At 35.0% G+C, this 127,500-nt stretch overlaps 5 protein-coding genes across 13 annotated transcripts in view; 4 read left to right on the plus strand and 1 right to left on the minus strand.

Moving 5' to 3' along the window:
* The first annotated feature begins 18,013 nt into the window (after positions 1-18,013).
* Positions 18,014-19,042, plus strand: LOC144452388 (uncharacterized). Its single transcript, XM_078143481.1, has one exon. The coding sequence runs from the start codon at positions 18,014-18,016 to the stop codon at positions 19,040-19,042; it is 1,029 nt and encodes a 342-aa protein (XP_077999607.1).
* A 2,752-nt stretch (positions 19,043-21,794) lies between these two features.
* LOC144452389 (annexin A13-like) lies at positions 21,795-28,765 on the plus strand. The gene is made up of 11 exons (XM_078143482.1): positions 21,795-21,800; positions 22,177-22,401; positions 22,641-22,752; positions 23,983-24,077; positions 24,815-24,928; positions 25,322-25,406; positions 25,910-26,043; positions 26,618-26,813; positions 27,380-27,438; positions 27,859-27,981; positions 28,643-28,765. The coding sequence occupies exons 1-11, from the start codon at positions 21,795-21,797 to the stop codon at positions 28,763-28,765; spliced, it is 1,272 nt and encodes a 423-aa protein (XP_077999608.1).
* A 9,781-nt stretch (positions 28,766-38,546) lies between these two features.
* LOC144452448 (protein FAM13A-like) lies at positions 38,547-99,928 on the minus strand. Of its 9 annotated transcripts, none has more exons than XR_013482352.1 (29): positions 79,670-79,845; positions 70,435-70,624; positions 69,762-69,971; positions 69,272-69,455; positions 68,393-68,621; positions 67,244-67,353; positions 66,108-66,122; positions 64,915-65,022; positions 63,942-64,033; positions 63,413-63,557; positions 62,573-62,783; positions 61,975-62,189; positions 61,207-61,324; positions 60,263-60,324; positions 59,482-59,735; positions 58,827-58,920; positions 56,570-56,629; positions 54,859-54,918; positions 50,961-51,093; positions 50,570-50,651; positions 49,590-49,628; positions 47,989-48,179; positions 47,193-47,276; positions 46,634-46,729; positions 46,183-46,278; positions 44,834-45,096; positions 43,658-43,814; positions 42,888-43,027; positions 38,547-39,209 (listed from the first exon to the last, which is right to left on the minus strand). XR_013482352.1 is itself a non-coding variant. In XM_078143545.1 (29 exons), exons 2-29 carry the CDS (start codon positions 85,140-85,142, stop codon positions 39,141-39,143), a joined length of 3,618 nt encoding a protein of 1,205 aa, XP_077999671.1. In that variant the 5' UTR covers positions 85,143-85,230; positions 99,811-99,928; the 3' UTR covers positions 38,547-39,140. The 9 variants fall into 9 exon arrangements, 8 of the variants coding, with proteins under 8 accessions (XP_077999671.1, XP_077999674.1, XP_077999667.1 ...); XM_078143545.1 differs by lacking the exons at positions 42,888-43,027; positions 79,670-79,845 and adding exons at positions 85,092-85,230; positions 99,811-99,928; XM_078143548.1 differs by lacking the exons at positions 42,888-43,027; positions 79,670-79,845 and adding exons at positions 79,530-79,539; positions 85,092-85,200.
* Positions 99,929-99,943: 15 nt separating this feature from the next.
* Positions 99,944-112,791, plus strand: LOC144452451 (STAM-binding protein-like A). Its single transcript, XM_078143549.1, has 10 exons — positions 99,944-100,098; positions 102,820-102,985; positions 103,500-103,564; positions 104,028-104,106; positions 105,679-105,771; positions 106,443-107,020; positions 107,369-107,579; positions 107,925-108,062; positions 108,865-108,977; positions 109,762-112,791. Exons 2-10 carry the CDS (start codon positions 102,845-102,847, stop codon positions 109,925-109,927), a joined length of 1,584 nt encoding a protein of 527 aa, XP_077999675.1. The 5' UTR covers positions 99,944-100,098; positions 102,820-102,844; the 3' UTR covers positions 109,928-112,791.
* A 7,382-nt stretch (positions 112,792-120,173) lies between these two features.
* Positions 120,174-127,500, plus strand: part of LOC144452037 (uncharacterized) — an 8,715-nt gene continuing 1,388 nt past the window's right edge. The window contains exons 1-4 of the mRNA XM_078143035.1: positions 120,174-120,353; positions 122,964-123,265; positions 124,920-125,015; positions 125,779-127,500. The exon at positions 125,779-127,500 is cut by the window's right edge and continues 1,388 nt beyond it. Coding sequence (XP_077999161.1) covers positions 123,001-123,265; positions 124,920-125,015; positions 125,779-126,830 — 1,413 coding nt within the window. The 5' untranslated portion in view covers positions 120,174-120,353; positions 122,964-123,000 and the 3' untranslated portion in view covers positions 126,831-127,500. The remainder of the gene's footprint in view (positions 120,354-122,963; positions 123,266-124,919; positions 125,016-125,778) is intronic.

The following is a 127,500-nucleotide window of genomic DNA, read 5'->3' on the forward strand; positions in this document are numbered from 1 at the left end:
TTACCGTGATGTCTCACATATGTAGTTGTCCATCCCTTTTAATAAAACAACGTTCCAATGACAGCTTATTCCGTTTAATAACCAAAGAGTTGTAATACACCTACCTACAGAAGACAAATGGGAGCCGTCACCTGTGGATTCGGTTTCTGGATTGTAATCAACATGAAAATCTTCTCCCATATGTGTTTTTACTGGTCGCCGTGCCAATTCCGCATTTGTGTTCATAATTTCGGCAATTGTACTGGCTTGAAAAGTTTGTATCTTGTACAGACCTTGTGGTAGGATATGTGGTTCCATGTTGCCATGACTGCTAAGAGAACGATATATGGCAATTGAATGTAGTATACGAGACATTATAGTTAAATTAAAGTTGCCTTGGTGTTTCGTTAATGTGATCTGACATTTTGTACACACACTCAGATAACTTTACATTCAAAATAAAATAATTATAGTGATGCCTTGCACAATCGGGATTCAGAAACAGACTTGCAATTATGTTGATTATCACTTGGAAGGTAAACAACTGAAGCTATTAAAATCAGAATAAGTCTGTTTCGACTGCATTGAGTAACTTAAGATAGTAATGCTTTAATATAACCGTGGTTCGGTAAGGGGACCTTCTCTATATGTGATGATTCTGTTATTGTTAGTGTGGAGTTGAAATGTGTCTATCTTTATGCAAAAAAACATCTTGTCCCATGAATGAACGGCAAGGCCAATTTTGCTGTTGTAGTAAACTTTTATTACCATAGACTGTAAGATACGTCATGACGTTCCGTCCTCACCGGCCTCCTCTCACCCCGATGTGTGAGGGCGCCCCGTCACGGCGTACCTTACAGTAAACTCTACCAATAATCAATATTGTAAATATTACGTACAACCCACAAGGTCAGACCAGTATTTGTTACTTTATAATTTGAGCCCTTCGACATTTCCTGCAGAAAAAGAACAGCAACAAGATAGATTGTACTAAATTATTATGTATTGTGAGTTTGTACTGCCAACGAGATCAAATTGAGTTGATGTTATAATACTTCTTGAAAACAGTGTTTACTTCTTGAAAAATAAAGTCAATTCTGGTTTCTATATTCGTATTTGCCATTTACAGTATTTTCATTGATATGTTAAGCGACATGATTCATTGATGTCACGTGATACGTACTGTAAATATAACTTACCGTCCAATGGTTACTTTCAGAATATTGTCGCCAAAGTCTTGGTCGATGTAAACCTTCTTAACTTCTGTAAAGTCGCAAGTGTATTTGCATTGGTCTGAAACCGATGCTTGTAAAATAAACGACCTGTTTGTGATGTACAGTGTGCAATTACCGTAAATACCACGGAGTTTAGCTGGGGAGGCTCTCACAAAGACAGGGTATGAGGCAAAATTCACGGATTCTGTTGAATATAATAGTAGGTAAAGAAAATATAGGGATATAAGAATAATATTTTAATCGTAAACTTGGACACAATATACACAAGAGGGGAATATTTTGAAGACTAAGTTTGATAGCAGTGACTGCATGTAATGAGTATACCCCGGATGTATGCAGTGCGCATTGAGATATACCACGAGGAATGATATACATGTTTCATAGATTCCACGTACACGTGTTCAAAAAGAAAATAAAAGTTGTACCAAAAGTAAGATGTGTGCATAAATAATAATAGTCAATTATGAATAACATCTTTATATTAAGACCGTGATAGAAATAGAAACCATAGACTTACCGAGAAACATTGGTGCACTTTTAGACTTTCGAAGCCCATTACCCAAAGGCCTAGTACGACATGACTGAATCTTCGATAGCGAGGCAATTCTAGGAGAGGTTGACCTCATCATTGGACTTTTGCTCATAAGCAACTTTAATGCCACTAACCATTCTGAACGTTTACTTTCACTTTGACAAGCAAGAACCACGGGTTCAGCTGCTGCTGATATTATAATAAACGCAAAAAGGCCAGCTTTACTGCAAGATACAGACCCAACGTAGTTTATCCCCTCCATTGAAAGTAAACATTTCGTTTTGCGAAAGTTTGATTTTGTCGTCGTGAAGTGGAGCTGTTTTGGTCCCTCTATAGAATCATCGAATAGCAGAAAGTACCTCTCGTACCATGTCTGTTGAGTAAACAAATAAGTATGAAAATATAATAGCATTTAGGAGTTGAAAATTTAAAGTTAATTATTTTTAGGTATGCGAAAGAAACATACTTTTGCGTCAATGACTGTAGAATTTCCACGAATTCAATGGTATATGCAAGTTGATATGAGATCTGTGACATAATTTTTTGTTGTGTTTTCGTCTGATGATTACTCACTGTCATAAATGCTAACATTTGGGTCTTTGGGGCACACAATCCTTGTCATAAACGTTTAGCATTTACTTTAGGGAGCCGTTATTATTTATGTCCGGGGGGGGGGGGTCGGAGGAATTGGAGGGAGGGTCACTCAAAATACCCTAAGCTAGAAGGGGATTACGTGTGTGTGTGTCTCAATGAAACACTCAACCTCAATCTATGTAATGTCTGTAAAACACGACAATAATAGTTTGATTGTATAAACTGACTACTGTAGACACGTGACTTTACCATATCATATTAATCTATTAATATCCACGATAGCAGACAACTTCAAGGTAAAAACAACAATTAGGGAGCCTTGAGTATTTAATATTTACAATCCATAGTTTTGTGACCAAATTGAAGATTCAGTTATTTTCAATTTGTTTGTTTTTTGTGTGTTTTGAGATATTAAAGTGAGATGAGCACTCAACATTTATTTTTACGAGTACTTTACATGCCAATATACAAAAATAAAACTACATATATTGTTAGAAAATACGTATACGTTACACAAACATGTTGTATAGCAATAGTGAATGTCAGCATTTTGAATCACCTTTAATAAAACTATGCATTTTGTTGAGTGTACCATCTCACCTTATCATTCACACTGTCCGTGAATGTTGTTGTTAAAATATGATGGTGATGGTAGCATTGGTGATGATGATGAAGATGATGGTGGTGGTGGTGGTGGTGGTGGTGGTGGTGGTGATGGTGGTGGTGGTGGTGGTGGTGGTGGTGGTGGTGGTGGTGGTGGTGGTGGTGGTGGTGGTGGTGGTGGTGGTGGTGGTGGTGATTTAGTTTTGAATGCCATAGAGAACACGGACAGTGATACATGTACTGACTCAAGTAGTGACAGTGAGTCAGATTAAAGTGACACTGATAATGGCAATACTGAAGGTGAAGGTGATGATGACAATGATATCAGGGAACTTTTACAAGTGACCAGATCAAACAGAGTATGCACAACATGTAAAACACGTTTTAGATACTAACTAGATTGTGTATGATTATAAGAGAAAGGTAACTAGCCAGTCTTTTACTGTTTATCACTTTACATGTACATGCACAAATATTGCTTTCTAATACAGAGTCAAAATCATTTAATTTGTATGTATACATATAATGGGAATATTGATTAATTTTCAGTATATGCAATTGTCAAGGGGAGGGTCATGTTTTACAAAATGGGACAGAGGGGAGGGTCACTTTTTACAAATGGAGAATATGGGGATGGTCATGTTTTACTTAACAGGCCATGTGTGATTTCCTCCGGCCCTCCCCCCTTGTAAATACTGAAGGCTCCCTTAGTTAAGTTCCATTTCTGAATAGCAGTGATGTAGGTGATATTGACTTCCAATTAGAATTCATGATAACATAAAGACAAAAGGGTTAGTAAATTTAACTTAAATTTGTTTCCTGACCCCAAAACATAGTTATGGACATCAAATTTATCATCACAGTTGCATCAGAAATAAAGATATGATCATTTCGGTGCCATAACAACACATTTTGTTACGTCATTGGCGGCCATATTGAATTTATAAATGAGCATGGGAATAGACACCACAACTACAATCACAGCATTCATAGAAGAAGATATGGAATCTGCTGCTACAGTCAGAAGCCATAGCCGCCATCTTGAATATTTAAATCTCTCAAGAATGGTGTTAATCGGTCTCTTAATCTATGAGTCTAATAGATCAAGAATAAGCAGTTTCCACTTTGACCACAGACTATAATTAGTGGCGATCTAAATTTGTTGAAAGCTAGCTTACCGTAGTAATATATATTAACACCTTCTCATCTATTTGGGGATTTTATTTTCTTACACTTTTTTGATATTTTGCTGATAAAATTACAACATTTTAAAGCCTTGGATATCAATTATTGTTTTGTACTATTTTCACTTGTAAAGTGTAAGTTTTGAAAGAGGTAACCAAAACTTGAAGATGATGATGTCAAATTTATCATATTTGCTATAAGAAAATAAAAAGCCACTATAGCTTAGACGGTGTTAGTTATCTTGATTGCATGTAGTTATTAATTTATCACATCATCTATAATAGCTTTAATAATTTATCATAACATCATAACTACTCCATCTATTTCACAAGATTATCATATATAAAATGAGATAAAATGATCGAATGTTTAAAGAACTGATGTCTTTTACCGACTTTACAATGCCGAGAGGTCGACCATTCCAAACAAGAGTGGGATCGAGTGTACATGTCATACAGGGCTATTGAGCTGTTGAATGAATGATTTCAACTATTTCCCGTTCTCTATAATGTTCAATAATTTTGTGACTTCTAAGGTCATTAGGCAGGGCAATTCTTAGAGTTGTAAATGACATTTATGAATAAACTACTACTACCATGTACATATCAAATCAAAATTTTACACTATTTCATGACATTAATTTCAACTTACCTTTAACGAAAAGCGGCTTCTGTGTTTTGGTCGTTTGATAAAAAGTGAACCCTCTTTCACAATATGATTAATAGATGTCGCCGACATTATAGATTTGACGACTTTAGATGATATATATTTCAGTTTGAAACCTTAAACTGTACAGTGTCGATGAACGACACGTGTCTCTCAATGTGAAAGTCTGTATATGTTGCGTAAAATAAAAGCCCCGTGTGTATCGACTATTATTACGACAGCCAATCATTTTTGAAAAATCGAAGACTTTCAGGCAACATACGCAAGAGACGGATAATGAGTAGCCGTGTGATTAACAGGAGTTGAACATTTCACTCTTTGGGGAGTACATCGTCTTTTATTTGAACATCCTCCTCTTTCTTTCTATAAATCAGATATAGTTTACTTCCTGTAAATAAATAGTATCTACTGAGATGTCACTTCCTGGTCTGTGTCTGTTTGATTACGCACCAATTTGGACAGATCATAATATTTAAAACGAACGACTTCAAATCAGATATTCTAATCGGTATTTTTGAGATCTTGATACTTTGTCAAAGGAGTTGGTCTTACAAACTTTTCTTTTTAAATATTGAAAGAATGAATTAAATGTTATTAACGATCGTGCAATAAGTAATGTCTGGTGAGCCAGGGGTAATAATTGTAAAGCGCTTTGAGCACGGAGTGGGAAAGCACTATATAATGTAATAATGTAATAACCAATTATCATTGGCATGGTTGATATAAACAGTAACATATATAGTAACAAAGTGTATTGTCACTTGGAAAGTATTTAGTTAAGAAACGATTAGTGATAATTTTGGAAGGGTTTAAACTTGTCCAAATTTCATCCAGGCTTAATATGGCGTTTGTGGCAAACAAAACTCTAAAGAACTGTGCAATTATGTGCTAGGTCGCTTGTTATATTAATTATTATTATTTACAAGTGAAACTCGCCGAAATATTACATAAATAAAATGAAATTAAGAAATGAAATGTACGACGCGTGAGATTCAAACCCTGAATACTATCCAGATTGCTATATTCAGCTAGCTGAGCTAACATGTCAACTGATAGATTCTGTGTGTTGTGCTGGTGTGTACCAATTCTATTCATTCGATGGGTTCTAGTTCTCTATATCTACCATTTTGAATGCGACAATACTAACCCATTGTTCATAACTACAACCTAATTACTCAGCTGATCCATTGACCCTTGACCCTTGACCCTCAAACTGATCAATTTAAATTGAGTTCAAATACTTCTTTGATTTGTTTGTTTGTCTAACAAACGATGTAATCACTGTCGTCCCTTACTGAAGTGTCGCCATGAACTTCAAAATGGCAGATACAGAGCATATTCGGAGAATTCGTCGGTAGTAAATTACTTATTGTTTATGACGCATAATGCTCAAACATAAATCATACTTTCCTCAAACAGGAATACCTCACCAATTCTAGATTGTTCGAATCCCAATGCTGACACGCATACAGGCACACACTGGCCCTCACTCACTCACTCACCCACCCACCCACCCACCCACCCACTCACTCACTCACTCACTCACTCACTCACTCAATCAATCAATCAATCAGTCACATACATATGTATGTAATGTATGTATGCAAAATTACACCCATATGATTAGAGTACGCCCCCAACGTCCAACTACTTATCTCCAAATTGTAACAATGTCCAAAACACGTGTCATTGTTTCGTTTTACTTTTTTGTCCCAAATTACAACAAAAATACTAGAAATAAAAAGAGTAGAAACTACATGAACGTCTGTGCAATAATAATGACAATTTGATTTATTTCTTTAATAATTATCACCTAACTACAATTAAAATAACAAGAAATTACACACAGATCGTGAATACAAAAACCTGATGTGAGATTCTCTATTATACTGTTCATTTGCAGTATGTTTCCATTCTGAATGCAACAATTCCTGACAGACTGCTCTTTACTTCTAAGACAATGCAATTGTGATATAAAGAATAATGCCTTACAAAGACTACACGTCAGATGATCACAGTATATGTAACGTTCTTACAAAACCTGTCTTTTACCAATGAAATAAATGCTATTGTTATAGGGATATAGGCTATTAAAGACAAATGAGATATATGCTATTGTTGTAAAGACAATGTGATATGGACTATTGTTGTAAAGACAATGAGATATAGGCTATTGTTGTAAAGACAATGAGATATATGCTATTGTTGTAAAGACAATGTGATATATACTATTGTTCTAAAGACAATGAGATTTAGGCTATTTTTCTAAAGACAATGAGATATAGGCTATTATTGTAAAGACAATGTGATATATGTTATTGTTGTAAAGACAGTGTGATATATGCTGTTGTTTTAAAGACAATGAGATACAGGCTATTGTTGTAAAGACAATGAGATATAGATTATTTTTGTAAGACAATGAGATATAGGTTAATGTTGTAAAGATATAGGCTATTGTTGTAAAGACAACGAGATAGATTATTTGTAGACTATAAGTGTGTCAAAGTTCATGAATAAGAAAAACGAAAGGTGAGAGTGTAATAATAAATCGCTGCTTCTTTACGGTAAATGTAACATGAAATCAATGTCCCAATCACTTACAAAGTTGACTGTTTAAGTTGGTTAGTTACACCTATTTAGTAACACTGAACATTACTAGAATGTCATGATTTGGTGACGACTATATAACAGTCACAATACCTCAGAATTGTTAAATCTATTTTTGAGAGTCACTTGTTGGTATTTGAAACATTTGTTTATAAACTATATCAAACTGATTTAAATCAACCATTAGTATGATTTCTGGATAATAAAGGCATACAACTGTTTGTAGTCTTGGGCGGTTGAAGGCTTCTAGAGTTGAACTATTCGAAACTGCAATAAATGTATTATATAATAACAGGCATGATAAGAAGGATGAAAAATGTAAACTGTTGCACAAGTGTTGGATAAACATTTTAATGTCTGACATCAAAGTTAGCGATTCCTTTAATGATTACCAATGTAAAAATAACCGAAACGCCAAGGTATAGTATTTAAAGCCACGGTGTATTCTAGGTATTGCCAGTTCAGAGCATTTTTTCTGAAAATACCTTTAATTCATAGTATTGTCAGATTGACTGTATTTTCCAAAAAACATTAATTCATAACATTTACTGTTTTACTGTATTTTCTGAGAACGCTTTTAATTCAAAGTATGGTGAGACAAACGGGCACGATTGGGACCGTTTACGTTTGACCATCTCATTTGGTACCTTTGGTACCTTTCTCTCTCGGCAGCACCTTCTATTTTCCCTTATAGCTATCGGATTTAAAATTTCATGCTCAAAACTCCTACTTGAGGAGCTGAAATTGTGAACATTGTATCTAGGTGGCAATGGTGGTTGTCTCTGAGGTAAGGTTTCTGTTATTTGTACATCATCTCTGATTAATTTGGCCTGTCCGTGTGCGGAGAGATCGCTTCCACGCCGTTTACTAAATAAATCGTTTATCTTACATAAATCTGTATATCTCTTTTGAGGGACCTCGTAAATATCGTTTTGATGCTCATTTATATCACCAGTACGACCTATTCCATGTCTACCTGCCCCTACAAAGAAATGACCGCCTGTACGTTTAGGTTGTATGCATTTATTAGGAGTTGGAGGCTCAGACTCAAAGTCACTGTCGTTTTCATCTTGCCTGTCATCAACAGGTGTTAGTTTGCACTTGTCTTTGTAATTCCGTAATGCCTCGGCAGTTGGGACATTGATCTCACTAATTTCAACATAGCTACAACTGTCTGTTCGGACACGCTCATAGTCTGGCTGATCTGAGCAGTTTCCTTTAGGTACAATTCCATTATTAAAACTCGACACCATTTTCTCAGCATTGAACATTTTTTAAAGATGTTTTTTAGGGCATTGAGTAGAGTCCTCCAAAGCTTCATAATATACAACTTTGCTATGTGCTGCTAAACCTCTTGGAGACATTGCTCGTCTAGAAATGATGGGTGTTGCAGGACGGGAAGTTATACGACCATCTGTCTGTGAAGGTTGTGTGCCTTGGCTTTCCATACCAGGACCTCGTAGTATTCTCGGTGCTACCGGTGGAGGGATACTTCGATTACTGTTATCGACGTCGGCAATGTAGTTTATTTTAGCTGGAGGTTGATGAACTGGAAGCAAATTTCCAAAATCTGAAGAATAACACAATAATGTCATTTGTTAAGATAAATTCACAAACAGGTCAGTTGAATATGATAAACACAAAGACAATCTGAAAGCAAATAATTCTAAAATGATTTTCAGATCATTATTAGGTTAAAATGTGAACCTTTACAGAGGAGTTTGCATATATGTGTTAGAAATCTAAAAGTTTAAACGTAAGTGCATGGGCAGACATATTTATATCATTAGCTGTTAGTAGCTACAGGTTTTACTTTTCAGTTTTTCACCAAATGATCGTTTTGCAATAATCTATTCGTTTAGCATTTCAAAACAATGCTTGTTGGAGACATAAAATGACCTCTACAGAATAATCTCCGTTGTAATAGGGAACTTACAATCTAGACTGAGCATGCTCAGACGCAAAGGACTATGGGATTATCTGTGGTTATTGTAATACTTAATCTGAAGCTACTGATAAAATTCACCTCCCACAATTGTCAGGGTAACTATGAATTGATTATTTGTGGTTACAAACAATGTATCAACATTAGTTACAATACTTATTGATTCGTATTTATTTACACACACACACACACACACACACACACACACACACACACACACACATACACACACACACATATACATACATACATACATACATACATACATACATACATACATACATACATACACACACACATACACACACACACATACACACACACACACACACACACACATACATACATACATACATACATACATACATACATACATACATACATACATACATACATACATACATACATACATACATACATACATACATACATACATACATACATACATACACATACACACACATTATATGTATGTAATACATTTGGCCAGTGAACTCCGTACCGTTAACGTTCTCTAATGTTGCATCAATACCATCCTGTTGACAATAATGTAAGTCGTTTCCACCAGTACACCAATGCGACATCTCTTCGTGATGACAGTTTCTTTGATGATCTTGTTTACGTGGATTGCCCTCATTCTTGTTTTCTAAAATCAAAATATATGAGATTTCAGCATTGTACATATACACATTGCTGGCTAGTAATGTCTATTTAAAATGAATGAAAGTGAAGAGAATGATAACGGCTTAAGCATGGTCTATGATACATAATATCCTATACGATATAACCTTTGTTACGTTAGACTGAGTTATTGGAATCTAGTTTTTGAAGTGACTACATAGTTTTCGTCCGAATCACAGGAGGTAACCTGATCAAATGCCATAACATCATTATGCTGATGACATCTGAGTGATTTGGATGAAAGCTACGTAGTCGCTTCAAAATAGATTCCAATAAAGTAAATTTACTGTTACTACTATAATACCAGTCTTTTCCTCTCACATAGATGTATTTACAAACAGCCATTTTAGAAATGTCATTTTACCTCTAACAAAGGAAGGAGTCTTTATGGTTATGTTATATATCTGTCTGTCTGTCTGTCTCTGTCTATCTATCTATATGTCTGTATGTATGTCTGCTGTCTGTCTGTCTGTCTGTCTGTCTGTCTGTCTACATGTCTGTGACATACTTTTCTCAAAAATGGCTGAGTCGAAATTTGAGATAACGACTAGAACCGATTAGTTTTTTGGAAGAGATATGAAATTATAGAAAGTTGGCATATTGGGCATAAACAATTTGTGGTCCATTATTCTTGTGATAGATAACCCCATGTTAAAATGGTTTTGTCCATGTCACCACACTCTGTCCATTGATGGTGCTGTTCACTATTAAAGCAGTAGGTACACTAATTTTCAAAACTAATATCTACAATTAGAATGGCAATAATTAACCACTATTTAATCAATATTTTCAAGTAGGGTGATATTTTAGTGTCTGATGAATTTTCACATCAAAACATTTTTATTGACATTACAAGGCAGACTACATGAGTTTCGAACTTCCGCATCGCACTGATACATACATATTCCTAGGCGGAGGGCATTCAGATCTAATCTTGTTATCGTTTCAATAGGAATGAAGGATTCTCCTGTTTATAAAGTTCTCTACTTTCAATAATAGTGATATGATATATACATACGTGTTTGATCACATTCACCTGGTATTGGTAGATTAGCAGATACTCGATGTCTATGTAGTACATTGGTCTTGGGTGTGGCTTGCCTGTTTCGTGAAGATGTTGAAGTCTCGTTGTCTTGAAGGATGCTATTTAGCAACAATCCATGTTCTGTTCTAAGCCGATAAAACCCTTCGACCAGAGAACAGACATCGTCAGACCTACAGAGACAATGGTTTCAGTCTTTAACATACCTAGTCTATCCAATGAATAGTGTGGAGTCTTTAACATACCTAGTCTATCCAATGAATAGTGTGGAGTCTTTACTATACCTAGTCTATCCAATGAATAGTGTGGAGTCTTTAATATACCTAGTCTATTCATAGACCCTCCACAAGTAAAGCTATTACAGTATGTTCAAGAACCAGTGCAAATCCCAGAATGGGATTCAACTAAACTCGACTTTAGATATTAACTACCAGGCTTGCTAGAATGTGTATACATATATCTATCTGTTTCCCCCTTCATTAATATGTTATCTTGCATAATTCATTATAGTTGACTGTGCTATTTGGCATAGTCCCTAATAAGAACCATTGACAGTTATGATTTGAATTCAGAGACAGATTTGGAATATGTGTCTTTGGTTTGAAGGAGACTAAGTAAAGAAGAAGTCCATCCAGCCATACACAGACTTTTCAATCATTTGTCTAATTAACTTTAATTACTATGGATGATTTGAAAAACAAATCAAATACACTAAAGTTTTGTGACTTTGAAGTTGAAATTCAACGACATTTTGAGGTGATTTGAAATTCGCCATTTTGTCGCAAAGGTTGTCGGGATGTTTAACCTCACTCACCTTGAAACGTGTATTTGCAGTATAAAATGTCGGCCATCATTTAATCTATTTAGATATACCCCAATTATAGAGCGGAGAGGGGTTATATAAATAGTACTTCCTGCAAAGTTGATGTCGTGCAAAATGATGGTATCTTTAGTTACTCTGACAAGGTAACTGCCATGCAAATCCATTTGCCGGGAGGATGGAGTCGGAATAATTTCAACTCGGTAGCTAGGGAGATTTCCCTTAGCAACTGGAAGATCAAAATAGAGAAAATGTATATAGGATTACAGATGAACTATGCAAAACATATTTTTAAGTATGCTGATAGAAATGTGAGTTGGCAAAGGTTGAATTAAGTCTATGTTCTGATACTGATATGGCATCAAGCACTGTTTTCTCCATTGAGACACTTACATGAATATATATATAAATATATATAAATATATATATATATATATATATATATATATATATATATATATATATATATATATATATATATATATATATATATGGATATATTCATACATATATAAGTGTCTCACTGGAGAAAACACACACACACACACACACACACACACTTAATTCCAGGCATTGTGGTGTTCACTGGTACAGTATATATTTCTCGATTACAGTGATATTGTTGACCATCTATCAGATGTACAATTATGGTCCTTGCCTAATTTTAGACAAATTAAAAAAAGTAGTTGACTTATAAAATTGATATGTTACCATAACAATCTGTAATCAGTTATGATGTATGGTTCATTTGCAAAAGAAACTTACCCAAACATGCTCCTTCGCTGAGTGATCGAGTCATTCGTTTGGCAACATTCTCCTTAAACACGTGGTTAGAGGTAACACTACTTGACATGGAAACCCCTTTGTTGGTGATTAATTTCAGTGCGGACAACCATTCTAGTCTTTTATCATCTGAACTACAGGCTAAAATGACGGAGGTTTCTTCACTGCTCATAATGGCAAATGCAAATCGAGTTGACTTCTTCCTGTTTGATATTGAACCAATGTATGATATGTCTTCTAGTTTCAGGAGGTGTGTTCTTCCTTTATCTGTACGGGCCTTCTTGTCGCTTTTGTAGAAGTCAATCCTCTTGAAGCCATCCTTTGAGTCGTCATACAAAACGAAATATCTGACGAACCATGTCTGAAAATATAATAATGTATTGCCCACTCTAAAATATCGTCAAAAATAACCATTCAAATTATACAAGTTGAGTTTATAAGCGTTTTTACTCGAGCAAAGATGGCTACTGAAAAATGCTAGCTCCGGGATATCTTAACCTCTTGTAGAGTTTTTAAGAGCAGATTTAGATGTAGTGGAAAATAAACAGCATACGAGACTATGTTTGGAGTAAAAATTAAACGTTGACTTTACTTCGTGATAGCCCAAAGATTTGCCTAACACTCAAAACCGGAGCCAAGGCTAAGTGTGACGAATTCTCCTAGCTAGCTATCAAACCTTCGACATTTTGGTCGTTACAGTAATGAAATCATAATAAGTCAAGTATAGTCCTATATAGGTGACGCATAATTATGTGTCCTGGAACAGGAAACAATGGTATTGATATTAAAATGTCAAATAAATTATTTCGATACTGAAATGTCACATAAATTATTTCGATACTGAAATGTCACATAAATTATTTCGATACTGAAATGTCACATAAATTATTTCGATACTGAAATGTTCGATATAGTTACAGCGATTCACACAACGGATGAAGCTGTTGAAAGTATTGCTTTCAAAATAGGGAAAATGGAAACTAAGGCATAGGTATTATTTCATTTTTACAGCATAGATAATTATCTTATTTGTACTTGCATGTGAAATAAATATAACACTGTCTGTGTCATAAATCTTTAGCCATCATTAGTTTCGTATATAATTTCCGCAAACGTAGTACTAAAAATGCCCGTAGGAGCGGCTATCTTGTACATGTACAGCCAATTAAGCCATCGTCGTGGCGATATACTGTCCCTGTAACGTTGTTGTCGCTATTTAAAGTGAAAGCCATTTGATTCATTAAGCGGTCTAAAAAGTCTGACTGTGAAGCTGTCATGTGGTGGGGTCATTTACAACGTGGCATTAATGTCAATCATTTTAGATCCGTTGAAGGCTCAAGTTATTGCAAAAATACGCCACGCTCTGAAATTGTGAAGTGTCCTTGAACAGGACCAATCCATGCAAAGCTCTTCAAAAAAGTATTCTTTTAACAGTCACTATATAGATAGATGAATTACTCTGTTATGATATTTTTGCAGACCTTTTGTATTCAAGGTTTGTTGATTGTTTTGGTGTATTAGGGGTGTGTGCCACCTGTAAGCTATGAAATAATGTATTCAGAAACAAATATGTTCAATCTTATTCTAAACACTTTCAAGTTGCCACTGACACGTTTATAGAAAGTGTTTTGTTAGGTCTAATAATTTACTCGTAATATCGTGCATACACCGTCAACAATGTTGCAGCACCTGCGGATAAACGTAGCTATGTAGATGTATACACGATAAATCAAGTCAAATTTATTTTGGGGTCCGCACCCAAAATAAGCGCCCTAAACAGCGACCACTATTTCAACCTGTTTCTGTACTGCTTATGGACAATATCGACCACTGACTAATTAGATGTTATTCCCAATATTTGTCTTCGTTCAGCCGAGGAAAATACGAGTGACTTAAGGGGTTTTGTCACTACTCGTCTAGCGACTCATAGTGACAAAGACCACACTGGTCTTGAAATATCGGAGAAAGTAATGTCAATTTTGTACGTTTTGACTCATTTCAAACACTGCAGAACCAGAGACGTAGACACGCATTGTCGTGGCATGGACCATAGACAGTGGAGAATATAGACGCACTATGTCGTAACGTAGCACGACTAGGGTATAAATTCTATATTTTTGGCTTATGCATAGTATAATTAATGGTATTTTAACAATTTTCAGTGAATATATTATAATGGTTGTGTGATCGAAAAATGATCTCCTGCTACAACTAGTACAGTTTTAACATGGTGACAGATCCAAAACAAGCTTGCACTCAAGATTTAAACTTTCCACTACACTACCTACAGATAATATTGACCACTAATTAACAGACACAATGTCTTTTCATGAGTAATTGACCAATTTTAGTGAATATATCTTTTGTTATATGACGAAGAAAAAATGTCCCAGTTGCAGCTAGTACGGGTTTAAACGGCGTCTATTTGGAGGTAAAACCTCACTTCCTACAAACATAAAAAGTCTCATGGATATTGAGCATGTTAGATTGGGATACCAGTGTCGCAAAGTTGTATGCTAAGCCACAGCCGAATTCCTACAATGAATTTCAGTCAAATGGAACTATTGATAAATTGATGTAGGTACATATCTGGAAACAGCTATTCAAAAGCATTCAATGTATTTGTTTTTTATTTGGCGTGGAAAGAATGCCAACAAGCGTGTCTGTTTACTTTATGAGGTGTGAAACAAAAAATTCTTCAAATATATTTGCAACATATTCAGCAACTAATTCAGTAAGCATTTACCATTTGATGATCAAATGCCCTTTTTACTGAAAGATACCATCGAAATTGCCCGGTAAAACCATGCAAACATTGGAATATACAAAATAAGGCTTACCTTGAAAATGAACCTACTCCGATCCGGTGGCCTCTTGATCAGCAAGTAACCGTGTTTAACAACGTCGTTTCCCCAGCTCATTCTGTAAACTTCGTAAGTACAAGTGTACGTACTGTAGTATTAGTAGAGTGATGAACCTTTCAAATGACGATTGACAATCAGTGACATTCACTACTATTAAATAGTTGCCATGCAACGAAAGTCAACCCCATGCAAAGAAATAAGTAAAAAGGTTTTTTGCGCAACTGACGTCACTATGAGAATGTAGTTGTTATGGGTACTAAAGCAGAAACCCTGGGGGTGATTAGTAATCAGATTTCAAATATAAAACTGCGATAAAATACGTAAAGTTGATCATTTGAAAGACTATGTACGTTTTAATTTTACGTAATTAATTCACAACATGTAGTATAACGCAATGTTTTTAAAGAAATGACAGCGTATTTCGAAAGAATTCTCAAAGTCTGTTTTATTTATCAAGATCATGTAACAATGGTCAACCTTCGTCATTCTAGATCCTAATTTGCATATTTGTACGTGCGTATATGTCTTTCACTTCATTGTGTCATATTATTGTGTATCTGGTGTATAATATGTGTATTTGCGTTTCTGCCTATTGTGTTGATATGAACATCAAGCCATACGTCACCCTTGAATCCGAAATGTAAGAGTTGTTTGTTATAGTGACATGGGATATACATATGTCCATATTTGGACTTAAAAAATACACACTTAACTATCAATCATTTCAATCACAAATCTTACAGCTGTGTTAACTACAACTGGACACGTACGGTTTTTTGGGAAATGTATTGCTATGTATAATATCATACACCGTGAACAGTATTGCATAACACTAGTACTATAAAGGTTCTTGTCACACGACCAAAACATTCTAATTACCTGTGCAAGTAACGTTTCGCCAGACCTAGTGGACAGGCTTTGTCAAACTGTTCGTTTGCTTGTCATACCGTTTGGTGGCGGTTTCAAGGATAGTATTGCATTTGGGTAAACGTAGTTTTTTGTAGGTAATAATTGTTTGTCACGCAAACTGCACAGAGAAGACTTCTACCAATTGTGATTGATATAGTGACATTAGAGGTGATATAATGATATTAGAGATGATATAGTGACATTACAGGTGATATAGTGACATTACAGGTGATATAGTGACATTACAGGTGATATAGTGACATTAGAGGTGATATAGTGACATTACAGGTGATATAATGACATTAGAGGTGATATAATGACATTGGGTGTGATATAATGACATTGGATGTGATATAATGATATTAGAGGTGATATAATGATATTAGAGGTGGTGATATAGTGATATTAGAGGTGATATAATGACATTAGAGGTGATATATCGGCGTTAAAGCTAAATAAAACAATCATAAATGTTGGGTTCTCTAAGTAAAAGTAACTGTCATGACGTGTTAACTAGTCTGGCAAACAAATAAGGACGCTTTTTTACTCTAGAACGAACAGCTTTGACCTGCATCACAGTAGGGATTTGTAATTGGTAATTATGTATAAGATAATGAGACATTGGAAGGTCCTACTGCCAATTAAATAATAACTAGACAATTCGCAAAGGAGTACTTGTCATACAATGACACTTCGGCCTGTTTAATGATGTACAAAGCAATGATTCATAACACATGTGGAGGTCCTGATTCTGTTTACATGTATTTTTCTTGCTCACAGCATTACATGACTTCATTATTTCAAACTACAATGACTGGCATAGTGATGTATGAAGACCTCTATCGTTATCTAGAGGTTCTCTCTTTGTAAATGTGTCCCCTAAGTTTTCTTGTGGTTGTTTGGTCATATATTCCATACAAAGTCAAGTCATATATGCATAAGTCTGTAAAACCGAGGCAAATGTCTATTTGTGTTTTTTGTTTGCATTTTGTGATAGTTTAAGCAGTGAAGGTGTCTGTACAAGTCTTTGATATCTACAGTTACACTTAACCACGTTGGTTGAGCTATGTAACTTCATTAGCACAGCATGGCAATATTGTAAGTTTATTACCCGGATAAACATGAGGAAATATATGAAAAAAATTTAGTTGAATGCCTTTTGTAAGTTAAGTATTCGTTCCATTCTAATAATAGAGTGAAAAATGTCAAGAAAAGTTAATTATCTCTACAAAAGCCAACTCAATTTTTTTTCTTCAAAAATTCTCACTAGCTTTTCACTTTTTCATTGTTCATTGTTCATTGTTCACAGAACAACAACTGTAAACATTTATAATATTCCGGTTTTAAATTATTAAGTCCGAATTGGTCAATTATTAGGTCTTATATAGCACAAGTAAAATGTGTGAGATAACACTTGGATAATCAGTATGAATTATTATTACATTACAGTGAAAAAGTAGAGTTGTCGTATGACATATTGTTATTGGAATGGATAGGTGTCAATCTAGTTATTGGCCTGGGATGTATGTTCTCAACTACATGTAATCTATTGGACCTTTTGGTTGTATATGGCTCTACTAGCAACGGCACCAATAGAATGTAAACCATCGCTCTGGAAAAGGTACGTTGACGACATATTGGAAATCATCAAAGATGGCCAGGTAGACAACTTAACATCACACCTCAACACAATAGACAAAACAAACAACATTAAGTTTACGCATGAACCTGAAGAAGACAACAAAATACCTTTCTTGGATATCCTGATCACAAAGAAGAGTGATGGCACAGTCAAGCTATGTGTATACAGAAAAAAGACCCATACAGACCAATATTTAAACTTCAGGTCACATCATCCCCTGTATCACAAATTAGGAGTGATACGTACTCTGCTTGATAGAATGAATAACATCGTGGCCGAAGAAGCAGACAAAACAGCAGAAGAACAACATATAATGAAGGCTTTGGAAAAGTGTGGGTACCCTAAATGGACCATAAATAAAGTGAAGAAAGACATACAGAAAAAACAGGAGTTACCAGGACAGAGAAAGAAACATCTAAAGAAAATGACAGATCAAAGGTCAATGGGTATGGTAATACTACCATACATACAAGGGACCACTGAAGCCACGTGTGTAAAACCCTATTCTACTCTGAGGAAGGAACTTGTACACCCTAAAGACAAGATCGAGAAGGAGAAGCAATGCGGGGTGGTTTACGAAATTCCATGTAGGAACTGTGATCAATCTTACATTGGGGAAACTGGTAGACAGTTCAGCTACAGATTGAAAGAACACTCTAGTGAAGTCGAAGTGTACCAACAAAGGAGCTTCACAAGATCTACCAGGAGAGCATCTGTCACAGAAATGAATAAAAGTGCCATCACTGACCACGTCCGTAGAACCAATCATGTTTTAGAATGGGAGGGGACAAAGATCGCGGACAAAGAAACGGACAGATACCAAAGATGGATTAGAGAGGCGATTTGCATAAAGAAGAGGGGATCCACCATGAACAGGGATGAGGGGGCTTACAACCTGAGTACTGTGTGGACTGGTCTACTTTCGCCGATACCACTACGAGGCAAACAGTTCTGAAGATGGCTGCGATGGTAGTCGAAACGTCAACGTTCTCTGGTATGTAAAATTACCTTGGTTGTGAAATATAACTATTTTTCTCAAGATATTGTCAAACCTGATGAAACTATTCACGGATATACATACATACATACATACATACATACATACATACATACATACATACATACATACATACATACAGACAGACAGACAGACAGACAGACAGACAGACAGACAGACAGACAGACAGACAGACAGACAGACAGACAGACAGACAGACAGACAGACAGACAGACAGACAGACAGACAGACAGACAGACATACATACATACATACATACATACATACATACATACATACATACATACATACATACATACATACATACATACATACATACATACATACATACATACACTTGACAGCACGGAAATCCATACCCCAGATACCAGGTAGCGGTCCTGATAGGGGTCAGATAATCACATACACTTGACACCACGGAAATCCATATCCCAGGTACCAGGTAGTGGTCCTGATAGGGGTCAATGACAGGACAGGACACTGTCGGGACAATGTCACCTTGTGTCAAGGAACTAAGTCACACACGATACCTCATTTAACGGACAGGACAATGTCACCTTGTGTTAAGGAACTAAGTCACATGTGATACCTCATTTAACGGACAGGACAATGTCACCTTGTGTTAAGGAACTAAGTCACATGCGATACCTCATTTAACGGACAGGACAATGTCACCTGGTGTTAAGGAACTAAGTCACATGCGATACCTCATTTAACGGACAGGACAATGTCACCTGGTGTTAAGGAACTAAGTCACACGTGATACCTCATTTAACGGACAGGACAATGTCACCTTGTGTTAAGAAACTAAGTCACATGCGATACCTCATTTAACGGACAGGACAATTTCACCTGGTGTTAAGGAACTAAGTCACATGCGATACCTCATTTAACGGACAGGACAATGTCACCTTGTGGTAAGGAACTAAGTCATATGCGATACCTCATTTAACGGACAGGACAATGTCACCTGGTGTTAAGGAACTAAGTCACATGCGATACCTCATTTAACGGACAGGACAATGTCACCTGGTGTTAAGGAACTAAGTCACACGTGATACCTCGTTTAACGGACAGGACAATGTCACCTTGTGTTAAGGAACTAAGTCACATGTTAATATAGGAATATGCTACATGTTAGACAGTGAGAAATGTGTTCCTGGTAGAATGAACAGTCAGATTTCAATGTCATACGCTTTCGTTTTCCTGATGAGGTCAAGTTTTGATAATCCAATGAATTTGTCGTTCTTTTGTTTTGAACACGACTTCACAACCGAATCAATTAAAATACGTTAAGGAGTATTACCACTACCGAATAAAGTGATTGGTCACGTGTGACGTAACCGAAACGATGTGACAACGAGTGTGTGAGACATTAAACCGACGAATTATGGGTAATCTCGTCGGGGAAATTTCGACCTCGATGTTTTTGTTGTTGACTATTACAGTGATCATTGTAAAATTCCAAGTTTTGGTAAGTACTGTTTTTATGTATTTTTACTTCGTCAACATCTAATTTACCGACATCACTGAATACCATTAGGTGCAGCTTAAATATCCACTTTATATCAAAATTATGTGATCACGGTTTGTTATACATTTTAAGTCAAAAGAGCACATAAGGTGTTCCAACTCTGAATACCTTTATAATTCAAACAACTTTGACTAAGATTGGCAATATTGCATTTAAACAAGTCGAAAACATGATGGAAAGGGCAATAAAAGCCAACAAAAGTATTCGCTCGTTGTGTTCCATATTTTACTTGGATCGTTCCAATAGTTTGATACGCCTACCGTTTTCCACTTTTACGTAACTTGCTTTGATTGTTTTTAGAACTAGTTCGATTTCAATGTAATTATAATATTTTGGTAATCACAATTTAAAGTTAATTATAATATTATGGTGATTACAATTTAAAGCTAAATTATGTTATTTAACTACAAAAATAACCTTGCATTCCATATACATATATATTGACGGTCGTTGAATATAACCAGACCATATCAATGCAAGACAAAACCAGTTTGCCAAATAAAGCCTACCAGTCTGAAAGCATTCTTTTTATCACTCATTTTTAAAATTATAGTTACGTAAGTTTTGCAATACAATAAAGGGTATACTGTGTTTATATATGTTGACTGTGTACAACACTCTGCTCTGCAAACCACTATTTATATTCAGAGTTCGATAACAATTAGGGTGTATAGAATAATAAAGATCTCAACGAAAGGACTCTAGGAGAATTGTCGACGTCAATATTAATTTAGTATATATATTGTGGGTGGGAGGAGGCGTCGTCACCTGGATACACCAGTCTGAAAGCATTCTTTTCATCACTCATTTTTAAAATTATAGTTACGTAAGTTTTGCAATACAATAAAGGGTATACTGTGTTTATATCTGTTGACTGTGTACAACACTCTGCTCTGCAAACCACTTTATATTCAGAGTTCGATAACAATTAGGGTGTATAGAATAATAAAGATCTCAACAAAAGGGACTCTAGGAGAATTGTCGACGTCAATATTAATTTAGTATATATCTTGTGGGTGGGAGGAGGCGTCGTCACCTGGATACATACTTGGCGTCCCTATTACTATAACTCATCGTACTATGTCCTATACTGTAATGTATACTTTCAGACTAGTATTATCATCATAGGAAGCTACTAAATCATGTTTATAAGACATGGGGGTGAGTATATTCAAACCGTACAGAGAACTCGTGGTGATGTTATGAAATAAAAACCAAGATGGTAACCGAACACATCTATCTTTTTCGGATTTTTTTCTAGTTTGTTAAACTTGTTTGTTTGTTGTTAACTTCTGACTGAAGATAGTTTCTGACTTGTACTGCTCTTCAAATTTTGAAACAAGCTTAGCCTAGGTATTAAAAATTAAATGAAATATACAAAATATACATGCCAAGTAAAACAAACTTATACCTGTAATATCATCCAGGTACAATGCATTTTGACCGATGTTTGGCAAACCAACCAGCTACCAACATACATTTTTGTAATTGATATATAATATAGAACAACGTCAAATTGAATTATCATTTGTTGCAGACATATTTACACCATAGTCATCGATTTTGTCTCAATTTTAGATACAAAGGACAAGTTGCTAAAACCTTCTATCAAATGGAGGAACCACAAATGATAACGACTCGGAGTATTACAACGGACGAATCTCATACTGGAGAACAGACTTCGATGGAAAAGTCCCACACAACAACTCAGGAATTAATGGCGGCGCCTTTGGAACGAAAACTTCTTATTCTTCATATATATGTAAGTAAACCTGAAAAAATAATACAACTACATTTAATATGGGCTATACATAAAGTGTTACAAATTTATACCGAAAAAAAATAAACTGATTCCAAATGTAATGATAACAAATAGTACAATGGTCCAGTAGATATCAAAGGTTTCATGCATAATGTTAGAGGGTAGATATCAAGTTTACTTTTAAATTCAGTGTTTCCTAATTTCCAATCTCAATTATCATTCTTTTTGTTACGTTTTAGTTCAGACGTGGAACCGTTAAAGCTATGAAGAATTTCAACGCTGAAAGAGAATGTGAAAATTTAAAGGCTGCTATGAAAGGAAGTGTAATTGGAAGTGTTATTGGCTTGGGTGGTAAGTATTGTAGTAATTTGACTGATTGGAAGTGTTATTGGTTTGGGTGGTAAGTATTGTAGTAATTTGACTGATTGGAAGTGTTATTGGCTTGGGTGGTAAGTATTGTAGTCATTTGACTGATTGGAAGTGTTATTGGCTTGGGTGGTAAGTATTGTAGTAATTTGACTGATTGGAAGTGTTATTGGCTTGGGTGGTAAGTATTGTAGTAATTTGACTGGAAATGATAAACTTAGACATAATTTGCCACTTATGGGATAACCATGTTATCAACAATACTTCGTCTACACATCTGTAGAAATATCTCAACTATTATGTTGTAGGCCAGTATGACAAGTACTTTTGACTTGTTCTGATTTTCACATTATGTAGACAGAATTCGATTCAAAACAACAGCTCTATGTGTGGAAGTTGGTGTTTGCAATGTCAATGATACTGATAGATAGTAACAGGTGGTCAAATATTGAGATCCCCCCCCCCCTACCTGAAATGGATTACTGCCTAAAATTAACCTTGCCCTTGGAACTATGATTTTGTTTACAGTGATCATAAAGGGAAAATAACATTAATATCATCATATGAAATACTCCAGATTTCCTAAATTAAAGAACACGTTCCATTATATATTCACTTCAGATGGAATTCAACTCAAAGTTTCTTGTATTCAAATTTGTCAGGAATACAACCAAAGTAGTGCAAACACCTGATTGTCTATTTTGGGCTTTATTTTCTTAGCAAATGTGATAAAATTTACGTTATAATCTTCAAGTTTTGGTTACCTCTTTCAAAACTTACTCTTTACAAATTGAAAATACTACAAAACAATAATTGTTATCCAAGGTTTTTAAAATGTTGAATTTTTATCAGCAGAGTCTGACTGAGATGCAAAAGCAACAATTGGTCGTAAAATGGCATCCAATATAACGCGTATGTCGTAAATAATCTTAAATAGGCATAAACTAGATCGTAAAGTGGCATCGTGCGTATGTCTGTGTGTGCGTGTGTGTGTGTGTGTGTGTATGTGTGTGTGTGTGTGTGTGTGTGTGGATGGATTATCGATGAGGTTGGTGGGTTGGTAGGTGGGTGGGTGGGTGTTTGGCTGGCTGGCTGGTTGGTTGGTTGGTTGGTTGGTTGGTTGGTTGGTTGGTTGGTTGGTTGGTAGGTTTGAAACTATATGTAGACATTTTTTTTCAAATCTGTTAGCGCACAATTTAATATCATTATTTTCAGGTACGGATGATAATGTTCTGATAAATGTATTGACTGGTACCAGTAACGAACAGAGACAAGAGATAGTAAACAAGTACAAAGTCTTGTTCGGAACGGTAGGAAATCTTTAAATCTATATAGACATGTATTAAAAGAGTTAAAGATAAAACAATTGTTTAAATTTGCACTGATTAGTTAGTTTCAGTGACAAAGTAACATGTATGTGATATGATAGGATATAAAATAGTTGAATATTAATATTAGCCCAATTTTCTGTACTAGCAGTGGGCTGAGGTGGGTACATGCTACAATCTAAATATGGGCATGGTCGATAAATCATGCCCTCTTGAGCTGCAATGAAATTGTAACTGTAATATCTTGCCAAATCTTATCTGTGGTATCCTAACACCATATGGTAACAGAAACAAAAAATAACAATAACGACAGGCCTACCAAAGATAAATTCTGGTCGTAAAGAAAAAAGTAATGCCCATATCCCCATAACAACATATTTAGCTAGGTTCCTTGACATGCACACTCTCTAGGTTTGCCTAACGGACACACATTTATTATAGGGGGCATTTCATAAAAGTCATATATTTAATTCTAAGATCTTATCAAAGACTTGTTCAAGCTATGGGATTATCGAAGTTCGTCACCAGGCGACCCCTTGTGGTTAAGAGATGGGGGGACAGAACCCGTGAATTATTGTTTAGCTCAGATTCAGAAAACCGTTATAACTAAGACAATGTACAATTTGTCACGTGACACACAATCACTAAATGAAATACAATATGGTAACAGATTGATATTTAAATAAAAACCTAATATCACTGTTTATTCACATTTGTAGGATCTCATAGATGACGTTGAGGCACATACTAGTTTCAATTTTGGGAAAGTATGTACTGGTCTGTTACGAACACTGCGTGAATATGAAGCTCACTGCTTAATGAAAGCAATTAAGGTAAGATAATATATATATGTCTACGGTTTGATTTGGACTTCTTTAGTCATTTACATAAAGCCATAACGGATACGTACCAATAACGGCACAATAACCATACAATCCGTTGCAGCCTCTGCAAAGCGCATATGATTAAATCATTCACATAGTAACCTCTATCCTACCAGGTACCCATTATACAGATGGATTGACACAGAGTCGCAGTAGGTGTATAGTACTAGCCAAGAAATCAATTTATATTGGTAGTCTTATATCAATACATTATCGCATTTTGCAAGGTGAATGATTTTCGAGGACACATTGAAAAGACCACCGAACAAACGCAAACTAACAAACTGACAGGTCAGAAGAGTGGTAACATTGTAGCACTATAATCCTATATTTGTGTTCTAGGGACTTGGTACTGATGAAGACACGATTATTGAAATCATTTGTACATGTAAAGAAATTGAAGAATTAAAAGATATTTATCACACAGGTAATTATACATAGTATAACCCGCACTAGTCTGTAAGGTACGCCTTGACGGGACGCCCTCACACATCTGTCAACCCCACCCAATGAGAGGCCGTTGAGGGCGGATAGACATGACGTATCTTACAGCCTAACCCTGCTACCAAGTTGAAAGCGTTTAAACAAATAATATGGAATTTGTACCCTAATCATGATTACAATGATATGACCATATCATTTCCGAAATATTTGTGCCCATTCTTGGTCACTTAATTTGAATTTCTTAATTAAGTAAATACGAATAGGAGAAGGAGGACGGAATCAGTGGAGAGTGTATCCCCTCACAAACAGTAGGAGTTTTTCAGGAGAAAATAACACTTATATTGTTGTATTTCAGTGATCTTCTCCCACATATTTTTCAAAATGACCCCTTCCCCAGCGCAACCCTCGTCAGTTAAAACATAGACAGTGTCTATGGTTAAAAAGACAATACAAAAAGCCTTTTTTTTTAACTGTTGCTCTCTATAGCATATGGTAATACCTTAGAAAATGACGTCATTGGTGATACATCCGGGGATTTCCAAACACTACTGGTAGCTTTATTGCAAGGTGATCGTTCAATGGAGGAACCAGATCCAGTCCAGGCAGTAATAGATGCAAAGGTTAGCAATCGTGTTCTGTATAGTCCACTTCATTTTATTACTTCCTTTTAAAAGGCGTTAAAATAAGTAGATTTAAATTTTCTGTTTGTGATTATTTTATTGATGCAAATGTTACACCGACCGATGCAATGGGTAGACGGACGGACGGACAGACGGACAGACAGACAGACAGACAGACAGACAGACAGACAGACAGACAGACAGACGGACGAACAGACAGACAGACAGACAGACAGACAGACAGACAGACAGACAGACAGACAGACAGACAGACAGACAGACAGACAGACAGACAGACAGACATATATATATTTATCTAAATTCGAACACACAGTACGGACATATATAGCAGACGATAAGACAACATATCCATAGTGTTTAATTTATCGGTAAATTTGTGATTTTATGTCATCAACTTAAATGTATATTTGACGTTTTTTTTATTAAAGTTTAACTAAAGAAAATACAATCTCAAGCATATTTTCGCGTGAGCTACGGTCACGGTGGTCATGAAAACACCATGTAATTCTAGAGCTATGTGGAAAATGTGATGTTATGCACTATTTCATTGCAGCGACTGTACGATGCTGGAGAAGGTGTATGGGGAACTGATGTACCAGTCTTTATCACCATTTTCTCCTCTCGTAGTTTTAAACACTTGAGGGCAGTCTTTAACGAGTATGACAAACTATCAAACAGAAATATAACGGAGGCTATTGAATCTGAACATTTGCTGTATGGGAACTTGGGAAAGACACTGACAACCATTGGTATGTTACGCTTTAATTACAACTCATGAACTAAGCTAACAATTCTTATATAAGTTAATATGGCAACCGTATATTATACCATTTATGTCATGGCAAATACTAATACAGCATGCTATTGGACAACAGTTCGAAAGTGCATGGCGAATAGAGTTAAAAAGCTTTCTACACAGTCCTATAAACAACAATTCTACTAAAAAAAAATTCTTACTTTGGAATCAGAGGTCTACCATTCTACTGGTTTAAAAACTGTCTGTAAAATTGACAACAGGTGAACGGCTCCACTTCAAACCCAGGGCAGATCAAATGTTGCGTACCACAGGGATCTATCTTGGGACCTACTCGTTTCTTGATCTATTGTAATGATATCAGCAAGCGCACTGATTCTTTCAATATTCGATTATTTGCCGATGATACCATCCTTTCCAAATACATGACATATCATTCACACTATGTATGCACCTTCTTGTATAATGTGTACGCGCCAGAGATGATCTTTCAGTGCCCAACTAAAAATGCTGTGACGTTATTTTCTACTACTTTCAATGTAATGTTGGTATCTTTTGCAGTACGAGTTGCACAAGATAAGAATCTATACTTTGCCCAGAGATTACACGGTTCAATGAAGGTACAATTTTGACGATAGTTTTTTCATTACTAGCACTTGCTATCTATGTCCGTAATATTGTCGATCGGTTTTATGACATTGCATATACTGCAATAAAGAATATTCTTCATCGCTTTAATTATTCATTCAACAGCCAATGATGAAATGAAAAGTAACAGACAGACAGACAGACAGACAGACAGACAGACAGACAGACAGACAGACAGACAGACAGACAGACAGACAGACAGACAGACAGACAGACAGACAGCAGGGGGTGGCCTGTGATAGATTTTTCAAAACCAAGGATCAGCTTATAAATCCAGAGTTCCAAAATGTTTTCAAATATTGTTTTTACAAATCTAGAACCAATGTATAAACTGCCTTATATGAGTGTTATGGGTAGATACTACAACTTATTGATTCGTTCTGGTCCAACAGGGTCTTGGTACTAATGATGATACATTGATACGAGTGATTCTTAGGACCTGTGAGACAGTGCTGTCTGATGTGAAAGATGTCTTTGTTAAGGAGTATGAAGACACCCTAGCAAACTGGATTATAGTACGTTCTTTTTATTTGTCTCTCTCGATTATCGTGTTTATTTCCTGGTGTTGGTGGTGGTTGTGGTGGTGGTGGTGGTGGTGGTGGTGGTGGTGGTGGTGGTGGTGGTGGTGGTGGTGGTGGTGGTGGTGGTGGTAAAGAGAAAAACGACTTGTGTTTTAGGGAGTACATTATCAGAAATAAAAGGTGTCCATCGATGACGTCAATATTATGTAAATCATACAGGCCATACTGATGCCTCATGGTTGTACTGTACTATAGTTTCGTAATTTCATTTTTTTTCTACTTTTCAATCTATGTATGTTTAATATTGTAGTTATTGCAATTAAGTATGTATGATCACCTCGTAAACAAACCCTATAAGAATCCCATAGGTTTATAATTTGGCGATAAACAAACAAGAACCTAACTCTCTGATGACTGTTTACACACGGACATCAAACCAGTGTACACAATGATATCGACGATCAGTAGGAAAGTAATTAATCTCATTAAAATGATAGAACTCTTTTGTGAAAAGGTTTGGTGTGTTCTTCAAAGACGAAACTTTCTTTATTTCACAATCATGTTTTAAAGTCAATTGACAGTGTTAGGTGCTGGAAACATCAGACGACAATTAAATTCTCTGTTGAATAACATAATCCTCCCATTCCTTTCTCAGGATGATACATCGTATGATTATCAAAAAATTCTTCTAGCTCTGATTGGTGAACGGAAACAAGAGGAAACATCGAATACTGACCAGTCTGCCAAAGAATTGTCGACGGAAAAAGAACATAAATAGTGTTCTGAAGTAAAAATAGTGCAGTGACATTTTTTGAGAGCGCGAAGGGGGGTGGGGCTGCGAAAAATCTTTTTTGACCAATTTTGAAAGAAAATTCTCCCTTGGCCCACCTGCCGTAAATTCTGACCCCAGCCTAAGGTTACTGGAAACCATGTGCCAGATAGATTGGTTCTTAATCCCTGTTATGGCTAAACTTTGTATTTGTGTATATTATAAAGTTATATAAGTGAATATACAATGGAAATAAATCGAGTAAAACCTTTATAATAAAAATCAAGTCTATCTGCCTAACCTTTGGGCTTTCTTTTGATATTGCAAGTGACGTTAGGTGTCTAAACAACGGTATATAATAATTACGCAAATCAACATTATTTAGTTTTGCCAAAAACTGCCTGTAAAATAAGCTTAGTTGTAATAATTGTTGTTATATTGTATGATTCTCTTTCTTGAAAGTTGACAACATTGTTGTTGTTGTTGTTGTTGTTGTTGTTGTTGTTGTTGTTAAATGATTAGCTTTTTAGCGATTACGAAGAGTCATCATAGCTAGGAAACTATACATCGTGAATTTATACATTTCATGGTATTTTGCATTATGTTATTGTGCATGCCGTTATGTTGTTGTATTTATTGATTTTTTTAATGTTTTTAGTGTGCCATTAGATATGACTTTACACGTAATGTTGAGTAGAATTATATACTCTTTTATGATATAGTATCTGGTCAAATAGTAGTCTAATTCCTATACAGTAGCGTTATGATTTTAGGACCACAGTTGGCATCCAGATTAGTCAAATAGTATAATCCGAGGTTGAGTGACTGCTGCTTTCATCTCTGAAGGAAAGTGACCATTTAGATGATGTAGATAACTACAATGATAATGATTTTGAGGTGATGAATACTAGTATATCGAGCAACACGACATAATGAATAAAGAAATGAAAATCAAACAAATTTCGAATGTTTCATAAGACAATTCTTTATTAAGTTTAGAAGGTACTTTCATAGTATCTACGTCATTCTGCCTCACAACAACTATTATCTATGTCATTGGCTCTGTGGTGTTCAATTAACTTTGTCTATATACCGTGGTAAAAAGAGGTATTATGCATTCATAAAAAGTTTTGTAATGTCTGATGTCGTTGCTGCATCGCAGACTTAAATGTGTACCTTCATATTATAATTTATGTCTAAATCATTTATATGTTATGGCGCCCTCATCATGTCTTTATTTTATGCTTTTGTTTCTATTACTATTCATGTATGCATTCCACTGTAAGTTATCACCCTATCATATGTACCCCATCCACCTGTATGAGTCTAACTTGCAGGTTGCAAGGTGGTCGGCAGCCATTGTTTTCATTTCAGTCGTATGAGCAGTCAGTCATTTTGAGCGGTCCTGTAAAATACCCATAAGAGACTCGTGGAGTGGTAAATGTGAGCAGTTCGTCGGCAGTTTTTCCAGGCAGTTACTCTACTTCGAAGTATGTGAGAGTTTCGCACAAGTAGTCAACATTGCTGTAGTAATGGTGTAAAGTCGTCGACCCAAGAATGTGTTCCTCGGGAAGAAGCGGAAGATCGACACCGTCCGAATAGGAGCCGTTGTCGTTATAACGTAACTGTGAGTATCTACAAAAAAATTATATTCCCAGTTTACTCATTCAATGACCCACTCTGCTGTCGTTTAGACATTGTAGGTCGGATCGATGGAAGTATAAACCCACTATACTCCCATCTCGCTTCGTAGTGTATTTAATTGTACGTGCGAAACAGTAGCATGTGCAAGCCAGTTGCTGAGTGTTGGTGCAGCGTCTTGTACAAGACCGTTTCAAGTAGTTATTCTTGTATAAAGTGTCTTATTTATTGCCCATCGTGCGCGTGACATTATCGCCTGTGTTATATCATCGAACTGTTTGTAGAATTCTGATGTTTGTTAATTTCTTGCATTGCCTGTAGATAATATCTATCACAATACATTGAAGATTTGCCATACTAGTACGTCATTCTGTTGTTTTCCCACTTGGGGTGTTAGTGAAAGTTGATTTACATATTAACATCTCGAAGTGTATTAGGTGTTTGACCTTTCGTTTGACTTTACCATTCGTGTAGGAAAGTCCATGAAAATTTACTTGTTCTAATTTGCAACTGTGCTACAAACGAACGCCCTTTCTTCCAGTTATAATTTGTGTAAATACTTTAGTATAGACGTTACATTTTGTATTAATACTTTATAATATAATTTGCGAACAAATTCTGCGCATTATTCGAGCGATTTGAATAGTTTGTTAACACTTTCGTTAAGGCGAAAAAAAATAGTTGTGTTTCTGATAACAATGCCTCAGAAAATAGGGTAGGTAGGTCAGGTTTTTATGTTATTTTATTTAATTTTATCTCTACATTTTTAATTGTTTTTATTTTTGGAAAATTACTTCAATCCAAAAGCAATAGAAATTACACAATTACACATTATAAGCTGTGTCCTACTGATATTTTGTCCCCCAAACTGAATATATATGTATTTTTTTGAAATTTATGCATATTATTACTTCCGCTTTCAAGGTGTAAAGTGGTCAAAATGGTCTAATTTATACAACGTTTGAAGTTCAAAACTTTTTTTTTTATATTCAAAAACCTTGGCTCAAGATTTGTTGTGGATATATTATGATCACTAACTGTAAATCAACACATGGTGTTCACTTTTTCCTAATTAAGTTATCAGATCATGATTTATGATATATACGAATTTCAACAAATACTTACATATATTAAGTTTTAGAGACAAAATATCAGTATGACTCAGCTTATAATGTGTAACTGGTGTCATAAACTGATTTGATAAATAAAATCTAGATGATACATGGATGTACCCACACAATACACAGAAAACGCAGTCACTACCTATAAGTCATAACAACTGAAAATGCCGACATTTTGTTGACCTTTGGCCTAATTATGACATAATTGACTGATTATTCATAATATACAGTGTGTAACATGTAAATATGACTTTTAAGTAACTTTGATGATATGGTTTTATAGGCAGTAAGTTAGACTGTCGACAGTCGCTCGCGCCTTTTTCCCTACGTTTTATCTAAACTCCGGTCCGGCGCAACACTACTAATAGTATAATCGCAAACTGATATCGCAAGGGTGCGCGAGTGGCACCCGTCACATATGCTAACAGGACACCTTTCTGAGGTGGAATCTGCAAAAAAATATCATAAAACTCACATTGCAAGGTTAACCCCTAAAAACCGCAAAAAAACACCTCTGGCAACTGGACTATAGGAGGTTCCTTATTTTATAACTTCTTCAATAATCCATACTTTTCAACATTTTAAGCATAGTAATTAAGTTTAATTAATATGTAGCAAAAGAACGCTTAGCAATCAAAAATAATGTCAAAGTGTCAATAACTTGGGTAGTCAGTGTGTATGATGAGTTTTAGTATGTAAATTACTTTGTTATACCCATTCAAATAAATCTATATCTTTGGCAAAGTCATAACAGGTGCATATATTTACCTTAGTTTCGTTGCAAATATGTCTTTCAAGAAAATCTGTTGACAAATTTCTGAAATTGCTATCTCCTACAATAAACCATTGATACCAGAACCAATGAAAATGGGTATATAGAAACTCATCTGTGGTAATTTTACACTTGCAAATGGCAAAACCCTGCAGGCTGTACACAGGTGAGATTTGTCTGAGATGATGTCCGACAGTACAAATCAGAGAGAATTGTGGGTAAAATATTGTAGTGTAGGGTTGGTCCAGGTTATTAGAAACTCAATATTTTTTTAATTTGCATAATTTGCAATTAGAAGTCTGCGTAATTTATTACATTTAACTAAGAATAAATTATTGTAACCATTTCATATGTACTTAGTATATTTGATGTAAATAAAGGTGATCAAATGAGTATTGTAGCCCCAAATTCTTTTCTGGCTATATCCTCACTATAACAAAACTGAATATGGTGAAAAATGTTTGGCTGAAATTTTCTGGGTTGAAGAAAACAATGAAGTCATGCATAAATGAATGCTTAGCATAGATAATTGTCATTTTTTAGACACACCCTTGGGGTATTGTGGCCAATGACTCATATCTATTGCAAATCCATAATTATATATGTATTGATTTCAAATTGTATTTAATAATAATAGTAATTTATCCAAATAACATTTTATAAAAACAAATTATTTGTATAAGGCATAATAAAAATAATTGTGTTGTGCCGATTATGCTCAATTTTACAATAGGTGGGGTAGGTAGATTTTGTATTTTATTTTTTAATACTTTTTTTTCCATGTGTGAGTGTCTAGTTCAGGTAGTTATGTTTTCCGTTGTTTTCCATATGGTCTCTGTGTTATTGGTTTCTTCTCATCAGATGTACAGCCATTACAGATTGGAAGAACAGTTTTATATTGTCTTTTTAAGTTGATGTCAGTTTTCACATCCACTATTTCTTGCGAGACTTCAAACAATTTTTGCGATTTCATTATTTTTTCAAATTTGTAAAAACAAAGTTTAGAATCAGCATGAAAAACTAGGTGGGGTCAGGTAACCAGAACTAAACAACTTTCTTTTATAGGCCTTTTTCTAATGATTTTATGAGATTTTGAGGTACTCTACTAGAAGTTCAAGGACATGTCATTCAATATCAAGATTCCAAACTTTCAGTCACAGAGAAACTGACTTGTGAATCCAGTAAATACAAATACAAGTAATATGATACAGCAGATGACATTTTTAACATTAATTAGGAATTAATAAAATATTACAATTATTATGGTTTAAAATTCCTAAGTCAAAATCTTAGCCACTTGTACACGATAGATTTGAAAATGTCAAAATGGTCGCCATATTTAAAATGCATGGTAGTCAGAGGTTGGAATATTCCAGCCTCTAGGTCCTAGTTCGAAGAATAACTCATGTACAAACATGGATAACAGAGAACGTATCGTTCAAGGAAATATCCTGGCAACAAATTATCAGATTTCTCACTGAAAATATGTTTTCTGATATCAAAATACAGAAAGCTTGTATATTGTCAATTTCACATGCTTAGGTTATGACGTCAGTTTTCCAAAAAAGTATGTTATACCATTGTCAAGACGAGGAATTTATTTCATCCATTGTCATACAGAGATGTGTAGTCTATTTTTATTTTTTAAGAAAATTTTGATGTGAAGTTATTTGCCATCACACCCAATTCAGTGAGTAACTTTACGTGTGTTTTGCAATTCATTCACCAACACATTTGTTTGAGGAAAAACTGCATACAAATCAAATACAAAGTTGTCAAAGGATTCAACATGGCCGCCATATGTCGGATAAAAACCGAAATTATTTTAGTTGGGCCTCAGACAAACATTTTTGACTTTTATTAGATTTTGCAATGTATTGAGTTATAAACAAGGACTTTGTCAATGTTGTTTCACATTGATTTTTGAGTAGGAAGCTATGATAAAAAATTGTTTTATAAAATTATAAATCCAAAATAAATACCCAATCTTCATCCATATGGTCACTTTAAAGTATATAATTACCAAGTATTCAAGTGATCACTATAATTCAAACTTCACCAGTCTTTCTTCTAAGTAATTAATTTTATTCAAATGAATCATAATTACGTGTAATTCCATTTCAATGTGAATCAATTGCACTTTAATATAATATTTGAACCTATTAATTATTATATAGTTATCTCAATAGTTAACTGAATTCAGTTCATTTTGTTTGTTGACATCTTTTATAAATCAATTTATACTTTGAATATATTGTGATTGATATTGTATTTATTATAATGGCAATTAGATTGTGATTGATTTCATTCTGGTGTAGTCAATGAAGCTGTTCTTGCAAAAAAGCTGTTCTTACACAACTTTTCAGTGGGTGGGCAATTTGTTTTTGATCGGTAGCAGTAGGGGAGCAAACAGGGAAGAATTGCAGCAGTGAAGTCCTGATTTTGATACAGTGAGAGGGGGAAATATGGAATTATGGGGGAGGGGTGCATATTGTGTATGTCAAAATGAATTCTTGAAATTGTGGAAAGTACAAACGTTTTCCTGATAGGGAGTGGGTAAATCATTCACAATATTTGGGCTGGTGGATAAGTTGAAAATCAGTGGGAGGGGAGGGCAGTGAACCACCAGTGAACAGCTAAAGTTCAAAACAGCGCATAAGAACAGCTAAACACCCTCTCCACAACTTTTTTTTTTTTGGGGGGGGGGGGTGGCAATGCTATTAAAAAATCATTTTTGGTCTGAAGCAACATATAATTAATGAAAACCACAAGTTAGGTACAACTTTTGATTGGATAGATGTCTTCTAGACCATTGTTCATATACAAATGAATTTCAGTATCTAGGGTTGTCTTCATAGAATCTGGAATCCCTGTCATACTCCTAGTGATTAATTGGTATTTTCTGTTTATACAACTGTCATCTATTCTAGCTCATAAATTGATTATATATTGGTTTCATGCAATTTTATTTACAAACTGAACCAAAGTCCCCACAACTGTAGTAATAGTCATAGCAACAGCCCAGCTGAATATCCCACATCTGATCTATATGCTCAGACATGCGCTCTTTCCATGTAGGCAAATCTCAGTGTACAGGGGTTTGTGAAAATATTTTTGAAATTTTGAAACCATAGAATTGTTACTGATGAGGTTCTGAATACCCATTTTCAGTGGTTCTGATTTCAGTGATTTTTGGTGGAAGGAGAAAGTAATTTTATTGAATCGGTCAGGTTTCTTGACATGTTAAGCATTGCAATTAAAATTGCATAATATATAGCACAAATTAAAAGGAAAGTTACAGCTAAATTTTACACTTGCTGTGAATATTTATGATAGATAATTGAATAATGTCAAGAAATGATCAACTTATGTAAAGAGTTTTAACATGTAAATTTTTTTTGTTCTACCCATTCAAAAAAGTCAATTTCCTTATTATTAGAGTTACAACAGGTGCAACTTTTTCCTTTAGTTTCATTGTAATTATTCTGCTGGGCTTTCAAGAAAGTTGGTTACAAAAATCATAAAATTGCTTTCTTCTTCCACCAAAAGTCACTGATTTCTGCACCACTGAAAATGGGCATTCAGAAAAATATCAGTAATAATTGTATGGTTTGAAAATGTCAAATCCCAGTACACTGATGAGTTTTTGATGAAATGGAAAGAGAACGTCCGATTTCAGATAATCCATTTTGGATCAATCACTGGGCTCTTCAAATTTGTCATTGAATATGTCAAACCAATTTATTAATAAACTGGAACTTTCAACATGCCGGGGGGGGGGGGGGGGGGGGGGGGGGACGACGGACGACGACGGACGACCAGAAATTGAAGAAAATATGGAACATAAATGGCCCTGTAAGTAGTGTACATATTCAATACACCAAAGTTGTGTTCAGCTGAGCAATCAGCTATTAAAGTGAAAGTCTGTTTTACCAAAGTGAATATTATCAGACTGAGGTTTGTGTACACACAGCCCAAGGACCAAAACTGATACTTTGGAAAACTACTCGGATAACTTATCAGAATAGCAAAGAGAGTTTATCAAATTCAATAAAATATCAAACATAGTATCTAGTAAACAGTAGGTTTCCTGTTCAATTTCTAAATATTTTTCACTTAAATGTCATGTGATTTCTGAAGAAAAAAAATCAGTCCCTTTGCTTTAGTATACAGGTACCATATAGTGTACCCACTGAATTTAACTCCAAATTATTCTAACTGATATCAGTGATGGAACTGAAACAGACAGTAGTGACTTTGATGAGAGTGAATCTGACATTAGTGTAATAGGTATTATTGAAAGTGATAGAGAAACTGATCAATGCTGAAAATACTTTTGATAATAGTGATGGCGATACTGAAGAAACAATTCCTGCACTTTCTCGACATCAGTTTATTGTGAGAAGTGGCAGGATACAAGTACAATGTAGTATTTTGTTTCTTTAAAAAAAATGTGGGTTTTTTCCATAGCACCTTCTTCTAACCCTGATGGGGCAAAAATACATTTTTATTGACACTTTGTGTAGTAACTCTCAACAAGTTAATCTATCTAAAATTGAAGACTGGGATTTCTGTTGAAATATGTCATATACAAATTACATGTTCCAGATTCTTAATTTTAATTAACCAATCTTTTTTGAAATCCAGAAAGCTATCAGGGTTATCTCGGCTTTTGATGTCAATTTCTGTGTACTAAGTCTTGTTAACAAACCTGATATGTCACATCGCAATCTCTTTGTAAAAACTTACCCTTCCAAGGTTCCATAACCACATTCAATTTTGCTGATAATGAAGTCAGGGTTCACTTGGAGACAAAAAGTCTTTAGGGATAGGTCAGTTTCTCCAGTCACTGATCCCCTCTCTGTAAAACTGAAAACATGATGACCCCCCCCCCCCACACACACACACACCCTACCCCTTCCCCTCTCATATCAGCTAGTTTTTGATCGTGACTCAGTGTGGACTGCTTCTTTATCACAGGGTTGAAATATGTTGTTAAAAATATAAATGGCATCTTCAGTATAGTAAAGGTCAGCACATCTAATGCATTGATAGGGGAGATTTGGGGTTTAAGTCTATTAAGATAATTTAAACTATCGTGGAATAATTTCACATCCTTAAAAGACATTATCATCTAAAATTAACATAGGGTTAAAATGTTTAAGAACAGTTTACCATTATGACAGTAAAAAGGTTGGTGCATCTGATTGTTGGTTGAATGTGTGAGTGACCTCTGGGGATGAGGGGAGTCCACGGGTTTCTCTCTCCCTTGCAGATCTTGAGGCTCTATTATGGCAATTGTTGTTATTCATAACATTTGAGGTAATATTTCACAGCTTAGAAAAGCAAAGTTAATGGAGTGAGTTTCGCGTGTGACATAAAAATGGGACTGTAACATTGGTATAGTGGCATTACCATCGCACATATTTAGTAAAGTCACTTTATGTTAGAGAACTTTGGGTGCTCATACCAACTATGTATCATAGAAACTGAAATGTGGTGATTTGTAGTGTCGATAACATGAAGTTTCCGAAATAGAAAGTGTATTAATTCCTTCATATTGAAGAGAAGAGCAATTTAGATTAGCATTATGAAATGTTCAAGTTCACTTTTGCCCCAATGTGCGATAGAAGTGAATCATTAACCATTGATTGTGAAACTGCCGAGTATTTACATGACGTGGTAGGTGATACATGTATATGTATAGTTATGTTTGAAACTGACTGGTTCTTTAGTAATTCATGTATATTTCTGTTCATTTTTAGGTTTTGGTAGCATGCGACCCTGAGATGTACACGCGTATGTGTGTCAATCTGAAGACTGCCATGTGTGTTTGTTTGGATATTCTGCACATCATTGTCTCCACTGTAAGTATGAGATCCATGTTCTATACTCGTCTATAAAGTATCGGCTAAAAATCCCACATCAGTTTGACTCTTCCCCCAGTTTTTTTTTTGTGAACTGTCATTTGAAACTAATTAGTAAACTTAAACTAGTTATAGGCAAGAAGCAATGAAAATTCTGATAGTCTGAAAGGGGAGGGGGGGGGACACAAAATATATTGCTCAGGCTTTGAACCAAATTAAACCCCAAGAGTGGTCGTTTACAAAGTACATTATGTTTGCAAAATTAGTTGCGGCTTCAGCACAGTAACTTCTTATGCCTCTCTGCCTTCCACAAAATCTATACACAGATCAACTTTTCAAAAAACAACACCAACAATACAAGTTACTTCCATTTCATGACTTTAGGGCTTTATTCAAATGTCATCTACCACATGACTTTTTTTATACATTTATACAAACAACTTTTTGACTTTTACAGTAACACATACAACATAATTATCACTCAATGAAAAGTACAAAAAAACTGTTGGAAAATTCACATGGACAAACATGTAAAGGCATTTTGAAGCTTTACCAATGAGAAAACAAAATGAATATATAAATAGAACAATAGCCTCCTAGTATGAAGTTTGGCAATGTCGTCCACCATATTAATAATTACAATGTAGAAATTCAATCCATCTCATAGTACTATATACACTGTACATACCAAAACTTTTTTCCAAGTACAAAATAAATAACCTCACAAATGCTGGTTTTATTTGTTTCTCAAACAGTAGAAACTTACAATGTTTATAACAATTGTGTGAAAAAATATGACAGATGTGTTTACTACGACTACAGAGCAGCCACAAAATAGTTATTTCTAGAATACGACAAGAATAAAGTCTTTGTACAGAAAAAAAACATCTTGTAAGATTTGAAAAATTTGAGTATTCATTTGTATAAGATTTGAATATATTAAGTTACTTCTTTGTTATAAGTAGGTGTGTTCTTTGTAGAGTTTAAATGGTATGACTGCCATCATGTTTGGATATCAAGGCTTCCAATAGTCGTAATCTGGCTTTCACTTGCTGTAAACAAATTAGAGAAATAGAATTATAATAAGCCTTGATGAAAACAAATACAAAGGCCTAGTTTGAATTAGGATTTAGGATTTGAAATTTAGTTGTGAAAAACAGTTATCTGGTAGAACTAAAAAAAAAAAAAAATTGTCCACAACAAAGGAATAACACTAATCTGAGAACCTGGGACTGAAACACAGACCATTAACCATTGGTATTAAAATCTAAAACTTAGGGGTAAACCATTTGATTTCTGGAAGATTTGATGGACCCAACAATTTTTTTTCAACCACCATGACAGCAATTTTTTTTAATGCCAAGTTAGGCATACAGCAAAAAAATTTTTTTTAAATTAAATTTTCTCATAATATTAATAGGAAACATACATGATGAATGCATGCTTATAGAAGTAGCTAGTAAAATTGGAAAGTAGGCAGTAAAACTTGAATAGAAGTGTGGGGGTCATCCTTCCTCAGAGATTTTTGAAATTCAAGAACTAAAAGAATACTTTCTGGTGCTATTTTAATATGTTGAGGTAGTAACAATATGAGGTAAAAATTGAATCTAAATACAAGGGAACAGTGTAGGGGGTGGGTACCCTAGAAATTTTTGAAATTTAAGGATTACAAAATTCTATCTGGTGTTATTTGAACATGTCAACAATACCCTTTCCTGATCACAATTGAAATTTGAATTCAGAAAACCTAACACCAAGAAAAATTCTCAAAGTATATTGTTGCATGCCATACCATTTAAAATTATTTTATCATTATGAAAAATGACAATTCATTCAAGGTACTAAATCAGGTCAGTATGCTTAGTAATTTGATTTGATGGTAGTGTTTTGGTTTGTGTCAGCATAAACCTCTGATAACAAAACTTTAAAAGTTAAGGTGCCACCACCGTCACATTTGTAGCTAGTGTCTCTGCTACTTGAAGCACAACAAAAAATGTTTTAGCTCATACCTGGGGGAAAAAAATTTTTTTGTCTTGAGTTGGTGGTCAGCAATTTTTTTTTCAAAAATCCCCCCCCCCCTCGAAATCAAATGGTGTAACCCTTTAGTTGTAAAAGAAAGTTGGTCCAGAAAAACAAACGATTAATTCTATGCAATCCTCATGGCTTGACTGATATGATAACACTAATGCTAGAACCCTGGCCTTTAACTTGTGGCTCCATTGATAAATAACATTAACGCACTATACAATATCTTGCCCACAACTCTTTCTCTGATTGGTATGCTTGGAAGTTCCTTATTTGTCAACATTTTAATTACTATCTAACAAAAGTACGTTGGAATTGGGAATCAAAAATAATGATCTAAATTTTGCATAAAATGTGCTAACAACTAAATGAAACATGTACTGTGAATAAAACACTTTTCAATGTCAAAGTATCACTATCTTGGGTAGACAGTGTGTATAATGAGTTTTAGTATGTAAATTTCTTTTGTTACAACTATTCAGAGAAATCTATATCTTTGGCAAAGTCATAACAGGTGCATATATTTTGTATGTCTTTCGACAAAATCATTGATACCAGAACCAATTCTATGCTTTGCAAATGGCAAAAATGTTTTTACAAAACCCTGTACATAAACCTGGGATTGAAACCCTGGCCTTTAACGACCCCAGTGTTTAATTCCCTAAAACTTAGACTAGTTGCCTAGTCTTGAATGATCTAGCTGCTATGATAATTTATATTATAATAAGTAATTCTACTTTGAGCATGTGAATATTTACATGGACTCATTCCAACACAAAATTGATGAGCATATATCTCTCTGAAAAGACAGCAAGACTTAGACAAGGAAAAGCAGGAAACTCCTTGTATAAAGTTGTGTATTCATTCATGCAAATCCATTGACTACTTATCAGTATCTAACTGTGATATAGATAGCAAAATTTAAAAGTACTTTACTGTAAACCTCCATGAGCAAAGTAAAACTTGGAGATGAACTTTGAAACCAATACTAGTAATCTATCAATATGTATGTAAATATTTTCATTAAAGGCTAGATTAAATCAACTATTTAAATATATTTGGGGAAAAGAATTGTCTAGCAGAACTTTTTAGTAAAGTTGGTCCAAAACAAACCTTTAACTATCTCAGTAGATATGTTTTGCATTTACAATTCTAGTTGTTTTACGTAGAGTTAAAAGGAAACCCTTCAAAATTTACTAAGTTGCTATTTCTGCCAAACAGTGGGTTGACAAAACTATTGAACTTAGAATGAAAAAATATTATGTATTCTCCTAATAGCAAGTGGACCCTTGGGTTTCATTACCACAAAACTAAACGAATTATTGGAAAAAAGAAGTTGACTTAGTGTTTTACTCATGAGACAGGATGTTTTTACACACAGCAAGATGACTTTAGATGCAAACTGAACAATTATAGGGGTGCCATGTAGAAGCAGACAAGTACCTAAATTAATTATCAGTTGGAGTTAAGTGTGTTTTGAGTCTAGCTTTGTCTTTGAAAACACCAAGTTCTAAAACAGTTTGTTGCTATTCTGCCAAGATTGCTAGAGTTTAGTATCGCAAAATTAAATATATGTGTGAAATCTTAAAGTGGCAATATGGATGAGGAATGGATATATTTTTTGAATTTTGAATTTACAAAACAATATATGCAATATATGTTTGTAACTCAATAGATTAATAAATGTTTAATATTGTACTTACAACAACAAACATGTGTTACATTGATTTTACAAAATAAATACCTAATCCTCATCCACATGGCCATAAACCAGGTAAGTCATTCAATCATGAATTCTGTTTCTGCATTCAAAATATATCACATTAAGAGTTCACCCCGCTATACAATCAAAATTGTTGTTACAGCTGATGTTAGGTACATTATAATTGGATGGCACATGCAAGAAGGCCCTTACTATTTACATTAGACACAGAATGATTGGACATCTACTCTCAGGGCTTATGTTACAGTTGATTTAATCTAGCCTAGAATGAAAATGTTTCGGACATAGATATTGGTTTCCAAGTTTTGTCTCTACATTTACTGTGGCAGACATTGTTGAAATGACACTAAAATTTAGAGATAGTAGTATCAGGGTGCATACACTTAGTAGTTACCTTGTCTGGAAATACTAGTCCCATGTATTTTTTGAATGATATACTATGGTAGTTTAAGTAATTCTACTTTGAGCATGTGAATTTGTTTCAAATATATAATTTGCAGATATTTACAACGACTCATTCAAACACAAAATTGATGATCATATACCTCATAGTAAGACTTGGTCAGGGACAAGCAAAAAACTCCTTGTATAAAGTTGTCTTTTCATTCAGGCAAATGCATAAATAGACTACTTATCAGTACCCAACTGTGATATAGATGTAAAAACTTCATGTACACTTACACTTCCACAAGTGAAGTAAACTTGGAGTCTAACTTTGAAATGAATATTAGTAGTAATCTTAAGAATATCAACATAAACATGTTCATTGGAGGATATATTAAATCAACTGTAAACACAAAATAATTGGATGACATGCAACAAACCCTACCCAGCCATCCGATCATGAATGCTATTACAACTTGCAAATCATGCTGCAACTCATAGATGTACAGGAATACATATAATTACTAAACATACACTAAGAGGATAAAAAGATGAAAATAAAATAAAATAAAACTAGAGAGGGAGAGAGAGGTCTCACCAGATGGGACGCAGACGACATGCAGGTGTCTAAATCAGTCTGACCAACTAAACAATACAAAGAACACAACAACATCAATGCTATCTTTGGATCTGCTTCAGAAGCAATGCATCTAGTAACTTGATATAACGTTTCAATCGCTGGAAAAACAAAATGACAGACAGAGGACAAACATTAAAATATAGATAAACAATAAGAGTTTATAAACACATGCATTCCAATAAAACATTGATTTATATTTTCATTCTATATAGGTGTGCAGTTGTATGATGGACCTTGGGGGTGTCATTTTGAAGTCTATGATGGTATGTATGGTACACTTGCAACTAAATTCAACTAAGCACCTGAGTTAGCATGTTCCAAGCTATGCTAAAACTATTAGCAATTAGTTTCTCTATTTATGACAGTATAATCTTTCGATTGAAAACAAATTATTGATAAGGCCAAGTCTAGTAAACATATTATTACTGATACACCATGGAGTAAACAGAGAACTGTGAACTCAGTGCATGGCTGGTTTTGTGTGTGTAGTGATAGTGGAATTCATCTAATTAACAATTTGGCTTAAATGATAGTGATTAGGGTTTCCCCTCTAATAAAATCTGACATGATAGTGATGCACCAAATTTGGTTATCTTTAGAGGGCACAGAATTGATTATTTTAAATACAGGAAGTTAGCACAGCTTGTGACAGGCAAACTCAGATGGTTGAAACAATTAAGTTGTAAGATGTGAGTGAGTCCAACAGAAATCAAATTCCAATACACTACCTTATACTCTGCGTACTCCGATTCCATTGGAACTCTATCTTCTTTTTGTACTTTTCGTGCTGTTCTCTTGAAAAATGCATCTTCAAATTCTCGAAGTACTTTCCTGAGTCTTTTCTTATCATTTTTGGCTTGTATCTGTTTCTCTAGCAATTCAGTGCTGAGAGGAGAAATATAGACAATCAATTATAACTTAGTTCATTGACAAAACTATTATCAGTCCAACTTTGAGTGCATAACATGAGTATAACACAATGATTTAGTTCAAGCAGACCATAAATTCCTGACCTGTTTAAAAGTCAACAACAGAAACACTGTAGTCTTTCTTACATGCTGTTCCACTGTGACATTGTACTATGCCTACTCAATATTGCATGAACATGAAAGGGGCACAAGCTGAGTTTATTTGTAGTTTTACATTATTGCAATTGATTGAACTCATGAATAATCCGATGACGTAATATATCGTACTATCAAAAAATATTTAAAGTACTATGAAATCCACTGTTCTAACAATGTCAAAAAACATGCATCAACATTACCATTATACTAGAATGTGGTTTTATTTCAAGTACTTTTACTGAAAAAGCTTATAAATTCAGCTTGTGCTACTCATTATCCTTGACTTGTAACTTTTAGTGTACCACTTGTAGCAATAAAGAATGTAGTGTTTTCAGTATACTATGACTCTGGTTATCTTTTCATTACCCAATACACCAAACACCTGTCAACCTCACCACCAGCACCAGACCTAATAAGGTTACATCCTACATTTACTATAAACCATTATTATTTTAAATCTAAACACAAAATTATTTTTAAGACCAAATAATATGACTTACGTGATTGTGGATTACATCACGAGATGATTATTTGGCCATATGGAGATATTTTAGATAAATTAATTTTATCATGAAAAATCAATGTGAAACAACTTTGACAAAGTCTGTGTTTGTGTTCGTAACTCAATACATAGCAAAAGACTAATGCGTAGAATGTTTGTTATTATACATACATACATACATACATAGATACACAGATATAATCCAACTGATAAAATTACCACATGAACCTACATCAAAGGCACCCCCTGTATTGTTGTCATTATCTGAAATCTTTCCTTAACTCACTTCATTCAAACAAATACATCAGTGGGGTTTTTTCACAGGTTGTACTTACATGGAAGCTTCATGTAGTGTAGCATCTTCTCCTAAGGAAGCCCTTAATGTTCTTAATCCCATCCTTCGAGTGTCAGCAGGTGAATCAAAATCCTCATCATCATCTTCTGCATCACCAGCATAGGATCCATAGGAGACATTAGGTTTGATACTGTCTCTGAGTAGTGACAAATCTCTAGTGACGGTAAAGTCAGTACTCACTCCTACCAAGTCATCGTTATCATAGTCCACACTATTGTAAGTAGCTGCTAGTTTACCTGATGTCTGCAATCAAGACAGGTTGTACAGATATTTACTATTCATTCAGGAACATACATGTTGTAAAAATTCATCACTCATTGAGTCATTTATAAAGTGAGATACACTCCAGCAAAGGAACACTCTGGCAAGAGAACTTGTATGTTGCACAAATACACCACTCAATCACACTGTAGCAAAGGAACTTGTATGTTGCACAAATACACCACTCAATCACACTGTAGCAAAGGAACTTGTATGTTGCACAAATTCACCACTCAATCACACTGTAGCAAAGGAACTTGTATGTTGCACAAATTCACCACTCAATCACACTGTAGCAAAGGAACTTGTATGTTGCACAAATTCACCACTCAATCACACTCTAGCAAGAGAACTTGTATGTTGCACAAATACACCACTCAATCACACTTTAGCAAAGGAACTTGTATGTTGCACAAATACACCACTCAATCACACTGTAGCAAAGGAACTTGTATGTTGCACAAATACACCACTCAATCACACTGTAGCAAAGGAACTTGTATGTTGCACAAATACACCACTCAATTACACTCTTGCAAGAGAACTTGTATGTTGCACAAATACACCACTCAATCACACTGTAGCAAAGGAACTTGTATGTTGCACAAATACACCACTCAATCACACTGTAGCAAAGGAACTTGTATGTTGCACAAATTCACCACTCAATTACACTTTAGCAAAGGAACTTGTATGTTGCACAAATTCACCACTCAATCACACTGTAGCAAAGGAACTTGTATGTTGCACAAATTCACCACTCAATCACACTCTAGCAAAGGAACTTGTATGTTGCACAAATTCACCACTCAATCACACTCTAGCAAAGGAACTTGTATGTTGCACAAATTCACCACTCAATCACACTTTAGCAAAGGAACTTGTATGTTGCACAAATTCACCACTCAATCACACTCTAGCAAAGGAACTTATATGTTGCACAAATTCACCACTCAATTAGAAAGTGGGATACACTCCAGCTCAGCAGAGCATGAGTGAATTTTGTCCCTTGATATCATCTACATTCATCACTCAAGTCACAATGTAAGACACAAACTCATACGTTACCTTATCTTGTGGCTGAAACTCCATTGTTTCATGTTCAAGAATTGGTTGTAAATCCGATTGGTGGGGTGATTCACACCTGGGTTCTCTACGTCCATCCTATAAGGTACAAATAGTACACAGTTAGCATATTAACACTAAGCTACAATTCAACTGTTTTAAAGTGAAATAATAGAGGATGATAAAACATCAGCCAGAATGCTTTGCACGATATTTTTACATTCATATTTGCAATCAATTAAATATGCCATTATAATGGTTATGTGTCTAATCTATGTTCGTTCATTCGTTCTCCCTCTCTTGTATGTCTCCTTGGCAAACACGTGTGTGAGAGACAAAACTTTCAGCTCGTCCAACAACAACAAAGGGTTCTATGCTGTAACAATGGCTAGTTTATTCTCACAACATTGGCTCTAGGATTTGACCTTTGACCTATTGTAACCTTTGAACTCACCTGAAGTGGTTTGGCTGGCATCTTTGCAATGATTCTCTTGATATTCCTGTATCTATCATATAAAGGCCTCATTAAATCTTTTTCACTTTTAGTACTCTGTCAGGAATGAGAAAACACAGGTAGGTATTCAACAACAAAGTGGATAAAAAACAACAACACAAATTTATCTATTTTTACAAATACTCGCCCAGACACGAGAGCAGATTTTCAGATGACCCAGAAAGTTATCATTTAAGAACAGTTTTCACAATTTAAAGCCCAACATTCATACCTATCTCATACTGCAAGTCTCAGTACCTGCAATAGTATTTCACCTCATGTTGGAGGGTCAAAATAGAACAAGAAGGTTGACATATTCTGATGTGCACCTATAGTAATGCATGTGAAGCACTTGGAGCAGAAGTTATGGTGTCGACCAAGAAATGGAATATTTGTTATTTTTATGATGCACCTAGGTGGTAATATTTTATTTCAGGTACTGAGAATTGATGTATAATGTGTGTTATTCCCCAATCTTGATATTCTGACTAAGTCATATTACTGGTATGAATATACTTACGGGTCTGCCATGAATGCCTTCAAATTGGAGAAGTACTTTTTGTACTGCTAGTTTTTCATCTATTACTTCATCTCTCGTCATTGCCTGCAGGATAAAAACAATATATTAGTAAGAACAGTCAGCATTATGACATAACCTCATGACAAGTGAGTACACATATGTGGTGTATGTGCAGCTGAAAACACTGCAAGCATGAGTGCAAATACCCCCTGAGTACCAACACTGGAACTCACATGGCATGGGGTTCTGCTATTATTACACATTTATCTGAAGCAGCAAACTTCCGTCAAAATTATACTGTGTAGTCAGGTGCTGTTGTGTCTCTACAACAAATGGTTGTGCCTCATTTGCATTCATTTGCATGCAATAATGTATGCAATAATGTTTTTGGTATTGCATTGCAGTGAAAATACCACTAGTATGTGCACGCACACACACGCACGCACGCACACACACACTTGTGCAAGTAATCTCTGGTACATACGTAATAATTGTTTTTAATTGTATCGGTAACTTCAGGGACTAATTTGACACTTTCAACACTCAGTAGCGTTGTGCCCAATTCTTTCCTCTACTAATAACATTCAGTTTGCTGTTTTCTTTTTAAGTGACCTATCTACTTGAAATTTAAAGGTACAAATTACAGGGAAAAAGCCTTGGCCTTTTATTCTCCTGAGAAAAGGTATATTTTAAGCAATTGTTATGAAACTACATGTAGGAACACATGCACATGTACTGTACTGTACTGTGCATGCATGTAATATAAGAAAACCATTAGTTTGGACACTGTGCTTACATTGATATCATCTGGTCTATTGGAATCTCTTCTCTTTTCTCCAAGTCTCTTCAACCCTGCCTGCAAGGTTTCTTCCATGGTTGGTTTACTGTCTACATGATTGAAGTCATGTGAATGTCTCTCACCACCACTCACCACTGGTAGAGTTTCAGATAGTCTGCCACTACTTGATGGCGTCCTGTCCTTTGCATCTGTGTTATACAATTGGATAAGTACTTACACTCAATCCACCCAGACTTTGAACGACCAACGTCATGTGAATATTGCACAAGTCCATGAACTCATCAATGCATTCCCATGTAACATTGCATATGTTGATAAGAAATGTTCATGAGTTGATACAAATTTTCCTACCAGAAATGTTCATGTATTGATACAAATGTTTCTAAGAATACTCCTCAAAGGGTTGCCGACAGTCTGCATTCTACTTTCGGTTCCGTCGACAATATTTATTCAACATCGCAAACTACAAAGGCATGTGAACAGTGCAATTCTGTCAGTTTTTTCTGTCAAAATGTAAAACCTCGTCAAAGGAGATTTATCATGTAACTAGCGTTTGACGCATGGCATTGAATTTCCACCCTGGGCTGTACAATTTCTGTGTGTCCAAAGCGACGATTTCCCATAGTGCGAATCAGAGATGATTCGGCAAACCAGTGAATCTGGTTCAAATTGTAATTGGACACAATTTCCATAAAATCAAGGGTACGTTGCTCGACGGTGTTATCGATTCTGCTGCAAGACTAGAAATCTTTCTACCCATTTTAGATATTTGCTGATCATCGGTTGTCACATATAACCAATGACAAATGTATTATGCTGTTGTTTTTGACACTCTAAAAGCTGAAACAATTTCACTGGATATGAAAGGTGGTGATCAAAAATACTTTTTCAAACAGAAAATGCCATTGAAAATGCTTATTCCATCGTGTTTGTGGAGACAAGTTTCCACATCAGCCATTCCAAAGTTTCTTACTCGACTACTATTAGGCAAATTGAATCGAATAATGAACTGCGCTCTTTCTAACATGCTTGTCTCTCGGATACTTTGTATCCATATATCACCTGTATATTGTTGACATGATAGCATCGGTAACTTTGATTATTGTGTCTACTGAGGAACATTTGTATCAACTCATGCACATTTCTTATCAACATATGCAATTTTACATTGGAGTATATTGATGAGTTCATGGACTTGCACAATATTCACATGAAGTTGGTCGTTCAAAATCTGGGTAGATCGAGTGTAACTTAGTATAGGCCTATCATGTTTATGAAGACAAACAATTTCTGTCAATGTATTGAGCAAATGTGCCATTGACCTTGTCAGTCCTGTATTTACATATTAAATTTGTCTATTTTAAGTGATATTGCTGATTGTAATGGCAAATTTGATAAATATACCAGCTTTCACAACCATAGCCCCCATAACCATATAGCCCCATGACCTCAGCCCCAATGACAACAGCCCCTACGATAATCTTTCTGATACTGCTTATATTAAGCAGTATCATGAAATGCAAGCGACATCATCATCATAATAATATAGATATTACTACAGTCACTACTCAGGAATGGTAAATGATAGACAGCAGTACCTTGCATGGTGTGCATAGCGAGGGCTTCAAACCCCAGTTCTGGATGAGATGGCAAACAAGACACACCAAATGCACAATTCAAAACATGCAATACAAAGCAGACATAGAAAACACACATTAGTTTTAAATAATTGATACAACATAAATGCAGGAATGATAGTTTACAGGGAAAAGGGGTCATATTTGGAAGCTTCAACATTAAATTGTACATAAATCGTCATGAAAAAACTGACAATACAAAGATAAAGATTTATGAAAAACTTAGATGAGAATCAACAAACCTGTGTACAATTTAGAGATTCTACATAGTCATCAGTAAAGTCTCAAACTTAGGACTAATCTGAAATGGGTTTGCTATGTGAATCAACTCTCAATAGACACTAGCAACATACAGTTATCAAACGGAGCACTGCAATGACTTAAAGTTGAGGTGAGAGAATGTTTTTTTCCATTCAAATAGAAATGGGATTTTTGGAATAGAATTGCTTAAAAGTGATGTGTCGTAATTTACTAAGCATGTCATTAATGTGATGTTCAACCTCTTTATCACCAATGCTGGCATCTAAACACAATTTTTGTTTGCCTGTAACTTTTGTGTGGCCCCATACATATCAATCATAGACTATACAATATATATAATTGTTCTTGGTTAATGAATGTCAGTGTTTTTGAGTAAAGATGACCAAAACTATAGTTTTAAATAAATCAAAATGGATTGTCAATGTAAACAAGTCTACAGCTTTATCTAGTTGATAGGTGAAGTAACAAATTGAATTATTGACAGGATTTCAATATACAAATGGCAAAAAGCTGGAGATAGATAGATAGATAAAATACTTGAGATTTGAACACCAAAAGATGATGAGAATGGGTTGACATTAATTACAGTTACTACACATAACATCAGCCATGCACAAATACAATTCTCTGCCAACAGCTATATTGGATACACCTATGTAAATGGTGATATGAATACTTGCCTCGTAACTGCTTTTTGGCTTTGGAAAGTTCTAACATCATTTTCTTGACTTCTGGATTTGATGTTTTATCTGTGTGGGAGGGCTGAAATCACACAAAGTACAAATCTGTGATTTTCATCAACAATTAATTCTAAATATTTTTCAGCTTCACTCCTCAGAACAAATTTATCTATGATTGTTTTACAAAATATATGTTGTCATATTTTGAATCAGTCATGGTAATGGCATCATGGCACACTGTGATACTAAAATTATACAGATGGTGTTGTGTTGTGTTGTTGTTTTGTGTTGTGATGTGCTATGTTGTGCTGTGTTGTCCTGATGTGATGTGCTGTGCTGTGCTGTGTTGTGTTGTGTTGTATACAATAAAGTATATCTTAGCATCCCTTACCTTATACCCATGCTCAGCTTCAAAGTTCTGTTCAAACTGCCGGATCTTCTTTTTCAGGCTATGAATCTGTTTAGACAATTGCTTGACTGTTGGGTCTGCTTCCTCACCTGGTCGCCTCTCTGTACGGAATGGTCTGTTAAAGTGCATACAAAACATTATGTAGTACTATATATCAAAATACAGGTTGTACAGCATTGTAACTATCTACTACGACTTTACATTGACACAAAGTTACTTGTCTGTTGGGTGCTGAACAATACTATGCAGTCCATTGAAGCCTACATGTATATTTATTTATTGCCTTCTCATTGGCACAGAAGTACTATGTTACAATTTACAAGAATTAACTATGGTTACATTAGATATAAAATATACCATAACTTTATCAATTATGCACATTTTATCAACATGAAAAGGATGGGCAGTAAGTACGACTTTGTTTTACATGGACAAAGCTATGTCCAATTAAAGTATTCAGGTTAAACCCAAACAGAGATGTCACTTGGATAGTTTTACATGAAGCCTGGGACACAGAACCCCCATAACCTGACACCTCACTGCATTAGCTGTTTTTTAAAGAAACAAAAGAGAAAACCAAAAAAAGCTATCCATGCATGAGGTTATGAGGTTATAAGTTAACACAGCAGGGTTAAAGCAGGGTTAGTATTTCATTTAAATAATAATTGAAATATGGATACAAAGGCATGCACGATGTCGAACACATACACACACCTGTAGACAAATACACACACACTCACCACTTTTGCTCCCTCTCATACTCACTACAGAGAGACACACACACACCTGCAGACAAATACTCTCTCACCACTCTCGCTCCTCTCTCACAGACAGACAGACAGACAGACAGACAGACAGACACACACAAATGTATAATGTAAAAGAATTCAACACTAAGTTACTTAATACTATGAGTGACTTTTGCTGTGACACCATCATACTGCAGAAATCACTAATTTTTTGGTTTATATACAACTAAGAATATTTCTAAGTTTGCACTGGTGACAAATTCTAAATGAAAATATTTTGAGACAGAAATTTTGGAAATGTTGAAAAAAAAATTTTTGGATTTCATATCCTCAGTAAACTTAAAAGTAAAAAAATGACAATTTCATTCATATGATGGTAAAATTAAACAAAACATTACCCCAACCCCCACCCCTCGTGACGATCACACAATGTCACACAAGCTCAATAAATGCACTTTGCTCACTTTGGGGTAGGGGTCCAAGGTCATTTGGGCACTTCTAACCAAATGTTAAAACTTCACGCCTTCAATAACAAATTCTGTATTTACTACTGAGATGCTAAAATCTACTGCTACATGTAATATGATATACAGTGCTTAAAATGTGTCTACCATCATGTTTTACATTGCATCAATCATAGTGGTGATCGCTACAATTTTCATCATGCTGTACATAATAAATAAACGATGTTGCAATTGTGAACATTTACTTAGTGGGAAGGGAGAGGGTTTGGCCTATAGAAACCAAATTCATTTATTCAGAGTTTGTGTGACATTGTACAATCGTCCTTAAAGTTGTTGGAAAATGACACCCTAAATTGAAAAGATTATTCGTATTCTGAAAATGAACTAACAAATAATTAAATAAGTAAATATTAATTAAATGAAGTTATCAAAATAAGGAACTGCATTTCAGGAAAAGCTGGCAAAAAGAAAGCAAAGCAATTAAACAATAAATGTAAAACTAAACAAACTAAGCAATGAGTTGAATAGTGAAACATAACATGCATTGCAAACAATAAATATAGAACTATATAAACTAAGCAATGAGTTGAATAGTGAAACATAACATGCATTGCAAACAATAAATGTAAAACTATACAAACTAAGCAATGAGTTGAATAGTGAAACATAACATGCATTGCAAACAATAAATGTAAAACTATACAAACTAAGCAATGAGTTGAATAGTGAAACATAACATGCATTGCAAACAATAAATATAGAACTATACAAACTAAGCAATGAGTTGAATAGTGAAACATAACATGCATTGCAAACAATAAATGTAAAACTATACAAACTAAGCAATGAGTTAAGCAGTGAAACATGACGTGCACAATAAATCTAAAACTACAAACTATGCAGAATTGAGAAGTTAGACACAACGTGCATTGCTGGAGGAACAACATACACACATAATGTGGTCTGTGTATAGCTGGCAGGGTAAAAACTATCATTTGAAGCATCAACTTTAAACCTATACATCCCTATTTTCACTAGGAACTTGGTTTGACCCTGTGAATCCTATGGAGGATCAGTCCATTCCCTAAGAAGATAGGTAAAGTGGCATAGACATAAGTAGACAGATCTCATGCCACTCATATTTGTTCAGTTCTGTTGTATGAATTCAACATCTCTATGTTTCCATAGAAACACAGAGTTATTGTGAAGAATGTCTACTGTCCTTGTGAGTTAGTCCTGCTCAAAAACAGTAATAAGGCACCCGGGACATGAACACCATCTCTGAATAATTGTGGGAATATCCTCAAATTCATAGTTTTACGTCATGAATTAAGACAACTATACTGTGGCATTATAGATAATATTGCAATTTTGGTTTTGTAAAGCTGACTATGAATATATATACATCAACCATCACAGTCACTTCAAAAGGTTTTGAACTTGCACAAATTAATTAGAAGCACCTAAAGTTTCTAATAATTTTAAAATAATACCATATTTGATACTAATTTGTTAATTACTTGTGGGTGAACAAAACTGCACACTGGGTGATATTAAACCATAGACCCAACTCGTGCAGTATACATCCAACAAACACTGCCCTCTTGAGTTAGACTAATACAGATCTTTTGTTTAATAGCACTTTCTGTTAGATTGACAAAGATGAACAAAAAGGTCTGTAGGTGCAGCGGATGTATAGTCTGAAAGATCCAGACATTGGACCATATGTGTAACCACTCTATCCACTAGAATACATGGAAAAAAAGTGGTAACAAAAATGGATCTTCCTGGCTAAGATGATGCAATACTTGTGTTTTTAATGTTATGGGGTTAGACATAAAGTGTTCATTTCATTCAGCATGAACCAAACTAACATAGATAACTTGACGTTAGAAAATCCTGTTCAAGTTTCTTTGTTTTCAGGATGAATTCAGATATGATTTGATTCCATGTTTCATTTCTTATTTGTGGCATGGATTTATAACTAGAATCTTAACAAGTACAAATAACAAGGACCTCACATGAAAGGTAAACGATGATGAAACAGAACTAAAAATAAATCTCTGAACACTTTTTGTTCATCTCTATCATCCTATGGTGGATGTTTTCTCTGCACAATAATACCACTTTGTCAAACCAATGTGCAGAAACAAAGAGTTGCAAGGTTGCCCAATTCAGGCCTTGAAAGGACAAAGTTAGGAAGTCCTCCAACACTTCTAAGTACTACATAGAGGAACACTTCTGAAAACTTATTCATGATGACCCCTGCAATGACTAATCAGTTGTTATTTCTAGGATTATATTGGTATTCCCTGCATTTATAGTACCAGTTACCTCACCAAACAAAGCATAATGGAATACATGTATGATGAAATTGTAAATGGAATGGAATTAAGGTAATATTAATGACATTTTCCCGCAAAATTTAACTTTGCATGGTAGATATGATGACTCAGATATTTTTTACAACTTGCCTCCGACAATTATAATGTGCATGAAATTATAATTTATATATCTCCTTTTAGTTGCCGTCTTTAAAACCACAAAATGAAAACTGCATTGCAAGTAAGATAACGTTGGCTATGATGGCAGGGTTAACGTAAGGACTTCATGACAGCACCCTAACAAGACCTTGCAAAACTTAGGGCCAATGAAAGAAATACCCACCCTTGTAGAAAGGGCTGCGCAGTAGGTGGTGATGGTGGTATATCAATATCAGGTGGAGCACTGCAAAGCAATATGGTAGTAGCAATATTAAATAAGCTGAAATGATATCATCCAGGCTTAAGTGTCAACAAAATACAATGCCAGCAAAACTCAAAACATTGTTGATATGCAAGAACCCCCATCCCTCCCCCTCCCCCACCCAGTAAAATGTCATACCCCTCCCTCTTCCTTCTCCATAGCTCTCTAAATTGCTATCAACTGCCAACACAGTGTACAGTCACTTTCATCTTTATGCAAAGAAATAATAAAGTAATTAAAATGGTTGATGGTAAAGTTATGTTATTTTTCACATTCATAATCATAGTATTCAATACTAGCCCTGAAAACCTGCAGTAAAGTATCAAAGTCAGACAACGACAACGACAGTATGAAATATGTGTCAATAATTACTTTCACTTCTCTTTGTAAGTGACATATCTAAACTTAAAGGTACACATTACTTAGAAATTGAAGTCGCCTTGGCTTTTCATTCAATGAACACAATGTTTTTTACATAAACAAAGATGCATTTCAAGTCCATACTAAAAATAACAGACATCATACACACAGCAGGATCCTTTACCCAATCACATTGAACAGTAATAAGCATGGCTATTTGTTGAACATTTCAGTAGAAACAGGCTTCTAATGACAACATTAAAACATGGACTTGAAGATTTTAATGACTTCAATTGTTTACTTTCTAACTTAAATCAATCTGATTACTTGTCTTCTTCTACATCCCAACCTAATACTTAAATTATTTATTTCAACTTAAAGTTGTCTCACTTTGTATAAAACTGACATATCACATGAGAGAAATGGCAAGGCATCTTCAATTTTCCTGTACATGTATGTTTCCTGTCATATTTATATGCATGCATTAACTTAAAATGTAACTATCAAGTAATTGGGATTGTTCCTTTGGTACACAAATGATGTCAATATTTACAAAAATAACAAACTTCAGGACACACTTTTATTTCTTCATTAATTGTTACCTATTTATGAAACAATAAAGATGTACTGTATTATATCTGGTTTACATGTAAATCTATACTACGTAGCCAGAGTTTTGTCCACGGGTATTTTCTGATTCTGCAGAATGGATTATTAACAAAGTTATGTACATAATCAGCTCTAGATGAAATTTGTGGAATTCGTCACTGATGATGCCTGTCGAATTCTACGAGGCAATTTGACTTATTTGAATTACGGTTATCCCATATGCCAGTTTTTACCTAACAAATATATGCTGTGCGAAGCCTGGTTTATTCTTTAGTAGCATCTAAATATTAAAGTATACAATTTTTGTTTTTTAACTTTTATTAATTTGATTGGAATGACTGTACACTGCATTGTCAGTTTTCACTAAAGCTCAAATCCCTGTCTAACATATCTAACCCAAATTCCCATCACTGTAATCATCACCTTCTCTCAATTTGACTACTTCCTTCTTAAAAAACTATCATCAGAAAGCAACTACTGATAATTAGAACAAACTAGCAATTACTAATAGTTACTAATAGAAACTAGCTTAACCCTTTCACCCCTATTCCCAATGGTCTAACCCCTATTGTTTTCACAGAGGATGGACCTAACCATTAACTGGGAAATGGGGATGAAAGGGTTACAAGAAAGCTGATGCTGACTAGCCAGAGGGAGGGTTCACCTCTGATAAAGGTTGGGTGGGAACGAGGCACTTGGTGACAGGGGTACTTCAACCAATAAACTGAAATTGAAAACAAGCTATATTATTAGCAAGTCCAGACAAGACAAGACAAGACAAGACAAAACAAGACTTTACATGACTTATAGAATGATATGAATAAGTATTACGTTATTACTATTATCAAAATTTAACTCAACAATTTAATTTAGTTTATACAAACAATATTTATATTTAAGTATCTCAAACTTAGTATTCAACACTTTTAAAACCTTTAACTTTGAGACATAAAATTTTAACAAAATATATCAAAAGTCTGAATATTCATCAAAGAGAGTCTGATAGTCAAAATGTTGGCATACTGGCTTCATGAGCAGGACATTACAGTGGGGTTTTTTTGATGTCTTAGATTAGAACACTACCATTCAACGTCACAGCCTAAGCAAATGAAACTTGTGTTAATTCATGCTTTTGAATCTTGCCTCAGTTTTGGACTTTGGGATAGCATATTTGGGTATATGCATGTACTCAAGGATAACAAAGCTATGCAATCAAAAAAAAAATTAACAAACAGAGCAGCCAGGAGGTACAGGACTAACAGTGCACAAAGTTGCACAAAATGAACAACAGCAACAAAACATGAAAATTACTGCCTCTTAGTTTACAATTTGACAACAACCTAAACTAAACATCCCCAGCCATTCTGGTACATAGAATTCCATCTGGTAATACTTGCTTTCATGCCCAAAGGCATCCCAATTTATGTAATTGCCTAGTGTCAAAGGTCATAGGAAGAGACTGAAAGTTCAACCGACAGCTGCAGGCAACTTGTGCTCAACTTGTGAAATTGTTAAAACTGAACTGAAGATCTGCTTGAAACCAGTTATTACCAGAAACTATCAGCAATTCAATTCTATTTCATAAATTCATTTCATATTTCTGAAAATATGATATTAAAACGAAATATATGAAGGCTTTTCTTTGTCTGGTAATATTTGCTTTCATGTCCTGAGAGATGACTTTATATCAACCACCTAATGTCAAAGGTCATGTGGGTTTAGGTGAACTGTACAGCAAAGGTTCATCATTCAAAGATACTTAAGATATTTCTTCTTTTTTTGACAAATGCATGAAAACCAGCTATTACCAGAAATAGTTATAACTATTTCCCTTCATCTACTTTGCTCACATGGTTGACAAGACTGCTCCAAGTTATTACAATGGTGGTAATTCAAAAATGCTGCCATTTTGACAGCTCTCTGCCAAACACAGCAGGACACTTTGTGTCCCATTCAAGCCACTATGCCAGAATAAAGCAGTAAACGTAAAAAAAAAAAAAACATAACTATTGCAAAGCATAATGCACTGCCATGCTACATACAAAACAAGTTAATAGTAAGGCAACAGAAGGAAAAAAATGAAGAGCTTTATTTTGTTATGATTAAAGTGGTGGAGATCCAGTCACTGTACTGGTAAATTAGATCTCTTACAGTGCAGAGTATACTATAGTTTATAATAATGGAAGTATTAGTTACCAGTATAACCAAAATATACCATTTTTTACCAATGAGTGCTAATTCACACTTTAATGTATTCCAACAATATCTGCCGTATGTGTGTGTGTGTGTGTGTGTGTGTGTGTGTGTGTGTGTGTGTGTGTGTATGTGTGTGTGTGTGTGTGTGAGAGTTTGTGTGTGTGTGTATGTATGTGTGTATGTATGTATGTGTGTATGTATGTATGTATGTATGTATGTATGTATGTATGTGTATGTATGCATGTATGTATGTATGTATGTATGTATGTATGTATGTGTGTGTATGTATGTGTATGTGTGTGTGTGTGTGAGTTTGTGTGTGTGTGTATGTATGTGTGTGTATGTATGTATGTGTGTATGTATGTATGTATGTATGTATGTATGTATGTATGTATGTGTGTGTATGTATGCATGTATGTATGTGCGTGTGTACGTACGTGTATGTATGTATGTATGTATGTGTGTGCACGTATGTACATACATATGTATGTATGCATGTGTGTGTACGTACGACTTGATGTCAATAGCTAATTCAGTTAGTTATAACGATGTATTTGAAAACAACTGACTTATGTAATGAAATCTAATCCCCTGCACACAGTTTATCAAACTTGCATGCAATTCACAACACTTATCAAACAACAAAAATTGTCAGTACAAATTGGAAGATTTAGAAACCAAATACTATCTATTGTTGTGTGATAACATAAGAAAGTCACTTTTACCTGCTCTTTTTCTTGAGTTTACTGGATCGTGGAGATAACACTGCTTCATTTTCTTGCTCTAAACCTTTGTGTTGTGACCATGCAGGAATGGGCTCTGAACACAAAGTCAAAATTTGAATGCGTTAAAAGATGTGTATATTGCTCCTTGTGTTTTTGTTGAGCTGGGTGTAATGTACATGTAGGTTCTCTACTTACAAATGTTTTCTTCATACGAAGGATGGGGTGGGGGGGGGGGGGGGGGGGGGGGGGGGATATGTGGAGGTGGGGTTCCCTGCTTGTGTTTTAGCAAGGATGTGCAAGAACAATCTACCCAAGTTAACCAGTCATTTACTAGGGTTCCCCCTATCACCTTATCAGTGCTATATCTACCTGGGTTTTGACATCACTTTACAATTTTCTCTACATAACAAGATCATATCACACCAATCCTGATGCATCTCCATTGGCTTCCAGTATAGTAACCTCCAGAATTCAGTATAAAATTCTATTTCTCACCTATACATCATTAAATGGTCTCCCCCCCCCCCCCCCCCCAATATCTTGCTGAAATTATTGTAGTTAACAACCCTACAAGATCTTTGCGTTCAAGTCATCATACAACACTCAAGCTTTCCCGAACAAAACTCAAGTTCCATAAAATGTTGGGTATACCTACCATCACCATCACCATGTTCATGTAGACTGGCAAGGTCCAGTGGTGGTACGATTGGTTTCTTAGTAGGACTTGGTGAAAGACCATTGGTACTGTCATTCTGAGGGTGGTCCTCTAACTCTAGAGTGTGATAAAACACTCCAGTGGTTCCATCTACAGTGTCTTCCTGTGTCATCGGTACTGGTGATTTCTTACGATGTCTCCGCCTAGCTCTGTGTTGTGACATTTGTGTGGACGGGTCAGTAGAAAGGTATTCTCTGTAATTAAATAGACTAAAGAGAATTAGACATTTTACCAATACACATAGCATAATATGATAAGTTGACGTTTAGGATATTCAAGATGGTGAAGCTGACGTTTAGGATATTCAAGATGGTGAAGCTGACATTTAGGATATTCAAGATGGTGAAGCTGACGTTTAGGATATTCAAGATGGTGAAGCTGACGTTTAGGATATTCAAGATGGTGAAGCTGACATTTAGGATATTCAAGATGGTGAAGCTGACATTTAGGATATTCAAGATGGTGAAGCTGACATTTAGGATATTCAAGATGGTGAAGCTGACGTTTAGGATATTCAAGATGGTGAAGCTGACGTTTAGGATATTCAAGATGGTGAAGCTGAGGTTTAGGATATTCAAGATGGTGATGCTAACTTTAGGATATTTAAGATGGTGATGCTAACTTTAGGAAACTGAAGCTGACATTCAGGATATTCAAGGTGGAGTTTGTGAGTTTGCAAGTTCCTATTTGCTATTAGTGACATAGTTGTAGGTTTATTTACCTTAATGCTTTTCTGGATGGAGTTCTTCTATTCTTAGGAGGGGGTGCTCTCTGGACTGTAAGCTATAGAACATAAAAATATTGTACAGTATTAGTTATGTATCTTGCTTACTCTAATTTGTGACAGTACATGCACCTAGTCAAATAATGTATTATTACATATGTACCAGAGATTACTGACACCAGTGCACTCACATACTGGTGGTCTTTTCACTGCAGTACAATACATATATACCAGAGATTACTGACACCAGTGCACTCACATACTAGTGGTCTTTTCACTGCAGTGCACTGCAATACTGAAAACCTATTGCATACCTGCATGCAAATGACAACACAGTCATTTCGTCTGCATGAAAGCATGTGATCGTATAGTGTAATTTTTATGGAAAATTGTTGTTGCAGATAAACATATGTAATAATAACAGAACCCCATGCTGCATGAGTTCCAGTGTGGGTACTCAGGGGTATTTGCACTCATGCTTGCAGTGTTTTCTGCTGCACTTTCACTCACTATGCTAATGAAAGTATGGCTGTAGAGAACACTGCAAGCACTCATGCAAATACCCAAGTATGCCACACTTGCACTCGTGTGTCATGGGTTCTGTCACAGTATTTTATCACTTTGTATATCAACTTTACTCTTGATCCTTTTAATCATAATCATATATTTAAGTTTAACATTAAATCTTATTAATATTACCTGGCAAAATCAACTTTGATCTCAAAACATGCATTGTCAACACTTTTTGCTACGTAGTAATAATTATACCAATTGATTTCAAACATCAAATATATTTCAAAAATTATTTATTACAACTGATTTATTGCAATTACTAATAATCCATTTTATTCATGAGAGAACAAGTGTAACAACACTTTTGTCCTCAAGGAATAGGGTTACTGATCATGCACAAAAATTTGCATGTTACCATGGTAACTTACGCAAGATAAAGTAGCAGAGTTTCTCTTGACACTTGCAAACTCCTTGTCTTCATTTGAGACGTGATAGGAATCAATGAAATGAGAATCATCTATATCAAAGTCTTCATCATTGATATGTCTGGAAGAATGGAAGAAAAGAAAATAACTGTCATTTACCACCTAATACGAGAGTTAATCATATATGGACTACTTACAAAATGAACAAACAATCATGCTTAAGCTAGGTGTGTTAGGGTTATTTTATAGGGATGGTTAGATTCTCTAACCCTGACTACATTTACATTGCTTACTTTGAGAGATCCACTCTCCATAATTTAGTCTGACAAATCTACTTAAGCAATAAGCCACCACCTGGGGCTGGTATACCAAGAAGTTTTGACCACTGAATGAAATATATGGACCTAACATGTAAATATACCATACCATGGACCTAACATGTGAATACCATGGACCTAACATATGAATATCATGATGCACCATGCACCTAACATGTGAATACCATGGACCTAACATGTAAATACCTTGGACCGAACATGTAAATACCATACACTTAACATGTAAATACTATACCATGGACCTAACATGTGAATAATATGGACCTAACATATGAATATCATGGGCTAAACATGTAAATATCATGGGGCCTAACAATTAGCAACATGTAAGTAGCATGGGTCTAACATGTGATTGTCACGTTACCATCCTATGACACAAAGCAGACATCATCATCATGAAGTAAGAATAACAGACTAGTTGATAAATACTCACTTTTCTGTTCTTCCTCTAGTTTTCCTTTTATACTTTGGTGACCTTTTTGGTGATGAATGCTTAGGGGAGCCTTTCCTCTTGGCTTTAGGACTACTTTCAGGTGTATTACCATCATGTAAATCTTCTGGTAACTGTAATGTTACCATTGGTAAATGATGCTGGTGATCTCGTGCTGCAGGCACTGGCTTGCTTCGACTCTCACTACTTCCATGCTGCTATTTCAAATAAATAACAAGTATCCAAACTGAGTATGTTCAGATGCAAACGACTGGCATTATTTGTACGCCTCATCTGGCGTGACTATTTTTCTGGTATATCAAAACCAAGGTTGCAATTTTTGCTACATTAAACAACTAGTTTGATTGGGCAATATATGGTTATTATTCATGCTATAGCCAATGGGAGGTTTCGTACAGTAACAAGTATACTTGATCAATACAACACAAGTTTCCAAATTATACTAGTAGCACACTAGAATGTGGCTTGGTTTTTGTTTAACAATCTCTTATTTTGTTAATGTCTGTACTTCCAAGTTGCTAATAACGCCTTGATTTCCAAAAACTTTAAATGTTTTTACAGGTAGGTTTTCTGTACTTACCGCGCCGATAACAATGCCTTGATTTTCAAAAACTTCAAATGCTTTAGAGGTAGGCTTTGTTCGTTTCTTGGTTTTTGGAGATTGGTTAGGTGACTGGTCTCGAGGTGATGAAGTACCACTACTACTGCCATTATTAAACTGTTTAATTCTGTCTTTGACAGAAGACGTGGAATCTTGACTCTCCATAGAATCTGTCCTTTCTACAGTATCCCTGTTACAAATAATGTGTATGGAGATATCAAGTTATTGGGACACAAACAGAAAATGCAATATAAAATACTCATTGACTATGAGATATCAAGTTATTTGGCATGAAGTAAACCAAATTTAATATATGCATAGAGTAGAGAATAGTAACACTACTAAATATTCAAGTCAAACTGTAGCACTTGAATTGCAATTCACATATATCACAGTCTTGCAGAAATACCCTTGCATTAGAATAGCATAATCCTGATTGGCTAGGCGGTAGCGTTCCTTTCTCCATGAGGTGCCTGGCTAGATCTCTCTGTGCTATGTATGTGTGCGGCACTCTCTCTCTCCAGTGTGCAAAACTGGTGAATGGTGTCTGGGAGCAGTGTGCGGAAGACCGCTAATGAGCGCTTTGGTAATCTGAAGTCAATTGTATTGACTGGTAACTGGTATCTAGACCGATATCTGCGATATTGTATCTCTTGTACCAATATACTTCAGTGGTAAGTTGGCTAATTTGTATGTTTGTACACAATGTTATTGAGGGGCCTAACTTGGTCAACTCGTAAGTGAGAAAAAATTAGACTGCGCTATTACATTAACATGTTTCAGTTCCTGAGAATAGGAAGAAATTAATACTACACATACCTTCTAGCCTGTCCATTGTAAAGTTCATGCTCAAAATCTGGCAATGGTTGATGATACTGCTGTGGATGTTGTACATGTAGCTGCTGTTGCTGTTGTTGTTGTAGTATTTTTTGCCTTCTTTTGTATCTTGGGGACGGTACAGGAGCTACACACAAAATCAAACATCAATGCATTACATCTCTATGAAAAGATTGCCTGTCAAGGACCAATTGATACGGCTTCGGATGAGGATGACAAAACTAAAAATTTAACTAAACATTTGAAGAATATGAGACTTTTAAAAAATCCTCGTAAGGGACTGGTGTCTGTCTAATACTGAGCTCACATTTAGCATAATTTATAATTATTTGTAAAATTAATATTGATGTTCAACATTTTCACCCACAATGTACGCACTGCAGAACCAATGATATACACATGCATTGTCTGACATAGTACCAGGGTATACATCCAATAGTTTTAGTTTCATTATGTTCAACTTGGCTTGCAGGAGGTATACTACCGGGTAATGACAAAATAAATAGCTTACCTTCTTTTGCTGGGGGAGTGTGTCTACCACTGTCATCAAAAAGACCAAATAAGTGTTGAGAAATAGCTTCCTGAATTGTCCTCTCAACAATCCTGTAATATAGCATTGTACAAAGGTTACAACTTTTTACACTTTCTAACTTGAGGTGAACCCGTCAACACAAATTGTATTTATCAACATATATAAATGACCGAGTGTTCTATAGTTCAAAAGTTTCCTCAAACACTCCCTTGCGGAATCCTAACTTCTACAGACACCCCCGTCCCCATCCCACGTACAAACACTCTCCTCAAAGATTGATATTGAGAAGTATGAAAATGACTCTTGAAAGAAGTTGAAAACTGCACAGTATGAAACTAACTACTTGTATTAGTACCTAGTCTGAAGTAACTGATATGATAACTCTTCTTGCAAGCATCTCAGTAACTATGACTACCATAGAGTTCAGAGGTTGTCCAGTACTCATATGCAGATGAACGGCTTTATGTTTGTTGATAAACACAATGTATCATATCATAATCATTGTATGCAAGCTCTTACATCCATCCCAAGTTCTGCATTTGGCTAATTTGAATGATGCCAGAGTTCCCTTGGGAGGAAAAGGCTTTCGTATATTATGTCAACTATTGACCTGAAACAAAAGTTTTTGTTAGAGTGTCCCTAGGTTTGCATAGTGTGGACTAAGTGTGCATGTGTATGAATTCTTGGTACAAGCAATAATATTATACCTCATGCTAGAACAAGAAGGTTGACTATAGTAATGCATGTAAAGAATGTGAAACAGAAGTTATGGTGTCGATCAAGAAATTGAATATTCATTATTTTTATGATGCACCTACATGTAGGCAGTAATATTCTATTTCAGGTACCGAGAATTGGATGATGATATTTACCACAGTAGCAAGGTTTGGCAGTTTCCCTACAAGATTTAAAGTGATTTAGCTAAGATTACAACTATGGATTTGTAACTTACTCAGAGGTGCCTGCTGGAACTACAGGTGATGCAGTAGCACTACCGTTTTCACTGTCTAACACAAATGGAGACAACGCTCTGTCATCATCTACAATTGCATCTCTGGGACTGCAATAACAAAAAAAAAGACAGTGTAGTTAGATTTGTCAACCAACACAAGTAAACCGCTGTAAATCTTTGGAACCAACTTCAAACTACTGTCCACTCTGAGCCCTGGTATTGAGGCTTTCAAGTCAAAACTTGAGACATACCTTTTCAGAGAGATCTTATTTACGACAGTATTCATTGTAAAGCACCAGTGAGTATCACTTGATGGATACTAGGAGCTATATAAATCTCTCTCATTATTCATCTGGTGATAGGTAGGTGGTTCTATTAGAAGAAATGTGAAAGGGTCCCATACCTTAACTCACTCTAGATTATATAGTATTATTATATATATTATTTATTTACCAGAGGTCAAAAAAAAAATGTACATATCAAGTGAGGAAAATGAAATAATCAAGTAATCACCTCGCCAATGAGAAGAAAAAAAAGATCATCTACGTACATCTCTAAACCTACTTATTCTACATGACAGTTTGTAACTACACAGCATTTAATGTTCTATCAGGAAGTACAAAACATTCTGTTTGAGGTAGAATCAAGAGATACACCAATGGGTAAATGAGGAGGCAAATGATATTGTATGCTTCAGAAAAGAGTACTGTGTTGTATTAGTTCCAAACTCACAGCATAAATAATTTACCAACTATATATCAGCTCAATCACACAGCCTTCTTCAGTTGTTATTGTCTACAGGTCAATGACATAGGCTTGTCAAAGATTGAGCTAAAACATACTAGGTAAATTATTTACACTTTGAGTTTAGAACTTCTACAAATTATGATTCCAGAGCAAGGAACTATGTTTTTGGTTTTATGAATACTGTTACTTTTCATATCCCACCAATAAGATGAAAATCAGATACATGATGTTTTTCTTCAGTTACAAAATGACACCACTGAAATCATTGCCGAGTATGAGGACATGAAGTCAGAGATAATGACAAAGATAAAAACAATAATGATCATAACACTAACAGGCATTATAAAAAGAACCCAAATTAAACTTTGGAAACCAAATGTAAAGATAATGTTTTTTTGAATTGTTTACTTTTACACAGAATTCCTAGTAATTTGATTACAACTTACACATGTCTTCTTGGTCTATTGGCAAACGTAGACAAGAACAAAACAGATTGAAAACTGTTATATCTGATGGGTGTACAATGCAGTCTAATTTGATATTGAAATAATTGGGGGGGGTTATATCTTGATGTTGTACATTGAGGTCATATTACATTATGCAAACATAGTTGACAAGGAGGTCAGCGTACATGTATGTACAGGAGGGTGACTGAGGTTATATCAAATTATGTAAATGCATGTTAAGGTGTGAGTCATGTGACATGAAGGACAGATTTCTTCCTGTAAAGGTGATAGTGAGGCCATGTTACATTATGTACACAGGGTGACAATGAGGTCATATTACATTATCTTAATGAAGGTGACAGTGAGGTGATATTACATTATGTACACAGGGTGACAGTGAGGTCATGTTACATTATGTACATGAAGGTGACACAGGTCATATTACATTATCTTAATGAAGGTGACACTAGTCATATTACATTATGTAAATGAAGGTGACACAGGTCATATTACATTATGTAAATGAAGGTGACTCAGGTCATATTACATTATATAAATGAAGGTGACAGTGAGGACAAGTTACATAAAGCAAATGAAAGTGACTTAAGTCATATCAATAAAGGTGACAATGAGGTCTTAACACAATTTCAAATGAGTTACAATGAGGTCATATTACATTCACACAGCAGGCATATAATAACAGTGTACACATGGTTGACAACAAGGTATAAATGGTATAATGATGAAGACAAAACATGTATGCAAATGAGATGACAGAGTACAAGGATTACAGGTTACATTAGGTTACTCTAACATCATACATGAATCACGGATGAATGAATGAATCACTATTTTACATGTATACAACATACACAGACGGTAAAACAATAGTGACCAGCAATTTTGTAAGACATTTTCTTCACATCTGTGCTATAAGGTCATATCTGCCTATACAAATTGCATTGCAGATACGACCTTACTGCACTAACGCAACGTTTTACTGGCTTATCTAATCATAAAACACAGGCATCATTTTGAGATATACCAGCCATAATTCCTCCAACTCATTCCATTATATACCTACTATTATTAAGTAATGAACACTACCACAGACTGTATGGTGAATCTTAACTTACCTCAAACTTACAGCTGCAGCTCTATCTGTGTCTGGATCAGCTGGTAACCATTCTTCCCCTGCTTTGTCTGAATAATTGTTGCTATTGTAATCTTTAGAATAATCTCTCCTCTGTGGATAAAACAATTACAAAACAATAAGTACTATTACACCATGCATAGGCCAAAAATATGGAATTTATACCCTGGTCATTCTACGTCATGGCAACGCATGTCTATATCACTGATTCTGCTGTGTTCGACATACAAATCAGAACGTTCAAAATTACCATTACTTTCCCTGATTTTTCATTGATATTACTGGTGTTGTTATAATTCTGCTATTCCCCAATATTTGTCTTCATTCAGCTTGAAAATACTCATAACCTAAGGGTTTGTCACAACTCGTCTAGCAACTTGTAATGAGAAAGTCCCCTTAGGTCACTCGTATTTTCCTTCATTGAACGCAAAAAAAAAAATATTGGAGAATAACATCTATGTATCACATCATTAGTAACTTTATAAAATCTAGTAAACTCTTGTGGTATTATAATGATTTACAGCAAAACTGAAATCCTGAAGTACATGTATCTTTAGTAATAACATTTAAAACTTGATAAAAATAATGTACTTGTTCATAAGTATTCAAACTCAACTGAGTACCTGATCACATGATCATTCAATATCTTAGGTATTTTAGAAGATCATTGCTGTTGTGGCCCCCTTACTCTACTGCAGATTATCTAGGTCCAGTTTGCTGAATGATCATGGCGACCTGAGTCTCAGTTGAGTCTTTGAGTCCAAAAGCTTATGAGTACGTACATGATTTTTTGGTTTGGTAAAAGAAATGACAAGTCATTTTTGTCTATGTTAAACTTTATTTCCAACATTTTGACCTCACACAGGAGGTCTTCTTCAGGGTCTAAAAGCAATAACAAAATGAATGAAACGAAAGTGAGTAAAATATCATTTTTATCCAGAGTTATCAAGTCCACACTTTATAACTAATCAAATGACCTGTATAGATAAGTCTACACACGTCCACATGTAACTTAATATATCTTATGATGTGCTCACTGCAACTGTCACATTCATTGACATTTCTTCAGAAAAAGTATAAACCAAACATCAATCACTATGTTTTGAGAATCACAAACTGTATCAAATCTCACCTTTAATCTTTCTCGTTCAGCCCTCTTATGTCGTTCATATTCCTCAAATGGCACTGGTTTAGCTGGACCTATCCTGGGTCCTTTTGCTTCTTGTACATGTATAAATTTGGAACTATACGGTGACATTTCATCGTCATTTTTAAATATGTTATCGTACTCGTCAATAAAAGTTCTAGTAATCTGGTTTGTAATGGCTTGTTCCCTGAGTCCCTCAATACCAATTGAGCACCTGAAAATAATTGATAAGATAACATTTAAACCTGCACTTGCTGTAACTTGGGTATTACCGGGTAGTGCCTTCATCAGACAACCGACATTATACCATGCACCAGCCAAGGTGAACAAGAAATTTATACACAGGTCGTTGCATACCATAACAGTGTATGTCTATCACTGGTTGTGCTGTGTTCAAAATACGAGTCAAAACGTTTAAAATTGTCATTACTTTCCGCTATATTTCTTTGATATTACTGTGCTAGTATAATTATATTGTAGCGAGTAAAAGTGCAGCAGAAAACACAACAAGCATGAGTGCAAATACCCCTGAGTACCCACACTGGAACTCATGTGGCATGGGATTCTGTTACTATTACATATGTTTATCTGAAACGACAAACTGCAATAAAAATCACAGTGCGATCACACAATTTTGTGAGTAGTAAATGATCACACCCTCATTTTCAGTATTGCACTACAGTGAAAATACCACTAGTATGCACATACATCAGTGCACGTAATCCCAGGTATATATGTATTGCATTGCAGTGAAAATACCACTAGCATGCACACATACCAGTACAAGTAATCTCTGGTATATATCTAATAACACTTACTTACTGACACTATCTATACAATTGTTGACAGTATTTCACAACTTACCTAAATAGATTGGGTCCAAAGACAATGGACAGTGCATGGGTATTCATTTTGTTAGTTTCTTCTTGTAAAGACACCATGACTAAGAATCTTATTATATACTTGAGAACTATGAAGTTTTCCACTGGCAGTTGTCCACACAGTACTTTAAGTCGGTGTACAATTTCTATACTATCAGTATGGTATTCTGTAGAGGAAAAGATAGCACAGTCTACTTTTAGTCTACTGTTGAAATCTACATGTAGGATTCTTCTATATCAGCCATTGCAAGGAAATATAATATCAATAAAATAATAATGAGAAAGGCATATTTTGGTATTGCAAAGTACATGTAGTTAATGATTTGAGTATGCCATAATGTGCTTGTATGTATCAGTTGTGAATGAACAAACAGCAAGAAGAGTTCCCACCCATGTACCTGTTGCCCACTACACAATGAATATCAAACTTCAAAGAGCTTTGAATGTGACCAAACTTAAGTGTAACCACTTACTTTCTTGTGTTGAAACAAACTGTAGATGTAAGCTCTCGGTCACAACAGCATCTGGCAATTCTCGAAAGAACAATTTAAGGAGTCCAGCGACTGCCATGACATCACCAGCTTCCTCCAAATCAGCATCCCCAGACTTATCAAAATTGTTTTTAAGTCTTTCAACAACTCTGGCGTTACCGTTGACTCGGAAAATTCCTTCATGACCAATACCTTGAGAAGAAACAGAATGTAATGATACTAATGAGTCCATATTTAAAACTACAAGTGTCCCTTAGGGAATGTGATCATACAATTGTGCCTACATTACAAAAATGACGGGCGTCCACAGGGATTATGATCATACAAATGTGCCAGTATTACAAGACAACGGGTGTCCGCTGGGAAGACTTAATAAATAATGGTATCTGTAACAGTTGTAACTTGTTTTTTCATTGGAAAAAATTCATTCCTCAAGGGAATATAGCTTTATTGTACATACAATAACAAAGGTTTTACACATTTATTAATGTTTTGCAATGTATTGAGTTATAAACAAGGACTTGGCATATGATGTATCACATTGATTTTTCAAGGAGGAAACATGATAAAATTGTTTTATAAATCCAAAATCCAAAATAAATACCAAATCCTCATCCATATGTCCATTTTAAACAAAGAGGTTACCAAAACTTACCATGGTTTGTTATAAATTCAACCACCTTGGTGACTATAAAGGGGATTTCTACCTGGCCATTTGGCCCTTTCCGACATAATTCTTCTAAAGGCACTCCAAATGTCTTGTTTGTAATTTTCTTCTTACTCAGGGGTGAACTCAGTATTTTCATCATCTTCTCCTCCTGCCTGGTATTAGTCACCCCTGGGGCCTATAGGGTTGAAAAAAAAAGATATAGACATTAGTGTTAGTCATCCCTGGAGCCTACACAACAGGCCTTTGCAAAATTTGCCATGGTGGTGCTCTACTTCCTGTGTGTGTGTGTACCGTACATTGGGGGTATACATGGTATAGGTTACTCAGTTAATCATAGAGTACCGCTGCTTTCCCTGATGTCTGAACAATACGAAAAACATCCCTGATTTACACTTCTACAGAATACCAAGGGACAAAGCTCTTAAGAAACAGTACTATGAGGTGATGATAAGCCCAATTTGAGAGCGGGCGCTGTATTCTCAATTTCCTGTTTGCATTCTCAAATGGCCTATTCAAACAGGGTGAATATTGAATATATTTATTTTTGTCAATGAACTTGAAAAGCTAAAGTATACGAGAGACCTACAAAATGGACATACCAATACAATTTGTATTTAGTTTAACTTTTTATATCAACTTGGATGACTACATTACCGCTAATTATTTAATTCTAAGTTACTCAAATTTGAAAAATTTATTTTAGGACTTACATATCAAAACAAAGAGAGAGAAAAGTAAGTATACGTGCACATGTGTATGTATTTTAAAATGATTTGTTTGTACCAAAGTTAACAGGTCTACTCTATGTACCAAAACTTCCACTATAATCCTGGATTAGGGTCAGTATTTAATTTTGTACATCTTAGTAACAATAAAACTCAACATTCTATTACTATCCAATCACTGTAAGTCATATATACACAGCCCTCAAGAAAACTCAAGGGTCTTTGGTACATCAGTCACCAATCTTTTTCATTACATAAATACAGAAATTTCATTAATCAAAGATATTGCCAGGGGTAACAAAACATTATCCTTTTCTGATCTGCACTGTCACGAGGTAATTAAATGTGAAAACAAAGTGTGTGTGTGTGTGTGTGTGTGTGTGTGTGTGGGGGGGGGGGGGGGGGGGGGGTTATCTTTTGAGTTTGTGATTATATATGATTCATTAAGACATCATTTATAACAAAAGGGAAGGGGAGGGGAATTTTGTCAGATATAACTTTGATAGAAAACTCCTATTAAAAATGTTTTTCAATTTGTATATTACACTGTACAATGTACCTCTGTGTACTTGCCATACTTGCATGTAGCAAATACACTAAAATCTAACTGAAAGTTGAGAACGGCGGCAATACTCAAGATATACATTGTATGCATTAAGCAATGTCAGGCAACACTGAACATAAACCTGTGTTTTGCCATGCATGTACATACATGTATATTTGTGAAAAAATATTATCATGCTGCAAATCTAATGTACAGCTCAAGAAGAACGTTTAATTCAGGCTAGCCCAGTGTCTGTATGACATTAACGTGGGCCTAGCTTGGTATGCGTTAACATCAGGCTGGTTAAGGCATTCACCTAGCTATCATTAACACATGCAAATGAGGTGTCAGTGCATGCCCTGAGCTAGCCTGAGGCAAGCCCTGTTTTACTGAGCTGCATGCAGCCAGGGGCAAGCCCTGTATTACTGAGCTTGCCTGATACTGTACAAGCCCTGCGCATTAGTGAGCTAGCCTGTGGCAAGCCCTGTGTTACTGAGCAAGTCTGATACAAGACCTGTGTTACTGAGCTAGCCTGATACAAGACCTGTGTTGCTGAGCTAGCCTGATACAAGACCCGTGTTGCTGAGCTAGCCTGAGGCAAGCCGTGTTGCTGAGCTAGCCTGATACAAGCCTTGTTGAAAAGTGATTCTTGATATGTTTACTAGGTACAATGTAATAACTTACAAAATTGTTTAGGTGTACAAATGTATACTATAAAGGTTTCCAGTATCCCTTTCAAGAAATAAGATTCAAACATTTGTTTACACAAAAACTAATAAACTTGAATTTCTTGTTATAACACAATGTGCAATTATTTTCATAAATTCATAACAAACAAATGATATGGTACTGTATTGTGTCATGGTTACTAAGCTACTCAAAACACAATGAAATCTGACAAACTAACTTATAAATATTACACAAAGAGAAGTTTACATCGCTATTAGTTCTTATCAGGGATTGCACCAGTATAGAAATACACATGTACAATGTAAATTATCACAAAAATATGAATTTACAGACACAAAAAATATTAGCAGACTCAAACAATGAGAAAAAGTTAATACATACATGTACTATACCAACATGTACAAGTTATTTTAACATACATGGGATTTGTCTCTTCTATGCATAGATGAACCAGGCACCAGACTTTGCAGCACAGTCAATGAACGTGTTAGCATGTCTACTGAATGTCAATCTTCGTGTGCTGACTTCCCTTTTCAATACAGAGTTCTGCCTTGTCAGGCATTCTGTTCATTCTATTCATATATGCAGTTGTTATGGCAACACAAGCCATTATCCACATCAGGGCAACAAAACCATAATTATGATACCTTGTCATATAGTGTAGTATAAATGAGAAATTGATATAAATATCATTTCAAGTCCATCAGTGTTAGACTTTCAGTCATCTAGGGAACAATAGTGACACCAATTTAGTCAAAAATTACTAATGAAGATTTAAGTTGAAATGGAGTTCAAATCATGATTAAGAAAAATGGGTTTGGATTGAGATCAAGGAAATTGACTTTGTATTATGTGTACTCACTTTACGCATTCAAATTTAGTGGACATGGTTAACAGTTTTCAGAGGGGCACATGTGGATAATTGATTATGGCTAGATTTTATCACCAAAATGGCAAATTAAAAATTCACACCTAAATTGGTACTGTTACTTAAGGATACAACTGTCAATAATTTCAAGAGTGTACATGTACGTATATCATACTACATATAACACTGGATATTGATCCATGATGAATGTGTTCTCATAGTGTACATGTACGTATATCATACTACATATAACACTGGATATTGATCCATGATGAATGTGTTCTCATAGTGTACATGTACGTATATCATACTACATATAACACTGGATATTGATCCATGATGAATGTGTTCTCATAGTGTACATGTACGTATATCATACTACATATAACACTGGATATTGATCCATGATGAATGTGTTCTCATAGTGTACATGTACGTATATCATACTACATATAACACTGGATATTGATCCATGATGAATGTGTTCTCATAGTGTACATGTACGTATATCATACTACATATAACACTGGATATTGATCCATGATGAATGTGTTCTCATAGTGTACATGTACGTATATCATACTACATATAACACTGGATATTGATCCATGATGAATGTGTTCTCATAGTGTACATGTACGTATATCATACTACATATAACACTGGATATTGATCCATGATGAGTGTACATTACTTCACACCTAGGTCAATATATCAATAACTACACTATGAAGTGTTGAATTTTACCTTTGTTTTAACTGATTTATCTATGTTACAATATTTTAGCAGTGATCCGTGTTCCAGTCAAAGAACGTTCACTTTCTCTTTTTTTCAATTTTGGCTTCTTCTTTGTTTACCATTGCCATTGTGTTATCGAGGGTTTTTTTCTCTCTTTTTTTTTGAGGGGGAGGGGCTATTTTTGGCTACTAATTCCTTCATCTATCAAACACATACCACTGAAAATAAGTCTGATTATGCACATATTAACCCTGCTTGCACGCTCTGTCTGTTGGCACTCAACACTCTTACATATAATACATGTATAGAGTAATTATAAAATTAGTTGATTTTATGACAAATCACTATATTTTCAATTAGTATCAATTTAGTGTCGCCAGATGTTTCATCACTTCGTTAACAGCATACAAAAGATTACATCAGCAGTACATTGCGTTTACAAGAAATGTGAAACAGTATTCAAAGTTTGTTCAAGTGATGTTGATTTTTCCAATGTCATTATTTGTATTCAAGTTAGGAATAATCTGATATTCCAGAGATCAAGCATTTCATGAATATTGTATACGGTGATAATACCAGTGATAAATGGTAATTGTGGTGATATATGAAAATACTTGCTGAAATGGAATGTTTGTAGTAAAAATATGGCAGCCATACATGTAACATTAAACATCATTTTACACATGGAGAATGTCAGAGGTTACTGTATACAATGCAATGAGGTGGTTACACAGGACGATTCATCAGGTAACACGAGATGCAATGTGCAATCGACAAGTTGCAGAAAATCTGACATGTTGGATTTCTTGTGACACACCTACATGTAGTGACATCACAAGGCCCTGCGATTATGTGCATACATGAAGCAATTCGTCACATGTGATGGGCAATGGGCCTATATTTGTAAAGAGCCAATGTCCTGCAGAGCTGATGTGGTGTACCCTATATGGATAACCTTGATATTAAGTGTATATTACCATTCTATATTAGGACTGATGAAGACACTTGCTACTACATTTATCAGTAGTGGCTCCCCATCAATCACATCTCACAGAATACGCAACCAAGCACATGACTTGATTTGTGGTGAAAGTTATGATTTCAAAATGTATTCTACAGATAGAAATAACTTATTCCATTAACACTTGAATTATCACAATGGTTTTTTATACCCTAGAGAATTGTGCACAACAAATAGAATGAAATCTATAAGGTGAATGAGAGAGACAGCTAGCTTTCCCCTCTTGTTTAGCAGTTTCCTACACCTAGTAGTGTTGGGGCTACAAATAGATTTCACACACACATATAACTCACTACATTATTATCTAACATCACAATATATTACAATTTGAAAGATTTTCTAAGCGTGACATTATCCACATATATCACTGTGAAATCGACTAGTTTAATTTGGCACACAGTGGCATGTCAGTTTTTTTTTCTTTCATGGCTTGCTTCCCCCCCCCCCCCCCCTTCCATAAATTTTATTTCTTTGGGGTTTTATTGTTCAATATTTGGGATGTCTCTTTTATTCTATGACAACTAAATCTTCTTTGTTCGATTTTACAGGGAGGTCTCTAATTACAAATATAATTCAGTTAAGCTTTACATGTATGATATAATATTATCTATCAGTTCTGTCTACGTGACTTAAAAGTACATTATGCATACATATACATGTACATGCACTGTTTTATGCTCTCTGTAAACTTGGTGCATGACAACAAAGGAAAGTCTAGTCAGGCTTATTTCTGCCATTGGTACATTTTTTGTATATTTATATTGATCATTGCTCTCAACTTTATTTTGGGTCAGTGATAAGACAGCACCTCTGTAACTTACTCAACTTTGAATTCTTGCAAAGAAGCCCTACTTATGCAGTGCCACTGGACATGTGTTTGGCCACTTTGGGGATTTCCTGCATGGTTTTATGGGAAAACTTGAAGATATCACGATACTCTAATCTCTTTGTCTTGACAAATACAACAAGAATCATTGCCAGTACTAAATAACTTGCCTAATGGTTGTAAAATATGACACCAGCCATCCATTTCCTACACGAAGGATAACACTTCAAGAGTAAAAGATGATCACACAGAATGGTAACAGGCCAGCTATCAAAATTTACAATCTTTTGACAGAAATAATCCAACTGGAATGCACCTCCAGGATAAATCCATCCTTAGTTTATACCTCATTTCCCAGAGATAAAACCCCGGAATACTACTGAGACACATAAACCAAGTGCGAATGTCATTACAAAGATTTGAACTCATGGAATTAACTAATCCTTAGGCCTCAAGGGTAATATGCAAATCATTACCATGGGGTCATATGCAAATGACCACCCAAGGGTCATATGAACAAGAACAATTTAAAGGTAATGTTCCAGCTCAGGTGTTTATGACCACCTAGCAGTAGATCTCAGTGGTTATTTATTCGGTAACTTTCACATTACAATAGCAAGTAGCATACTTGGCAAATTTAATACATTGGTTTACACATTCCTTCACTTTTTATTGAGCTTCTTATCCTCAGTAATATCTGGTACACTATACATATACTATCCTCTTATCATTATTGTGAGCCTGGATCATTTGGATTTTTTCTCATAAAACACTGATCTGTTATAGATCACAGGAATACTGCATAAATGACAATAAACAGATAAGTGTATCATTGTTCTCCATGAGGTGTTTTAGAGGGCCACCCCTTCATTGTTTTGGCTGCCTCTCTGTTTTTAAAATGGTGAATTATACTATTAATGTATTATTAAAGTATGGAATTTTTTAACTGAAATAATTTCTTTATACATACATGTATGTGTTTTCTTATTTACTTAATGGATCATTGCCAAAAATAGGAATCTAATTGATTGAAGTCTTTTTTGATGTTGAAAATATTGTTTTCATTGTCAAATGTTATGATCTGGAAATATGCTAATGATATGCCAATTAATATGTAAATGAGGACAGCCCTTCATTTTACGAAATTGTGGACAACCCTGTATATTCAATGAAAGACTCAATATACCTTCGGAAGGCTTCACATCATTTAGTACTGACCCATCCCATAATATTAGCATTAGTACTAGTAGTAAGGTGGCTCTAAATTCAAAACAAGTTTCTTGATGAATTCTCATGGGTTAAAAAATACACAAGGAAAAGAAAGTGGTGGGTGACAGTATGGGTTTGTTCACATATTAAAAACTATCACTTCAGAAAGAATGACTCTGGGAACAGAAAAATCTTGTATAAATGAACAGTCACTAGTGTATTTGTTTGTTTTGCTTTTGTAATAGTGTTTTCTTTATCACAAACAAATTGAAACCCTGGAATTCATACGCCCATAAACATGTCTAAAGTAAAATTTACATGTAAAAGGAACAAGTTAGCATATATTCAAAATCTTGATAAGATAAATTTGAAATACATAACATAAAACTCTCATACTAATTCAGAGACATATCTGATTCCAGATCAGTTTGTAACATTTCATTGCCTGAGGGGGAATTCTTCATTATCGTAGAAAAAGATTATCCCCTAGACACTGGAGGACAGTGACAAATTATCGGCTTAACTAGAAAATCTCTCGTTTGATTAATGAAATGCTGGTAAAGGGCTTTTTTCATTGATGTTGCTTAATTGGTCAATAATCAGAAATAAGTCATTCAGAACCCTAATTAAATATCACAAATTCAATTATAAATAAACCAATCAAATCAGTCTCAGACTTTTAACACTCTATGTCTGCAGTAAAGCTACACAACAACCAAGGCCAATGTTAGGGTGAATGACTTTTCTAGGGTGAATGACTTTTCGAATGTTGACACCAGTCAAGGCTAGGACTAACTTCAAACAAAGCCCCATGTGTACAATAAAATCCAAGTTTTTAATTTGTATACACGTAGCTTGGGAAATCTAAATCACAACAATGAGAGTACCACTATAGAGACATATTGTTTAGGAATACTAATATCAAATTAAATTATCATATTTAAAGGATTTCAGTTAGGCTTGATTTGATTTCCCTAGACTTAAAGTAGCAGGATTACTATATTTGCTGGGTTTCTCATAAAAAGGAAAATTTCAGCAAACAATGTCTACAAATCTCGTTGGAATACTGCAAGTATTTCAATGCAATTACATACTTATATATTAACTTTTGTACAAAAGATGCAAAAATGTACATTTTGACTACATAATTTAATATTAGACAATAATAAATATAAGTTATAGCATTAAGAGTCAACTTATTACCAGTTCAAACTGTAAATTATAACATGGCTACTGCTACATGTACATTAGTTGCACTGTAAAACATCCTTAGCTGATGGTAAATTTAGAAGTTGTTTTTCTATAAAGCTGACGTGTGACCGTATACTGACACTGAGAACACTGCTTGCTAATAACTCCTGCCATATCAGTCAGTTTATAATAACACATACTACATAGTACATGTATATGTACAGCTAAGGAAGCTACATCATGTATTCTGTAATAGTCGTAGGGTCACCAGGTCACTCAGTTATTTTCTTGCGGTTGCCCATTGGCATGTGACACACATCAAGTGTTAATCTCCAACACACACGAAGGTTTTTTTTCTTATGGTTTCAGCATTCCAGTAATAGAGAAAGGGAAGCTTGTCTTGTGGTTGACAGTATCTTAAACAATTACATTGTTACCACATTTTTACAAGGGAATGGTTTCTGTGCTAATATATCCATGTTTACACGGTGGGCAGAACCACATTTTTCACTTCATTAAAGATTTGAGACTACCGCTCAGATTAACAACAATAAAACACATATGGTACACATTATTTAAATATATATGTAACTTGATAAATATGTATTTGTTCATGCATTGCAACAAAGAAATACAGAGTTTATGAGGTAAAAAAGACTGAAATTGAGCAAACGCACATGAAAAGGCATTTCTTATCTATGACATTACATGTAGATGTATGTACAGAATCAAAGATAATGACAAAATGTGTATTAATTAAAGATACTACCACAATATTAGGTACACAATATGGATACATGTAAGGTGTTGCAGACTTCTGTTCACTTTCTCGGTTTAATGCAACCACACTAAAAAAACTGCACATGCTACACTTTAAGATAGCACGATTGAATGAATATATCGTTCCTTGCTACATTTTGTCAAAGTAAAATGTGCCATCTGATCATGCAGACATAATATGAAGAACATTGTGAATAACATGAAGGACGAGTGTCACCATCAATCTACAGTACAGTTACCAATAAATTTAAAGTCGTATTTGGGCTTGGATGATCGTTGATGACTACATTATATTTCTCTAAGACAAAATATTGCAAGAAACTGTATTCATTCAATCTTGCTATCTTGAAGTGATTTCTGTTTGATTGTATGAACTGTATACATTCATGTGTGTGTATGGCATGCAAAAGAAAACGGGTTTAGACAGTGATTAGTTAAAATTATCCACAATTTCATGTACTACATACATAGCAGTCAACCATACTTACTGGTGTCCAACTGTTGAATGCATGGAAGAATTAGGAAAAAGGAAAGGTGAGTACAGAAAAATAAACAACTGAAAAAACTATACTTGTGCAATACAAGGATGAAAAACAAACGGATATTTGGAATATGCTGCAGTGCTTACAGTTTGTTGTTCCTCCGAAGTACATGTACCATATCTATGTAGCTGCAGAGAGTTCTTACAGACTGACAGAATGAAATTCATCCAAAATATACTGGCCAAAAGTTCTAACAATGTTCTGCATAGACGTCCGATAGATTGAAGGAACGACATTTCTCCTTGTTTGTTGCTCACTACCTTCCACACACAAGTGAAAATAAACATCACCCACTTATATCTATCAAGTTACACTTTCTCAAGCCTTCAAGGTTTACACAGGACAGGACAAACTAAAGAAAACTACTGTTGAATTGTCAGTATAAGTAATGTTTTGTTGTTATTCATGTATGATAGTTAATATCGTACATGTTGTGATGTACTATATATGATGTGTGTACATGACTTCTTAAAATCTTTCTCGAAACAATCTGCTATCCAAAATGACAAACTGAGAAACCATCGAGAGTTAAAATTATCATATAAATGTCAAAACAACATAAATGTTATAAAAATGAATATTTACATGTATGTGCAACTGAAAAATAAATATGTGTGGCTGAAGTCCTGGAATGTGATTGGTCAATGGAGGGTACACATGTACCCTGGCAAGGTTGCAGCCATTTTAATGAGTAAATGCTGTGTTTGTTTCACATGAAAACAGTGCCAGTCATAAGGTCATACACAGAGCACTTTTATACAGGGTAAACGGAACTTCTGTAGACTGAGTTGAACAGTGCCCAATGCAAGAAACCTACCATCTACAACAGTACAGCATGCACTAAAACTTAGTGGATAGTGACTTGTTAGTCAGGATGCCAATGTGGTCTCTAAACTATGTGAGTGGAGATGTAAATCATGTGAGTGGAGATGTAAATCGTAATGATACTGTACATGTACATGTATGTGATTTGTGGGTCACTTTCAAATTTATCAAGTTTTCTATTATATTTTACTTGCATTTACTATGATACTGCTTGCATTCAAACTATCTCAAAATCAATTTCTTATCATTATATATCTCATTATATTTCTCAAATACAATGGTTGCTAAACTTGATGACATAAACCATCAGTCGCCTGTTGCTAAGCAACAATCTCAAACTACTCTAAGCATGTCTTCATTTGAACTGTTTGAACTTACACTTGTTGTACTTCAGTGAGCATCTAGATGAATCATTATAATTTATCAAAACAACTACCATGACCCTTTGTACCTTGCATAGCTTATTCCTATTTTTTTCTAGTCTCAGTTACCCAAACTCTCGCTACTGGGGCTCTGCCTCCGAGACCTCCCCAAGCAAGAGTCTGGGGAACCTACATGTAGATTTCAACTTGCCAACACAGGAAGTAGCTTCTAGAGCAGTGCATGCTGGGGTATACTTCACATCCAACACTGTAGGCTAAACGGTTTACTCACTTTCGCGACAATTTATCACTTCTCAAGTGAGTCATACATCTAAATTACAACAAACAGGCCTCGTAAGTGGATTTTTTATGACTTGGTAGAAATGTACTGTGTGACTTGTGGTGTGGGGTAGTTGGAACATGGTTTCAAGAAGAGATGGTCTCAAGAAGAGCCCCAGCTGTGAGAGTCTGGGTAACGGCGACTAATTTTTTTCTAGCTCCATCAGGTGACTGAAAGTTCATAACCTTAACATATGTTTACTTATAAAATGTACAAGAGAGACCACATACAAATGTATCAATTACAGAAAGAATTATGCCCCACAAATTGATCTCTGGAAATAGAATCTGGTGATATTGTATGACTATTTACGAGCAATGTCTGTTACTCTTCACATCATTTTGTTTGTATATTTAAATAATACTGTGTATGTATCAACAGATATCCACAGTGAATGATCTATGTACATTGACAGTGACAAGTATGTTTATATTGTATAGAAGTGACCAGTGAGTGAATACAACAGGACTTACATAGTGAATGAATCAAGGCAGCCCTCACCCTGCCACAGCCATTATATTTTACAATGACTTGATTTTACAATGACTTGTGCGTGTGCGTGCGTATGTATGTGTTTGTATGAATGTATGTATGTACATACATGAGTGTGGCGTGTGTATGTGTGTGTGTGTACATACAATATAACATGCTTCATATACAAAATGTAGACAATGACATGATCCTTTAAACCATGTTTTTCTTTTACCTATAATGTCTAGTATATGTATATCATCAAATCTAATCCCTTCTCAACTGTCTATAGTAGTATATCAAATAGTGTAACAGAAAATAGAAAATTAAACTGTTCATTCTGATTTATACACGATACCTGTCCATGCACACTACTATAGCAATAGTAAACCAAAGTATTATATCTAAACCTACCTGATAACACACAGTAACTAGACCTACCTGGTAATATACTAGAAGAAGTGAATACAGTAACTTGACCTTGCTGGTAATTGTACTAAAGCTGACTATGATAGCCTAACACTGCATCTAGTTATGTAGACCTATTTGAACAGCTGTATACATCTTCCCTGTCTTACTGTAAAAGTCTATATTCGTACCCTGTCAGAATATAAGGAAATACAATTCAGCTATGTGCTATTTATAGTATCAACACTGTGTCACCTGACTTGTCAGGTTATAGGAGTGTCATGTACAGTACAAGCTAGTTGAATATTATTCTGTCTTTCACTTTCTTTGTATTTTTATGTTTTTATATATTTTATGGGACATCTTGATGTAATGCAATAATAATAATAATAAATTGCTAGTATCACTATTGCCTGGAATCCATGTAGATAGGGGTTTTGAATTCGTTATTTTCCAGACAGGAAATCAAAGTTCAAAATACCCCCATTGCCTGGACTCTAGCCTAGCATCACTATAATGCATTTAATAATTTCACCTCCATTTCAGAGCTTTTTTACACCCCCCCCCCCCCCCCCCCCATTGCCTGGACTCTAGCCTAGCATCACTATAATGCATTTAATACTTTCACCTCCATTTCAGATCTATCTTTTACACCCCCACCCCATCCCACACCCCCAACACCTGGACTCTAGGCTAGCATCACTATAATGCATTTAATAATTTCACCTCCATTTCAGATCTATCTTTTACACCCCCACCCCATCCCACACCCCCAACACCTGGACTCTAGGCTAGCATCACTATAATGCATTTAATACTTTCACCTCCATTTCAGATCTATCTTTTACACCCCCACCCCATCCCACACCCCCAACACCTGGACTCTAGGCTAGCATCACTATAATGCATTTAATACTTTCACCTCCATTTCAGATCTATCTTTTACACCCCCACCCCATCCCACACCCCCAACACCTGGACTCTAGGCTAGCATCACTATAATGCATTTAATAATTTCACCTCCATTTCAGATCTATTTTTTCTCTATTAGCTTTACTTATCTATATACACATATATTACACAGAGTAACAAAATTGACAATTTTTACTGTTTCCTGATTTATTATCTGTAAGATACATCTGTAAGGGGGAGCCCTCACACATTGGTCAACCCTTCTCACAGAGGAGGCAGTTGAAGGCATATCTTACAGTCTACATCATTTGATATCCAAGTCAATCCCCTTGTGATAGATAGTGCCAGTGTTTAACTCAGTCTTGTCATTACTTTATTTCTTCATGAATGGAACATTTGGGATAAATAAAATTATTGAATTGAAATTCAGTACATTTTAATATTTCAAGTAAATAACAGGATAAAACCCACCACTCAACAACTCATTATGTGGTTGGACATGGTAAGACTATATGTGTAGTATAAGTTACATATTTCCTTACATGTACATGTACATCCATTTCCTCATATTATCAAGTGTTGAAAAATACAGCGATATGAAAAACAGATGTTACAGCTATCATATTGGTGTCTTTCTCACACAGCTATAACCAGCTGGTCATATTCTCCATGTGTTTCATGAGAGTTGCAAGTAGACTGTGGAAACACTGACATCAATATTATGGTACAAGGTCCAGAAAGTTTTAACCAAATTGTCCCCTTTGACGCCAAGGTTCCCAAGACATTGAGAGTATACATGTACATACATTGTAACTTTCCAGAAGTCCTTTGAAATTCCAGGAGTTTCCAGGAGCATATAATTATGAACCCTGTAGTACATTGTATTTTGAAATATTGAATTTAATTGTTTAGGAGGATTTCATATTAACAAAATGGACATATGGATGAGGATTAGGTATTTATTTTGGATTTTCTATTTATAAAACAATTTTATCATAGCATCCTACTTGAAAGATCAATGTGAAACAACATACGCCAAGTCCTTGTTTGTAACTTAATAAATTGCAAAAGATTAATAAATGTGTAAAATCTTTGTCATTGTAAGTACAATAAACTTTTTACACATTGTTGAGCTTTTTGCAATGTATTGAGTTACAATCACAGATTTTGTCAATGTTGATTCTTCTTGATATTTCAAGTAGGAAGCTATGATAAAACTGTTTTACAAATTAAAAATCCAAAATAAATACCAAATCCTCATCCATATGGCCATTTTAAGAAGATCCTTAGAAATCACAAGACAGCTAGGTAAGTGTCCTAGTTTACTTGCTCTAGGAGAACACAGACATATATTCTATAATGAAGCCAATATATACCCATGTCTCTAGTGTGCACATGGAAAACACTCTTTCTCTAATATGAAGCACTTCAGAATACTTTCTATGTCAAAGCAGACAATCAAAAGAAGAGCCAGTGCATTTTTCTATCAATGCTATGTTTTCCCACACATCATCCAAGCATGCCTACTTCTTGACTGAAGGTAACAGTAATCGTCTAAACTCAATTCACTGTCAACAGCTTCAGGAAAGAAATTTGAGATGTTCTGGTTTACCAAGAGAGGTGGATGCACTGACTACAGGTGAACCAGGACAGGAGGTTGCACTGACTGCAGCAAGAACCAGTACAAGTGGTTGCACTGACTGCAGCAAGATTCTCTTTTTCTCATAAAACAAATACAGACATATGTATCTATCTACCCACATGTACGTTTGTATCTTATATACTGGCAATGCATTTATTTTGGCACACACAAATTTTAGCAGATGTCCAATTTTTTACACTTTGGCACTACTTTATTTTGACTACTACATGTATATCCCTCATGCATACTCCATTATATACTCTACAAATAAAGACGTCATCGAATTGAACAAACTGCAATAAAATAACTTTAAATCAAGACATCTTTGCATTTTGAATTGCCTTTGATGAGGTGATAGATATTGGTACTAAGTACATCTCTTTACTACAGTCTATTTGATTTATTACTTACAGGTTGTATATCTAATGTTACACATCATTCATTTGTTTTTTTATATACTTAAAGGTACAGATTTATTGCCTGTAGTAAAATATACATCATGCTCTCCATATGTGAGCAATTTGATTAACTCTGGTGACATTTCTTACCTGTTTACTTCTGTTCACTGCATGGGGCTCGTTACGACCAGGACGTCGCATCACGTGAACACTGAAGGTAACAACTTCTACCACACTATCTTCATCCGAGTATTATTAATACCTTGTGATGCATTTACTTAGGAGGAACCTGAAAGATACAAGGACATTCATGTAGAAATGTTAATATCCAGAACTACATGTATACCTAAGTAAATTCAAATGAACAAAGAAAAATATTGGAGAATGACTCATAGTGACAAAGCCCCTTAGGTCACTCATATTTTCCTTGGCTGAACAAAGAAAAATATCGGGAATAATATCCACGTATTTGCCATTGTATTTTACCAATGTTATGGGGCCAAAATAACAAGAACGTTGACATATTCTCACATGTTCTCTACATGTATAGCCATGAAGCTGAAGTCATGGTGTTGACTACAAAATCAAATAATTAACATTTTTATGACACACCTGGATGGTTAAATTCTATTTCGAGTATTAGAATTATAAAAGACTACTTGTATTTCATTTGGTTTTTTTATAAATAACATAGGAATAAAATCTCAGTAGCGGAAGAAAATTAATAAAATTTTATACCTAAAACGATTTATCAGGTTATCCATCTACATCTACATACTTGTACACAAAATATGATTCCTCATAAAAACAGCAGTGTGTGTGGAATTTTATTTTGTCAATTTCAATCTATTTTTGTACTTTTCACTGCACCGGTGTCTTTATCTGCCGAAATGAAATCTCCCACTTAAAATGTTTTAATAAGCACAGCGTCTTATTAATGAAAGTAATATCCTGGTATAACACCTGATCTGATAACTATTTTGAGCAAAAAATTCTTATCCTTGAAATTAATATATTGTGTGTTACTACATTGTACAAATAGCATTGCACAGCATGAACAACAGTGCAATGTACCTACATGTACACTGTACATTTCATATTTCTTTTATTTTCATTCATGTCACGTTCACTTTCAATGCTAGTACTACATTGTACCTCAATAAAAAAACAACGCCTTACCATAAACATGAAAACATACATTATGTTTATTTCAATTTGAAATGAACATTTTTAACCCTTGGATTATTGAAGTTGAAATATTTGAACTTCCAGAGCCGGCAGACAATGGCTGGACCAAAACATTGAACTGAACTGAACTGAACTGAACTGAACATGGCAACACAACATTGTACATTTATATGTATTATTTGGATGTCTCAAGTTTTAACCAGTTTGTAAATGTACATACATGTAAATACAATGAACCAGACTAATCAATACATACAATGTATGTGTATACATGTATATATACATGTATATAAACATAGTTTCTCAGAACCAGTTTCCCATCTTATTCAGACATTTTTCTTGAATGAATGAATATCAAGGTTAAGTATGACATATGATCAGACATGCAGATACCTCATGAGTCACACACAGTCAAATAACACTCAATGCATGGATGGTCTCAGTACAAATTACAAACTTACTTGCACCATCAGTAATTTTAAGAATATTCACAACATCCATGTATTATCAATGGCACTATCCCTGAATCATTCAGGGTGCGATTGTCAATCAGTGTTTTTGTTAAGGGCAGTAAGCAGGTAAAATCTACCTGAGTTCACCAGTCATTTTACCCAGGTTCCCCATCAAATTCATAGTACAATGTATTGGGAACTATGCCAGTTTTACCATATTCCATCTTTCTGTTACCTGGGTTCCCAAACCTTCAGCAAACACACTGTGAATGTTCATAAAATGGCTAATTAATATAATAATAATAATAATAATAATAATAATAATATTATTAGTTTTTATATAGTGCTTTCCCACTCTGTGTTCAAAGAACTTTACAATTAAGGGCGATAAGCAATTGCATGCATGTGAATATTTTGTACTACATGTAGGACCATGACCATGCACACAAATTGACTCTTGCTTAAACAATCTGTAGTTCGCTTCTGCTTGACATTGTACACTACATGTACACTAGTAATTGCTAGTACTCAAGCACAGATCAATGTCACTCTCCACATAATATAATTTACATGCATTATGATAGCACATAGCCGCTGTGCAATTTTCTTCACTTCTACAAAAGCCATAGCAACACCTCAAAAGAATTAATGAATGATAAAATTTCTTGGCAATTTACAACACAATAGGGCAATTAAGAACCAATTTGTGTACACATGTGGTGAACTTCTGACCTTATGAACTATTGAGATTGATTCTAATATCTATATTCCCTATCTAACTTGCTGGCTATCATGTAAAGTTATGTATTCTACACACATCTCAATCAATTGAAAGGCTTAAATCTGTATATATTTTTTTCTGTGCCAGTCATAGAAATGATATTCTGTCAAATGACATGCCAGACTTTCTGAATATCCACAACTTACATAGTATATGTATGTATTGACTTCCTTTCCTGATATGAGAGATGTTTGCAACAGATGCCATAATATTCAGTTACACTTTAATTATAACAACACATATTACTTCTAAATGCATAGTATTTTTAGCTCCTAAAAATATACTGTATTACCACTGTAAATATTTTACATCACTAGCCACTCTGCCTTTCGCACTGGAAGTATGTGCTCTGAGAAGTCTTTTGTCAAAGTTTGATGGCGGAAGAAGATGTGTCCGAGTGCTTAGTCCATGTACATTGTATTTCCCAAGCTATTCTGCCGCTAGATATCAGCACAAGTTTGATTAATGACTCTACATCTAGATGTCAACACAAGTCATGTTATCTGACTTTTCCAATAAATTTGTACTTTTTGTCAGTAAGAATGGGAAAAAACTTTCTTTGCTATAATGCAACATCCCCTGAGGCATACATTATCAGTGTTTTCACTAAGGCTGGGGAACCCCGGTAGTGGTAGAAAATAACATGTTGACATTTTATGAATGAGGTAACATACATTTCAATCCCTAACCCTCAAACCTTACCCCATTACAATTATAAGATTGTTACTAAGCAAAGTTACATTCAACTAAAATATTACAATTTACATAATGACAATTCATCGCACCATCCTATTAGGCAAATGAAACTAGGTGTGTGATGCTACATGTCATTTGTATTTCCAAGGGAGGGGTTAAAACAAGTCAGAGTTGATAGTACATTGTGTGTGAATAGAGAACACAAAATACATGTACCGCTAAGAAATTCATGCCCTGCTGAAATATTACAATTTGTGTGATGTGAAAGAAAAACTTAAAGTATACTATCCTATCAGACAAATTAATTAAAATACACACTTTTCAGGGAATGGGTTATAACAGGTGACAGTATATGAACAAATTACCGCTGAATATACATTACCAAAATCTTACACTTTACATGATATGATGGACAATTTTTTAAATACACCATCTATTCAGATAAATGCAAGGAATGGCTTAAAACAGGTGACAGTAAATTGTACATGTGTATGTGAACAAAGTATCCCTGAACATACATACATATATACATACATACATTACCAAAATATCACAATTTACATTAAAGACAAATTGAAACCATACTATCCTATAAGACATTACAATTGTACAGGGAAAGACTATATATTCATATAACAGGTGACAATACACCAGTCTGCCTAGAGCACTGAAAGCCATGACCACTTAGTCAATGTTAGCCTTCCATGAAGTACATGGGAAAACACTGAACCTCTAAAAGGAATCGACCATGCACTGTATACAAACATACACATATTCAGGAACGTATGCGCCTGACATTGATATTAGTGAAATTCAATCTATAATCTATATTTAATAAATAAAAGTCCAATCACTGTATCCAAATATCATTCAGATGTGAATATACAAAGAACTTATCAAGGTGCTGAATGGAAACTATTTGCTCATAAACCTTTCACTTTAATATACACAGTGCAAAATTTCTAGCCAAGAGATTTTATTTTCATTGAAAATAAAACTACATTTGTACATCACTACATGTAACTTGTAAGCCTTCTCTAAAAAAAATTTCAATAAGATTAAAACAGATGAACAGAAAGTATACAATTTGTATATACCATCACATACTACATATGTACATGTATATTTGAATGAATGAATGAATGAATGAATGAATCTTTATTTCACCAAAGTTAAACAATAACGAAAGAAAGGAGTCGGACAAAAGTGTGAATACCAAAAAATGCTAATAAAATATATTAACTCTTAAATATATTTTTTAAGTGACTAAATTTTCATTCCTACTGAAGTTCAATTTTTCTGTTTGTACTTTATTTTCAGCAATGTTAGTATAGAGGTACGTGTGCATATATTGTTAACATCTAGAAAGTCATTGATAGAAAAGCTGAAACAAATTCTTTCATTTCATTTAAATTATCGGGTAATCATAACATAGTACACGTACATGTATTATTTTATCCATACATGTAGATATATCTTTTTTTGTTGTAATGTTGAATTACGTTGGCAGTTCTCACGACGAGAGGTTATAACATTGTGCTTGGTTTACAACAACTATATGTATGTATTGCCCAATTAATCCTGTTTTCCCAACAACTATTTACTTGTGTACATTTACAAACAAAATACCCTTGGGAGAAAGAGGATTAATGTCTTCTCTCTCCCAGCTGGTATTTGTTTGTACACAGAAAAAGTATGAGTTGGGCAAAACTGGATTAACAAGATTCTCTTTAGTGTTGGCAGAGTATGGAATCCACCCTGTCATGATTTGATTCTCCAAAAATAGCATTTGCAAAGTAATAATACATGTACCAGGATAGTTTTGTTGGGTTGTTTATAATTCATGCAACTTGATCATTAATTTCTGGAGCAAGCACTCATCCATGACAACATCATGCATGTACAATGTACATCATGTATAGTTTCATATAAATGTATATTTCTATATTAGGATATACACAAATGAAACATACAATGGCAGCTGTTTCATCAAAATATTTTTGTTGTTGATGACAATTAATGTGTCAGCCATCCATTGTTTAATACAATACACACACAGGTACAAAAATGTATGTACATATGTACGTAATGCTTGGTCTGGAATTGGAGAAAACATGCATGCAGCACTATAGCAGTAAAGTAGAATGTTCATTAGCCCAGGTAAAATTTCTTGAAAAAGACAACTTGTGGGCCTAACTCCTCCATCTTAAAGCCTTTACATGTCCACCAAATCTAGATATGAACAAACTGTAGCCAACTATTTCAGTGTACTGTAAGTGTAATATGCATTCCAACAAATTAACAATACCATGAATTCAACAACAATATGTTATGCAATGAAAGCAATTATAGCAATACCATCATGGTTCCAACACAGACTGTACAAATGCACAGTATATTATTATATACAAAGTATGTGTACCTGTGATTACATGCAACTGTATATGTTTATGTGCATGCAACTGAAACTTGCATTACCTGTATGCAAATAAGCACACAATCATTCCATAAAGATGAAATCAAGTGCATCCACACTTTATTTTATTTTTGATAAATTATGTAATAATTACAGGATGCCAATCTATGCAAGCGAGTGCTGCTTCATGCCAGTACAGGGTACTTTACAATATAAATTACATATAACATTTGCTACGCTTGTGAAAGTACATCACAGAGAACACCACATGCACTCCAACCAATGTAAAAATCCTACATGTACTCGTATATACTCGGGCACCTCAATCATCATGGGGGACTGATTTATTATTATTGCACTGAAATGTAATAGTAATCCGAAACTGTAAGATTCAAACTTGAGGGTTTAAACAACATTGTACATACATGTATGTACATAAGTTACTGTACTTAAATTCAATTTCAAACACCTTGTGATAAACCGGTTATTATATCAAAAACACTGAATAAAATATTATGTATATATTCGTATATCTGTACAATAGTACAATGGTGCGAACCAAGGATTAATAATTATACCATGAATAATTCATATGTATAACAGCTTGACTGTGTGAAATTATCCAGAATCTTAACACCTACATGTGGGCAATATACATGTACTGGCTTCCTAATTAATGGTAATCAATAAGATTGACTGCTGTATGTAAAAAACTAATTTAGTGAGTGTATGTACATATAAAGTGTCAAACACTGATATCAAGTAATCAATTAGTAGTTACAGTACACACAACGCTGGGAATACTTATTATATATATATCCCAAGGGTTCAAATCATAAATTTCTAAATGTCAACTCTCTGTTGGCATACAAGACAAAGTAAATGAGGTGAAATAACTACGTAAATCTATCAAAGATGATACTATTACTATCAAAATTAACATCAACTACAGGTTGAAAAAGATCTGGAATCTGCGTTGACATGTACAGAGCTACAACAATTCATACACTTATGCTAAATATGGGTTATCATAATTCATAACAAATGATTAGAAATCAATAATGCTTTTCTTTCCAACAAGATTAAGATGATTTATGATGCACTGAGAAAACCAATTACTTGGCACTTGCATTTACAACTGTTCATATACGCATGTATAATTTGACTTGTGTATTGATTTAGCATATTTACAGATAGTTTTGACATATCACGATTTTACAGTGTGTACATGTATACAATTTATGTTTAGGTACATGTAAATGCTATAGCAAATGCCATGAATAGATGAGGTGTACTAAATGTATAGGCAAACACCATGTCATACAAATGTAGACAAGGTACATTTGTACAATTGTACAAAAATGTATGCATTGATGTAGAGATATGCATAGATGAGGTACATGTACGTACACAAATGCCATGAATAGACAAGGTATGTATACACAAATACCATAAATAGACAAGGTATATTGTATGTATAACCAATACCATGAATAGACAAGGTGTACATGTACATACAAATACCTGTACTATATAAGACACATAAACATGTACATGTACATTCAATGAATAGACAGATATAGACAAATGCCATGAATAGACATGGTAAAGACAACTGCCATGAATAGACAAGGTACATGTATATAGATAATCATAAATGCAATGCATAGACAAGGTCTGGAATTTAACATTACAACTGCTACAAGACATTATCACAACTTCTCTATTATGAAAACCAAACCGGAGGAGAATACATGTACAATGTACATGACAGTGTGTATATTTTTACCACATGAACTGTATAGACAATATACATATACTGTAGGAGCAGTAGCTGAAATAGCATCAGATTACCACAGAATCTACAGTATCATATGTTCACCTGAAATCCATTCCTATCATGTCTAAATATACAATGTACATGTATGTACACCAAAGGAAGTGAAACATCCTAGAATAAATGCAGATTCCAGACTTAATCAGTGACACTATTGTAGGGAATCAATGTGGGGAATGATAGATAAAGGCTAGTAAACAGCATGTATTCCAGTTGTAGGAATGGTATAACTAACATGATGGAAGACAAAATCCATCTGGGTGCCATTAAATTTAAAACCACCATACGTTTTCCTCACCACATTCACAGGGATGGAACAGTTCAATGAAATTTACTATTTACTTGCTCCAGTTAAGATCACTAAAATAACTGCTATAATAAAATAAATCATCACAGTAAAACATATCATTCATAAACTATCCTGAAACACCAATAAAATAAACTTACAATGTTAGAACCACAGGCTAGGCTGGTCATCTAGACTAGACTCAAAATTAACGGAAGTCCAATGTCCACAGACTACCAATTCTTGTCATGGAGGTTACAGTGATTTGCAGCTGGTAGGCCACTTGGTCTACTGCTGTCAGGGCCATGTGCAGTGGATCATAGATCATTAGATGTACATTTGTAGGATGTGCAAGTTAGTATTGTCAAATACTGTATCTACATTGTACATTTTATTAGTGACATATGGGGGTCCTCTGTTTTCAGTTACTGGTCACCATGAACGACATGCCATATACATAAATGTAGATAATATTAGTATTAAGACCTCAGCTAATAATCAACGGCATACATTTATAGGTACAAGTTATTTCAAATCCTTATATTTTCACAATTTAAGATAACAACTCTGATTCTACATGTTTATTATTTCAGAGTCCTGCACAGTATTGTGATAAATGCTTACATGTAACCCTGCCAGGATGTGGGATTTCATGACCTTGCCTTGTAAGGCTAACATGGCCTCCACAATAATTATCAGATATTTCAATAGCATATCCTTCTCTTTTGTCTGCAAAAACATCTCCATGCCAACACAATGATCATATCAATATTACCCATCGGGGTAAACATTTAGTTGGATTTGTATGCATGATATACATTGCATCTCAGACTAACCAGAGTGTGCCTTCATATTGCCATTCATATACATCAATGTGTGTACATATCACGTGATATACAGGTTCACAAGAACATTTATTGGTTACCACAACAACTGATATGTATCCTTCAAAAAAGACTACCAAACAACTAACTATAAAACTAGAGTATGTTAAGTGAGAAGCAATCATTGGAAATCCAATGCCAAACACTGAAATAATGTGAATACCATGGTTACTTGATGGTCACAGTACTGACTTGATATTATAAACAACATCACAACCTTACACTATTCATCCTCTTTTGTTGAACTAGTAATTACTCGTCCATCGACACAAACTGAAATCACGATTCACAACTTACAGTACATGTTTTGGCTTCAGATGACTAAATTATCACTACCACTAAATGATACAAATAAATTGTCATGTGAATGGTAAAACTTCAGTCATCAATAACTCTGTCACTCATGTTATAATCATATCTAAAAGACAAGTCCTTACAAGCAATGAGATTCCAATCTGGCTTCATAGCCTACCTTGTTATACACCGTACATGTATGCAGTTACCATGGCAAGGGCACTGGAATGCATATATGTATATGTATGAACTGACTCAGAAAACATATGTAAATAATGATATTTCAGAGTTTCACCTTTTATGACCATTGTGCCCATCGACTCCCCTTCCCTTACCTGGATTAAATGTACACCTGCATCTTCCATCCAAACAATTGTTTATGGAAATCTAATGGATAGATGTACAAGTAACCTTCTCATGTATGGATTTTAAAACTGAAGCAAAAACACTGATTTTGCTCTCTCACTCTCAGTCAATCCAGATTTTTTGGAGATTACATTAACTTCTTTCACATGTGTGGGCAAAGTCTCTAACACAAACAAACTAAGGTTCAAACTGCTGTCGGAAGACACACAAATACAACTTACATGTTGTAGTAAATGGTGTAACTGGGTCACGACAGTGAATGGATGGATGGTGCTGTGATTGGTGAAATCCTTCAAACCATAGTAAATCACAGGTAATGAACCATAATCAACCATGATTCAAAACAGGAAAACAAAGAAGTATCCCCTGACATACTTTGACATTATAAAAGTTGACCTCTTTGATCTTATGTCCACAAACAATATATATACTGGTTGTCAAGTCACAAAACCTCATTAATTTCACTCCATATGTGCCCACATGTCAAAGAAGCTAGCTGTAATAATTGTGGCTTTATTTATTTACAATACTTTTTTTAATTTTTAGTCACACTCAAATTCATATTTTTAAACAACCATATTTTCAAGACCTAAACACACTTACATTTGTACTTTCTTATCAAAGCAAACCAATCATACAATGTAGATATGGTGAGATCATAACAATGAGCATACAGGATTTGTTAGACTAATTAATAATGTATCATCAACAGCCAATACAATTTTCAGTTTTAGATAAGAGCAAAACCATATTATGCACTGCTCCTACATAAATCTGATCATGTCACATGGTACAAATGTATCTCTGACAACGAATACATGAATGCATGTAAAATGCATGAGTTAACCCATCAAAGGCTTGTCAAACCCTACCATGTATTGTAAGCACTAAGTTCTGCTACATTGCAGATACATGCATAAGTTAAAAGACTATATTCATGTCATGCACCCCAAACACTCATCCTTCTTTTTCAATGACATGAACCTTTTATAGACAGTAAGTGTTACATACATGACTGTGTTAGGCATTCAGTGGCAACAAATGACGTAATAACAACATTGTTGAATACACGAGCAGTGGATTAAGGAAGGCAACCAGGGTATGTACATGTACATACCACAACCATAAGTGAAATGAAACATGCTACCAACAAGACATAACATTCAAGTTACATATGTAATGAACGTAATTATCGTGAATATATTTATATGAAGAATTTGTCTTTCTTTTCCAACATTACCAAAATAAAAAGACTTAATTAAAACTAAACAAAAATACACAGGTCAAACTGAAGTATTCCACCTCCGTGCTCTATCAATGTAAATGGAATACATGCCAATGGCAAAACCTACTTTCATGGTCAACCAACTAGAAAAAAACATTCAATTAATCAGTTTTACGAGTTCATACAATCTGTTAGTAAGATATATGGATTGCTGTGGAATGTGGTCAACAAATTACATTGAATGATATGCTAAATTGCTTGGCAGGTTGAGTTGAGAAATAATAATATGTTGATTCATATTGATTCTAGACATACGATTGTATTTGTTCTATCTCAGTACAATCGGATTTTGAACTCATATATCTTGCCTTATCCTTTGTAAAAGAATATTAATTTGAAATGTCACAATTGTACTTTTTGGTCACGACTGTTTTACTTGTTACTTTTGCACTCCTACAATGTGTATATGAGTTGGTATACCAAATACTGTATCTACATTGTACGTTTTATTAGTAGTAGTAATAGTCTATTCAATTCATCAAAATTCCATCCCCATTCCAACACAGTTGAAATATTTGTAATCAAGTCTTAGGAAACTCTTATGTTTGTTCAGATTTTAATGAATAAGTTACAATTGAACACACTACACATATTCTAAAATCACTTTCAAACTGGAATCAAATGTACGATTTTTTCAAAACTTCAATGTCCCACCAAATCCCCACCACCACCCCCCACACACACACAGCTGAATTAGTGACGGAAGTCATGACAAACACCCAGTAGAGTCTGTATATTGAAATATTGTATTGTTCCTTTTAGTTTCAGTCAACACACTTAACAATAACATATATTCAAACATCACCTTTAAACTGGAATAAGTACATGTATTTCCTTCGGACAAAACTTTCTATACATTCTTTAGACAACACAGAACAATAGAAAGTTTCATACCTATTGTTAGATGAAATATCTTGTTTCTGTTTGAATAAGTATTACTTTTATTGTCATATTAAACATGTTTATTTGGCATTTAATTTTTGAAGTAATGCATTAAAATTATCTCCTATGCTTACTTTGAAGGCCACTAAACAAATTGGTGTAAATAGTATAAGATAAGAATGCCAATAATTGGGGAAAATGACCCAATATTTGGCCAAGAGAACACCTCAATGTTTAGTCAAGAATACATGTACATTGTACCAGCTGGTTTGTAGCTATCACAATGAATAACTTACTAAGGTAACCGTACAATAAAAGTCTCCTCAGAAAGAACTGATGATAAAACTCAAGGTGAATCATTAATACAAGACCACTCCTATCAACACATTCTTACTGCTTGGAGATCTGTTGAGTTTTTCTCTGAATTAAAATGACTATCTGTACACACTGAAGTAGGACCTACAGCTAGCTTTATTACAAGTACAATCTAAACAGACATACTATACATGTACATGGAGCAGTGGTTAATTCCTATGGACTGGACTACTCTCCACATCATCTACTTGCAATGTACAACTAAACACTAGTCATACAGCTTATTTCAGAATGTCACATAACTATGACCACACAGACAATATTATCCTGTAAGTAGAATCTATATCAAGTGGAATGTCACATGTGTGTTATGCCTTGCATCAAAAACATCCTAACCCATCTAAAAATTCCTTGAGACAGCTACATACTTCATAACATAAAACATGCTTATTTTAGTGGCGGGATCATCAACAATATGTTTTTACTAGTGTTAGACCTTATGGATCTTAATAACTGACAAACTTTGTGTAAATTTATATGTATACGTTTGTGGTTTTCTTGCCTGTTTACATTGTTGGATATGTAATACCTGCAGTATTTGTAAACAAGTAACAGATCCAGAGGTGTAGACAGGCTAGTAGTTCTCAAAGTACCATGTATTTGAGGAATATACTGTACACCTAAATATTTTCACCACTAGAAAATGTTATATTTTTACAGTCTTCAACTACTTCTGAAAAGGTAATATTTTTTTATTACTAATTACCAGACTGGTATACATTGTGTTCATATACAATAAGGCGTTTTAATTTTAGTCAGTTTCTATTTGTGTTTTTGTAGTCCAATGAAGTAAACAAAAAGAAGTCTTTAGCAAAAATGTCCAAGTTTACAGCACCTCAACAGCAACTTGTTAGCAATATGAAGCGTTAATGTATGCACTAGTCCTAAGGCTAGTAGTAATACATGTACATGTCGGTGTCTACAAAAGACAAAAGGATGGCAAATCAGAGAGGGATTTTTTAGCTGTATATATTCACTGTACTGTAGACTGATTCCTGCTACTGTTTGGTTTACGGTAATAATCTAACTGAACTAAACATTGTAGATTCCTACATATAACTAACATTACAATGGCATATTCTATAAACTGAAAACAATGATCAGGCCTGTCACCACATTGTGAAAGTAATAGACCACACTCTGTCATCAAGAGGATAATGCAGTATCAATAAATATTATAATACTATTACCACCATATGAGACCACTGTTGTGGACAATAACAGATCAGATCATCTGTGACATGGCCTTGGAATATTATGAATCATTTAGGAAAGTAAATCATATAATACAACAACTGGCCTCATACACCCACCAGTCAGCATAATACAACAATTGATAACACTACTGTCAGAAATCTGAATGGACAAAATAGGGGAAACCATGGAGAATTATTTTTTCATGCAATTTCAAATGTAAAGTGACCATGGTATGGTCAATGTACTGATATTGTTAGTCTCACATCTAAAGTTTATAATTTGATGTAGAGACAAACCAGTATTTTTTCAACAGGTGCAGTTACTGTGACTTATGAATGAAAGGTGAATATAAATAACAGCATTAAAGATTTAATTTATTGGGTAGTTTTATCATAACCATACATGTACTTTTCAGAGCTGAAACTAAACACATAATCACTGGAGCTTTGGGAAATTTACAGGATCAATATTTTCCCTCTTGTCAAGGCTTAACATGTTGATGTCTTAAATAGGAAAATATCCTTGATTAACTTTTGTAAAAAGATATGATCAGAGGATGAGTTTGTACCCAGGAGTATGTTACTGTATTAATAAGCTAATATCATGACCATTGTAGTATCATTCACTGTACTTCCATATGATGATTTTGCTATTGTTGACAAAAAATTGAAATTTGAAGACATTTTGACATCCATTATAATACCTAGTCTGGATGCCAACATAGTCTCTAACCTTGAAGAGAGAAGTGAAAGTTTGGATGAAGGTTGGCACTAAACTACATGTATCTATAATTCATTGGATTAATGAGTGGAGTGGAGAAGAGAAAATTTTACCATGTACTAGTGATAACAATCTACACTGTTATACTTTCAATATTACTACAATATTACATAATTTCGCTGTCTAAAAAAAAGACAACATTCTAGAACCAAAACTTTGAAAATTGCTCCATCTTTCATCTAAAATTATGACAGCAATTATTCAAGATAGCTACAATTTGTACATGTAAGGATGACAAAGTTTTGATTTATTTCTGTACAAGATAGACAACACCTACATCTATTGGTTTCGCCATTCGCATAACAGCTGGACAAGAAATTCCTAAGTCTTCGAGGGTCAGTGCTCAACAGTTGGGAACAAAAGGGCGTCCGTGTCGCCTTCTTATAGCCTAACCTTGGCATGATTGACCCCAATTGAATATGCCCTACCTTCCTCACACAATACTCGACAGGTTGTCTAATTTTTGTCATATTCATCCAACATAGTTGAAAATAATATCAGGGCATGTATCCACAAGATGTGCAAAAAATTCACCTTTCGTAGAGGAACGACACCACGAAGTATGTGCACTAATTTTGATTTATTTATAAACAAAGCCCGTCGTTAGTCGATTTAGTCCTCAAAATTCCATTCCGTTTTTTAAAAGGAAAAATAATTCGTGACTGAAGCACTCTATAAGTGTTTCATACATGTGAATACGTGCCGAGCTTGAAGTTTTTCTTTCTTCGTTACAAATTCATTTAATCAATGAAATTTGAAAGCCTTGTCACGACTTCAAATGTTCCGCCACACTTTAGATCATATTTCCGAGAATGACAAGCCGCGACCACGGACGAAAGACAACACACACGGTATCACCTTCATTTGCTGACGGACAAGCCCGGTGGTTACAGAAGTGGCATGCGTTCAGTAAAAACATCAATGAAAACACGACATAAACACTCACTGTCATACAACATTTCGCTACTTTACATGTTCATATTGGTCGACCGTTCCAACTAAAAGACACAAAATATCTTAGTTCTACGACATGAATTCCAGCCAAGTTTGGTGGAGAGGTTACAAAACAAGCCTAACACCTTACTATACCAAATATTTGGCTTATTCAGCAGGGGGCAAGCGAAAAATTTAGGAAAAGCACAATACTTACGAATCTCCTTCAGTCACTCAGCTGCAGAATGTATATTTTGTGTTGCCTCCCGTTCCGATAAAGGTTGACCAATGAAATCACTAGGAAATGTCACATGGTTTATGCCGACCTGTTGTCTTTGCGCGTGCGTATGTTGTGATGACGTCATGGTCACCTGAACTGGCAATGGCGACCTCCTAGAGTACGATGCAATGAACTGGTGAACATCTGATCTCAAGTTCGAGAAATTCTTTCACGAATTGATCCTGTCATCAACGAAGTGCTAAATGTGCAAGTATTTTTTGTAAGGTTAGTTACATGGTCGATATAATTGAAAATCAGAGGTATACGTGTAGTGACAGAGATCAGAACATCGAACGTTTGGTTCCGGGATACAAACACTGACACTGTGACAGTACTGTTTCGTACTTCAGACCCCGGGGTTTTAGAATTCGGTACAGTTTTACATTTTGTAAAGGTAAACAACCTCTAAAATCAGATCGTCGTCGTCCATGTAATGCGTTGAGTGCGTGTTGATGTCTAAGGTGGTTACTTGAGAGTCAATATCAAACTTGTATGGTAATTCCTCCCAGAGTTTATCAAGTCATTGCTCAAATCAATTAATAATTAATTCTATGTGTTTCAGTGGGTTTTTTTATTATTACGTATGATAAAATTAAAAAAGATACTTTATAACGGTTTTCATTAAAGTGTTTGCATTGACACACTGCATTTCTATGGATTAAAATAGGCAATACATATTGTTACACCTACACCAGTCAGTGATGTAAATTGCTATTAATCATTGCATCAAATAGTATCATAATATCATAATACATATATTAAATTGATTCACCCAACAGATACTGCCTTTTATAGGATTTACTGTTCAATTTTCAAAACAGTGTATGGTAGTTTGATCATCGATCCTTCAATAAGAAGTATCAGGTGATGGGGTGTGGGGGGGGGGGCTATGATTCACAGTCATATTTCTATGTCTGACACACACACTTATTTGTTGAGTTCAAAATCTGAATAGCAATTGTTAGTATATTGTGTTAGTCATTGTATTAGCCACAGCTGTATTATAGCAGCTTTGATGGTTTACAGTACATAGTATGAGGGCAGTGAATATTCTTCTTTGATAATTAGGTACATGTATACAATAGTAATTAAGAAATAAACTATCCCCTGTGGCTAGTATAATGGAATCTACCAACTATCCCCTGTGGCTAGTATAATGGAATCTACCAACTATCTGATAACTCTGTATTGTATAAAGACAAAGTGGTTAAGACTGCTGCAAAAATTATCAAATATTCACTAGTACAGTCATTACATACAGAATATGAAAATCTCCCAAGTGGCCGTCACTCACAGTACCACATGCACGTACAAACAGGTTTAAGTTTATTCAACTCACTAATAACATGTAATCATTGCTATATGTATTTATTTGTATGTATTGTAATGTTTACTCACTTGTTGAATTTATTATTTGAGTAAATGTAATCTATGTGGCTATGTAGTTCCTGTCAAGATGCAAATTAAAGGACATTTCATGTTTTTCATGACAAATTAAGTAATTATTATTTATATTATTATTATTTATTATTATTATAATAGTATACCCTAAGTTTTGACCAGTTGACTCCATATACACACTCACTATTATGTTCATGTATAACTATATATGTACCCAACTTTCAGTGATGTCATTATTGTACCCAACTCTCAGTGATGTCATTATTGTACCCAACTCACAGTGATGTCATTATTGTACCCAACTCTCAGTGATGTCATTATTGTACCCAACTCTCAGTGATGTCATTATTGTACCCAACTCTCAGTGATGTCATTATTATACCCAACTCTCAGTGATGTCATAATTATACCCAACTCTCAGTGATGTCATAATTATACCCAACTCTCAGGGATGTCATTATTGTACCCAACTCTCAGTGATGTCATAATTGTACCTGTTGGATTGTTTACCAGGAGGATAGATATTAGAGACAGTTCTGTGTATATATTCTATGACAGCAATGTTTATCTAGAACTGTGAAATGCTTACTTTATCATTCTGTAAGTTTGAATCGAGGTTAGAAATGTAATGATTAAACCGGATATAATGTCTAGTACTCATCAAACACATGGTAGTCAGAGTTCATGGTATGAATATACGTATACTGACAACTACTGTAAAAAAAAATTATTTTGGCGAATTAAAAATTTGGGAGAGAATGGCAATTTAGGATGTGTCAAGCCATGACTGTATTAGGGGAGCTAATGTGTCCATGGTCAGATGAATTTTACAGCCCTGGACTTTGAAGTGTGCAAATCAGGTTGTTTAACATAATGCTAAGTTATGGTTATCATGTTTAGACTAATGACCCATTGAATCCTTATCATAAACATACTAAGACCATTCAGTTGATACCCAGCTGAGTCATAATGGTTACACTGTAATCAAACCTGTGTTAACTAGATTTTTCAAAATTACACAGTTGAAAACTTTCACTACTTGTTTAATAGATCAAACATCACTGCCAGATGATCTAAATCTCAAAGTTCCATTATCACACCCCATATTTTCCTCTGTTGACGTACATATTTATTTTCTTACTGGTTACTGATAGCCAGTTGCACTGTCAATCATCTTTGGTGGATGCTAATACTGGTTACTGATAGGTCAGTTGAAATGTCAATCATCTTGGGTGGATGCTAAGTATTAATTCTGTTTTATAAACTGTATGATTTAATCCCCTCTAGTATTACAGTATCTTATCAATGGAAGCATGTAAGGTGAAATAGAATCAGTTTTCTGTTCTCACACAATTTTAAGCCTAATTTGACATATGCCTTAAAGCCATATAATGTACACATGTATAGGATGGGAATGCCTGCAGTGGTGCCCATGTGACACTCGACATGAAATATTGTGACTTTTGCAGGCAGTAAAAAGTAAAATATGAACCAAAGTTCTTGAGTTACCTTCTTCACAAACTGTTTCTTTTATCAAATTGCCAGTTAACTTCACTTCAGAGAGATAAACATGGCAGAACCCAAGATAGAAGAATCTCATGACCCAGGAGCCCGTGTGAGGGCGCTGTTTAACATGGGTTCCTCAGTAGAGGTTGACCAGAATATTCCTGTCAAGAGATATTTCAGATCTGGTGTAGAAATGATCAGGATGGTAAGTCAGCACCTCTGCATTAACTCTTTCAGTGCTCGATACCAACCCTACATACCAACCCACCTATCTTGTTATCTACATACGTATCCACCTACCTAATTTACCCACCTATCTCCTACCAACCTAACCTACCTAACGTACCAACCAACCAGTCAGCTATCCATCTATCCACCTACCTACACTTATTTCAAAAGATGTGTTTTTACCAACATCCCAGTGTTCAAACTGACTGTTTTCCCTACCGTATTAAACCAATACATCTATGTATAGACCTATACATATACTACCCACATACCTACCTACCTACCTACCTACCTACCTACCTACCTACCTACCCACCCATCTACCACCCACCCACCCATCCAACTACCAAACAATTCTGCATATACCAAACAAACTCTGCTACACAACTCTGTAACACATGATGTATTTTGAAACAAAATTGAATACATGTATTTATAGTTTTATAAAGTATAATAATTTGTTATAATATTTTGTTCTTCTTCAACTGTAGGCAAATGTCTATCTTGATGAAGGTCAGTTGGAAAGTGCTTTTGTCTTGTTTTCCAAATACACAACGTAAGTTTAACATTTACGGTTACCTTCTATTACTGAACAAATTTGTCACTGTAAGTTAGTGTGAAAGTATACATCGCGACTCATTTTTTTAGAACAGCAAATTAATTATTTGTTAAGGATAGTGCAAGGAATGGATGTACTGAATGTTTATATCTGATTGTGTGTATGTCTTTCTGTTTGCCAGAGTGTGTGTGTCTCTGTGTTGTGTGTGTTTGTTTGAGTGTGCAAATTGTGTTATAGTTTCATTATATGCACATACAGTATATGGATATATGCACACAGTACATGTATATGCCACATGAAGATTTCTTTGTTTGCCTGATGCTTGCACATCAGTGTCTGTCTGTCTGTCTGTCTGTCTGTCTGTCTGTCTGTCTGTCTGTCTGTCTGTCTGTCAGTCTACCAACATCAAAAGAGGTGTATGTATATGTAAAGTCTTGTCTTTTGATATTGTATATTTCAGGTTATTTGTTGCAAAACTTCCAAAGCATCCCGGTTATAAAGATGAAACTTTGAGGAAAGACAAAGTAACCAACAAAAAGGTAAATGACATTGTGTGTATGGAATAAATCAGTTGTAATTTAGTACAAAAATGGTTTGAATCGTTGACTAGTTTTGCACCATGAGTTGGCTTTATCAAGAAAGAAGTTTAAATTACTGGTAAATCAACAGTAATTAATCATACTCGTCTTTTCTTTCCAAATAAAACGACAACCTATGCTGTACTTTCACTCACTACACTTTCAAAGTACAACTGCAGAGAAAACACATGTAAATACCTTAGTACGCCACATATGTACTGTTACGAATCGAATCTCACGCAACATAAGCACACAGACAGCAGCAACTAAAGACACCAAGATATTCTTGTTTTTGAGCTTGAGAATTATTTATCGCCACTAAATTATCACATACAACAGAGTGAGGTTATAAAATGATACAGTTCAACTTAATCTATCTTATACTAGTGTTCTTTGGACTCTACGCTGGTCTTAAACGGCGGCTGAACAGATGGTTTGTGTCGGAATGACGAAGTGACGTGTACAGAAATTGTCCGATACGTCTTTACGAATGTTAGAGTTCGCTATTCTCAAACTGTACTGTTTTTCACACAAAAGCCTTTACCTGTGACGGCTATACATCCAACATGGAAACTTCTCGTTGCCAGTAGGTAGTAGTTATATCACGCTTATTTCAAAGGTGGGTGTGGAAATTTTGTACAGGTGAACAATGCACATTGAGTTCCGACGAAGAGCATGTACACGTGGATAGCTGAACACCGACGGACCATTACACGTCGACCAAGCGTCACTGCTACCTTGCACACCGTTGTCCTGGCGAAGTCTGACTCCCACCTTCTACACTAACATAAGACGTTGTTCTCTCTAATTAGTTTCTCATTATCTCAACTATAATATACTCTCTCGACCAATCAAAAGATCTAACGTCTCTCGAGTCATTATAATAATAGTGCATCCAGGTGGACGTCTACACAGTTGTATGTTAATGAGTTCAGAGTACAAAATAAACTACTTCAAATACATTAGTGCTAATACTCAAGCTCTACGTAACAGTACTTAGTCATCATGGAAGTTCTGTCATATTATTACATATGAACCAGAGATTACTTGCATTGGTGTGATCGCATACTAGTGGTATTTTCACTACAGTGCAATACTGAAAACATTATTGCATACCTGCATGCAAATGATATGCAAATAAGGACGCGATAGTTCACTACACACAAAATCATGTGATCGCGCTGTATGATTTTCATGGAAATTTGCTGTTTCAGGTAAATATATGTAATGATAATAGAATCCCTTGCCACATGAGTTCCAGTGTGGGTAATTAGGTATTTGCACTCGTACTAGCCATGTTTTCTGCTGCACTTTCACTTGCTACACTCTCAAAAATATGGGCATAGAGAACATTGCAAGCACTCGTGCAAATACCCCAAGTACATCACACTTGCACTCAGTCATCTTGGAGGTTGTGTTATATTATTACACCAGTTTACATTATATTAACATGATATACAAATCATGTACAGAGATTATTTGCTATTGAAATATTACAAGTGTTTTATTTTGTTTTTGATTTTCAACAACCAGAAACTGGAAGTGGTTTTCCAAACAGCAGAAGAGTTAAAGAAAAAACTGAAGACAAAGTATGAGAAGGAATTAAAGGAATGGCTTGTTGTTGAGGTAAGGAGTTCATTTTATGTACTTTGCCAAAACTTGTCAAGAATATCCCAATCAGGATAATGGAATAAAGTTTTGTATTGTAATCAGAATAAATGACCTTTCAACTCTCTGGCATACATATTATAACTATAACATGGTGCATTTGGAAACAAGTATGTATACTTTCTACTCTCAAAGACCTACAAAAAAAACACCTACAAAAAAGTCAGACATGGGTTGTCCTGGGCAAGGTTTCAGTACGAGTACACATGTTTGAACAGTATTGTATCTGAAATAACTATCCATTTTCCAAATCAGGATAAACCAATATTAGTTACTATTTAATTTAAAAAATGGTTTATCCCAAAACGGAAAGTACAATGTATGTTTTTATCTTAATCAGGATATACATTTATCCCAATTGAAGGCTATTCCTGACTTCAAAACAAGACTTCCAGTGACTGAGCATTGTACTCCTAGTGTATCTGTGACAGATACCAACAAACAAACATACACATTTATTACAGTAGTGATGACCAGGTCAAATCCCAAACATGTATGTGACATGAATTTGAAAGAAAGTCTAACTTACTTGATGTTGGGTGTGTATTTCACAGAAAAAAAATCAGCATTTGCAAGATAACTGATTGGCTAGGTATAATTGTGTTGGGTATTTTATTTTACTTTTTCAGAGAAAAAGACTAGCAATAATTGCAGAACAAGAAGAAATTGAGAGAAAGAGACAAGCACAGGAAGAACTGAAACGACAAGAGGAACAAAAACGGTTAGAAGACGAGGCTCGGGAAAGAGAGGATTTAGAAGTTGCTAGAGTTCTACAAGAAGAGGAAAAAATCATTGCATTAGAAAGAGAAAAACAAAGACAATTACAAATACAGAAACAAAGAGAACTTGAAAGAGAACTGGAAAGACAGAAAGATATCGAAAGGCAAAGAGAATTGGAAAAACAAGCAGAACAATTATCTGTCAGTAAAGATGTAGCTGGAACCATAGCAGGATTAGGTGTTACTAGGAGAGATGAGTCTGTTCCTAGCTCAATTCCATCACGACCATCAACAGCGCCCCCACAAGGCTATGTACCAACTCCTATAAGTCCATATGGTGCTGTAGTGCCCCCTAGTGTCATCAATGCATATAATGCTAATTTTATTAGTTCAAATATCAAACCACTTCCACAACCTTTGCCACCCATTGGATCAACTACTCCAAAAGGTATACTGAAAGATGAACCATCTGCTACAAGTATAACAAGGTAAGTATTAAATATGTCATTAAAACTTAACATCAGTGATTTGGCAGTCAGGAAATATTCAATATGAAGGTAGAAAATAACGGCACCTAGGTGAATAATAAAATCTACTTTACCAAATGTAAGAGTACTACACACCCCCACCCCACCTCCTGCCATCCCCACCCCCTGTCATCCTCCCAATCCCTGCCATACCCCATCCCCTGTACTACTACCGTGTGTCTAATGATAATAATGTAGATTTCTTACCTTATCCTCACTGTGGCCAGTGTACCTACCAAGTCCAAGTCTGAAATTTCTGAATTCATTTGGACAAAAAATAAATATTTATTATCATTATTATTTTGACAGGGAGCCACCCCAGGTAGACCGATCATTGAAGGTGGATAGATCAAGCAAACCAAGTATAGAACCAGATATAGATTTGAACAGAGCTGCTGCAAACAGATATGGTCTAAGACCTGTTGTCATACCTCAAGATGTAACCCAGAAATTCCTCAATTTAGCTTTACCAAATACAAATAAGAATGTGGAAACATGTGGTATATTGGCTGGCAAACTGGTAAGTTGTATAATAGTATTATGGGATATCACTATGTCATTTATGTGTATCACAGGGAGTGCTATTGTCCACCTTGTGACATCAGGTAATAAGTGACTTATCATATTCCCAGGTAGGTGATATTAGGTCATTTAGCAACTTGTTATATTCCCAGGGAGAGGATATCAGTTAATAAGCAACTAAAAATATTCCCAGGGAGGTGATATCAGGTAATAAGCAACACATTATATGCCCATAGAGGTAGCAAGTGGTTTGTTATGTGTTCTGTGTTATCACTATTTCATCGTGCTGAAATGACAAGGAGCCCAGTCAGATAACACTTACTTGTGTTTCATCTTTTTCCAGGCTCAGAATGCTTTCCATATTACCCACATTATTATTCCTAAACAGTCTGGAACATCTGATTCCTGTACTACAGTCAATGAAGAAGAAATATTTGATTACCAGGATAATTATGATTTAATAACTATAGGATGGATACATGTAAGTCAATGCCATATTACATAGTGTGTCTGTGTCTGTGTCTGTGTCTGTGTCTGTCTGTGTCTGTGTCTGTGTTTGTGTCTGTCTGTGTTTGTGTCTGTGTCTGTGTCTGTGTTTGTGTCTGTCTGTGTTTGTGTCTGTGTCTGTGTCTGTGTCCATGTGTCTGTCTGTGTCTGTACTATTTGATTACCAGGATAATCATGATTTAATAACTATATAGGATGGATACATGTAAGTCAATGTCATATTACATAGTCTGTTTGTGTTTGTGTCTGTGTCTGTGTCCATGTGTCTGTCTGTGTCTGTGTCTGTGTGTGTTTGTGTTTTTGTCTGTGTCTGTGTCTATGTCTGTGTCTGTGTTTGTGTTTGTGTGTGTTTGTGTCTGTGTCTGTGTCCATGTGTCTGTCTGTGTCTGTGTGTCTGTGTCCATCTGTGTGTCTGTGTCTGTATCTGTGTATCTGTCAGTGTCTTGTCCATATGTGTCTGTGTCTGTCTGTATCTGTCTGTCTGTGTCTGTCTGTACTTTAATTACCAGGATAATCATGATTTAATAACTAGGAATAACTATTCAGGTCAACAGAGTTTTCCTGCAAACTGTCTGCTTGCTGGCTGGTTTTACTACTACACTGCCTAGCAGTTAAAGCCAGCAAATGGACATTTTGACATAGCCTGTTGATCTGAACAGGTGAAGTGTTACTGAAAAGTAATAAGAACCCTTGGTCATGGTACAAGAACCAATTATTACTATGTTTTACGAACCTGATTAAAATATTTAAGAATATGTGTTACATATTTTTTTCAGACCCATCCATCACAGACAGCCTTTTTATCCAGTGTTGATTTACATACTCATTGTTCTTATCAACTAATGATGCCAGAAGCTATTGCTATTGTATGTGCACCTAAACATAGAGAGTAAGTATGCTCTCTTCTTAACAGGACATGGTCGCCAACTTCTCAGTATCTTTCATCATTTTTGTTTCCAAATAAAAGGTTACTTATATTTTACCCTTCACTATCAATTGTTTTATGACCAGTAGTCACTGGTAAAACTCCCACCATATTAACTACTGTGATACTGTACATATTCTCATACTAAATGAATAAAATGACATCATTTTTTTCTTATATATTAGTCTATAGTATCACAGTAGTTGATACAGTGGAAGTTTTGCCAGTGACTACTGGTCATTAAACAATTGATAGTGAAGAGTAAAATGTAAGTAACCTTTTATTTGGAAACAAAAATATGAAAAATACTGAGAAGTTGGCGACCATGTTCCTTTAAATGTATAGATTGAATAGATATTGTTCCCCAACATTTTTCTTCATTCATGCACCCAAGGAAAATAAGAGTGACTTAAGTGGCCTTGTCACTTTGAGTCCAAGATGAGAAGTGGTGGAACCCATAGGTCACATGTATAAAAATGTTGGGGAATAATATAAAAAATAACTAATATAATTATGAAAAATTAGGAAGACTTTGAACGTTTTGGTGACTTGGAAAGTTTTGACTCATATTTCAAACACCAAGAATGGATGATGTAGACACTTGTTGTCATGACATCGAACAACCAGGGAATAAATCCCATATTTTTGTTTAAATGCATTCAACTTGGTTTGTGTATGATATAAGATATTATGTACAAATATGTACTATTTGACATCAAAGATTCAAATGTTTTCATTCTGTTCACAGGACTGGGTTTTTCCTCTTGACACCTGATCATGGCTTAAAGCTGATAGCAGATTGTAGACAGCAAGGATTTCACCCACATCCAAAACATCCTCCATTGTTTGAAGAATGTAGTCATATTACTATTACAAGTTCTAAAAGTGTAAACATAGCTGACCTAAGACATTGACAGCAGATAGTTTCTGATTTCATCGAGTGAAAAACTAGAAAGCTAAGACACTGACAGCAGATAGTTTCTGATTTCGTCTTAAGAAAAACTAGAAAGCTAAGACACTGACAGCAGACAGTTTCTGATTTCGTCTTAAGAAAAACTAGAAAGCTAAGACACTGACAGCAGACAGTTTCTGATTTCGTCTTAAGAAAAACTAGAAAGCTAAGACACTGACAGCAGACAGTTTCTGATTTCATCTAAAGAAAAACTAGAAATGAATACAATGTAAATTAGATTCACTCAGCAATGTAGTAGTTTTAGTTTGCATCAAAGTTTCACAGACAAAAATCTTACCATAATTCCACAATTCATAAATTTATAATTTTATATTTGCTTAAACCTGTTACAAATGATATTGATTGCATGATTAGTGTTTTTCTGTATTACCGGGTGTAGTTAAAGTGGCTATGGATGAGGAGTGGGTAATATGTTGGATTTGCAATGTATAAAACAATTTTATCATGGCTGCCTACTTGACAAATCAATGTGAAACAACATTGACAAGTCCTTATTTGTAACTCCATAAATCACAAAAAGCTGTTTAAAAAATGTGTAACAAATTTGTTGTTTTACCAACCATAAAATTTTATACATTTAGTAATCTTTTGTAATTTATTAAGTTACAAACATAGACTTTGTCAATGTTGTTTCACATTGATTTTTCAACTAGGCAGCCATGATAAAATTCAATAAATACCTACTCCTCATCCATATGGCCACTTTAAAACAGTAGTAACTGTGATTGTCATTAGTACAAGGTTTACATCATTTTTTGTTCTCATATTTATTTCAATATTATTGTATTTGCTTTAAGCATTTATGATCACCTAGTGATCAACATTTATCAGCATAACATAAATTTACAATTTGGTTGAAAAATGAGTGTGAATGGTCTGTACCACTTTCAAGACTGTCTACCAGAATCCATACACTCTTGAAAGTTCTGAAATTTCACTGGAAAATTCTTGAAAATTGTGATTGACTCCTGGAAGATCCTGGGAAATCAATCGACTGAATGATCAATGCTACTCTCATAAAGTATTGATTAGATTAGGTAAGAAATATTTATTAAAAAGCAGGTGTGTTGACAAATTAAATGTATTTCACTCATGATAGCACTCCTGGAAAGTAACCAAAGGTGGTCTGAATACTCCTAGGAAACTGATGAAAAACTCATGGAAAATCCCGGAATTTGTTAAGTCACAGACAAGGAAGATTTCTTCCTGTCTGTGGTTAAGTGTATGAATCCTGAGTAAACAGTTGTACAAAGGTACCTCAGCTATTCAGAATGATTAAACTGTGTTATGCAAAGGTTTGATTATTTTTTTTGATTGGCTAAAATTAATTAACAATAGCAAACAGCTACTATGGCTTAATGTACACATTTACATATATATATATATAAACAATTAATAATGTGCCAAATGCTGCAATATGTTAGTTGTTGCCACATATTTTATATTATCTACTATTTTCATTCAAATATGTTTACCTTTCTAAACCGGACACTTCTGTCTCAACTATCCATTCCTTATAATATCTATCATTAAATTAATACATATTTTCTTTGACAAGTTATAAATTATACTATATAGTGATCAAAATACTTGTTATACTGACTTACTTTACTATGTAAAGACTGTTATTCTTGATTTGACTTTGTTTTTAGTCTTCGACTTTAAAAGTGACACAGTCTGTAATTAACTGAGACTTTTGGCTGAAATCAGTGCGCTAAATAAATAAATACATGTACACTCTTAATCTAAAGCTTATGAGAAAATCAGCATCAACATGCACTGTGTCAAATGTAGTTATACAGAGTAAGGACAAAGATATTTGGTAACCAAGACTCATATAGTCTGTAAGAATTATGATGTACCATGCTCTGCCTATCAGAGTTTAAGATGTACCATTCTATGCCTATCATCAGCTAATGAAAGTGGTTGACCTACACACACGAGGGCACCTCATCATGGCAAACCTTACAAAGAGTCATCTTCTCAAATGTTTGATCTCCAAAAAGTGATGTTACAGTTATGTCCTATCTGAATAATTAATGAGTGCTCTACCATAAAATAAATCACAGTATGTTTTAATATTTAAAAAAAAAAGAAAAAAAAAGATCATTAAGTTACTGACTGTGTCCCATTAGTACTGACTTTGTACATATTGATATTGTGCCATAATACACAGTAACAGCCATTATCATATACTAGTATATAGATAGTTTGTTTTGTTGCAAAAAGTTATACATATACCAGTATATACACACAAATTCTCCTGGAAATTTCACTTTGTTTTCCTTACTGTAGCAATTTTTAAAAACTTCTGAATATTTTCTCTTATGATTTCCTGTACAATATAATCTACAACAGCTTTATTTACAAAGTGGTAATAAATGTTGATATGAACAAGATATTGCTGTAAATTCAGCCATATATAGTTACATTGACCTTTGACCGTGTAAAAGACTTCTGGGAAATCTAATATGGCTGCAACTGTGCTAGCTTTAGTTTTGAAGTTGTAGTTCATTTATAATTGTTAGAGATAGAAGTAATTAAATAAATAAATAAGTCAGATGAACCCTAAGTAAATAAATATCTAAACTGACATGTAGTCTAAAAAATATAAATTATATTGTGCCATATTACAACACCATTGTGGTACTTTATAAAAACTGTCGGTATAGTCGTTATAGTAACAGAACACTTACACAATTACATGGTCATGATTTTCTTAATTTTGAACTGATTTTATGTTTTCTACACAAATTGATATCTTGCAATCACTACACCTGATTGTGCAGAGTATAGATTAGAAATTTGTGATAAATAAAGAAATTAATTAAAATTTTGAGAATTTGTCCTATTTGTGTATTTTTGAATCGGGTTGATGTGAAACAATAAACACTAGTATGCTAAGTCCTAGTTTGTATTAAAAATTGCTAAAAGATTAATAAAATATGTGAAATCTTTGTCATTGTACATACAACAACAAATATTTTACACATTTTTGAGCTTTTTGCAATGTATTGAGTTACACACACAGACTTAGACAGTGTTGTTTCACATTGATTTTTCAAGTAGGAAGCCATGATAAAATGGTTTTATAAATTAAAAATCCAAAATAAATACCCTATCCTTATCCATATGGCCATGGTGCATTTGGTGGTCTGAGATAGATGTGACCCCAAAACCTGCAAATCACCTCCTCACCCATAGAATGATTCAAATAGGTTTTATGAACATAATTTCGGGAGGGGGGGGGGAGTTGTCGGCAAAAATCAGCGTTTTAACACAATTCATTAGACTTGCTTTCTGAAGAAAAAACTGACACAAGTGTGTTGTGTGTGAAATAGTGACCCATATGAGTGATTATGAAGAGTTGAGAGTAGGTGGGTGAACAAAAACATTGGTAGATTACTTGCATGACTTGTGACAGGGAAGAATAAATTTAAAAGTTGAGAACATTTTTCTGTACAAAATTTGAAACGAACAACAAATGTAAGATATTTGAAAATTAAGCTTATGAGAGAAAACAAATCTGCAAAGGGACTTGTCTGTCAATCTAACAATTCATCTGAACTGGTTTCTATTAAATTTATGCCTTCCAAGTTTAGTAGCTTTATACGTTATTTATGACAGGATCGATAGTGTATCTACTATAAGGTGTGTTTCTATTTAGGGCTGCGAGTCAACACCTGCACACGTATAAATTACTCCCATCGTGCACCGTACATGCACTATGTCGGTAACTTGATATACAACACAGTGTCACACACAGTCATAAACAAATTCCTTTGATGTGAATAGCTGTAATGCAGTGTGCATTATAAATTATTATTTTGCATTTAACCTAACACAGGTAGTTTACGATGACGTTAGATCCAGAAATGGGAAATCCCGGGGTTTAGACCTATAGCTAAATCACGTGACTATTCACAAATTCCGTCTTCGCACACTGCATATATCACCTAACAGATCTGGGCTGTTGTTTGCCAGGAAAATACCACCTCTTCAAGTCTTGGTTGAAATACAAATACCGGTAAGTTTTAGTTGGAGTGGACAACTTTATACTACCTGAGACAGATAACAAGTGCGAAATAGATCCAACGTTAACTTATGCATATTATTTTTTTGACATGTTTCACATCAAGTCTTTATCGACGAGGCGGCACTGTAAGAGGGTTATCGATGGAAGTGAAAAAAGGTGCGGTTTTAGATGAAATTACTAATGGAAAAGATTTAAAGGCCAGGGTTTCAATCCCAGGTTCTCGTAGTGTTATCTTTGACGTCGTAAGGATTATTATTTTATCTGGACTACCGTTTTCTATCAGCTTAGCTCTGCCAGACAACTGTTTTTTCACACCTAACTTCTTCCTCAGACCTCTATAGTGGTCTGAGCTTCTTCGAAGTGGCCGTGGACCTTTCCAGTTTACATCTACATGGCAGGTACTTTAGATCGACTAGTGTAATATTGTAAATCCTTCTTCATGTCTATCTCCCGGTGTATTGTTTTCTTGCCAACAATCTTAGTCTATTTTCGGTAATTTAAAGTTGGGCGTTTTGTGCACCGTACTCTCAGTTGAGTCGTATTCAAGTACAAGGAAATGAAAGAACGTGAGCATACCCCATTGTTAGTATCCCCTTTAAAAAAAATTGAAGTTTTCGGTTACATTTAAAATTTCCACTCACATCACGTCACATTCAACTTAAGTATATGTATGGTAAATACTCTGATTAAGAAAGTTCCTGAGAAAATTTTGCAGGTGCAGAAAAATAACCTAACAATGTTACAGAAGGAAGAATTTAAAACTCTCATTATTTTAGAACTGGGACTTGGAATGAGATTAAAATTGATAGAATGAAAGGTCGCACTAAAAAGAATCAACGATATAACGAGTCTTGAGAACATGTTGGACGCCAAAAATAAAGTGATTAGACAAAAATATATGTAACGACAGATATACTAAAGATGAACAGTTTTCCAAATTCTACTAAAATCAAATATAAAGTACGTTAAACGTAGTTGCATATGTTTATATGTGCAAACATCGGCGATGGTATTTTGAATATTAGTAAATATTTAATAATATTAACCCACAAGTGATGGAATGTTAACGCACTTATCTTCAAGAGCCGCGACAAATCAATTCATGTCACTTCTGTGCCAACAAACTTTGTTAGTCCACTTATGTCGATGAGTGGTTTGTCACTTCTGTTTTGATTTGTCAAATCTGTCATTCATGACAGTTAAAGATGTCACCTATACGTACTAGTCAAAGCTTAGTTTGTAGGATTCGAACCAACTTATAGATAGCAATTAATTGTGTCACATTCACACACGTATTTTTATCTATATTTATCTATCTATCTATCTATCTATCTATCTATCTATCTATCTATCTATCTATCTATCTATCTATCTGTCTGTCTGTCTGTCTGTCTGTCTGTCTGTCTGTCTGTCTGTCTGTCTATATATCTATCTATCTATCTATCTATTTATCTCTCTATCTATCTATCTATCTATCTATCTATCTATCTATCTATATTTTTTTTTAATTTTATTATTAGCCATTTTTGTTTATTCATTTTTGTATTTGATTTATTTTTCATTATTTTCGTACTGGTTAAATTGTTTACATCTAAAGGCAGATAACTGTTCTGTTTTTACATTGTATAAATAGATGAGTAAAGACGTTGCCGTGATAGCTAGGCGTACATGTAGCCGTTACTTTATTAATTATATGTATATATGGTATAAAGAGTCACTAGTGTCTCACCTTGTCAATCAACATACGGGGACTTTGGGCTTTGACAGTATGAATTTTATACAAAAAGCGGAACTATTAAGATCATTTAAAGTTTGGTTAAAGACTGTATCGTCTGTAAAAATATTTGACTGAATTGAACACAATACGTTCAATTGTGACTGCTTTATTTATTTCTACCCACGTTGTACGGAAGTGTTCCCTTGATGTTTTATTTGCTGTCAGTAAGTACTACTGTTGAAACTCTCTAGTACTTTTGTTCCTCTTATTAAATGATGAATTGTTCTGTATCGTCCATCATCTATCAACCTTTGAAAACAACCAAATGACAAGGTCTACCATAGACGATTATTTTGCTAAACCAAGTTAGGTCAGTATAGCTGAAAATCGATTTATGTATATCACGTAAATGGAGCTTAAAGCAGATTACTGTGAAGTTCAAAACCGTGCCCTTTGAACCATGGGAAAATTAGCACAAAATGTTTTTGCTGTACACGCTTCTATCAACTGTTTAATGCCGCCAATTACTCAACGATTTAGCTTAAAGTTCCTTTCTTTCATTTACAGAAGCATTCGATTGATTGTTACTAAACCAACATGAACAAAAAAGAGTGGCCTATAGTTGTTAAGTTCGGGTTAACCGTACTGGGATATACAAGTCGTAGCCATGGTAACAAGTACAGACGATGTCTGCCATGCTTGCTGAAACATAAAAAGTTAGAAGCTCTGTCGAGACTATTTGAAGATGACGTAGATGTTGAAGAAACACTGTCTTTAAATAACAATGAGAGTTTGGAGAAAACTTGCTTGATTTGCGAAGATTTGAATCTTCCCTGGCAGAAAAAAGTCCTAGTCAATGGTGAGTTAGTCGGTTTGTACATGAGGAAGAGGAAGTGAAATTGACTAGAATAATATTGTTTACTTTCGAAAGTAAAGATTCTAATGTTTCAAATGTTTCACGCATCAACTCACCCGAATTGTCATTTAAAATCGACAGAGTTAGAGGTGTCTATACTATCAAAATCAGTCCAACAAAGGTTGCTAAGCTACAATCAACTTTTAAAAAGCATTACAATTCTGGAAATAATGTTTTTTGAGTAATCATAGTCTCTGTGTTACTTTTTCCTATTTCCCACACAGACAGAAATGTCCACGCGGTTATTTCTGAAGAAACTCCATTGATCGACAACGAAGTAAGGGGAAGACAAGTAAACATAGAAATTGGTGAGTATCATTTGCGCATATTTTACCATGTTTTATGTAGTCTTGACTAAATTTCTCTGTAAAAAAATAAACTCGATAAATTCTGTATGTTTTTTTTTCGTTTTGCTTTTTTTTTTTTTTGCTTTTTTTTTAAATTGAGAATAGCGAAGGAGTGTTTCATCTTTTTGTAGTTATACATGTATATGATTATATTGTGGAATAGCCTATCATGGTGGGTACAGACCATTTCTTGGTTAATTTTGTTTCTTCAACCTTAGCCTCTGACCCCCAACAATCTTACATGTAGTGCAAACATCGCTTCTGTCTATTTGTAGGTGATGTCGTGACGAAGAGAGGACCCTTCACCTTCAGCTTTCTGAAATGGGTTTTATCGTTCATCTGGGTAACAACCATTGCCGCCACAATGCTCAGTGATTGGACAGTTCGTGTTGTCTGGAACTGGGGAGAACAGAAATTGGTATTGCATCTGTTATCCGCGTCCACTTACGTTTTGCCGTTGTTATTTGTAGCTTTTATCCGTATTACGTCTCTGATCTATGAGTGGAAGCCTCCAACTGGACATTGGTGGGTGTACGGGCTGACAAATGGCAACGTACTGACGCGTCTCAATTTACTCTGCTTGTCCGATTTTACTCTTTTCGGTTACTTTTCGTTCATCGTCGCTGTCTCGTGCATGATTCTCGAAGTCTCGTACCAGATATACCAACACGTGAATAGCGATACGGTAGAACCTCTCATTGGTAGGGACTTTGTTGATCTACTTGCCTATTTGCTAGGTGAATTCATTTTTGCAGCATTTTGTTACGAAATTTATCTTTTGAAGAAATGTGTGGTATCAGATCTTAAATCAGCTTTGTTCTTTTTGAAACGAAACATAGAAAATGTTGATTTATGTCGTCAAAGGGTGGTGGCGGCATACAGTGACTTTCTGAAGCTCCACAATCTGATTTTATTTTGGCTCGTATTCCAGTTTTCCCTTTCGCTTTTCAAAGTAAGTTGTCAAATTTACTGGAATTATTACATTTTTATCGACTACAAGAACGAAACACCAGCTCTTCTCATCAACCTTACCATCTGGTGTGAGAGTCTGATGTTTTTACTTCTACCGCCAATGGCTGTTGGCGGTTTCAGTATCAACTACCTGTGGAGCGATTTCAAATTGCGCGTCAAATTATTGCGTCGTGAGAAAAACGAAGAGAACTGGTACAGAGTTGTCAAACATCTGAAGGAGCTCAATCCGACAGGTTCGTCCGTTTATTTGACGTTGTTCTTCTCCATTCTTGGAATATTTTCCGCTCTTCACTTAAAAGACCAATTTGGTGAATATTGGAAGGGGCACATAAATAATACGGCTATTATCTCACCCAACGGTCATGGAGGTCTGATGTGAAGCGAACATTCAAGTTGATTTAATACATATGCGCAGATTGCATAAATTACTATACCCAAGACATGTTTCATTATTTACTGGCAGCTATTGTAAATATTACACATATAGACTGGATTTTAGCCTTTTAGCTCCCAAAGGGATGCTTGGTCTTGTCTGTCTGTCTGTCTGTCTGTCTGTCTGTCTGTCTGTCTGTCTGTCTGTCTGTCTGTCTGTCTGTCTGTCTGTCTGTCTGTCTGTCTGTCTGTCTGTCTGTATGTTCATTTCTGTAGACCTATCTAATAGTATATAATCATTTTCTCAAAAGCCACATTGCTTCTCATGAAAGTTGGTGCATATATCATTTGACAATATCTTAGTTTCCCTAATTTCGAGACAAAACTTTGTTTTAATAAATTAAACTAATATGTAGTCTTTGGATGACACAGTGTGTCACTATTTATTTGAACAACTATAGTATTATTAAGAGGTTTCTCAATATCAACATTATCTCTAATCAATGAAATTACAGTTTAGTACACACATTCTGTGTGATTATGTAAAGATTTGATTAGTTTTGAATCAAATTCGATTTCTAGAGTAGAACATGACTAATTGGCACTATACTTGACAAGTACAGTATATACTGTATTCTCTATATATATGGACCAAATGATATATTAGAATTAGAATCAGACTCAGAATCACTTTATTCAAACTCATGCAAGCAGAGATTTCTCTCGGACTATGTTAAGCGTGTATATGGTAAAATATCGGAGAGACTCCAAGAATAATACGTAGCCACACAGTATCAACGAGAAAGTTGTTGTTCTGCCTGACTTAAGTCAGAACAGGTAGGACGATATTTGTTGATAGAAATACAACTGGGCTCAATGTTTTAATAAAATCGGGTTGAATACATTTGCGTAATTAGTAGTTCATTACAGCATTTTCTATGTATGAAGTTAGTTTGTTATCTCCGACATCGACACTACTAGAACCATATATGTATGTGCGCCAAGGAAAGAAAATATGTATGTATGTATGTATGTATGTATGTATGTATGTATGTATGTATGTATGTATGTATGTATGTATGTATGTTTGGTTAGTTGGTTTGGTTAGTTGGATTGGTTGGTTGGTTGGTTGGTTGGTGGGTGGGTTGGTTGGTTGTTGGGTTGGTTGGTTGGTTGGTTGGTTGGTTGGTTGGTTGGTTGGTTGGCTGGTTGGTTGGTTGGCTGATTGGTTAGTTGGTTGGTTGGTGTGTTTGGTTGGCTGGTTGGTTGGTTTGGTTGGCTGGTTGGGTTGGTTTAGTTGGTTGGTTGGTTGGTTGTTGGGTTTGGTTGGTTGGTTGGTTAGTTGGTTGGTTGGTTGGTTGGTTTGTTTGTTTGTTGGTTGGTTGGTTGGTTGGTTGGTTGTTGGGTTTGGTTGGTTGACCCATTTCATAATCTCACACAGGTTATAAATTTTATGTTTAGGAATACCAGTGACTGTTTGCATTGTGCTTTTCGAGGCCCTTTCGAGTTCTCACCTTTAACCTTCTTGTTCTCAATGACGACATAGCCCTGATACAATGCCTTGTCTGGTCAGTGTTTCTCACTACATATATGAATGCAACTGCATGTATTTTCCTTCTGATTCTTTAATTACAAAAGTTAATTAACCTTACTTTTTTAAAACTATTAAGGATCTGCTGTCTTTCAAAGAGAAAACAATGCAATGGTGGCAAAATACAATAACTCCTCCAACATCCAAATAAGGAATATGACATCATACTGTCCGAAGGGGAAATCCAACTTGTCACGTGATCACAGCAATAGCTACACGCAACACATACATGTAAATAATGTAACTATCAAAGACGTTTTGAGAGAGAAACCGTATCCAGTTCACAACTGGGTGCTGCTTCACTAAGAAGTTTCAAATAGGGTTCAACAGATTCGATGCTATCTCTTGAATCAAGTATACCCTGTGTGAAGCTTGGTTGAACAACAAAAAAGTGACGTCATCTTCATCAATAGCAGGTAAGTTTCAACTCCTGTGATATAATAAATTACGTAATTCACCTTGTCATAATGTCTCGAAAAGAGGAAACAATTTTCATCTTTTGATTTACATTTGTATATACAAATACTGGAGATTAGTCTATTTAATAGACCCGTAAATGAATATATTATAATTTATTAATTATGTTGACATTCGAACTAGGTAAGAACTAGACTGAACAAAGTCTAACGTTGACACAAACGTACAGATACTGACTGTGCTGTATATAGTCCTCTTGCAGATACAAATTGAAAAAAAGAACACATATACTGGCTGTTGCCATGGCAATAAAACTATTTATAATTATAACCAACGTTTCTTATCATTTATGATATTCACGTGTTGTCATTTAAGAGTTTATAAGGTTATAATCAGTTTACCATAGAGTGTCGTACCACATTAGATTATAGGCATAAACTTTTATTATTTGCACATTACCACATGTAACCATGGTTGAGGATCAGTATATGAATCTATTACGTATCTCGTGTTAATCTTTTCCAGATCTAGAATATATCTGTGTGTGTGTGTGTGTGTGTGTGTGTGTGTGTGTGTGTGTGTGTGTGTGTACACCAGTACTGTACATACTAATCTGTACATGTACTATACGTCATGCTTTAGGCAAACCAAACGACGCACTTTGCTTTCAAACTTACTTTCCACCACAAAAACAATTTTATCAATGCATTCGCCATATAGACATTTTTGCGTATACAACGTGTTTTAAACTGGCAGAACACTTTGGAGGTTCTATTAAAGCAAACACGTTGCTTATAAACAGACATGTTTCTACACAGTGAATTCAGTGTGAACTGTTAGTAGGTACACACACATTCTTGAAAGCACTGTAGTTGCCAGGTTAATATGAGTCGAGGACATTTCAATGCCGAATAGATTAACATGTATGCAATACTTTGTAGTCCTGGGAAAAACCCATGACGTCACGGCTAATTTTCTAGTAGTCTTTTCTTGACGATATACTTTAATACATCTCATCTCTAAAACGTGTAACTCGAATATGAACATTCTAGCAAGCCAGTCTATATTTTTTCACGGTCCGCCTCGGACGATGCCGGAAATGGAGGCTTGTGGTTTTACCACAGACTGTCTGTGGTTTTACATAGATAAGCATCGCGAATAACATATACATGCCCACAGTTACAACCGAGATGTAATTGATATGCACGTTTGAACCCGGAAATATACAAGTATTGAACTCAGCGAAAGTCTTTACAGATCAACTTCCTCCTTTATACATGTATTTCATTTGACACAAAGCTACATGTGAAATATATACAATTCATGGATTAAAATAGAAATGCAACGAAACGAACACTAAATATTATAATAAATATGTAAATCTATAAACTAATACAAATATTTATACTTTATAGAGGATACTCTATTTTATATATGGACTTTGATTTCATATGTGTGATAAGGAGTATACAAATAAGAAGGCTGATGGCTAACTTTTTTTACTGAAATGAGGGGGGGGGGGGGGTTGAGCACTATCTTCTTACCTTACCAGTCCGATGCGAACACTTGTATTATACCGACATGTAACCGGGGTATTCTATAACTGAAATGGTTGCGTCAATGAGGTATAATCTGTAACAATATTCATTATCAAAAAGGACAACAAATTTGATTACATTTTTGTTTTTTAGTTGTTGATTTTGTTGTTTTTGTGTTTTGTTTTTTGGTGGGTCTTCTTTACCCCCCCCCCTCCCCCACATCGTTGATGGAAACATACGCGTGTATCATCATACACACTCCGTGACCCACTGTCATCAAATACGTCCTTCAGACTTTAATACATGTTAAGTAATACAGATATATTACGACCATACAAGTTAGGCCATTGTCGTAAACCACGAGCCTCTTTACGGCACAGTCCAAGACGACACGCCGAATTATTGATGTGTCAGCAGAAAAACGTGTCCTGACGCGACAATCTAACTATTACATGTACACATTAACTTTTTAATGAGTATACATATACTAGGCTGGGCATACGTAAATGCCACAATCTGTGGTTTCACCATCACGCACGTGTGCAGTCTTTTGAGCGACGACTCGATAAACTTGGGGAGAAATTACTATACACCTGTACAAACTTGATACTAGTTTGGACTCTCAACCAACTACCTTAGACATCAACACACACTCAGTGCAATTACATTGTCGATGACCATCTGATTTTAGAGGCTGCTTAAAATAGCCTAATATCTGATTTTACGGATTACAATTTAATATGAAGAAATACAAGACATTAGAAGTATTAGAACTGACAGTGATACACGTAGCATTGTCTAACAAAGTGATATGAGAGACAAAAAGTGTTCTGCCATTTCCTTTCTTAAATGTAAATACTAAACTCATTTTCATTTTCGATAACTTGTGTGAGTCACTACTAAGTTTCGAAAGAAACAGGAGTCAACGAGGTGAATAAGTGTTGGCTATTTCTGTGGGGGAGTACGAGTACGACCTACGTGTCGTGTTTGTCTGGACGAACGACCACGCACAGTTTGCCAAATATTACATCTCTTGGCGCTAAATAGCGTTTGTTGTTTGATCTTGCACAGATCGGACCAGTGTACGTGTGGATATACATCCATTGCAATGGACAGCAACATCAAGTGCAAACGATGGCCAGCTATCATTACATTTAGTTTGGGTGTTCTTGGCTATTTTCGATTACGTAAAGATGTCTATGCAAGATGTCTGCCATGTTTATTCAAATTGAAAGAAGATTCCGAAATGCAAGATTTATTTTACCTCGAGTCAGATACTACGAAGGAGACCACGTCAGTCGTTCAAGGTGACAGACTGTGTTCTGTCTGTGAGGATTTAAATACAAACGTCACTGCAAGAAAGTCATCCAAAGGTGAATATTTCATATCTTGCTATATGCTAACCTTGCTAGGAAAAGGTTGCGTTTTTAAGGTTTGAAGTCTCTTCCTTATAACTTTTTCTTTCCTGTTTTTGTTCAAAGTAGTTCCCATATCTATTCCTTGATTGCTATGCTCCATGCCCCACAGAAGGAAATTCCACAATTTCCTTAAATAGTATACACAAGTAAATTCATATCCTAGAAATAATTTTGTAGTACGACTAGTATTGATGAGATCAATGGAGGAATTGAATGGGGATCATGGAACGAATGTGTATCTATATGACGGTGTCTGTCTGTATCTGTCTATCATGACTGTCTGTCTGTCTGTCTGTCTGTCTGTCTGTCTTTCTTTTTAAAATGTCTGCATTTTGATGTTTTGTTTTTTGGAAGAAACAATTTTACTTGGGAATATATGTGTATGTGTATGTGTATGTGTATGTACGTGTGTGTGTGTGTGTGTGTGTGTGTGTGTGTGTGTTTGTATCTGTATCTGCATCTGTGATCAAAACTACTTGGCCGGACGAGAAGTTGTTTACATCATGTGCCTAGTTGGCAAATTGTTCAAATTGAAATGATAGCATAATTGATGTGCGATTTGATGGGGGGGGGGGGTTGTTTGCAGTGTTCTTAAAAACGTCAACTCAAGGCGTACTGGACGAGGTCATTCACTGCCCACTCGGATGAATAACGTTGTATAATTATAGATTGGTACGATAAATGCAGAACATTGATGTAATTACCAGTCTGAAACCGAAGCCAACACAACTTTCAATTTAAAGTATTACAATGCAATAGTTCTGATACCAGGGATACTTTATTCCTTGCTGTCACTTAATTTGCCGACTTACCTAGATCGCTACCTGCAAATTTAGTGTTTGCTTTTAGTGTATTAAAGCCACACAAAACCGTGGCTATCTGTTATAAGCATAGATATGTACAAATTCAAAGGTTAGGGTCGACGGTTCGACCTTTCACAATAAGTAATGTCCCCACCTACGTACTTGATATGTTTGTCAAGATTTCCTTTATCACGTGATCCATTACCAGTCGACTTACTACACAGATTGAGTATTATACATGTACAATGCATATTAATTTAAATATCAAAAGTATATTCAGGAGAGTTGATAAACCCGACAAAAAGAATATGGACAGACAGACAGACAGACAGACAGACAGACAGACAGACAGACAGACAGACGGACGGACGGACGGACGGACGGACGGACGGACGGACGGACGGACGGACGGACGGACAGGCAGACAGACAGACAGACAGACAGACAGACAGACAGACAGATAGATAGATAGATAGATAGATAGATAGATAGATAGATAGATAGATAGATAGATAGATAGATAGATCGATAGATCGATAGATCGATAGATCGATAGATATAGATAGCACTCCCTTGGAGTATACATTAGCAGAACTGAACAAAATGTTTTGTATTGTTTTAAGTATGGTTCAATGTGTCTGACACCGGTGTGTGTGTGTGTGTGTGTGTGTGTGTGTGTGTGTGTGTGTGTGTGTGTGAAAATTAATAAAATTACTAACCTTTATTTGACCTCCTTATAATACTTTTTTATTCATACTTGTATTTTGAACAAACTCTCTACAACTTTGTTGTCTTCATTTCCCTAGAACTGTCACGTGGTCCAACATCATCAGAAACTTCAGAAGATGTACCTTTATTGAATGATAATCATGAACAGATACAGTATAGGTCGATAGAAATCGGTATGTACTGAACAAATACTCCATTTACACAATATCACCGGATATGACGTTTATCAACAGATTTGATGTTATTCAGGCTGAGCAGATATTACATTTTGTACTTGAAAGTGAGGCTCTCGACTTCTTGATGCAAATGATTAATTTGGAAACGATGGGCATGTTGTTAACAAGAAAGTCTTCGAGACAAAATATACTTTCAATTATACGTCACGATTTGTGACAACAATTTGTTACTAAATTAATTGTGGTGAATGTTTAACGTAGAAATAGAAGTCAATTTCTGCCATTCTCAAATGTTACATTCATTAGGTACAATATTGGCTGTACACCCCTACCAGAACTTGTCACTGGTCCCGCCCCGGTGTAAAGACGATAAAAAATTCGCATAAAAACCTCACTTTCATTGTACAAGTAGTATTTTTAAGTAAAATGAGCCCAGTAACTATTTACAGCTAGTTTTGGCAGTAATATTGACTAATATTTTATATAAGGCCAATCGCGAAATGCCATCTGGAAGAAAAATGCCTGTCTTAAAACATTGTTTTTTTGTGTAACATGAAACTAACGAGTGCCTCACTGTCCAAGCTGTGTTTCACATATATGCAAATATGCAGGTGGCTTTCAAATATTTCGATCAGCGTATTTTAAAATGCTTGCATGATTATAATAAAGATAGATTTTTATTTTTCTGTCAAAACGTTGCTCTTTGCTTTTACTGATGATATTTTTAGCTAATTAAAATTTATTCTTTGTCCTATTCTAGTAAATTCTGGTGGAAAAGTTGGCGGGAACTCACGTTGTCGGCTGTTAAATGCATTATCATTATTATGGTTACTGCTGGTGATTTGTTTGATTGTGTACGACTGGTTTTCCCGCCTTTGGCTCAGCTGGGGAAACAAGACTCACTTGTTGCATCTGTTGTCCTATTCGACTTACCTTCTTCCACTAATTGTTGTTGCAATGATGCGGGTCATATCCATGTTTTACGAATCTACGCCATCTACACAACACGGTTGGGTGTACACACTAACCACCGAACACGTATTGACACGTCTAAAAATTCTCGACATGAGCAAGGTGAGGCGATTCGGTTACCTTTGCATCTCGTTTGCTGTCACGTGTGTCGGTTTTCAACTGTCCTATGACATATACGAGATTGTGATGAGATGTTCAACAATCGACGTCTTTACTATGATCAGTCTGGTTGGTTGTTTCTTCGGAGAATTCATGTTTGTGTCTCTCTGCTATGTTATTTATTTACTCAAACGGTGTATTCGCGCAAATTTTACCTCGTGTCTATATTTCTTGAAACAAAACATCGAAAACGTGGACTCGTGTCGTCAACGAATTATGGAGGCATATTCGGATTTCTTACGCCTGCATAATCTTATTTCTCTATGGTTGGTTTTCCAATTCTCGTTGTCCATTTTCAAGGCGTCGTGTCAAATTTACTGGAATTATTGGGTTTTCAGTCAAAACCGTGCTGTGTTGTCAGCCTTGCTTATAAACATAATGATATGGTTGGAAATAGCCATGTTTCTCATTTTACCACCCTTAGCAGTCGGTGGTTTCGACATTGTGTATCTCTGGGAAGATTTCAAGCTGAACGTCACTCGTGTCCGCAGAGAAAAGCAAGATGACAAGTGGTACCCGATAGTTAAACTGGTGAAAACACTGAAACCTCTGCATGTGTCGCTATTCATGACTGTTTTCTTCTCTGTTTTGGGTATTTTCTCTGCCCTCCATCTCAGCGGACAGTACGCGGAATATTGGCATGAAGATTCGGTCTGTTCAAATTATACGGTGTCGGGGTGAATAATATATTTTGAGATCTGTCCATTTGTGCGATTACATAGGGCGCATGTAACCATTCGTCTCGTTTATAAACAACTTAACGGAACTACCTGGGAACTACTATCCCTCTATTATCGATTATTAACACAAACACATGTAAATCTCAGACTGAGATGTAATTTACGATATTTCGTTGAATACGATGACAGTGTCGGAATGGACAGATGTATACTAGTTGAATTAATCTAAAATGTAGTCTGTTTACTGGCACTGTTCTGTTACTCAGTTTCGTATCCTGAACAAGACGAGAGTTTATCGGCGTCAGGCATTTGGTAGTCTGTAAGGTACGCCGTGACGGAGCGCCCTCACACATCGGTCAACTCAACGCCTCTCCTCCGATGAGGGCGGCACGACGCAGCTTACAGTCGATACATTCTGAGCCGTAAATACACAAAAAGATCAAGCGTTGTGGGCGCTCTTCTAGTCCCTTTCCACAAAGGAAGGGATGGTGAGGACTTTCCCGGCAATGGATTTTACATGAACTGATATCGATGTAGATACAAAATCCAATTTTTTTTTACTTTGCCCTCTTTATGTGCTATTTTTTTAGATCAAAACTTCATGGTAATGAAAATGTTTTTATTTCGCATGGGATCAAATATCAAGGTCGTTCACGTCATGCACTACGTAT

Source organism: Glandiceps talaboti, chromosome 22, assembly GCF_964340395.1.
Source record: "Glandiceps talaboti chromosome 22, keGlaTala1.1, whole genome shotgun sequence".
In the NCBI taxonomy this organism is placed as follows: Eukaryota; Metazoa; Hemichordata; class Enteropneusta; family Spengelidae; genus Glandiceps; species Glandiceps talaboti.

Bases quoted from the DNA above. Each gene is read 5' to 3' on its own strand.
- LOC144452388 (XM_078143481.1), top strand. From the start codon at position 18,014: ATGGCTCTACTAGCAACGGCACCAATAGAATGTAAACCATCGCTCTGG.
- LOC144452389 (XM_078143482.1), top strand. The intron at 22,402-22,640 runs GTAAGTAAACCT...GTTACGTTTTAG, and splicing joins TTCTTATTCTTCATATATAT to TTCAGACGTGGAACCGTTAA. The intron at 27,982-28,642 runs GTACGTTCTTTT...TTCCTTTCTCAG, and splicing joins CCCTAGCAAACTGGATTATA to GATGATACATCGTATGATTA.
- LOC144452448 (XM_078143540.1), bottom strand. From the start codon at position 79,819: ATGTCGTTCCTTCAATCTATCGGACGTCTATGCAGAACATTGTTAGAA. The intron at 69,972-70,434 runs GTAAGTTTTGGT...TTTCTTCTCAAG, and splicing joins TGAATTTATAACAAACCATG to GTATTGGTCATGAAGGAATT. The intron at 62,784-63,412 runs GTATGTGTAGTA...TATTTGTAACAG, and splicing joins TACAATGGACAGGCTAGAAG to GGATACTGTAGAAAGGACAG.
- LOC144452451 (XM_078143549.1), top strand. From the start codon at position 102,845: ATGGCAGAACCCAAGATAGAAGAATCTCATGACCCAGGAGCCCGTGTG. The intron at 102,986-103,499 runs GTAAGTCAGCAC...CTTCAACTGTAG, and splicing joins GTGTAGAAATGATCAGGATG to GCAAATGTCTATCTTGATGA. The intron at 105,772-106,442 runs GTAAGGAGTTCA...TTACTTTTTCAG, and splicing joins AGGAATGGCTTGTTGTTGAG to AGAAAAAGACTAGCAATAAT.